This window comes from Centroberyx affinis, unplaced genomic scaffold (assembly GCF_046629955.1).
Source record: "Centroberyx affinis isolate AG114_WGS23_722 - 3 ecotype Tasmania unplaced genomic scaffold, CSIRO-AGI_Caff_v1 ptg003381l_1, whole genome shotgun sequence".
Lineage (NCBI taxonomy): Eukaryota > Metazoa > Chordata > Actinopteri > Beryciformes > Berycidae > Centroberyx > Centroberyx affinis.
The window spans coordinates 138,830-264,330 of NW_027281369.1; the positions used below are offsets into that span (position 1 = coordinate 138,830).

The 125,501-nt window shown below is 42.3% G+C and overlaps 6 protein-coding genes across 6 annotated transcripts; 5 read left to right on the top strand and 1 right to left on the bottom strand.

Annotated features, from left to right (window-relative positions):
- Positions 1–11,882: 11,882 nt before the first annotated feature.
- LOC139660775 (rap1 GTPase-activating protein 1-like) lies at positions 11,883–54,319 on the top strand. The gene is made up of 26 exons (XM_071539005.1): positions 11,883–11,910; positions 20,119–20,153; positions 31,950–32,043; positions 37,320–37,355; positions 38,549–38,596; positions 39,225–39,263; positions 39,458–39,649; positions 40,243–40,346; positions 40,822–40,900; positions 41,118–41,171; positions 41,291–41,374; positions 42,525–42,625; positions 42,795–42,924; positions 44,376–44,531; positions 44,613–44,684; positions 44,808–44,894; positions 45,035–45,175; positions 46,761–46,892; positions 48,420–48,497; positions 49,609–49,718; positions 50,267–50,383; positions 50,551–50,668; positions 51,378–51,489; positions 51,767–51,846; positions 52,161–52,208; positions 52,585–54,319. The coding sequence occupies exons 4-25, from the start codon at positions 37,338–37,340 to the stop codon at positions 52,167–52,169; spliced, it is 2,061 nt and encodes a 686-aa protein (XP_071395106.1). The 5' UTR covers positions 11,883–11,910; positions 20,119–20,153; positions 31,950–32,043; positions 37,320–37,337; the 3' UTR covers positions 52,170–52,208; positions 52,585–54,319.
- Positions 54,320–57,157: 2,838 nt separating this feature from the next.
- On the top strand, positions 57,158–59,087 carry aurkaip1 (aurora kinase A interacting protein 1). The gene is made up of 4 exons (XM_071538995.1): positions 57,158–57,264; positions 57,679–57,788; positions 57,883–58,346; positions 58,771–59,087. Exons 2-4 carry the CDS (start codon positions 57,731–57,733, stop codon positions 58,885–58,887), a joined length of 639 nt encoding a protein of 212 aa, XP_071395096.1. The 5' UTR covers positions 57,158–57,264; positions 57,679–57,730; the 3' UTR covers positions 58,888–59,087.
- Positions 59,088–59,818: 731 nt separating this feature from the next.
- Positions 59,819–70,429, top strand: LOC139660764 (matrix remodeling-associated protein 8-like). The gene is made up of 10 exons (XM_071538989.1): positions 59,819–59,929; positions 63,191–63,217; positions 63,490–63,798; positions 63,896–63,997; positions 64,086–64,547; positions 67,358–67,516; positions 68,628–68,658; positions 68,756–68,835; positions 68,947–69,003; positions 69,206–70,429. The coding sequence occupies exons 1-10, from the start codon at positions 59,902–59,904 to the stop codon at positions 69,229–69,231; spliced, it is 1,281 nt and encodes a 426-aa protein (XP_071395090.1). The 5' UTR covers positions 59,819–59,901; the 3' UTR covers positions 69,232–70,429.
- Positions 70,430–71,598: 1,169 nt separating this feature from the next.
- On the top strand, positions 71,599–96,441 carry LOC139660757 (segment polarity protein dishevelled homolog DVL-1-like). The gene is made up of 15 exons (XM_071538978.1): positions 71,599–72,000; positions 77,534–77,603; positions 79,677–79,798; positions 82,746–82,864; positions 87,383–87,521; positions 88,254–88,347; positions 88,506–88,575; positions 88,725–88,864; positions 89,456–89,532; positions 89,982–90,049; positions 90,266–90,343; positions 90,494–90,628; positions 91,526–91,693; positions 91,835–92,050; positions 94,392–96,441. Exons 1-15 carry the CDS (start codon positions 71,831–71,833, stop codon positions 94,910–94,912), a joined length of 2,187 nt encoding a protein of 728 aa, XP_071395079.1. The 5' UTR covers positions 71,599–71,830; the 3' UTR covers positions 94,913–96,441.
- Positions 96,442–100,086: 3,645 nt separating this feature from the next.
- tnfrsf9a (tumor necrosis factor receptor superfamily, member 9a) lies at positions 100,087–102,994 on the top strand. Its single transcript, XM_071538990.1, has 7 exons — positions 100,087–100,511; positions 101,283–101,402; positions 101,536–101,673; positions 102,151–102,223; positions 102,335–102,453; positions 102,556–102,708; positions 102,857–102,994. Exons 1-7 carry the CDS (start codon positions 100,373–100,375, stop codon positions 102,970–102,972), a joined length of 858 nt encoding a protein of 285 aa, XP_071395091.1. The 5' UTR covers positions 100,087–100,372; the 3' UTR covers positions 102,973–102,994.
- A 3,372-nt stretch (positions 102,995–106,366) lies between these two features.
- ccdc187 (coiled-coil domain containing 187) lies at positions 106,367–116,686 on the bottom strand. The gene is made up of 11 exons (XM_071539006.1): positions 116,599–116,686; positions 115,663–115,831; positions 115,346–115,436; positions 110,868–110,946; positions 108,466–109,863; positions 107,798–107,919; positions 107,612–107,683; positions 107,381–107,515; positions 106,796–106,890; positions 106,612–106,706; positions 106,367–106,519 (listed from the first exon to the last, which is right to left on the bottom strand). The coding sequence occupies exons 1-11, from the start codon at positions 116,684–116,686 to the stop codon at positions 106,368–106,370; spliced, it is 2,496 nt and encodes an 831-aa protein (XP_071395107.1). The 3' UTR covers position 106,367.
- Positions 116,687–125,501: the final 8,815 nt, after the last annotated feature.

Sequence of the window (125,501 nt, forward strand, 5' to 3'; positions counted from 1 at the left end):
GAAGACAACACCAACGGTACTGTACTCTATGCATGCTACAACACGGAGTTTGGCGAGCAAAATACATCCACGCCCACGTAGAATGGTTATTTATGTGGAATATTGTCTTGGCTACTTGTAGGCTAACTGAATGTAAATAGTTGGTGCGGAAACACCGAGTCATAGCAGTCTTGGACAAGTTTTGTTATGCTTTGATAGAAGCCTACTGTGCAGGAATCCTTCGTGTAGCTACTTGAGATTTTCGCAACTCTATAGCACTATAGTATAGTTACGTTTGTGATAATCAAAGTGCATGGAGTGAATGAGAATTTCACCCACAGCACAATGTGACCACTACATTGTAGTATCGGTGCCGACGTCACACGAGACGTTTTCGATGCATGCATTCCTCATGAAAGCATCAAATATGCATGAATCCAAGGAAATCAGGCGAAAACCACAGGGGGACACAGGCTCTCTGCTCAAACATTAATTTTCTCGGGTGAAACAAATGGATTTAACTGCTTTACTTTCAGCACAGCTTGTTGCTTTTCTTTTGCTTTTTTATCGATGCACAGTAGCCTACTTGGCTGCCTCTCTTTCTCACGTTTTGCCATCAGTGCTATTTCACCAGCATATGTTGTATCGATTGATATCCTCCTTGTCTCAGCTGAAAGCAAAATGACCAACTTGTGTTTTTTCCATCAGATGTCACTGCAGATCTGTCATGGCTGTTTATCACCGGCCTTTGTAAATAAAACATATAGGATTCAGCACTCTTGGGGTCAAAATAGACACACAGAGAAAGTGGAAAAAGTAGGAGACAGAAGTTCCTGCCTTCAGCTGCTCCAATAGCAATTGCCTTTCATTCACAGATCTTCCTTTGGGCCCTACTGTATGTTTGCTCATCTATGGTTTCTAACATTTATGGCAGAAAATGTATTCACACCCTATGACACATGTAGACATACACTGATTAATTGTACCTTGGCTATACTGCACATTACTGATAGTTTTACAGATTGAGGCATTTTATGACAGCATGGCATCTTCTCTGAATCTAATGATATAGGTAATATTGATCCATGTTTGTGGTTAACTGCAATTACTTTGGTAGAGACCACTTTTCTGTCGGACCCCTGCAGTGCCTCCTGTTTGCTCAGCCAAGCCCTGAGTGTGTGTGTGTGTGTGTGTGTGTGTGTGTGTGTGTGTGTTGTGCTGTGTGACCCTCCAGCATCGGTAATAAACTGCTCCACTTGGCACGCCACCACCTCTGCTGGCACAGTCTTTGTTGACTGCATATTGCATCTTGTATTAAATTGTCTTTCTGTCTGAGGTTCGGATTGAAATCCAATCTTGAGAGTATGTTTGTATAATCTGCCTCATCCTTCAGTACACTAGAGATGCTTTTTGTGGAGCTGCTTTTAAAGTAGCCCCTCAGGCCTCCGCTAGTTGTTCTGTTTTTTGGGGGATTTGAATGAATTAGACACAAAATGATTCGATGAAAAGGCATTTCTGGACTATATAAAGGTGTCAAATTAGGATGCTGTAAAATGAACTCAGGCCGTTGCTTTGAGGAATGCCCTGATACTAGTTTTTGTCTGATGCCAAGGACTAAACTTTAAGGACTGCCTCACCAGCCTGTACAAATCTGATCCATTTCTTTTAATGAAGATAGCCTAGACCATTTGTTTGAGGTCACCGAACAGAAATGACAAGAGATGATCATTTTTTTCTGTTAGTGGGATATAGCATTCTTTTATGTGTGGAAAAAAGAAAGGAAATCAATTCTCTTCAGTTTACTTTTTTGTGTTTTCATGTTACACATGGCTCTTGGAATTAGGTTTTAGTATTAGTATTAACTTCCCTGATGCCAATGTCCTATTTTAACCTGGCATCGTCCTGATATCCAATACCAGTATCTATCAGGGCATAGTAGCTATTGATTTCTTGAGGCTGGTGAGAATTTGAAATAGCCTCTGAACTGAAATCCCTTAATGGCATATAGACAAGGGCAAAGAGAGTTGTTTTGCTTGTTTAAAAAAAAACAAAGAAACTACAATGTTTCTTGAAGGCCTTGTGTGCTCTGTGAGAGTGGTGCATCTGTGTAGCTGTAGGGCTCACTGGTGTTTCAACCCATTTCATGGCCCCCTGCCCTCAGGGAATAAGTCTGCACCTGAGCTGCTGGAGCTGCCTTCGCTGACTTCCTTACCAGCTGACCTCTTTAGGGGTGTTGAGTACTTGGAACAATGTGGACAAGTAAGCCCAAGGCTTCAATTTACTGACAGAAGAAGAAAAACAGGGGAGCGGGGGGCTTTTGCTGTTCATTTCAAAAAGGAAATTTAACTAATTCTACTTTTTTCATGATCTAAATACCATCTTAATTCAGTGCCAGGTGTTAGTGAGGCATTTAATAACACAGAGGAATGAAATAACCCAGTCCTTCCTGGAAGATAGTATCCTCAATTAGTTTATAGACATGCCTGAGGAACCTCTATAGGATCGTCTATATGATAAAATACATAAGTGCACGGATTGTCGTTTCTGAAATGTGTTGCTCCTTTCCCATCAAGCCGTAGCAACATCCCTTGTTGCATCCCTTCGTTCCTCAACACTCCCATCCTGCATTTCTCCAGCTGCAGCAGCCAACCCATTTACCGCTCCACTTATCTATTCTCTTCACTCCATCTTTCCATCCCTCCACTTTCCCCCTTTTCCATCCCTGTACCTTGCACTCCTTCATTCTGTCACCTCCGAATGTCTCCATTCCCCATCCATCCACAGCCCTGCTTTCCTTCATCTCCTCTATGCTTCCGGTTGAGTGCCTCTGTGTCTGTCGCTCTGTTGGCAGTGGGAGGCTATGCACTCAGAGGGCGGCGCGCTCTGGCAGCCAGTCCCTCCAAACAGCAGCCTCTTCTATTATTAAATATAATGGGACCTTTGCTTTCACAGCCGAGCAACATTAGCATCTCTGCACGGTGTAGGGAGATTTCCCGGTTGTGGATGACGCTCCTTCATCCGCCTTGAAAAAGTGAAACAATAGAGAGGAAACCCACAGAGAGAACACAGATTTCACTTGTTTAGTTGTTTTTATTACCATCTCATATTCTTGTCCCTCTGCAAAAGTGTTATAAAACCACCACATTTTTGTTTATGCATGAGCTCGGTATTCCTTTTGGCGTACCAACAAAGAAAAAGCAGATGGGCCGGGAACGGTGGGACCGGTGCTGTGGACAGGTGCCCTTGGAAGTTTCAGTCTCAGCCACAACACACAGAGTCGGGGAAGAGGAGTGGTGGAGAAAAGGCCTCAGGGCAGCGGCTAATTGGCCCCTGACAATCTCCTGGGACCTGGAATGGCCAGAGAGAGGAGGGTCAGTTTGTATAAGCTGTATTATCATTAGTCAGATCCAAATATGAGCAATTAGACCTACTTGATTTTTTTAGGTTTTACTAATCTCATGTTTCTTCACAACTAATATCTCAGTCTTTAACCCCATAGTTTATTTGGTCTTTTTTTGCTTTATCTACAGTGCCATATGGATTTCACATGGAAGGATGTAAATGAGGCAAAATCAAAAGTCTTTGATAACACTTTTCCCTTTTTCATCCCCATACCTTGCTCTCCTTCATTTCGTCACCTCTAAATCTCTCCATTCTCTTCACTGGTTGCCTGTCCAATGTTAGAATTGACTTTTTGACATTTTATTGATTACTTTTAGGGCTTTGCGTGGCCTTGCCCCTAGTTATCTTTCCAAACCCTTGATCCCTTATGAGCAAGGCCCTTCTGACTGTTTCTGTGTCCGGCCCAAAGACCAAAGGTGACCAGGCTTTTGCCGTCAGGACCCCAAGGCTTTGAAACGTCCTGCCTGAGGAGTCAGTATAATCTTTTAAATCTCTTCTTAAAACTTACTTCTATTGTAAGGCCTTTCTGTAATCTTTGGCTTTTATTCATCTTATCCTTGTTGCCAAGTTTGTTATTTATTTATTCCATTTATTTTTATCCCTATGCCTGGGATTTTTTTTTTTTTTTCATTTGATCTACCTTTGTCATTGTTCATTTAGATTTTTCTTGGTTGCGAAGCACTTTGTAACTTTGTTTTGAAAAGTGCTATATAAACAAAGATTATTACAATTATTCGTATAAAAAGTACAAAAGTATTAAAAGGCAGGAATTAGGATAAGTGACTATACATCACCACTTCTCCAATCATGAGCCTTGATGCAGCACATCAAAGAAGCTGAGGAAAGCCTCTGAACTTCATCCAGTCAGTTTCCACATAAGCTTTGGCAGATTTCACATGGATTATTTATATGCAAGTTTACGTGAGGCCACTGGCTGCTCCCGAGATACTCAGCTCTTTCATCATCATACATGTAGGAAGCCCCTGCTGCACTGTGTCAATGCTGCAAGTCTGTAAAGAAACATTTTTCGGGGCGGTAAGGGTGCAATTTACTCTCTCTTGCTCTCTTGCCTCGCCGTGTGCTATCTTACACTATAGTTTGATGTGTAATATGTTAATGAACCCAATCTAAATTATAGCCCTGTCTGTGATGTCTCAAATACAAGCCTGTGCTGTAATTAACATGGTCAGTGGCTTGCCCAGGGATGAGAGGCTGCAGTAAATGGCTGGAGGTGAAGGCATATTGTGTCATTATGAGGCCGACAGTGTGTGAGTGACAGGGACACGGAGAGAAAGGTTTCATAATCATGGTGACCGGACAATAGAGACATTTTATGAGCAACTTGATTATGCGTATGAGCATTTTTTTTCCTTCATCTTAAACCTGCCACCTTCTTCTACTTCATTAAAGTGACTGTATTGTGTTTTTGTAGTCCTATGGTGATATCTTAATTACAGAGTGTTTCTGGCACCTTTGTAAATGTCGTAGGCACAGCAAAACAAACAATATTTAGAGCCTCATACTTAACGCCTTTTTTTAGAAATTGGGTGCATCAGTTTCCTCCCTGTTGAATTATTCATCTCCAGGCCGCATTTGTGTGCTTTCCCTACTCAGCGGAGGATGTCAACTGGACCACAGCAAGCAGCTTATTAGAGCTAGAGTGTACTGTCTCTTTGATGGACTTTGAATGAGTCACCCACTCTCAGCCACTGTGTTGGTGAGCCTGTTATATTTATTCTGTATTTTCATCACAAGTTGCCTTTGTACTGTTGCCCACTCAGTAGTTTCAATACCTACCAGTGTGTGCAGGCCTAATACCTGAGTTATATTTGGATATGTTTACTCATCCATGTACCTTACATCCACACTCTTTGATGTCAGCCTTATTAACATTTAGATAAGTGTCTTGTCATTGCTCTAGTCCCTTGGGCCCATGGTTCTATGGTTTAGGCTTTTATTTATTTCTCTTTGAAAAAAAATATTTTATGATCTATCCTCCTCATCTTATCATCTTGCCAGTTGATGGAAATGACTGAAGAAATGCTGATCCTGGAGAAGGATCGGCACCTGCAAGTTCCACTTAAGGTGCTTTAGCTACATAGTAGATAGACCTACATTATTGTTATGCAAATGAGTCATATCCATTTGAAGCTATAGCTCCAACAGAAAGAAAAAAAGGAAGAGAGACAGGAAGGTGGTGTGAGAGTGTTTGTCTCTCTGTTATTAGGGGCTGTTTAGTGGGATGTACAGGATGTCCATGTGGCCTGAGTTCTCTAACACCTCAAAATATTTAGTGGACAAATCTCATAAAAGTAGACTTGCAGGGCATGCAAAAGAGAGTATTGTAGTATTGCTGCAGTAGAAGGTCTAATTTTAGCCGTATGATAGCCGCTATATTGTTACATCGTGGCTGGCTCTGTTTCATCCTCGTTTCTGCTCCCTCGTTACAAAGGAAAGCAAATACACAAAACATACACAATTTAACTGGGAAATCATTACAAATGGACACATGGCTGATAGTGCAGTTGTACAAACTGTGCTATTCATAGATGCTGAAATAGGATTACAAATGATAGGTTCCATCTCTTTCCTGTTTTTCTGGAATGAGAAGTATTAGATTTCAACAGTCATCAGACATCAAACTGCTAGATGGCACCAGCTCTCTTATTCATGGGTTGGCGCCTGAGAGGATTTCCATAATCACATGTAGCACTTAGATTAAGACGTGCTCAAGTAGGGAATCCTACACCTTACTGTAATTTAGCACTTGCTCATCATCCGGGACAAATGGCCTACCTTATTGAGAGAGTATGAATATTCATGGGTCTTCATGAAAAGGTTATTCTTAATGAAGCATGAAGTCAACACAGCCACTGAACATTCCTGTCTAATAATCCATAATACCTGACCATGTGCTGTTATGGGTTCCTATGTAACCACTGAGCTGCAGATGACACTGTCAGTCTAGTCAATAGATATGAACTTGTAAGAGGGACTATGGCATTTCTGCCTGAAGACCCAGAGGAGCATCTGTGATTCTTGCTCAGCACTGAGGAATGATTTCTCCTCTCCATCCAATAACCTGTTTGTAATCACCTTGCTCAGCCATATCACATATGGCTATCACAGACATGTTGTTGTGAATTATACTGTAGATTGTAATGGTCATGATGTCTGCCCTCTCCTCTCCTCTCCTCTCCTCTCCTCTCCTCTCCTCTCCTCTCACTAGGCAAAAATCCCTGCACTCATCACCCCAAACTGCTATTTTGATGAGAACTATTTTAAGGAATATAACTTTTTTCTCAAGACTAAAGTTACACACACAAAAAAACTAACTTGGTTTAGTTAGCCAATATATGATTAGCAGTTAAATGACTAGCATCACTGTAAATTTTCAATAACAAATAAGTAATAATAATAAGTTCAAAATTACACTAAGACTTGGAAGACTTTAGTATGTAGTAGGATTCGACCTGGAGTAAAATTTAAACTGATGAGAGTATGGATGATTCTCCATGTTTTTGTTGGGTTATATAGTGTTTACCACTGACTGAAGGTGCATCACACTCTCACTGGTCCAGAAGAGGGCACTGTTACTCTGCCCTCTCATTGCTTCACTCACAAGATGGACACATTGAGTAATGGATGCGCACTCATGCAGAATTGCTCTTGATAACACTTATAAAAATACTCAAAACGGTCTTATTGACCTTTTCAGTGCAACCTGCTCTGGAATCCCCAAACAGGTAATTTTGAATAGGTCAATACTCCAATATCCGTCAGTGGAAATGCAAGATACCAAATTTGCTATTGCCACTGAAAGTTGAAAGCAAAAAGATTAAAACCTGCCCTTTAGCTTTTGGCATTTCCCCACCAGCCAAGGGATTTAAAGTTACGTTGTGCCGGGCCGAGTCTGTCTCTGCTATGGCTGGATGTCTATTGATCGTCTGGCATGAAGACAGAGTCCTTCTCAGCCACAGAGAACCATCCATCATGGAGCTGCCTGGGACACAGCGAAGAGATAGCATGGCACTGAGGATCCATTAGAACTGAAATAGATCTTTCTCTGGAACAACGATCAATGAGCAACGTGTCCCCATAGCTGTTACCCCCATCCTGCCTCGCAAGTCATTGTCTGAAGACGTCAAGGAGACAGACCGGCATGAATCATGGACCACTGGGCCAATACTTTGAAGAAGTCCCTCCATAATTAGGTAATTGATAAGCCCAGAGAAAATTCCAGATGAGTCATTCGTAATTCAAAGGTGGGGTAGATGGCTGAAAACAAAAACTGCTTGATGCCTAATCGCTTTCTTGGCACGTCTTGATTTAAGCATGTCAGTCTCACTAATTAATTCCTGTGGCCTCAAATACACATTGACATTCAAGTCCAACAAAGAGAAAAAGAACGGGAAAGATACAGAGTTAAGTACAAGAGAACTGATTATTGCATTCAAACCTATACATCAAACCTGTATGACAGAGTGTGGGAAAGTGAGAGTAGAAATAAAGGAGAGACAGCGAGTTCCATAGGGCAAGGCTGAACAACACCCCTTTTATTGCGCTGTGTCCGCTGTAATATCCTGGCCCTCTAATGAGAGGCTATGAAAGGCTACAGTGTGTGTATGAGGCTGTTTGTAGTGGCTCCCAGGGGCCTGTGGGGCGCATGACCACGCAGGGAGCGGGACGGTTCAGTGGGCTCACTCCACACCTCCCAGTCAGACAGTCAACAACCCTCAACATGACTTCTTTTCATCTGCGTTGTTTTCAGATGTCTGCTGGGGGAATCTACCAGCCAAGAGTGTCTGCAATTACAGCAGAAGATGTGCAACCCACATATTTTCTCAACAAACTTTCATTCAAGACGTACTGAATCGCTAAGGCCAACATAGTAGATTTCCCTCCAGTCAACATGTGATTTGAACCATCCAAAATGAATGATTGGCTATAGCTTTAAATGATGACGTCTGCCGTGTTAAATCTGCTCTATGGCCTCAGTCACGCACTCTCACCCCCTCAGTCTACAGCCACTGAAATATGAAAGTGTAATGAAAATGAAATGCTCTCAGAGATAAGGCTCGGCTTATTTCCTCACGCTTCAAAGCACAATTGCCCTTTGAATATTCACTCCCTTCAAATATTTGTATGGTACCCCCCCCTCCTCCGCAAACTCGCGCTCTCCAAATATCCGAGCGTATGTGTACTCCTTGTTCAATCGAGTGTCTGGAAAATATTTAGAATGTATACAGCACCCATAGGCCGTGTGTTCATTACGATACAGTATAAATATTTTGCAATAATTAACCTCCTTTAAGGGGCTGCTCACTAGCTCAAGTCCCACTTTACCATTTCACACCGGGGAGGAAATCTTAAAGTCACAGAGGCTTCAGTCCAAAGTAGCTTATATGGAATAAACCAAGAGACACCTCTGTTACAGAGAGAATCAAATATTAATGAGTGTAAAAAATAGCTCGTAAAGCTGAATTGTTTTACTCTTGTCTGCTTGATGAAAGGATGTGTTGATCGAGCGGGCCTCCACTGACTTTGCCCTAAACCTAACTTTGTTTCGCAACCGGTTGATTTATGATGTTTTTCTAGCCTCAAACACATTAAGCCTCCACACAGGGAAAATTAGATTTCTTTTAAAAAGAACTGAAATGACGAATGGTGATGCACCTCCTTAACAAAGGCCTTCACACAAGCTGCCTGTTTCATCAGCGTCTGCTCCTCTCTAGACAGGCACCGAGCTGAGAATGAATGATCTTTGCTTCTGCTCCGTCTGCTCCTCACCTCCCTCATGCCTCGGTCTGTGGCCGCCGCACTCCAGCTCTGCCTCCACCTAAGTTTTCCTCTCTTCCTCTCCGTCTGCCCGTGCCCCTACTGTGTTTCCACAGCCCAGACTGGAAATGCATTGTTGAATGCATGGGACCATATTTACACATTTAACAGATTGCTAGTGGGAGGAGACATGCTGCTCTGTTTACACCTGTAGCTACAAAACCATCCATCGCTGTTTGTTTGTTTATTATGATTAATTCTTTTTTTTCATTATTATGATTATAATCAGGATTATGATTTTGACTGTTATGATTGTGATGATTCTGATTATTGTTGTTGTTCAACAATACATTAAATGGAGGGGACTGACAGTCTAAGTTTTGCCTGGGGAGTCACAGAAGGGCTTTTCTGGAAAGAGTCCCGTCTATTGTGAGTGTGGTGTGTTGTGTTTTCCCTCTGGGTCAGTGTTTTCTTAGCAGTGTGGCAGTATCAGTAGTTGCTGTGAGTCTGACGAAGTGGCTATCACAGAGGGATCTCCGCTCCCTTTGTCCTTGCGAGAGTCTTCCTGCCCGTCCGTTTCCCTCTTCCTAAAGACAAAAGAGGAGCCAGAGGTCCTTTGGGACCGGGCCCCGTTCCTCAAGTGATGTGATTAAAGGCTTCTGTCTGTGCTGTGCCCATTCAAATGCCTCACACACACGCCACAGCCGCTTACGTTAATTGAATTGTCAGGAAAACAGTTGGGACTAAAGGTAGCACCAAGATTGACAAGCAGAATCAATACAGTGGCACTTTAATAAAGTTGGGCAGTGACTGTGCCAAAGAGCTGAATCTAGTTGGCTGTTTTGTTGGGATTAGCCAAGTAGTTGTTTAATCAATAATCAGGTTCTCAGTTGACTATTTTAGTTGATTGTATGTAGTTGAGTTAATAATTTTGGTTGATTATATTGAAGTAATTTCTTAGGATTTTTTCATTTTGGATGAGATATATGCACATTTTTGGTATTACAACAATATTCACACACTTGGAATTCCAAAACAGCTCTAAAGTGGTCATTTAATGGCATTCAAATACTAGAGGACAATAATGTGGAAAACAGTTTTCTAGATTGTTCATCAAATCAACAATTCAAATAGTCACTGAAGGCCTTTGACTATCAGTCAGCCAAGGATCTATTAATCCAGGGACATTACCACAGAGTTAATGTGCCAAGAGACAAAGTGAGGTCCATTACTAAGACAAGACAAAGTCAGCCAAGGGCCGTGACGCTGTGGTGGAATGTTTTTAGAAAATTGCAGTTTTAGAGGAAGGAGGTGATGTAATTGTGGAGAGATGATGTAACTGTCTATCAACATGATTATGCTTGTTTGGCAGGCCCATTGATTAATTGAGCGCTTGTCTGCTCAATTACTATGAGTGCTTTGCAGCTAACGTGATGCAGACATCATTGGCCCTTGGGGACACTGCGGCTCTGGATTGGTGACATTTTGTTTATTGGAAGAATGTGTTGCTGTCAACTAGTAACAAGTTTGGTTTTCCCCAACCAATACAACTGCCCCTGTCCTGCCATGAAAATAGCAGTCTGTTGCACCCAACATAGTGCAAATGTTTTGGAAGTGAGTGTCTGTCAGATAGTTGGCTGTTGCTCTAGAATAGCAATCCTGCAATCCTTCTTTATTCAATAACATGGCAGCATTAATGCATAGTTGCCAATTAGCTTGTATACCAGGCTTTATAGGACTCAACAAATGGAGCAGCCTGCCAGAGGAGGGCCTCTATATGTCCAGACATTTGCCTGATCCAATCAATGCAGCCATTTACCTGAGCAATACAGGTAACACTGTGCTCAATCAACCCTCCTTTTGTGTGTGTAGGTGATGGGCTTACAACAAAACGAGTTGGATGGATAGATTGGAAAAGTGTTAATGGGTCATCACCTCATGCCTGCTGCTGAAAAGGAGCATACAGACGCAGCTGCTTAATAACCTGGAGCATGGTTCTGCGGTTCGGATGTTTGTGAAGAATGATGAACTGTTTGTCTGATGTCTACAGTTTGTTTGACCAGCTGTCTTCGAGGGAAATGTTACGGAAAGAGGGAGAACTAGTGTTGCAAGACTTGTTCTCAGCAAACTGTGACAATACCAATACCTCATTCCTACCCTTTCCAGTGTAGTTTGCCCATTTTTTAAACACGATCCAATGGCTGATAATATGGCTTTAGACTCTTATCAGTGTTACTGTCATTGCTGTGCTCACAAGCTTTATGGCTAAATAGTGAATTTGAGATTAAAAAAAGCCTGCCAGTGTTTTTTCTGCGGTCTGCGTGTCGGAGAGAGAGGATGTAGCCTGTATGTGAAGAGGGCTGCCACTACACCCTTGGTTCCCTGGGAGACTGGTATGGTCAGCACCCCCCACCCCACCTCCTCCCCCTCCTTCCTCCCTCCTCCCTCCTCCCTCCTCCCTCCTCCCACCTCCCTCCTCCTCTTGTCGTTCCTCCCCCTGTTTGTAAAGGAGGCAAGCAGGGAAGAGGGAGGGCATGGGAGCCGAGGCTGGGGGAGTGGAACTCAGAGGACAGGCAAAGCACACACAAACACACACAGACACACACACACACACACATACACACACGTGCTCACTCAGCGTAAGTGACACAAGTGCTGGCTCCATTCAGCACTGAGTTGACTGACTCACTGCTCTCCATTAGCCGGCATGCCGCAGAGAAAGAGGAGTTTCACTTTTGGAGCCTACGGAGGGTAAGAGGGAATAACATTCTGATTTACACAACTATTGAACCTCTGCACCACACACAGTCCACATTTGTGCGAGTGTGTGTGTGTCTGTGTGTGTATATCTGTTTCTGTCTCCCTGTCTGTCTGACTGTGTATAGTCTGTGTCTGTATCTGTGTCTGCATGTTTCTGCCAGTTGCGCTGGGATATCAGTTCCAGTGCAATCTTCATCATAACAGCTTTGGATGAATATCTTAGTTGTGTGTCTGTGCTTGTAGCTTTCCATTCCATTTTGTTATGGCAGTACTGCTGTGGCTGCTTTATTCATTGGCATACTGAATCATTAAGAGTCAAATTCGGGAACAGTAATGGTGAGCAATCTGATGTAGAAGACACAAAATAATATTACTACTGAGAGAGCAAAGTTAGTGCAGAATATCTACAGGAAAGTGTTGCTGAGGCCCCATCAGAGCTGAAGGCATGATGGACTTGGATTGAATTATACACCGCAGCTCACCGCAGTTAATCACACTCACGCACACAAACACACACACGCACACACATAGACACACACACACACACACACACAGAAATCTCCATCATGACAGTTTACTCAACCTATCAAACGTGATTTGATTGATGTTGGTCTTTTTTCAAGATGTCACCTCATAGTGCGTATTCGTGTGTGTTTGTGTGAGTGCATGCATGTGTGTGTGTGGAAGGGGGGGGGTTCTTGCATGTGCATATGTGATTAACTACCTGTCATGGTTGCTTGCGATGTTTAGAATTGATTTATACTGTAATTGGAATAGAAACAGAGCCAGTGCTATGCTGTACTGTTAAGTGCTGTATCTCCCATTTCTTTATTGTCAGAGCAGGTTATAGTCAGTGGGCTTACTCACATCCCCAGTGTATTTATGTGGCCCAGCTCCGCTGGGACTGGATACTCCGCAGTAAACATACAGTCAGCAAAGAGTTTCCATTAGTCAACAGGTGAACAGGTGCTCCGCTGCTTTACCTTCACTCAAGGACAAGTGGCATGTTCATGTGTATTTGTGCATGTGTGTGTATGCGTGTGTATGTGTGTGTGTACCTGAGTGTGTATCCATCTGTGTCTGTGTGTGTGTATGCATGTGAGAGGCTACATTCAAGAAATTCTGAAATTACACCATTAGCTAATAGCTCCCGGAGCACACAGTTGAAAACTCTGGAGTTAGTGGATCAGTTTTCTATTTAAAGCAAACAACTGCAACTTGCATTTTTCTCCTTGGCGTCTATCTAGAAGTGGCCTCGTACATTGCACTTGGCATTTCGATAGGTCAGTCTGATTGCTCACATCAGCAGGTGATCTGTAATACACTCTGCCCCCTGCATCCCATTGGCATTCACTGAAAGGAATGAAGCCCCTCTGGTCTCTTCAGATTGGTATTTCTTTGACCCAGCACTCTCTATAATGTCGGCACTAAATGTTAATGGATCTGCCACTTCATAGGAGTTGTTATAGTGCACTATTTTGAGGTTATTCCAGACATTGCTAATGTAATCTATCTCAATTTACCGGTCTATTCTTGTACAGGCTATGTTGCTTTGTTTGTCAACAAAAACACTCCTAAGGCAATCGTGCTGTGCGCTGCGACGTTGAAACACTGAGCTTTCATATCCTTTTTTCGACAAGTCCCAAGGTATCGCTACACTGGGTATTTGTGAGACTGTGTTTATATAGCTTACTGGTCTCAAATGTCCTGCACTGCATGGTGGGTAGCCAGTTGAGTCATATGCTATATTAAACTTATAGCTGTGTTTGTTGTTTCTGTATAGCCTCCTCCATGGCCCGTTCCTCAGCTCACACTGGTTCTCTCCTCATAAACTCTTAATGGAAATCATGAAATAAACACGGAGCGAGGGCCTATGGCTTAGTAACAGATCTGAACACTCTCCACATCGCCTCAGGGGCAAGACTTTCAGGCAACCTGCACGGTGATGGTGTGTGTTGCAGAGTCTGATGGAAAGAGAAAGAAATAGTGTGAGAGTGTGTGTGTAGAATAGATCCTGTTCAACAACAACCAAGTGGAAAGGCCCCCATTGTTTTTGAAACTGGAGCAGGCGAGCACTATAGGCTCTCTGTGGTCAGCTGATCTGAAAATGTCCTTTCTGCATGTAAAGAAGACCATACACTCTTAGAGGAAAGGGTGTTTTACAGTATTTTAGTTTAGAAATTAGGCTTTACTTTGGTTAAAGCTTACGTTTATGTCTACACATAGTACTACTTTGATAATTTTCATCTAAGAGGCAGCTATTTTTGGAGAGTTTTTTGTAGTGTCGCCTCCAAAGCTTATGTGTTTGAGTTGTATTGAATATTCCATTATGGGCAGCAGGGAAACAACATGGAGTGGGCGTTTTTGCTCGACAAAAGCTAAAGTTTGCATGACAAAAGATGATTAGACCGCAAGGCAGGGCCTCTTGAGAACAGGAGGCCATTCAAGTACCTTTCCTAGGGCAGTGGCAAAACAAACAGGAGATGTAGGGCAACCAGAGGGCTCTTCATGTCCTATTCAGTCACTCCACCTTTCATATTTACTTTGACATTCACATTCACATTCATATTCACAATGGGAAGCTATCCAAGGAGAAGGATGGAGTAGGAAAGCACTGGGTGAGCTGCAGCTAGCTAGTAGTCACTGGGCAACCTATTCTTGTTCTGAACATTATTAGAACTGAAGGCCTATATTTTAGGCTTGTACTTTGTGGGTCACTGTGTGCTACCAAAAGCTCAGATGGTGGCCTGCTCTAAACAGGTGTGGAAGTGTTGCTGCAGTCGTGTTGTGCAGTTTTGCACTGTAACTTGATGCTTGTTAACACAGTGTCCCATTAACACATGGTTGAGTGTGGTTCCGATTCTTCCAATTTAAAAGCTAAAAGGTTACAAGACACACCGGACTGGCACTGTAAGGTAATTTATCAGGACAACCACCATTCTTGACAACATTAGCGCCTATGCAAAGATCAACACAACTAGCACAACTAGACAAAAGTTCAGACTCTTCACAGTGTGTGTGTGTGTGCGTGCGTGTGTGCATGTGTTTGCAAAGTGGATGTGATAGATGGAGCAGTGACAGTATTGCTAGTCAGCATAGCTCTGGTACCAGTGTGTGTGTGAGTGTGTTCATACAGACTGTATGGCACTGTACTGTAGCATAAATGAGAACATTCAGCCACTTTACTCTCATTTACCCAGTCAATGGCCTCATTCAGCCCACGTTAGGCCGAGATACAGTAGGCAGTCTGGACTCGGTCTCGTCCGGTATTGTTCGCCCAGTATTTCCTATTATTAGTCTGCGCATTATATATATAGAAATTGTCCAAGATTGCCCAAGGCTTTGTGTGTCTCTTCCCAGTCCATTTTTGATAGTATTCAGTTTGTATTCTGACAAATTCTCATTGGATGACTAGAGGAGCAGATATGAGAATGGGTGTTTATGTAGGTGTTAATGATAGAATGAACTTTATTCAGAACAAAACTGAAAAGGCTTGTGTATTCATCTAGACATCCACCTTCTTTTATTTTGCTGAACATCCCGCCCTCTGAACTCAATAGAGTCTTACCCACAGGTCAACTCAAAATGTGAATGCCAATGTGCTTACCAGTTCTCCACAGCCAGCGCCTGAGCTTCAGAGGGGTTTACATTGGACTTGGCGCTTACATTGGTGCTTAGGCTATAAGCAGGGCTTTTGGCCCCTCCATGGACTTTTTTTTTTTAACCCAAATAAGGGCTTTGGAAGTGAGGGACAGAGACTCATGCAAACGTTCATTTTCTCGGTTTGCAACTATGGTAGAGTCTGCGTAAATTCAAGATCAAAGAAATCTATATTTGAAAATGTATTGCTAAATATATGAGCTGACGATAAATATGTTCCAACTTGATCCCTGATTGTGTTCAGGGTGGACCGCAGTAGGATATGTGACCTTTTCATCACTGTTGTGTTTAGGTTGCAGAGCATGAAGTCCTGAAGTGGGGAATGACAACAGGCCTGCCACTGAGGCTGTAGACAGCATGCTCTGAGCCCCAGCTGGGCCAATTGGCTGTAATATTAACAGTGTCTCCACTTGAATTCTACGCAGCAGCGGGGAACGGGAATCATTTTAATCGTGGGACCTGGGTGCGCTCAGGTTCATGTTCTCAGTATCAGTTGCACAGCATGTTGTGATTTAATATAAATGTCTCTTCCTTGAAATGGGTCTTATATGAATATTGAAATATTAAAAGGCAAGTGATTATGCAGTTGTTGTTTCAGGACAATATTGAGATCAGATGTGTTTTTTCTGCATCAGAAATGATCCTGAATTAAAAAGTGCTCATATTTCAGATATGGAGTTACTCTACAAGAACACTGGCTGCTGAACAAGGAAGTTGTTTGCTCTCAGCTGGATTCCATCAGGACTGACTCCTCAACCCTGTCTGGTGACCTACTTGCCATAAGCAGTGTTGTTGACTTGATATACCATGGGCCTCGGCTCATTTTTGTTCTGTGACACCCTTGCCGCTTAGTGATGGTGGGATTGAATTAGAACCTTCACCCATGAAGCTGAAATACTTCAGTTGAGGTGAAGAAAATGTGAAAGTTTAACAGGGAAACAAATTAGGAGCTGCACTTAAAGGCAGATTAAGTTGAGTAAACTCGTTGTCAAGTGTCACGGCTGCCGACATGGTGATGGCCAAGGGTTTCTGAGGGCCGCCTTGAGCCTTCTTATCCCTCGCTACAGTTTGTTTCCATGGAAACCAGCTTTCGGTTTAATGATACCTAGCTGACAGTGGAGAGGAAGCATGAAAAACAATTTGCCAGAATTGTATTTGGCTACCACCTGCTGAGCTATAATTCCTATGCGTGCCGTGTAAACCTAAATGTGCTGGCTCTTCTATTCCTTATTCTCTCCACAGAAAGAAAAAACGAGGCTATACAGGCTGTTTTCAACTGTGAGATTTAAATGTGCAAATATGACTCATACCCTACAAATGCATTGGCACAGGCAAATTTGTTATAGCCTACTTTTGTCCACTCTAACCATAATTCTCTCAGAGAGAAACAGAATATTCTTTGTTTTGCTGATAAGGCTGAGAGTTTGTTGTCTCGCTGTTGTCAGCCCTTCTGCTTCTTCTTCGTCTGCTCGTCGTCCTGCTCAGTTCAGGCCTGGGATCTATGATAGGACAAAGTTGACTTGATTGATTGATTGATTGATTAATTCACTAACTGATTGACTGATTGATTTATTGACTATTTCTTTTTCAAAACACTACAGATGGCCAGCCCATGAGCTTACAAAACACTACTCAAGTGGGAATTATTCAGAAACATACAAGATTTACTGACGCACCATCAAGTGGAATAAAGCAACAAACACAAGTATAATCAAACTTATTGACTTGACATATCATGAAGAATTTCTGTTTTTATTGATTTAACGTTATCATTCTGCACTTTTAATAACAAAAAATCTGGTAATCTCCAGCTGACAGAACTGCAGCATTTCACGAAATGTGCAGAGAATAGTGGAATGCAAAACGGCAGATAAGAATGAAGGCGAGCAGCTTTTCCTTTAGCGACGTTCTGTCTTTTGGCCCCCTGTCTGAGAAGAACCTTATCGCCTTTCATCAGAAAGCTCAGATCTTCTTCAGATTGCAGCTTGATGTCAGACAAGTACAATATTTGAGACATGGCCAAGTAATCATGTGTACTGTGCAGTATGTAGCCATGCGTGTTTTGGCAGCTTAATATAGGGGAAGGAGAAGAGCATGTTCATCTCATAATCTCAACAAAGTCCACCCGTCATCTGTCACAGTATGTTGACAGTAGGCTTCAACATTGGGGTGTGATGCTCTGATTTGCAGTGAGGAGTAAGGTTTATAGCCAATTTCCTGTATTGGTGCTGGTATTTCAGTTTAAAGCATTCATCCAAGGACCAAGACACACCCTGCTTGATTTCATTTTATGGGAATTCCATGAAATCTGAGAATGGGTGAGCACCACAGGACAGGGTTTAGAAAATATTGTTCCAAGTGATGTAGTGCATATGAAGACGGCTCTCCTCTCCTCACAGTAAGCTCCACGTGAACAGAGCCAACACCCCACCAAGTGCTTTGGTGTCATTTTTTTTCTCTCCCAAGGACAAGTATGCATTTCATGTGAGATAAAGCTGTGATTTATCTGCACGTGTGTCTATCTGGCTCAGTGAAATCCAGACCGATAGCACATTTGAGATAGAATAGAATCCATTTTAGTGTCATTATGTGTCATGCGGAGACCCGCTAGTCTGACCCGGGGTTGAAAATGATGAGCGATCTTCTGCAGCGGAGGGAATCAGGCGGCAACCTACTGTACCATGGCAACTCTGCTGATTCGTGACTCTACAGTACAGTGAACAAACATATCCCCCTGGACCTGTTTCCTCTCAGTAACACAGTTTCTCAGAAAGAGGAAGTTTTAGGTTTTCATTTGTCCCAAAGCAACCCCCCCCCCCCCCCCAAAAAAAAATAAAAAATAAAAAATGGGACTTTCTCAAAAGGCTCCAGGAAGTGCCAACTTCTGGTTTACAAGTTACCACTTGGGAATAGATTTGTCTCAAACAATCTGCCTTACAAACCTTTTTTAATATTAACAAAAATGACAGCAGCTTGCCTTGTACGTTTGTGTCTATGAATTCTTTTAGCCTAGATCATTTATGCTAGATGTAGCCTAGCCTACAGGCGGCGCTAGGCTGTAAGATATACATGCCAGCTCTATTTCCAGAAGTGGTTGTTGTATGCCTGAGATGTTGTTGTGTAATGACTACCATCGAACATGCAGACTAATCCTGTCCAGGGAAAGATGAGTAAGAGGTCTGGATTGTGGTTGCTCTGCTGGGACACACCGGGTGGACAGCAGTCAGAGACCCAGCTGTGGCAGGAGGGGTGGAGGGATGGAGTTGGACATGGTTAGGGGAGGCAGGGTCAACAGTGACACAGCTCTGGAGTATCGAGCTGGACATCTGATAAAGCTAACGCTAACCCCCCCCTTCACCACCACCAACTATCACAAGAGACAGGCCTAAAGCCATGAGTCATGCACTGGGCCCTAGAGCCACAGTATCAGTATCAAAGGAAGTCCACTCACTGTAGGTAAAAATGAGTGCCCCATGCCAGGAGAAACTGTGTTTGTTGTTTGCACTGATTATAAGATTTTCAGTATTTGGCCCTTTGTGGCTGCTTTTTAAAACCCCAGCCAATGCAGACGATATTTCCAGAATTGTAATACATGGCTTTCTGGTTGATGAGCAGAGTGAAAGCCCAGCTCATCATGAATTTCACCTGTCAGACATGGGGCTAATGTTTCTTTTGCACACACAGTGCCATCTATTGGCATAAATGGGCCTGTGCATTCTCACTTGTCAACCGAGAAGCTTCCCAACACTGCATCATCTGGTTATTCAAAAGAACCAATTAACATGTGTTGTTTCAGTGATCACTGCTCAGACCCTTTAAACCACAGTATCTTAAGGCAAGATGATAGTTACTGACAGTGGTAATGGGTATCATAGCGTGGATTCAAACCAGGACAAGTTTAATTTGTCTCAGGAAACACCAGGCTGGTAATCATCCTTTCACTCTTGGAAAAGCTACTTCAACAGATGGCATGAGTTATTTAGGGTAACTCCGGCTCACTGTAGCCATCCCTCTCTCAGTTGAGTGGACTTTTTGTAAGTGGAATGGACAGTCCACTATCCTTCTGCATTTTTGCCACTTAATTTAGACAGGGGGGGACAGAGACTGGTGCAGACAAGAGCGTGGAAACCATTGGCAGAGTGTGGGATTCATTCGTATGCCACCTGGTATCCATGTATAAAATATATTTCATTTTCAAGGTCAAAATCTTTAGCAGGCTATAGTGTGTTTTCTTGTAACTTGCACATGTGTCTTTATTGTGGATTTCACTATGCATTTACCTGTTTACTAGAGTTAATAGCATTAAGTTGACTTCGATAATCAAGTGTTGTACCCCACATTGATCTTCTTTCATCATTTTTTATAGACTTTGAAATGGTGTCTTGCCAAGCAGACTATTACTACTATCAATCCAATTTAGTTCTTTCTGGCAGAGACGAATAAAAAAAGACATTTAAAGTGTCACATAAACTTGTAGATAAATCATATTACATTAACCCCTGCTTTTAATAGCTTAACTTTCATTTGTACTTTTTTCAGAGTGGACAAGACGTTCTCAGGGCCAGGAGCATATGGTGAGTCATTCCTCTGTCTCTCTTTTTGTCATTGAATCTGGTAAATTATTCTCAGGACATTACGTTGTTTTCTAAAATGTCTGCTTTCAGTTTGACGTGACTTTGCTTTTTGAGTTTGGCAAACACAGTGAATCACAATTCTCATACACAGAGTCAGGCTTGCCGCTCTGTGGAGTGTTCAATGTCACTGACGCACACCGGCCATGTAAGTTATATTCGAGAATCGGTCCAGCGAGTAGAGTCTAAGTAAGATGAATGAGCCAGTGAAAGGTACGGCAGATGGGCAGGAGTGGGGACGCTGACACCCCCCCTCCTCCTCCCCCCAGTCCCATCCCGCCTCACCGCCCAACCATCCTGCCTGTAGCCCCCCTCCGGTTGCTACAGTAACCGACGCCAGGCACATCTCTGCAGTGCTGGCACGGCTCGAGCGCTGCTGTATGTGTGGCACGTGGAGCCCGGCTGGGAGCTGAGCATGCACTCCTGCTGCCACTGCAGATAGGCCACTCCGCTCGCGAAAGGTTTAGGCGCGGTGGCACGGATGTCCTGGCCTTCGACCCCCTCTGTCTGACTGCACCGGATAAACAGTGCCTCGCCGCAGTATCCTCATCCCCTCCCTCTGGAATACACATACAGACGGATCTGTCCCGCCAGGCCCGGCCGGCTATAGGCCTGCATTACTCAGCAGTGACTGGGCTCGCAGAGACGGCACGCTGGACTGCTACTGCACCAGACTAACAGAGCTGCTGCAGAGCTCCTCTCTATAGAAGAAGAGGAGAGGCGGAGAGATGCTGGAGGAAAGAAAAAGATGAAGAGGAGAAGCTGAAAGAGGACAGAAACGACACAGGAGAGCCAAAGAGGTGTGTGGACGTGAAGAGGAGGAAGAAGGAGAAAGGGAGGGAGTGGATGAGGAGGAGAAAGAAGAGAACAGTAAAGCCTAATGTCTGCACCTCTTCCTATCACAACAAAGAGATGAATGTAATTTAGTGCTCAGCAGTAGTCACACGTGGTTCTCACAGCCATACTCCCTTGAGCAGAGTCATATTCTTCTTCAAAGCAGAGAGGAATTCAACGAATACTGCTTGATGCATTCTGGGGATCCTTCCCAAGATACTCTCGGTTTTCATACTCAGCAGTATGAATTTCTGAACGAGAAAACCTGTGGTGCTAAGATGGGGCGGCTGTGAAAGTGGCATCAAATGTTTCACAAAAATAGTTGCTTGTAGAAGAAGGATTGCTCAGTGTATTAAGCTGAAGGAGAAAAGCGAGATAAGAAAGTAATTTCCTCTTTTCTGAAGCCAAGACGAACCTCTGCAAACTGGGAGAGCCAGAGTCAAAATTGAACTGAAGTTTTCCTGCAGGTATGTTGGGCAGGATGTGACTGGGAATTAGAACAGTGAGCTAAATCTTCCAACAGCACAACTGTAAAAGCACAAACCTGCAAAATGCCATGCTCACCTTTCCGAATTGGAAGGCCAAGGAAATTCTGGTGAGTTTACTTTTTAACCTGCCTGAAAGTAATTGTGATTTCTAACAGTGGCATTAATACCTCCCCTCACCATAAAGAGGTAATAAGCTCTAAGAACACTATATGTATTCAATATGTGCAGCGGGGAAGCCTCTTTTACATTTAATGTATTTAATGTTGTGATCTGTTCACCAAGGTACATGGTTGCTGGTGTAAATCTGCATACCTGAATTGAGAGTATTGTTATGCTCACAGGAGCTTTCGTATAACGCACAGCAATCTGCAGACTGTTTTCACAACAACTATTATAACATTACGTTTATGGGTAGAACCAATCACAGGCATCAAGATCATCCCTTCTGATTTCTCAGTATTTCTACTGCTTCCATCAGTTTTGAATCATCCGTTGAATATTATAGTTGATTAAATGTTAAACAACCAGTTTCCATCTGGTCATTGTGGGTCACACACAATAAACAGCTGATCCTCAGGACCCGTCTCCGCTCTCTCCGAGGGAGGCCTGTAATTGGTTGTAATCCTGTCTTACTAAGCTTTCCTGATGGGAGGAAATGGAAGAGGCGGGTTAGCAGGGATCGCGGCGATACTGAGGTGTTGTATAAGAAGCTCTCTCCCTCCCTCTCTCTCTCTCTCCCTCTCTCTCTCTCTCCCTCTCTCTCTCTCTTTCTCTCTCCCTCTCTCTCTCTCTCTCTCTCTCTCTCTCTCTCTTTCTCTCTCCCTCTCTAACACACATGCATACGTACTGACAAAGTGCACTCTACTTCTCTGTCCCTGGAGCAGGACGGATTAGTGTGGCAGGCTGTCATTGTGTAACTTCATGCCTATTCATTAAGACAACTTCGCCACTGACCCTGCTGGCCCAGCCATGCCTCAGCTCACCCAGGAGAATGGCTTCATGCACTCACACAGGACAGGGCTGCACTTTCAAGAAACCCACAAAACAGAGGCTGCAGGCTCTCTAGGAAGGTTAAGAGTTCAGTAAAAACAAAAACAGCTCAATCCTCTTCTCATACCCATCAAAGTATTTTTGCGTCATAGCATATTGCAGCAAAGATGTATGTGAATACACTGAAAAGTGTTGAATCCTCTGACCTCTGCCCTCTAGTGGTAGAGTGTTTTGAACCTGTTGACACAAGAGCAGTCTGCAATAGTGTTATGATTTAGTAAAAAGTGAAGAATATTAAATTTGTCCTCAAGTGGGATGAGTTTGCAACTTTGCATCAAGACACTGATGTAATCTCTTTTCTTCTTGAGTCAATTTTGACAGGAACACGGCATGTGGCGGTTATTTATAGTGATTAAATATGACCTAATGACCTTCCCCAAGGCATTCCAAAAACAGTTTTCTCTAGTTTATCTTGTTTATATTCATGCTACTGAACGAGTTTACTATTTTTTCCGAAGTATGTGATGTGATTCCTCAATATATATTTATGATGCTCTCTATTTCATCTGTTTGTCCTGCCTCTGCGTACAAAGACGTTAGAGGTGTCATTGCGAACGCTCTGTTTGTGTTCACTGCATGGCTGTGAGGTGTCATTCTGCATCATGCTCTTTTTTTCCCGCGCATGCGCACGCCACAGCGTTGGTGCACTGTGAAACCAGGCCCGATGTCACCTTGCTTGTGCACGCTCATCTGTGCATGTCAAGCTGAGTTGTCTGGAAGAGGGGACATAGTGGGAGAGCAAACTGTCAAGCCCAATCAGCCAAGACCGTCTCTGTGAGTCTCCTGCTGTCTGACCTAATATAGCACCAAAGTGACAAGCTAGCCCCCGGTTCTAACCGACTCAATAATCCAAATACTAACATGTCAGCCAACATCCAGCACCAGCACAAAACGTCTTAACATAAGGCTCAGATAAAAGCGGGTTGTTGAAGAATGAGACAGGTGCCAGAAAAGTCTGTCAGGACATTTTTCGTTTTACTTGAATCTGATCCTTGGAGCTTTTGGGTGGCAAAGTTGTTCTGGCAGCTTTCATTTCCTTGACTTCCCACAGTCTATTGGGCTCCCGTGCCTTCTGGTGCAAAGATGGTGAAGAGTCATCCAGGATCTTTGTTTACCTTTGTGCTGGTTGGTTTTATCCCTGGTGTTGCCTGATTGACAGTTGCTATGCAGAGGATGGTGTGGTAAACCTGTGGGGAACAGGCGCTGAGGCCGGACCTTTCCATTCCCTGCTCTTCTTCCTTCTTCATCTTTTTGGTGGAAGCTATCACCTTCTCCCATGGGATTATAGATGTAATCAATTTTGTTGCACTATGCTGTTGAGGTCTTATCTATATTGTTGTTATCTGATTGATAGGCAGGATGTACACTAGCTGAATCAAACTATATTACATTTAGAGCAAAATATGCCAGTAGCTCTAATATCACACTCAAAACACAGCTCAGAAAGATTCTGCACAGTGACCCTCTATTGTTGAAAAGGCACATTTGCATGCCTGTGATTTCCCCTAGGGGCATGTTTCCTAGGAAATCCGGACAGCGACACTGTGACGGATAAGGCAAGGTGGAAAATCGGGAACTGTTGGTGGAGGGGGCATGCTTTATTCAAAGATACCTGCTGTACCTGGCCCTTTCAATGCATACTAAAGCTATGGCCAGCTGTCAGGGGAGGTGCGGGACCATAAGCTGTTGAAACAGAACCCATCAAGGAGTCTCCTCACATCACTCAGGTCCTACAGAGATTGTATTATTTATAATGCCTGGCATGTAGTATTTGATAGCACTGCCATATTGTTAAGAAATATTTTTTGTATTTTTCTATTCTTTCAATGGATACAGTTATATAGAAAAAAAATGCACTCACAATTTCAAGTAAAAACCATTAGCTGGTTCTGCACTCTTGATAAGACCTGCCAATAGGACTTCCATATCTAATTATTTGTATTAAAAGGCCTTTCAGAACTACAGTTTCCCAGGGAACAAAAAGCCTCTCGGACTTTATCTGCTTTTTGAATGCCGTCCAATATTTGCTTTTGTCTGATTGCTACTGCAGGAAGTTTTACAGTTGAAGGACAGGAGGGCCTCAAAAGCTTGTGCATTTTCCAAAACAGCTGGGGAAAGCCATGGAGTGGGTTTATCATGCGACTTCCTGCTCATGCTCAGAGACGAAGACATTCAAATGAAGCAGACTCTGAATGTCATTATGCACATGCTGATGTAATAGAAACTACTGTATAGTATCTCTTAGAAAAAACAATCACCTTGTAAATGGGGAGAGGATTTGTTGTGAGTGGGGAGAGGAATGGTTTCGCTCCATAGAGACAATCTTCCTCCTATTTGTCTGAGTGTTTCATCTCAGGCTGAGGGGGTTGGGAAGGGCGACTCTGAGGAGGACAGGGCAATTCCAGGCCTTATTTATGTGGTAATTCATAGCACATGTGTTCCTCCTAGCATTGGCTACTGAGGACCGGTGGTAGACAAGGCAGCAGGTGTTGCTACTTTATGACTTATTCTGAGAAGTTTAACACAGAGACTGGCTCCTAACATCTGATCTTCTCAGTGTCATCATAGTAATGTGTGATGACAAGGGGGACACAAGACCACAGAATCTGAAGGCTCAGGCCTAGGGCAACTTGTTTAGCTAAACTGTGCTTGGGATTTGTTGACAATGTTCATAAAATGAATTGTGCTTATTGATACAGAATTCTCACAGTAATTTAAGAGGTCAAAGCCATGTCTTATTTCTGGAACATCAGGAACATTTGAGATTAAGGGAACTCAAGAAACACCTGCATCTTTTGTCAGATCCAGTCAATGTATGTCTGTAGTATGTAGTGTGTCAGTACCTTTGATGGTTGATTGAGTGGCTGCCAACCAAGAGGGCAAGATAATATAATAGTGTTGGAGCATGTAGGTGTGGGTGTGCAGTCCAATATCTCCTGTAATACTCACAGACTCATCATTTATTCCAATAATAAATCTTATTTTTCTTAAAACAAGTGAAAAATAGGGTGAGATAATTTCACTTGTTTCCACTGCAAATCTATTTGTTTCAGTCAAATGAAAATAACTTGATACAAGTGCAATGATCTGCCTTATTTAAGATAAGATATTGTTATTTGTTTCAATACAGTTCTTGGAACAGGTGGAACGACACTGTAAACAAATTATCTCACCATAATGGCAGATTTATTTTTTCGCTTGTGGTAAGAAAAATAGCAAGATTTTAAAACTCAGTGCGAGACTTGTTAAGTCGGACATTTTTTGCAGTGCGTTCATCTGTGCCTCCCTGTCCACTCCCAGCTAATCTCTCCACACCTCTGCCTCCTCCCTGACCCAGCATATAGTCAACTGAGCTGGTTGAGTGAGAGAAAGGCTTAGTCACAGCTAACTGCAAATCATCATCAACATGCTAGCATTTCATATCCGATGAATGTCTAAAGGCCTTCTCAAGTAACTTCATCACCTAACTCAAATTTGAAATTCCATTGCATGGTTATAATAATATTATGGTTATAATCATAATAATAAAAAATAAAAAAACAAAAAAAAACAGAGACTAAAAAAAGACTGAAAAAACATCAAGACCAGTCACAGTCACAGGTGTGCTGCAGATGAGCCGTGGTAAGGTTATAAAGCTGTGTTTTTCCTCTAAGGTATGAATCAGTTGTTACTCCTACTTTGCCTTGTAAACAAATTATGGGCTTGGTTAAACATAGTCAATTTGTTTGAGAGGTCACTCAAGGCGGGTTTTAACAAATCTAAAAAACAGCATGAGGAGTATGAAACCTCCTACTTCAAAATTGTTTCTGCAGGCAAACACCCAATGAGATAAGAGTCTTTGATTGACACGGTTCTTTATTCACTGATAATGGGGTCAAATATTTTCTCACATGACAATATATTTCTGTTGCTTTATCAGATGATGCAAATGAATGAACGAACACAGTCTGTGTGAGCTTTGTGGAAAACGTTTTCATTAGTAACAGATCACAGAGGAAATACTGTAGGTAACTCTGCACTGAAATAATGCTTATGCATAAATAAGCAGCACATTCTGTTTCAAAACAGCAGCCCATCATGCCTGCTAGAGAAGCCTGACACGCTTGATGCTGTCTAATACGTCAGTGATTGGGGTCCTAAACCCTTAACTGTCCTTGGGGTCAATGGCTGGTCACACGCAGCCACCCACAGACAGATCTAACAGATTACTTTCTGAGCAGCTTTGACTGCTTGCCAGGCATCCATATACAGTATACTATGCGCACAATACCATGAACTTGAAACAGGAGGATCTCTGTGTTTAGCTTTATAATTTCAAACATATTGATGGACACACAGTTACTGACACTTAGTTTGCATGTCCTATATCCATGGGAATAGAATCCAGCCTTTTTTTGAGCTCATGTCTCTGCCTGAGGATGTGGAATGTTGTATCATTATCTAACTCCTCTTGGTTGAGACTAGAGACTCATAGCTGCTAGAGAGGGGAGAGATGAGAGGAGAGAGAAAAGATGAGTGAGAGGGGGAGAGAGAGAGAGAGAGAGAGAGAGATGGAGAAGGAGTGAGAGATGGGGAGATTTGGTCCCGGGGCTGATCAGGCGGCTAGGACTCTCGGAGGATAAGAGGTGGAAGGCTTGGTGGGATGGAGAGGGGGAGAGTAATGACGATGACCACAGGCCATTTCACCGGGCTAATGGGATGAGAATCCCTGGCAGTGGGGCAGGTTAGCAGGGATTTACTGTGGGATCCTAGGGAGGGCATTGGAGCAGGGAGGGAGGACGGCATCAATATTAACACCAACCATCTTGCTCTATACGCTAGATAAAAATGAATGTATTTATCAGAACTTTATCCATGTTCTCATAACAATTGTTTTTATGCATGCTTGTTTCTTGCTCTGACAAGTGTTGAGTCTTCAGTGAGGTCTCAAACTGCTTTGATTTGATCGGGACCAGTCATAATGATCTGTGTTAAAACGGCACTCATCAGATTTGCTGGAGGACATTTAGGCCAAATCTGCCTGTTCTTATCCGATAATGTCTTTTTATCTATAAGCACTATGGCCTTCATGGACAGCATCTCAATTTTTTTTTTAACTGTAAGCCCCACATCCCCTGGTCTTGAACTGTTTCATAAACACGCACATGCATATTTAACCTCTGCAGGCTTTGTTCGAGTGTTTTGTAGCTTAACGGTGTGAATATGTCGATGTGTGTTTGAGAGAGAAAACGGAGAGAGACAGACATACAGAGAGAGGAAGATCTGATTGTAGCAGGAGATCTCAACAAATTAATCTGGACATTGTAAGTTTTTTTTTCATGATGTAATACAGTGTTTAACTTGTAAGCTTTGGAAAGTCACCAAGGATTATTTGTTGTGTTTATAACAATACACAGCTCTTAATGGACTACAGTATGAGGACTGTGCTGTAATCCCTTGTTATCTCTCCATGTATGACACGCATACTCTCTCACACACACACACACACACACTTGGCTTTGCTCTTTAGCTGTGTACATACAGTAGTTAGAGCAGCAGGTTCATTTAGATGCTGTCTAAGGAAAGGAAAGGTTAGCTGACACTCTCGCTGCATTAGTGTTGTTTAGCAGGGATTTAGCAGGGAAAGCACTGTCAGCGACAGTAGTCACAGGTCTGCTGGGAACTGTGGATGGCGGCTTAGTGGGGGAAACACACGTGTTCATTGGGGATTGACAGACAGTCATTACAGTAATTAAAGAGCTCTTCCGCTTGTGCTTTCTCATCCTGCACAATGAGCAGAAAGGTAGCCATGCCTGTTGGACATGATCACCCAAATGTCACAAAATGTATGCGTGTGTGTCTGCATGTAAGAAGGTGTATTTGTATGTGCAGTTGACGTGGTTGCCTCAGCAACGGCCCTAGCCAGCATTGGGAGGCACAGTGGGTAATGAAGGCGAGGTGTAATGAATGCAGAACACCCCCCCCCCACCACCACCCTTTAAACAGCCCTGCTCTTCTCTCTCTCTCTCTCTCTCTCTCTCTCTCTCTCTCTCTCTCTTTCTTTCTCTCTCCTCGCTCTCTGAGCGGCAGCCTTCAGTCGACCCCCTGAATGGATGGGAGGGTGGGGGGAGGGGCTGCCGCTGTCAAGGGGATAAGGGTGATGCTGTTGGTGGCTGGAGTCGGGGGTGGGTGTTGGTGGCTGGAGTGGGGGGTGGGGGGTGGTGGTGGGGAGGGGGGGTGTTTGGGTTTGGATGAGTACCAGATTGTTTGAGCGAGCCAGAGAAGAGAGAGAGAGAGAGAAAGAGAGAGAGAGAGAGAAAGAGAGGAGATGGAGGAAGTGGCAGCTCAAGAGCGCATATGTATGTGTGAGAGACTGAGGGGGAGGAGAGAGCGAGAGAGAGGGAGGAGAAACAGCGGCAGACAGACAGAGAGAGACAGAGAGGGTGCTCACTGGGTGGGCGCGACAGTCCAAAGAGCTGTGAGTGTGGCCGGCAGGTGAGCGGCTGAACTGAAGCAGCAAGTGAGAGCTGGAGAGAGAGAAGAGAGAAGCGAGAGAGAGAGAGAAAGAGAGAGACACACACAGAGAGAGAGAGAGGTTTAACTGGAGGAGAAGCGTAGACAGTGAGTCATCTGCCTTAGTGCTGGTCACTGTCCGGACTTCCCAGGGAGCACCCAGCCACCGTGTGAGTAACTTTGTTGCTTGGCTCCACACAGCGGTACAGTGCGTCAGGCGCTCTGGATGACACGCTGTGACTTCCCTGCATGGCTGATTTCTGCGGTGCATTGCTAACCAATCGGGGTGTGTTATGTAATTTGTTGTGGTGTTGTGGAGCCGGGATGAAGCCGTGCGTGGCTTAGCGCTGCAAACCGATCTGGAGGAGGGCTTTAAGTGGGAACACTACAGAGAGCGGGCAGGTGCAGTGTGTCCTGCTCAACATGCTTGTGATGGTGGAACAGTTTGTGATGAGGAGGACAGGAGAATCCCTCTGACACTTTTTTTTTTTCTCTGATGTCTTTGTTATTGCTGTGTTACTGCATGTGCTCCGGCAGCGTGGGACAGAGATGGTAGATGTTGTCCCCTATTCTTGTCACGCTGTAATTATTATGTACTGTGGATAATCATGCATGTCTAAGAACGCGAACACACAGATGCACACAAGTGTCATACATCTAAGTAGTGCCCCACATTTTTTCATATAATACATAGTATCCATCTTCTAGAGGAACTGACAGCATTTTCCTCACACATAGTGCACCCCCTACTTTGTGTGTGTGTGTGCGTGTGTGTGTGTGTGTGTGCTGCATCCATCTACTGTGCGTCAGTTCTAATTAAGAGTTCAGGGCAGCTGATGCCCTAGCCTGCCCTCCCATGGGAGAGCTGCTGGAGCTCCCTTCCTCGCCTCATTCACTTCTGCTGGGCTCCACACACACACACTCGTTAAGTTCAGAATAGGCTCATTTCCAGTATTGTACCAATTTTCATTTGGATGATGCAGGACTTGGCTTCATTCTAGACCTTGTTCCGCTGTGTCATGAACAGTCAAATCAAAGTGCCCAGGCACGCTACACGTCTTTATGATTCATACGCTCTTTTCTTCACCTACATTTGATTCTAAATAGACTCAGTGGATGTGAAAACAAATTTCCATCTCCAGCTACTGGCCCTCTTGAGGATGTGCTATTTGTTGGGTCTTAATTGAATCTCCATACTCAGCGCTAGGGGACAGATAGGGCTTGTTTGCATTCACAAATGCGATTAAATATTGTGTCAGCATGGGCAGCGGCGCTATCTACTTGAAAATTGATTAGTTTATTAATAAGAGTTGCAAATTTTAACTCATAGATATTGAATACATGTATACAACCTTGGCACTGATGAATTTCTCTGCATGTGGAACTTGGTGCTTTGTGTTATTTCTTTCTGCAGATGTTGCTCTCACGTAACAGTAGACAGAAATATAATATGATATATATATTTCATTGTGGCCGATGTATCCTCTTCTGGTAGTCATGGAGATGAAAATAATTTTTTTTTGCTGAGTTGCATTCTCCTCAGCTTGGTGAAAGTTGTTTACCAGGCTGTTTCAGGTTCCCCCTTTATAGCAATCAATCACATTGTGTGTTTGAAATAGACTGAATTAATCAAACCAATTGAAACCCTGTTGTGCGAACTGACTAGTTGAACAAGATTGTCATTGACAATAGTGCACCATATGCAGCAGGGGTATTGATTAGTGATGCTGTGGGGATAAAGCAGTCCTAGTAGAGATATTGAACTGAGAGCAAAGGATGCGTGACAGCTGTATTGTTCAGCTTTGCTCTAGCAGTGTGTTATTCTCCTGGGTTAGAGAAGAGAGATCCTGCGTTTGAATAGATGGGGAATTGTGGGTATCATGTCCCCAGATCCCTAAAGTGTTTGTGAATAGTGTCTCCAGGTGATGCTCTTAAATAGAATCAAGAAAATGCACAGAAGAGACTGACTTGATATCCTTTGAGAATGATGTCAACATTGTTTTTCAGCAATTCCTTTAGAAGTATGATTTAAGCTATAACAAGTGTCAGAAACAGAGGAATTTGATAATGATAACGCAACTTTTAGTCCCATTTCTTTGGTTTGGTCGCTGGGCGTTAGATATTTCACTTGTGTGCTCTGTCTGAAGGATAATGAATCCTGCATCTCCTCAGTCTTGACAGTAAGGTTTTAGAGCTGAAGGTAATGGATTTAGGAGCGTGGAGTTTATCTTTGGAGTAATTCCATTTCACCTGGTTTGACCGCTTCTCTTCTGACAGATGGGGCCTGAGAAAACAAACCTGGTTACTGCAAATTAGATAAAATAGGTGTAAGACAGCATAGGATCACTGCAGTTCTTAAAAGATTCACAGAGGTTGACGCCGATTAAAAGTGTTTTAACCCAAATTGCACAGATATTACAGCATCACATTGGGTATAGGCTGGAACCTGTAAACACAACTAGTCTTGGCTTAGTCACTTATGTCTTTAGGGAAAATCAAATGACAACTGAATGTACAACTGGTTTGCTCTGTCTTTTACAGTAAGATAGATTGAAAGTCACATTTTAATTTGATTATGATGTTATGCATGCTGTAATCCAAGCCCGTCTGGCAAAACAACAGAGGAGAGTTGTCAGATGGGGAGAATAAGATTGAATTACTTAGCGTCTTCATGCTGTTCTTTAACCCTCACTGTCTAGCCTTCAGGCCATGGCAGTGCTACTCAGAACACCAGTCCATAAAAAGCAATATGTCATTAAGTGAGGCCAAGGTAGAACCCCGGGGCATTAACTTTGTTTGTCCCTCTCCTCTCGCCTGACCTCAAACTGACTGACCTATTCTGATTGCATGTTCTCTTGCATCTGTCCAATTGTAGGAAACAAGATGGGAGTGAGCCCCGAATTTCCACAACACTAGAGCCTCAGCTGTTCCAGCCTACGCTCCCGTACACCGCCTCACCATTCCACAAGGTAGGAGATGAATGAGGGGGTTGGGCTTGCACTTTGACCCATGATCCCCGACCTTATCTGGCAGCCCTCTGTGTGACCTTTCACTCTGTGATCTTTGTTAGCTGTCTCTGCCCATCTCGTCTGTACACCTGCTTCACTCCCCACTCTGTATTCTTGTGTATGCACTGAGTGTGCTGTCTATATTTACATGAATCTCTGTAGGTTCTATTGCATCAACTGTCCGCTTGCAACGACACTTTGATTGTTATTCAAGTGTCATCTTTTGTTTGACTTGTGTAATTAGTGTGCACAGCGTTTGATGGCTGGGATCATTATGTTTGCCTCATTCAATTAATAGAAAGCTATTTTTAGTTAGAAGTTGTCAGCCACATGCAGTGAGACCAAGCAGAACAAGTCCAATTTCGTAAAGGCAAACAAAACACAGCCTGTCTGAATAATTGTCTTTTTTTTTTTTAAACAAAGAGTACACTTCTTCGTCCCCACCTCGATCCACTGTGTGTCACAAGATTGGAATGAGATGAAATCTTTAATAATCCTTTCGATGGGGTTCTACGCAATTCACAGTGTAAAAGCTCAGAAGTTGTTATTAAGCTTGCCAAAGCAATAGGCCAGTTTTGTTTCAGTGTCAACAAAAAATAGAGGACTAATTTTTCTGCAGGCTGCTGACTGTGGTTAGCTAAAGTGCGCATAGCTCAGTGCCTCCAAAGCTGTTTTGTTACAGTATGCTTGCAGCACATTCCCTGTCACACAGTAAAATTCCCTCTGTCCTTTATTCATTTAGACTGCTCCAGCTGTGCTTTTTGAGATTTACTGGAAGACGGTTTCAATGCACATTAATAGTCTGAATATGCTGCATATACTGAATAAGGCTATATTCTGAATAAAGTGTTTACATGGCTTGTGAATAATGGAATGTGGTGTTTACATGAGTCATTTCATATTCAGAATAATTCAGTATTCGGGATATTAACGGAATGTGAATGTGCATGTAAAACACACCCATTGAGTTTGTCTTGAATTCACTGAAACCACGTGGATTTCCATGAATTCATGAATCATCTTTCACCTGGAGCCATTATTCCCATCTCTGAGATGAAATCATGTAAGAAACGACTCAATTGCTGTGATTGCTGACACAGAATGTAAAGTACAGAAAGTGAAAATGATGAAAAAGGAAAGCTCATTTCAATAAATCTATTTAGACTGTCACAGTACCTGTCAAATGCATTTTGGAAATGTTTTTGTTTAAGAATCTTCGTGCCACCTCTTGGCAGGTTTTACCATCTAAAAGGAGAGACTGAGTAATCTGCCGGAGGTATTTTAGGGACTTTGAACAGAGCTGAGCTCAGTGGTGATTAAGTGGATACAATCCCACTGATGTCAGAGTGGTTTAATAAGGTCCCTTACACTTTGGATGAGGCTTACACTCACAGCAATCTGACTTGATCTGAGTAGTACAGAGGGGCTGGAAAGAGAAAGGGATTAAAGGAGAATTTTGAGATTGAGTTGTTTAACAGTCATTTCCTGAGCCCCACAGTTCACACCATCTGTAGGTGACTCAGACTTACTAGCTACCAAAATTCAGGCTGTGTGTCTGCAGATTTGCATGACATGCAAGCCAAACATGGCCAGCAGGAAAGGCATTGTGTTCAAGGTTTTATATGATACCCAAACAAAAATCTGGTTCTGACATGGCACTCTGTTGTTCAAGCCACAGATCTGCTGTTATGATGGTAGTATTCCTCACTCAGCAGTCCATCTTCACCAGCAATGAGGCAGAGGTTGTAACTTTAGCTGTATGTCCTGGATGCACAGCTAAAATTGCATTACATATGGGTTTGTGATCAGACAAAAGCAACCATTTACCAAGCAAAAGGAATATCTGATGAGGATAGAGGAAACTGCAGGATAGCATAGTAAAGCGCTATAGTAGTATATACAGTACAGGGGTTAGTGGAGCAAGACTCAGAGGAGCGTATCACTTTAATCAGAGCCCTGCTAAAACCAGGTCAATCTGCAATTAACCTCACCCCGTCTTATGATCACTGCCTAATTCAAACTACATTGTAATACTATCATAATAATAATGTCACATATTTCTGAGAGAATATGTTATAAGGGGTGGCAGCTGACAGTGTAAAGGGGAAACTGTTTCTGACACGCATGCACACACACGCTCTCTCTCTCTCTCCCTCTCTCTCTCTCTCTCTCTCTCTCACACACACACACACACACAAAGCAATTATCATCATAGTCAGATTTTGCTACGCATGATGCCTCATCACAAGCTAATTGAAAAACGAAACGTTCCTTCAAAATGGATTCAGAGATACTATTAACCCTGCATTTAGCCAAGCAGGTTCAACAATAACGTGTTCATAGCAGTGGCTTATGTACACACACACACACACACACACACACACACACACACACACACACACACACACACACACACCTGAGAGTTGGCCGGTACTGCTGTCCTGTACTCTTGGCCACGGTGTTGCCCCATTGGTGCAGTTTGGGATGAGGTGCCGACTGATGATATGTTATTTTTATTTTTTATTTTTTATTATACCCAGTTTAGCCTGTTTCCATTCAGACCATAAGATCAAGCGGATCTTCTCAGAGGTTGATATCTCACTCTGATAAGCTGGAATTAGCAACTTTTTATACTATTTTTACATTCCTATGGCACGGAAATGAAATCCCAGGCTGCAACCAAAATGCCAGATCATAAACTTATCTGATCTCTTTAGTAGAAGTTTAGTAGCAGATCCATCAAGACAGACATCAAAAGAAAACAAAGAGAAAATAAACCTCTAAATCGATTGATATTATGCATCTTCAGACTCCGGGTGCTGGTCTAGGTTTTAATGAGCTGTGTGTGGAGGCACAGAGTTGCAGCTGACAAGTGTGGAGGAGAGAGGAGTTATTGCACAGTTACTTTGCTTCTTATCGTAATGACAAGCCTATTAGCTCTCCTAATGAGAGGCCTCAGCTCTAACACCTGCACTGCATACTAGCCAGACTCCCCACGCCCCTCCCCCGCTCCTGTCATTTTTATTTAGTTTTCATTTCGTTTTTTGTCTGCTAGGATGAGTCTTTGTTTCCATCTCGGTTTGCCACATCTGTCTTGTCCCTCTCTCTCTCCCTCTCTCTGCTCTATATGCTTCTTCACTCTAAATTCTTTTTCCAACTCATATGTCTCCATCTCCCTTTTCTCTCTTCACATTTTTGTTCACAACAGTCGATCTCTCTTAATTGCGAATGTCATTTATAGCCTTCCTATATGCAGATGCATGAACCTCTTGTGTTGGGAGCCTAGTGTGAGGTGACTGCTCCACTACGAATAGGAGAGTGCTGCAGGGACTTGTCTGTAAAAGTAGAGGAGTTGGACTGCGCTCCACCTCTGGCCAGGTAGAGAGAGAAGTAAAGACAGAGGATTAGTGATACAAAGTGAGGTGGGTGGGTTTGGAGTTAGTTGTCCTCCCACAATGCTCTAGTATAGAGAGAGTGATAAAGGAAGCACAGCAGTAGAAGACAAGACGCCTCCAGCTTCGTTCAGAGGATCGTTGCTGTAAACTTGAGGTGATAACTGCCAGCCAGCCTTTGCATGCAACCTGAGGCACACACTTGCTGATCTTGCTGATAATCTTGTTCATATATGGAGCACACACACCGGCAGAGCTTGTCTGATCTGACTCTCTATCAGTCATGGTCATAGTGACTGGAGATACAGCTTCACCCCGGGTGCCACAGTGGAACAACTGTCTGCCACTGGGCAAAGACACAGCAGCCAGAGTGCCAGTCTGATACAGCACATTCAAACCTGCTGAAGTCAGTCAGGCTGAAATATCTTTTGAAGCTGCAGGATTTAAATTTGAGATAGAAATGGCTAAAAGTCGTCACAACCACCTCAGCGCGCCATTGGTGACAAAGGCACACTGGAGGAGGACCAGCCATGTAAGTAGCTTTACTTACAGTAAGAAACATGCTATAGATAGACAGTATGACTAGATGGGGAACTGAGAGGGAAGCATATAAAGCACTTAATATTGTGGTTAGAATAGTTGATCTTGTGAGTGCTAAACCTGACAGTTGTGTGACAGTTGTGGTGCTGGTTCATACAGCTGTTCAACTGAAGAAATATGTCTGTTTGTATGCAAAACCCATAGTGCTTATTTCAGATGGTTCTTCTAGTTTAAAGAAACCGACTGGCATGTTATGGAATGCTTGGCTTGTTTGATAAGATTAGAATATTAACATTTAATGCAGTCAGATATTTCTTGGCTGTATGTCACGATGCAGTTTGGTGGCTGATGCAGTTGTGTGCTGTTTTAAGACCCAAAAACATGTGTAACCTCATTTGGCTTAACGCTCCTGTTCCTCATTTTGTTGTAATCTCTGTGGCTAATGTTGTTGAAGCCAGGAGTATTTACCTTTAGGGTTTGTAGCAGACTTTTGTTTGCACATGGTGGAGGACTTTACTCATACTCACACTGAAAGCTAAGACAATATTGCTCTGTACACAAACTGTTTGACTCTGTCCGCCTTTACTGACTGCCTTTCAGACTCTACTAGACAACTTCAGACTGATGTTCCCATGGATCATTGGTTTTCCAGAGTACTTAGGGTCAACATAGTCAACTGATGAATGCGAAAGTGTCAGCATCAAGTTTGTAGCATGTGAAATAGTCAAAGGACAATCTTGCAGTAAGTGGTGACAAACAAGCAGCTGTGGTTGGGTTCAACAGAGTGAGATAGGTGCTTTACCATGGAAAAGCTGGTTGCTCACTCATGACTGTGTAATTGGGTGAAAAACCACAGGGGAGAGGCAACAGATCACTTGCTGGAATCAGGTAAAATGTTGCTTTAAATAAATCGTATTTCAGTCTGTACTTTGTCACAGACATAAAGCGTGAGTTGACAGAGAACTCGCATTTTTCCATCTTTACAACAGCTTCTGTACAGCACAACGTTTCTCGTGAAGAAAATGTAAATATTCAATATTTCACAGAAATTCCTTGGGATTCTGTAGAAGATAAACAATTAGGTGGCTGTGTTTTCCCAGCACCAGATGGGCTGTGATGGTGTGAACAATGAATGTGTAACAAATTAATTGTGCGATGGTGCTCCACGCAGCATATGTTAAAAAAGGTCACACCACAGCTCTCAGACTCACTCTGCTGTAAATAAAATAAATAAGTTACCCACAGTATTCAACAGATGAACTCAAAAAGTTTAACGACCACTTCATCTTACTCTCCTCTCTCCAGACCACAGATTTATTTGAAATGATTGAAAAGATGCAGGTAAGGCGATGCATTGATCTTCGTATTTTACCTCGGCTTCCTAAACTGTACTCACCAAGCAAGGCTCTGAACTAACCAGTCAGTTTGTCTCTTCCTAATGCTGCAGCGTTTTGGCCCCCTCCACCATAACAATGGCTTGTCTTTCTGCACATGTGAAGGATAGTGAGCCAGAGTAGAGCTGTCAGTTGTCATTACCTCTGTCTTTGTTAACCATTCTGGTGGTAACTCCAGCTGACCACCCTGTAAACTCATTATCTCACCTCAAAAACTCTATTCTGAATGTTTGTTTAGTAGAGTATGACCCACACATAGCAGGCTGAGAGTGTTTTTGATAGAGCTTATCAAAACTAAGCAAGCTTTTTTGTGTGTGTCAGCGAAAATTATCGTTTATTCTTTCAAATTCATTCAAAAAATTATCTAAGTCAATGTGGCTTTCAATGGCATCAATGTTTTTCTTGTCTGGTAGTGTATGATAACACATCTGAATAATCTTAAAAGAAATGTGCCTCTTCAGCAGGGTGTGCGATGCAGGAATGCCTTGTTTTCCCACTATCACAGACAATATATTAACACAGTGCAGCTTATCTTCCCCCGTCGCACCCGGCACCATCACCTAGTCCTGATTTAGTAGCACTGCATTTCTCTCACTCTCTTATTCTCTCTCTCTCACTCCCTCTCTCTCTTTCACACATACACCTCAGGTCCTATGGGCGTTCCAGTCTAGGAGTGCCACTTATGCGCTGCATCTTTTTAAATGACACGCTCCCTGGGGTCTTATTACCACTGTTCTCCTCTCCCTGGCACTGACAGCCTTTTCAGTCACTCCCAACTGGCTGCTTTTTAGCATCCTTTAATTGTCTCTCTGCATCCACACTGTGTCCGTCTGTGTCTTTCCATCTGTCCCTCTCCGTCTTTGCTTTACTGCCTGCTGCGTATCTCCTGGGGAAGTGTTTTTGTTTTTTGTTATGCAATGAGACTGATCATTTTCTCCCAGTCGTTTCTTATTTGCTCATTTAGAACACAACCACCACAACACTTTCTTCAGGATTTATGCATTTCTAATCAATGGCGAGTGTACAAATTTAGATATTTGGGTTGACTTGCAAAACCAGCTGTCGTGTTACTTTGACGACTGCGCATGGCCGCTCTCACTCTCTGTCTGTGTTTCTTTCTCTCACTCTCTCCTCTCTCAGGGCAACAGGATGGATGAGCAGAGATGCACCTTTCCTCCCCCACTCAAAGTACGACTCTCCATGTAGACGCAGGAGACATTATTCACACGCTGCGCTCATTGTCTCACGACTGCTCCCTCATATCTCGCTCTGTCAGACTGGCTGATTACTCCGGCACACAGAGGCAGAATATTTTCCATCCATAATGCAGCGGAGTCTTGTTCTGCTCTCAAATCTAGCCGCCATCGCTATACCAACAGAGTTAATTACGCTTCAAATTCATATATGCTCTGTTGATATTGTTAAAACGTTGCCACCCGCTGTGCAGAGTATAGGCTGAAGTCTTAGAGACAAAGAATTTGGCAGAATATGATAGCAATAATAAATCAGCAAGGGTTCATATGAGTTCATATTAGTGAAGAGGTTTTCAGAATCAGTAGTTAGGCAAATCTTCTGTACGCTCTCACAGAGTCAGAGATGCCTTTTAGTGCCATGGTAGGGCTATTTGAAAACGCCAATGGCAATACTGTGATAAGGAAATGCATTGTTAATTGAATCATGTGTATCTTATTTTCGCTGCATAATAGTTATGTAATTATTCTAAAAAAAAAAGTCTCCTTTGAGATTATAGAGTTGGGCTGTGTGGGTATTTTAACTCTTTGATCAAGAAACAAAGCTGTTTTTCTCTATTCCTCAGACAGAGGAGGACTACATTCCATACCCAAGTGTCCATGAGGTAGGCTGATGACTTTGCACTGTTTGCATCGCAGTGGCTCTTTCCACAAATAGTGTGTGTGTCTCTCAGCATCTCTATTTCAATCTGTTGAGGAAATATGAGGTTTCAATGTCATTTTCATTTGTAACCTATCCTCCGCTTACCTTCTGAATTTACTTTATCGATTTCACTAAGAGTTTGTCATTTTGGAACAGGTGCTGGGCAGAAGAAGCCCCTTTCCTCTCATCCTCCTGCCCCAGTTTGGGGGCTACTGGATCGAGGGGACCAACCATGAGCTGAGCGACACCACGGACACAGAGCAGCTCCAGCCACTGTCCCCGAACACCCGCACCAAGCTGGAGTGCAACACCACAGCCAAACTCTACCGCAAGCACTTCCTGGGCAAGGTCAGCCAGCCAGTGCACCATACACAAAGCTTACTATTGCCATTACTTGCAATTTGTACAGTTGCAATAGTACAATTAAATATATTAATATGGTCATAAAGTGATGAAGTTTAGTTCTGCAATGTTTTAAAAGGTTGGAAGTGGTATTTGTGAAGATATATTCATGAATGCCCTCACATACTCTAAGAGCTTCCTCCTCAAATGAGCCTCATTACTCTCATAGAATATTTTACAATCAATTTCACTTCTTGCTCATTATAGCAACAAAATGAATAAGCGATAAGTAAATCCCGGCAGAGTAACCCAATAACAGGGACCAGCCTCACTGCTTGGCACTTCATACACTGTTGCTAATGAAGATGCATTAGGCTTTGCCACCTGTTTTTACACCCGCATAATATGAACAAATTTGATCTGCCTGTAGTAGCAGAGTAGCAGGAAAAGAAGAGGCACAAAGATTAGAAAAATATGGCAAAAGATAGGAGCAGTTGGAGCACCAGTGTGTGGGCATGCATGCGTGAGGGTGTATGCGCGTGCGTGTGTGTTTGTTTATGCCAGATACTAATGGCTGTGTCCTTGCACTGTGCCATCAGGAACACTTTAATTACTATTCAGTGGACAGTGCTCTGGGACATCTGGTGTTCTCCCTCAAGTATGATGTGATTGGTGACCAGGAACATCTCCGTCTCATGCTCAGGTAACACTCATACATGGCACAATTCATCATACAACCTCCTCTTATATAGGAAAATATGTGATCTTTAATTCTGTATTGTGCATCTCCGCATCTCAAGTTACGGATGTGTATGCAAAAACTAAATGACAGCTCTTTCATGATCAATGGGAAATAGATGTAAAAAAAAAAAAAAAACCCTCTCTATTGACCGGATAATCACATCCTGCCGGCAATAGTCTTATCGTAAGAGTCATAAAGCTAGCGAGAGTGTCAACAGCACTGTCATTTCCTCAGCAGGGTAACAGATGGACTATTTAGGCCAGCATGTGGGTGGGGATGGAGGGAGGGAGGGAGGGAGGGAGAAGAGAGGAGAGGGTGGGGAAGTTTGACAATGATCCATACCGGATGATCTCTTTCCCATGTGATGGGTTCTAAGAAATGTTGCATCATATTATTTGGCCTTGAGACCAAACTGATTGTGTTGTTTTTGCACCAGGACCAAGCTGAAAACCTACCATGATGTGATCCCCATCTCCTGTCTGACAGAGTTCCCCAATGTGGTCCAAATGGCAAAGGTGAGACAAGTCAAAGGGTTTGTTTTTACTGCTGGCGCATAAGCGATCATGTAGAGCCGTGCAATATATGAGTATGTATCCATTTCACACAGAACACAACAGTGCTTTGTCGAATTGTGTGTTATTTTATATTGCATAATCATTTGTCTGTTTTGGCAATGTCTGTGCTTTCTTTTAGAAAACATACTAATATTTTCTTGTTCTTTTTGATTCCAAGCTTGTCTGTGAAGAGGTCAATGTGGATCGCTTTTTCCCTGTCCTCTATCCAAAAGTAAGACTCAACTTTGTTTGGTCTTAAAATGCTTTTCTTATATATAATCCTTGGTCCCATATATCTATTACAAATCGAATGATTTCATATTTCCTGTTATATCTGTAATTTCTTTACAGGCTTCAAGACTTATTGTCACCTTCGATGAGCATGTGATAAGCAACAATTTCAAGTATGGGGTCATCTATCAAAAATTTGGACAGGTGAGCTGTAGTGCCTGGATGTAGGTTAAAACAGAGGATGGGATTTTCAATCGTTTAGAGATGCATCTATAGAGGTAGAACCATTATCCTTCTTCTATTCATTATATGCAGTGCAAGACAAACAAATGAGCATATCCTATACACTGTCATTAGTTATTTCAGTCCAGTCCAATCCAGTCAGTTTGGCTCTCTTCAGTATTCCCTCTAATTTTCTATGACAATCACGACCCCGTTGTTTACTGTGTGGGAGCAGAAGAGCTGTTGAATGCTAAGTTGAGGGCCCTCGTACCTTTGTGAGTGGAGACCTCAGTGTGTGGAGTTCTGCATCCTTGATCTCTTAGAGCCGGAAGGAGTTGGATTACATTATGAATGAACCGAGGGCCACAACACGAGGGCATCGAGGGCCCTCTGCTCATCCCTCAGGAAGACATTTCTATCCAGGAGGAGCACTAAGTGGAGAAAGGCATGCTTGGCAAATAGGCATCCTGCATAAGGGAAACAAAACAGAATCACTCAATGGGCAGTGGGAGCTCCTTCTCAGGGTTTGTGTCTCTGTGCTCTGCATGTAGGCAGGCTTTTGTGTTCACAGCACCACTCCAATTGGTGACAATAGATGATCAACTGACAATCACAGCTGATCATCAACACTCACACACAAGCCTTTTTCTAAAGCCACCTCTGTCTTCTTATATGCAAATACAGCCATGGACAAGAGTGTCAAACACACACCTATTGTACAATTTATTTATTTTACTCTGAGCTGTTATTGACCCTACTGAACTGTTGCAGTAAAAAGACACATTATGACCATACAATACCATATGTTTCTATTCACCCAGTCGAGCTAGTAGTCAGTTATTGCTGTGGGTAATGTGCCCACTCTACGCAGTATGCAAATCTTGCCTCTTGCAATCTTGTTCACATTCCTTGTCAGAAGTTGTCCTCACTGCTTGTTTATTTGTAATCCAGAGATAGAGACATTATTATTTAACACTCTCACATATTGACTTCTTAGAACACAAACTACATACAGTACACAGTCGACCGTACAAACTAATCTCTTACCCAGCCTCAGTTTTTTTCAGTCGTACCTGCTGGAATCAATATTTTCTCCAAGCCTCGATGTTTATGAGTCCTTTTATTGTTGCAGACATCAGAGGAAGAGCTGTTTGGCAACAGCGAAGAGAGTCCTGCCTTTGTAGAATTCCTGGAGTTTCTCGGGGAGAAAATTGAGCTCCACGACTTTAAAGGGTAAGGACCTCATCATGGTCAGAATGTACTAAACATACTGTACCGCACACTGCACAGCAACACACCCACTATAATTCTCATTACACCCAGCTAGCTGCAGGAATAATGGTAATGCTGCTGCAGTGATGGTGGAGAATATCCTGTTGGACATGGTTGTCTGTGCTTGCAGTTTCCGTGGCGGGTTAGATGTGACTCATGGACAGACCGGCACTGAGTCTGTCTACAGCAACTACCGCAACAAAGAGGTCATGTTCCATGTGTCGACAAAGCTGCCTTACACAGAGGGGGACACCCAACAGGTACTGTAATACAATACCAGAATATCACACCTTCCATGGCATACAGTTAGCAGTCAGACAAGTTCCCCCTGGGTATTGTAGCACCAGATTCTGTATGTATCTCAATGATGATGCCATACGACAGTGATATAGTTGCAATCAACACCAGTAAACCATAAAGCGTATTCAACTTTGTATTCATAAGCAGCAGCCCTTCTTTACATACATTTAAAGCTGAGATAGAGTACCTTAGCCCACACATCACACATCTGGGTCCCCTTCCCACTCTCTCTCACACAGACACACAAACGCTGCTTTATCAGGACGAACACACAACACACCATTTCTTATCATGCTACGCACAAACACAGACAATGTATAATCAGAGTCCCCGGCAGCAGTGGGTGTAACGCATTGTCTCCTGCGAGCGTTTGGGCCAATCAGTGCTCGCTTAGGCTGTCATGAGGGGAAGCAGCACTCCCTGGTGGTGGTTCACATGGTTCAGCAACGAGACTCGGAGAGGGAAGAGAGGAGGGTGAGGAGAGGGAGGAAGAAAGCATGCACACAACTCAGAGAGTCACAGCGGCATTAGGGACACTCAGCAGCTGTATAAACCAATAAAGTCTGAAAAAGTCATAAAATGAATTTCAGGCCTTAAAACGTATTAAAATGTCCTAAATACAGTTATTAACCAGTTATTTATCCATGCAGTGGCAGGGTTCTTTGCACTACATGCACCACTCTTAGATTAATACAAATCAGGGTTAGTAGTACAATAATGTTTTTGTTGTTGTTGTTTTAATCATATTCATGGCCCATAACATTTAATTCCCTGGTGTACTTTTTCTTATACTGCCCATTAATAGTTTCCAAACTCTCATTAGCTCTGTTCAATCGGAAATATGATGGTTTTGCTAGCTTTGTTTCTTTATTTTGGGTTTTAAATTGGTCATAAAGGGGCATGAAGTAATCTTTGACTTCTATCGACCTCTATCAGCAACCAGTAGGAACTGCAACAACATCGACGTGTCTCTGGCACAGTCCTAAACCTCTCATGTCCCCTTGAATTACAGTCGCCAGTAATTGACATAAACAATAAAGTCTTATTTTCACAATAGAGACTGGTAAGCTACCTTATTAGAGCAGAGATCCAACAGAAAGGTCTAGTGAAGACGTAATAATCAGGATGCAAAATACTGTAATAATAATACTGCTTTGTCATTTTTGAGTATAAAACAGATATATTACGGTCATTTTGTGCTATGCATCAGTCAAAATAGAATTAAAAGGTCTTTTCATTCTGAAACCTGCAGATTCCCTGATAACATTCATACTAACAGCATATAATACTTGGTATTAGCATGTCTTAAAAATCTCCAATGTCTCCCCCTGAGAGAGGCAAAATTTATTCATTCATGCAAGTGTAAATGATGTTATTTATGATTCGTTGCTGTGTGACTCTTGTGTTGCAGTTGCAGAGAAAGCGGCACATAGGGAACGATATTGTGGCCATTGTGTTCCAAGAGGAAAATACTCCCTTCGTACCGGACATGATCGCCTCCAACTTCCTCCACGCCTATGTGGTCGTCCAGGTGGTCAACGCCTGTTCTGACAATGTTCTGTACAAGGTGAGCTACTGTCCTCACTATAGGCTAACTTTGCTTTCTGTAAATACATAACCACTGATTACACTTTATGTCAATTCTTAGGTGTCAGTGACGGCACGGGACGATGTACCTTTCTTTGGCCCGGCCCTCCCAAACCCCCCTATCTTTAGAAAAGTAAGTGGAAGAACTGTTAGACTTAAACTACTGCATACTTCAGCCAGTACTCTTTCCTCTTCTTAGTCATCTTTTTGTTTCACACGTGACTCAAGCTCCTTCTCTTTGCTACCTTCTCCCCAGGGTCCTGAATTCCATGAATTCCTCTTCACTAAGCTCATCAATGCTGAGTATGCCTGCTACAAGGCTGAGAAATTTGCCAAATTGGAGGTGAGTTATTGAAAATCAATTAAAACAATCTTTGATGTTTATGCATCTCTGGCTAGAATCATACAGAATACCCTTTGCTTTACTTTGTTTCAACTCACTCTTTGTGTGTGTGTGTGTGTGTGTGTGTGTGTGTGTGTAAGGAGCGGACGCGATCGGCCTTGCTGGAGACGCTGTATGAGGAGCTCCATGTGAACAGCCAGGCCATGATGGGTGTTGGAGGAGAGGATGACAAACTGGAGAACGGGAGTGGAGGAGGAGGGGGCTTCTTTGAGTCCTTCAAGGTAACTGGACAGGCAGGAGCAGAGGCCGGGGCTTCAGACTGAAGGCTTCACTAAACCTTCTGCATCACTAGGGAAAAAAACTGAAACTGAAAGATGAGGGCTTGGCAAGCTAGACACTGATCCATTGTATAGATTTAAATATTTAATTTTGCTTATGTTAGAATATTTTATGTTTGGTAATGCTTTATTTTCCGTGTCCGCAATATCCTAGGAAAGGAACTGTTAATTTCTTAGGAAGTTTCCTGGAAAGAACCATGAAATTATGTACTAATTATTGGGAAAAGTTCAGTACAGTACAGAGTTCAATGGTAGTTGGTAAGTACCTCCAATTTCTTCTGTTGTTTCTAAGACAGAACCATGATTATGTAATATTTATATAGAAAATTAGAAATCAACTAAAATTAATTAAGAATTCAACAAATAACTAAATAATTATATGAAAAATGATGTCTGATAATTGACCTCTGCCTATTATTTTTCCAGTAAATAGTTTATAGTTGCAGTTCTTTCCAGGAAATGTTTTTTTCTTTTATTGACTCTACCAGACTGCTTACATTTTCTATATAACCACTACATAATTTCATGGTTCTTAAAACTTCCTAAGAAATTAACAGTTTCTTTCTAGGAAATTATTAGGAAATTGTGGACAGGAAAATAAAGTGTTACCTTATGATTTTATTTTTTTTATGTTGGGAACAGAACACTATTATTTACATTATGGTGACTTATGGTGTCAGTGTTAATTGAAACTCGGTGTTATTTCAATAAACTGACATTGTAAGACTAAAACAATCAGTGTTACTACACAGGTGTAAAACCTGGGCAATGTGTTATTATATGATTGAAAGACGTATCTGTCATCTAGTTCCAGTTTCCAGCTTTCTACCAGCTGTCTGTTGTTTCCTCTCTGGGTGTGAAGGAGGGTGTCTTTTCTCTGGCAGTCGTTCAGGATTGCCCTTGTGTGTATGCAAGCTACCGGCTGTAACGGCTGTATCAATCTCTATCAAGCTGTATGAGGAGAGGCTCTGCTGCTCTGTCCTGTGGGCATAAACCGCTCCTGGCTTACCGGCTTCTCTTCCCCACGCTGCTGTGCTGTGTCGTGCTGTTGTAGTCTCTGCATGTCCCCCACTGTTGAGTTACTGCAGCCACGTTTATGTATCATTCTTTCATCTTCATATGTCAGTCTAGTCATATTAAAGGGAATGGATAAGATTTCTCTCACCATCAGATGTCTCTGCCTCTCTCCTCTATAATCCATATCTGCAAAGAGGTGCATTGGGCTTTCAACTTCTCCTTGCTGTGTTTAAAGTCGGTGTGGGCAGACATCTGTAAGCCACTTGGCCCTTCTACTCCCTTCTCTTCTTCTGCCACCTACTCAAACATATTGACTCATCTGAGTCTCCCTCTGGGCGCTAAAGCTTAGCAGTGCCTCTCTGCCTCTACCTTGTCTGTCAGGATTAGTGTTAGGCCCGTGTTCAGGACTAGCCCCACGGCCCCTCCCGGCCTGTGGCGCGGTACAGTGGCGGTGAGGGGTCACGCTGGTCAGCACCATCTCAATGTATCTCCTCCTCGTCTCTCTCTGTAGCGGGTGATCCGCAGCAGAAGCCAGTCTCTGGACGCCATGGGTCTCACTTTCAAGAAGCCACACACAGTCTCCACTAGTCTCAGCGGCAGCTTTAACCACAACCCCGCAGAGAGCCCCAAATTCCCAGGGATAGTAAGTACAGTGCCACTCCTCTGGTCTCGAGTGGGGCGGGTCTCGCTCCCTCTGCCTCCCTCATAACTCCCAGCCAATCTAGTACAGTACTCCCTCCCCACCCTCCTCACATGCCTGCTTACTGCACTAACTTCTCACAGAGCAGGACTGCACACTCGATCGAGCGGAGCATTTACGCCTTGGCCTTTAACTTAGGCTCTCACACCGTCTGCCACCACGAGATGGAGCGACTGGACACTCACAGCCCTTGCATTGACTTGAACATTTGTAGGAGTTGAGGAGAGTTTCTTACCTGGGTGTAAAGCTGCTTCTAATATTGACTCTTGTTCTACTACAGTTCTCATTATTTCAATCCCCATGCATCTGCATTGATCATAAATACGCACTTGAATACTAATGAATGTGGACTGGACTGACTGTGTGTGTGTGTATGTGTGCGCGCGTGCATGTTTGTGTGTATGTGTGTGCATGCCAGTTGAAACTTGTGCTTGACTGCAGTGTTTACACAATATTTTTTGCAGTGATTATGATCGTCAGGTGAAAACCTGGTATCTCCAAAATAGAAAAAATAAAAACAACCTTGTTTTTAGTTTGACCACCATGCGTTTTTGAGTTTATCTAATTCGTTCTGAAAAGGTTTCGTTTTTTGTGATCAAATTTTTATTTCATTTCTTTACTGGATGCAAAAGGTTCCATGAATCGAGGGGCTGTAGAATTTTCTCAGTCATAGAGGAGCATGTAATCCTTCAGTTGAAGTTAAAACATGAAAATCACCAAAATTGGAGTTACGAGGTTTTCACCCGACAGCGACAATATGCTTGCTTGTAATTAATAGTCTCTGATAACAAATGTTTATGCATGGTAAGTATTCTTCTGGGAGATGGTACGGCTTTGTCTGACATTTTGAATGAAATTCAGTATCTGTATGAATTTTGACCTTAATGAAATGATCTTGATTTTCTTTGTGTTAGGCAATTCACAGGATTTTTAGTCAGGTGTATATAGTCAACTGTCGCAGCTCAGGACGCTCATATTTATAAATCAAAAATAAATAGGATATTTTAAACTTCCCATTCAAAAATGACTAACCATAATTATTAACCAACCTGTATGTGGAAATAACTGAAGTTTGTTATTTTTGCCCATAACCCGGTCTTGCTGTGCGATCTAAACCTAATGTATGTCCTCCTCTGCTGTTTTTTTGCTCTTCTCCATCCTCTTTCTCACAGGCATATGGCTCTCTGAACAGTCTCATCATGTATCTCTCCCATTCAGCCGCCTGCGTTGCACCCATGGTGCCAAAGTGTCCCTCTTTCTTTAACATGCATTGTATCCCCCAGCTAACACGTGCCTTGTATTTTGTTTTTAACAACATAACTTGCTGCATGGAATCTCATGGTGTCCTATATTTTCTCTTCCCCCCTTATCCTCCTCTCTTCCTCTTGTCCTCTCTCATCGTCACCATCTCTCTCTCTCTCCCTCCCTCTCTCTCTCCCTCCCTCTCTCTCTCCTCCCTGTGTGACTCAGTCATTGCTTGTCCCAGGCAAAAGTCCCAGTAAATATGGACGACGAGGCAGTGCCATAGGGATAGGAACAGTAGAAGAGGTTCATGTCTAATTCAAACTACTCTCTAACTACTTGCTCTTCCTCTTTGTCCCTTTTTCTCTGCATGGCTCCACTGCATCATGACCAAACACTTTTCTCTATACATTTCAGCACCTCAATATGTTATCAAATTGTGAGCTAGAGACGGCATGTGTAAAGAATATTACCTCCATTCATGAGAAATAGCAGATATTCTCCTTTATTTTTTCACATCAATCAATTGTTTTTGACAGTGCCAAACCTTGGGATTGTACATAGAGACTGCAATCTAGGAAGCATTCTTAGTAATTACTCCATAGACCACTCTGTGTTGTGTGTAAAGGCACATACAGACAGTTAAAGTCGTGTTTGAAGGTGCCACCACTTAGCTCCCACCCCACTAATAGTCTTTGCCTCCTTTGTATTCGCGCTGTCCAATCTGCTTTGCTGCAGTACGTGTTCGCCTCCTTCACTGTCTTCTAATTTAAACCATTCCGTATCTTAATTCCTGTATGCCTAATTCTCTATTTGTTTAAAAATGATGAATATTAATGATTTAATGTCCCCCCTTGCAGAAAAATAAAAAATAAAAATTCTCCTCCTGCTCTTTGAAGCCACATTACATAAAAGCCTTTTTCAAGTCCTTATTTTGAGAGCTTAAAAAGGGAGATTGAATGAACAAAGCACTCGCTGAGAAAGCACATTTTAGTGGTAAGCCCCGCAGCCCTAGAATCCATCTTTCATCTCCCTTCCTACTCTGCTCTGCTCTGACTGAAAGACTGGCACTAGGGCTTGACATTAAGCCGCTAAGTGCATATTTTAACATTTTCTTATCAGAGCGACAACACCAAGGCAGCACTGTTACTCTTCAGCTTGATAATTTAACTTGACATAAGATCGAATGTATCTTTTGCCGTGAAGATGGTTGAAACCATCGCTGAGTTTTTAAAAGGCATAAAAATGATAAATAAATTCTTAAATTAAATCTTAAGTCAAATTAAGCATGAACTCCCCTCAACAACAAATAAATAGTCTGATAAGCACCAGGAAAAATAAATCAGTATCACTCAAAGATATTTTAGAGGTATTAGAAGTATCTTGACTCTGACTGTCTGTCGTCTGTCCCTGGCAGTCTTTGATCATCCCGGGGAAAAGCCCGACCAGAAAGAAGTCTGGTCCCTTCAGCTCCAGGCGAAGCAGCGCCATCGGCATTGAAAACATTCAGGAAGTCCAGGAGAAGAGGTGAGATGCAGCAGAGTATTGCTGTATTTTTATTTGATTTATTTAACCTTTATTTAAGAAAGTCCACTTGAGATTCAGAATCTCTTTTGTGAGGGAGACCTGACCAAGACAGCAGCAAATGAGAAATAGTAACAGAGCAAGTAAACTTTATAAAAGACAGTTGACCTGGATACCATATCTCTCACAAAAGCCTTAAACTCTTCCATTGAGATGAGAGTCTTACTTTTTTGATTATTTTGCAGCCTGTTCCAAGTAATAGGGGCTGACACCATAAAGGATTTCTTGCCCATCTCAGTGTGGGCCTTGGGGATTGATACTCATTTTGGTGTACATGTACAATATTCATATTTTCTATCTCTAATATCCTATCATTGTGTGTGTAGCTAGAGCCTTATAATTGATTACGTGTCTAAGGGTCAGAGTTTACTGCTTTTCACTTGTTGGAGATACCTGTACTGCATTTAAGCTCCCAAAATAAAGACTTAACAATATGAATGTTGCATTTGCTGTTACTGATATGCTACATGTCCTGTCTCATATAGCAGTAGAGAGTGTTCTCCAAATACCCAGAAAACCCCTGACAGTGGCCACGCCTCTCAGGACCCCAAATCTGACAACTCATCCAATCAGAGCTCTCCTGAGGTGCTCACCACCACCAAGAACAGGTGTGTATGATAGACTGGATCACAGAATCCTCACCTCATATTTATGTTTGTATAACCGCTGGGCTACGCACAGCCACTGCAGCATGTTGAGTGAGCGTGTCCTGTACATGAGAGTGACTGTGCTGGAGCGTGGTTAACCCAGGGTGTAGTTCTTATCTCGGTGGCAGGGCCCCGTCCATCCCAGAGGGTCATGACCTCTCCCGCTCCTCCTCCAACGCTAGCAGCTTCGCCAGTGTGGTGGAGGAGAACGAGACAGAGGCCACAGAGGACTATGACACCGGCATGGTAAGCGCTGTATGTGTGTGTGTGTGTGTGTGTGTGCGTGTGTGTCTGCTAGGCCTGTGTCGATGTAAACATTTCCTAGTATGATTATTTTGGCTCAATATTATCTCAATTATCTCAATACACAATATTGTCTCAATAATTATCCAAAAGATGAAAACTTTAAAAACAGTACCGTAATATGCTTCAGTTACTTCAAAACTAATTTATCAATCACAAGACAGCTGACTTTTTTCTTAAATAACAAAATTATAAAATACTGGTTTGTCTTATAGAAACTGTGAGGATAGTTTTAAACAACGCAAATAAAAATAAAAATAACAGTATCTAAAATGAAGTCAAATGAGTCTGAAATAAAGTGCTACTGTAGTCTGTATCCACTTTAACTCAGTAGGCAAAAATGAATATAACAGTTTATTAGAGGGCTTCTCCTTTTGGGGAAAATTAAACATCAATGGTGACAGACGAGAGCTGCGGTTATCGCGGTGGTCACGATAATAAATATTAGTGGTGGTGTCATAACTGTCTTTTTCCTCGATATATAGTAATACCGGTTATTGTCCCATGCCTAGTGCGTACGTGTGTGAGAGAGCAAAAGAAAGAGATTGTGTGTATCTAAGTATCATGTATGTCTATTTGTCTTTCAGCCTGCAGTAAGTATATGTATGTATATTTAACTATCTGTCATGACCTCTCCCTGCGTTCTCCCCAGGAGAGCCTGTCATCTGCCGGGACGCCACACAAGCGAGACTCATTCACCTACAGCACCTGGCTGGAGGACAGCATGAGCAGCACCAGTAACACCAGTCGAGGCAGCTCCCCAGGTAATAAACTGGCAGGGATTTGAAAGGAGGCAGTAGAATTTAGGATGGCAAAACAGAGGAAAGTAGTGCAGAGATGGACATTATAGGGCTCAGTAGAAAAACATAACCATAGAGTTAAATGGAAATGTAAACTTTAGTGTCATTCGTACCGTCCTACCACACAGCCTTCGTTTACAAGATCCTCTTGGCAGTCAAGTTTCAATATTCTGGGTAATTCTACATTTGTAAGTCTAGTGCATAGATGACTGACTGAACACAGTGTGGGCTCATCCTGCAGGGCCTGGTAAACCTGAAGGAGGGAAAGGGACAGATATCCGTATCAAACTGGAGCGGCCACACGATCATCAGTCCTCATCGGTGAGTCAAGCCCATCCTGACCTATACTGAAATCTGATCTCTCTTAATGATCAGCTACCTCTTAATCACCTTTAAAACACTGGCTGTTCTGCATGAGTTCTCCTCTAAAAGCACAGTGAACGCTGGTGTGATGCTGTTTATGTTGCATTTAAAAGTGCAGATTGTTAACAAACTGGTACTGAACTGTAGTTGTGCTACTGTAAGATCACTGCTGTACTGTGCTGTAGTGCTGCGTTGCTTCTGTTGTGCTGTTGTTGATGTCTGGTTCTGTTCTGTCTCGTTCTTTCTCGCTCTCTGTGCATCTCTATGTGCAGAACTGTTAGCCCCACCCACCTGGTTGTATCCTGGATCTCCATCTTCAGGTTAGACCTTTCTCTGTACCCTAATTAAAGTCCTCATGGGCTTGAATTATGGAGAGATAGACTAAATAACTACTGACTCATAACCATGTACATGGATACCAAACACATGCTGATTGTAAGAATGTATATTCAGCTACTCTCTGTGATATGAAGCACAGCTGCATCAAGATGATTTTCAATATTACTGAGGAATAAACAAAACCAAAAAAAAGACCAGTATATTATAGTATCATGTGATAATGTTGGCTGTAGTTAGCTTTGGCATTGTATTGCATTAGAAAGTATGATTTTCAGTCATCAATATTTAATGACAATATTGTATTCTGCCACCGACCTTGTGTTGAGAGTTTTAACTGCATGTCTCTGGTTCCCAAAGCATCCCCATAAGTCACAATCCTTCCGGGAGATGAGACGAGTGCAGGCGTTCGCCGTGACCAGTGACGATGAGGAGGAGGAAGAGGAGGAGGAGAAGGAGGTGGAGCCTAGCCAGTCTGCTGGTCAGTGAGGCCGGAGCGCCCCGAACCCAGAAACCTGGAGGAACCTGGAGAGGATGACACACAAAGAGGGGCCAGCTTTTGCACAGTGTTGTTTCCTTCCACTCGTTTTCTTTGCCTGTTCACACATCTATTGCCTGGTTATATTGTTTTTTTTTTGGGCCTGACCTTTATTTCAAGAGCACACATTTTATCTACCAAGTAAATAGTTTTATTTGTTAAAAGATACTTACTTTGGTTTGTTTTGTCTGGTTGAGGCCTAGGTGTGCTGGTTATACAGGGTAAAGACAGTGCCATTGAGCTCTTATTAGAGATCGTGAAAAGGACTTTTGCTGCAACTTTGTTAGTGGGTATAATTGCCTGGACAGTCTTTTTACCAAATCAACAAAGATTTTGGCTTGATAAAAATCTCTAATGTATAAATAATACCAAATATTCAACATCAAAGATATGTGTTTTATAACAAAAACATCCATTGTGATTTATAGTTGTTATGTTGAATGCTGTTAAATGTGATTATTTTCTGGGTAAAGTGATTGTAATTTGTCTATTAACGATAGCTTCATCAAATTCCTCTATAGAACTACTGTATAGCTGCAGCAAAACAATTTGTCTGATAAGGACTGTACTGTTTCTCTTACAGCCAAGTCTCCACAATGTTAAACAGATATAGGACTTCATACCACAGGTCAAAGTGAAAATAGCAATGTATCGTGAATGAATTGACATGGCCTTAAAACTTAAACATGCAATTTATTCATCCCTCAGATTTATTTTACCTCACTCCTTTTGATTAACATGGCCTGCAGCCAGTAATAGGATGGCAGTATTAGATCAAATGCGAAACTAATATTTATACTCAACACCATTTTTAAGCACACTATTTTTAAAAAAAAGCAGCCAGAAATAGCTTTGCACATTCAAAGCATTTTAACATGGTGGTGTGACACAGTTATCGTTTGGCACTGTCTGTGTAGTCTGCCATGAAGAGTAATGTATGGATATATATTCATCAATGACTGATTTAATTGCTCTGTCCATCTAATCAGTTGGTGCGGTGACCAACCTCTGTTCTCAGTTGTCTTTTTCTTGCTAACGTATGTTTTTATTTATTGATTTGGTTTCTTTTGGAGTGGAGTTTACGGCGTACATCTGTTATACCTCTATGGTAGTACTAGGTGACAACAATCAGCACCTTGCCACGTGCTTATATGAGTCACTTTGGAGTAAAATATCATAATGTTGTCATCTGTAAAGCCCTGCCTATTTCAGGGGTTAGATCTCTTTCAGCGCAGTAAATTTGCAATGCCATTAAAACCCATCACTGGAAGTAACTGAATATTTATTTGCTCTAAATTTAAAAAAGAAAAATAACTCCAGCTGTAATTACAACTACTGTTTTTGTACATATATATTTAGTTGGAGTACATATATATGGAATTAGAATGGGACTGACCCCTACCTTGAAATTACATACTGCCAGGTTACCAATTTATTGTTGTTTTATTTCTTGTGCCCTTACCTTTAAATATTATTTTGAAATAAAATTATTTTAAAAAGTATTGAGACTGTTCAATAAAAGGGGAAACATCTTGTTGATCATTTGAGTTGCCTTATCACAAGCAGACAGTGTGTACAGATAGTTATGAGAATAGTTGATAAGCAACAAGATTTACAATGAAATGAATGTTTTTTTGTTTTGTTTTTTATCTTAAATAAATGCCCTGGGAATTTTACAGTCTATTGTACACATACTCTGTTGCCCTGGATCACATCACTCAAATGAAATTAATTTCTTAGCTTTTAACTTATTTTTGTCACTAATCTGCCGTTTGCACAAACAAATACAATATTCTGAATGCCATACTGTGAAAATCCATGCAGTAAAATGCCTATATACTGTAGATGTTCAATTTTCCACAGTCTGAATGAAAGCTATGAGAGAATGTCCCATGAATAAGTGATTTGATGTGGCTGCCCACAAGTGTCTAAAAGTAGAGCAATCTAAAAGTGGAGGCTTCCCTGCTTATATAACTGTGCCACATGGAAGAAAGAAATATATTCAATTTTAATGAGTCAAACAAAGGAAAATAAGACTGAATCACGACTGAAACGGACTTTCCAATTATATCTACACAGTAATGGGAAACACTTGGGGTGAGTGTAACATGAGTCAGTTGTTTGTAACGATTCACAAATAAGTTTGGAAAAATGCAATTGTAGCCCAGGAGAAGAACACAGCCGAACACAAACTAAATTTTGGGATCCTTATTCCTGAGTACTCCCATAAAATAGAAAAGCATTAATTCAAGTTTAAAGGTTCAACATGAAGGGAAACAGTCTCTTTGCTACTCTATCCTGGATACTCTGGTCTTTTCTCTTTGTGTGCCTGGATTCATGTACAAAAAGGCCTAAAGTAAAGCAAAGTACAGTAAAATGAAGGTAAGTGCATAAAGTAAAGGTCTGTCAAAGTGCATCAGTGCAACAGTAGCAGTCTGCCTCTCTGTGACAAGAAGACTGTGTGCCTAATGGTAGCTGGGCCAGTCTGGGTTTTTGTAAGAAGGCTAAACTATTACCAGCGGATGTTTGAAATATACTCAAACAATATATGACATCCATCCAAGCTATAAAACACCACAGATGAAAATCATCAATTAGCTACTTTTTAAATAGTATAAAATATGATTTATAATGATAATAAATAAATATAAATATTTTTTGTTGAAACTTTCAGATTTCATGAATGGGTAGTGCAATCAAGTTCAATCAATTATCAATTGCTACTTGAGTCTCTGAGTTACAGGTTAGAATTGATAATTAATAGTTGATATCTTACAGAGTTGAATAATAAAAGCTTTACAAAAAGGGTCACAGATGACCCTGTTTCAAACCATCCTAGGCTCTCTTATTTAGGCCTACATAAATATTTCTCTTTCCTGGGTGTACAAAATAGGACATCATTCCTAACATTGAGTTGCACTCCCATTTTGCACAATCCAAGTCTCAAGCATTAAAATCCTTCACCTTGTATCTATGTTTCATCTATCTACATTTGTACTTCATGGTTGAGCTGTAGACCTATTCAATAGTCAAACTCACTGGCGGATTAAAGCTTTCACCTGGATTCACCTTGCTAGTCTATTTCATGGAGACAGCAAAAGGTCCATTTGTATAATCGCTACTTAATTATTAGTGCCCTCCAGTGGAGTACTGTACAACTTACATATGCTGCTTTTCTGTATGGAGGACCAAAATAGTCACAATTAAATAAATATGTGTCATTGAAATAAATAATTACATAAATAAATACAGAAATAAATTCATAATTGATTGATTGTTTTCCTTTAATTTAAAAAATATTAAATAATATAATTTCATAATTATTGTTTTCATAATAACATGACTATATATATATATTTTTTTTAAGATTTTATTTTTGGCATTTTTATGCTTTATTTGAGAGATATAGTGAGAGAGAGACAGGAATGTATGGGAGAAAGAGCGAGGGGAGGACATGCAGCAAAGGACCGGGTCGCTACGGGAAGGCCTGAGCCAAATGAGTCCCGGCAAGCAGGACAAAATCAACGTAACCACACTGGCTATAGGAGAATAATGAAAAAATACTTACATACTTCACATTGCTTCACCACACTTCCCAATGTATCGTGGCCCTTATTCCTCCCTCTAACACATTACACTGAGTTGATTTATTAAAAAGTAACTTTTACTTTGAGTATATTTTAAATGAGGTACTTTTCTTTTTAAATGGAAACTTCGCCAATTTTCAACCAGCATTGTATCATTACAATATGGGTTAATATAGAACCTCCATGGGGTAGTATATGCAAATGAACAATGTTTAACTTCCCTCCATGTTGCCTGCACCCAGAGCTCCCAGCTCATTTCCCGGCAAAAGTCCGCTGGATGTCACGTTTTGCGTCACCTGGCGCAAATATCAATAATGTAATTGAAAATGAAAGCCATTTGAAAAAAAAAAAGTTTTTATGAAATAAAAATACAACTAAATATAGTCATGTTATTATGAAAACAATAATTATAAAATATTAATATTATTTTTTTAATTAAAGAATAAAATCAATCAATTATTAATTTATTTACTGATGATATTATATATTTCTGTATTTATTTATGTAATTATTTATTTTACTGACATATTTATTTATTTAATTATGATGGTCCTCCATATTTCAGTGCTCTCAAGCGCAGCCACGTGATTAGCATTTTATTTTAAATGCATAACTAAGTATAAAGTATAACAATATAAGCAAAGGTCCGGTGCCCTTGGTCCGGTAAGCTTCCGGTGTGCGACACCCTTTAAATTCCTGCGCTGTAATAGACTTAGACACACTTCTGTAGTTCAATGTAAATAGCTCACTCGTATTTGTTTGACATGTTGTATTTGTTTGACATGTTAATCAACTCAGGCGGAACCTTTGTCAAATTTGTGAAACAGGAAATGTGCACAATTTGTGTCGCGCAGGCCGGAAGTTGTCTTCTGGAGTCACATTGAAGACGAAACATCTCGGTCATAGTAACATTGGGTAACGTTAAACTATTCGAAAAATATGTGAATGAATTGTTATTAAAGCAAGCAGTTAATTAATGGCAGAAAGATAATTAGCTGTGACCTGTTCAGTCAAAATAATATGACTGTCACATCCCCGGCGACAGACAGAGCTAACGGCTATGTTGCTAACTAGCATGATCTACAACCGGGAACTCTTCTTTATGCCGCTAACGTCAAATTAGACAAACCTTGATTGACTTATGTTACTATCGACCTTTTTACTTTTACATCGTGGCGCATTTCACTAATTGAATGTAATGTGTGATCAGCTAGTTAATGTTGGTTGCTTCTAACCGTTGTGTTGGACGTGTTTGATAGCTTACTGTGTAAGTAACTGAGGAGCCATGAGTAAAGTAGCTAACATCACATATTTTGTCCATGCCCACAGGACAAGTGACCTGTCAACTCATTCCTGATGACTTTACTTAGTGATAAGTGACATGACAATGTTTATCTCAAGGGCTGTCCCTCGTCTCAGTCTACTTTGTAGAGCAACCGGTAAGTTTGACCAAATATCTGTTTTGCTATATGTATAATCACTTTTCTACTGCAAGTCCTCAAGCTGACATGAATTCATTTTCCTGATACCTAGGAGCACTTCAAACCCACAGACAAATCTTGAGTGGATCTGTACAACCTGCCCTTCCTGCTTCCTGCTGCTCTCTAAAAGGGAAACTCAGAAACTACTCAACAGCAGCAGACAACACATCTCCTCCACGATGGGTCCAACTTGAGCCAGAACTGGACGAGGCTCTTGTGCCTCGTAAACTGTCAGTAAGCCCTCTGGAGAGCTGGCTCTCCCTGCGCTACTCCCTTCCTCCCCTCCTGGAGGCTCCTCAGCCCCTGGAGGAGGTGGAGCTGCTGGAGGAGAAGGTGCTGCCACCCATTTCTGTCCCTGTTCTGGAGGACGGGGAGGGCTCAGCAGCACCCCTTAGCTGTAAGAATGTTCTGGAGATTCGGCGGCGGAAGATGAACCGGCACAAATACAAGAAGCTGATGAAACGGACCAAATTCTTGAGGAAGAGAGTGCTTGAGGGCAGGGGGAGGAAGAAGCAGGTGAGTGTTTCCTCTTTTGTGGAGTTTGAAGGGTGTTATGTGCAAATGAGGATCCTTTCACAACAAGACAACTCACTCCTTACTGTTTTGACCATTTTTTCTCTTCTGTCCTTCCCAGCCTATGATCCGACTGATATTATCTGAATGTAATACCAATACTTTGAGAAGAAAACTAACAGTAATGATAATATGCCATTTTCGTAGTTGTTACTCAGCATAATTTATTATTGCACCAAAGTTTTGACCAAAGTTGTAGAACGATACATATGTTTTGTTTAGAATTGTTGTAAGTCTGTTGGACCCTAATTACAGTACAATTTCTCAAAACTAGCTGAATATGAATTTATTTCCAACAGATGAAGCGATCCAATATAACTATAAACTGACGTCATGGCAACCATGTGTGTATGTTTGTCCTGTGCAGAAGAAATTTGAGGATGATCTGAAGAGGATTTGGACGCGAGCTGGGCTGAAGAAAGCTCCCGAGGGATGGCATACGCCTAAGATCTTCATTAAACAGCATGGGAACAGAAGGGACTGAGGAGTGGAGACACAGCGGAGACACAGACGTCCCTCACACTGGACTGATCTGCCACATCCAAAACACTGCAGTCAAAACAGGCAGCCTGCTTTCTATGCTGTGCAATTTGAAGCTTGTGTCAGTGATGTGGACATATCCCCTATGTGTACAATTATTTTTAACAAAGTGTAGACGACCCAATAAAGATTTATCTCTGTCATGCCCAAGACGTGTCCTGTTGTCATTTTCTGTTGTTTTCATTTATGTGATGTTTGTTTTCAGTATTATATATGATAATAATATAATGGCATGTATGCAGCTTACAGTTTCCCTATTCAAACTATGGATGGCAGTATTGCACAAAGTCTCATATTATGCACTCAGCATTGAATTGCCACAGTTATTGTTTAGTCATTAATAGAGTTTACTGTCACCAAAATATCCTTGATGCATAGGCCTGTAGTTTATCAGTCTGTTCAGAATATACAATGACTGATCAGGTCAATCGTGGCTCAACTTTTGGCATTATTAATACAGAAATTAGCGCTTAAGCTCATAAAACAGGAGGAAATGTCGGTATTTCTGCTATAACAGGAGTTAATTCAGAAACAACTATCTTCTTCATATGAACGGTATTCCTAACGACAAGTCACTACACTATTGCTGTAAGGAATTTACAGTGACCTCGTTATACTTTATGGTATTTGCCTTATCTCCTATAGTATCTATAATAGTCTTATAATATATGCCTATTGGGAGAAAGGCATGTAGTAGTTCTTCTGTGATATTTGTGTGTTAATCTAACATGTAACATGTAGGCTTACTGGAGTTATTTTTCGTAAGGGATGCAGCGCTGCCAAACCAGTGTTGGATTTCAGTGGAAGGCGGAGGCGGAGCATGTGGAGGATCCAGACTAGGGACTGAAGCCCTGAAGTTTGTTGGTTGATGAACTTGAACTGCTCTTGTGTTTTATCGATAGATGCACACACGCACCTCTGTCAGGCTCATACCCGCACAGCCAGCACAGTGGAAAAGATGCACGGCGACATGACTCTGCTGCAGAGTAAGTTCATCTATTGTCTTGATTTTAAAAGAAAAGAAAAACTTTTGGTAACTTTCTTTGTTCCATAATTAGATCCAGATTCGGCTTTACTCTTGGAAACAATGCCGAAGAAGATGCATTTCTTTTTCTGCTGCACTGTAGCCTACATATGTTGTTTTTTTTCCTAAATAATGTTTTTCATATATTTTAGGCTATTCGATAAGTGTAAGTTTTGCTTTGGAATTTGCCAGTCATTACAGTAGGCTATATAATCTATTGTTTATCTAACACCAGCAATCTGCATAATTTTCTTAACATGTTTAACTTAATTATGTTTAAATTGCCAGTAGCCTACTACACGTATTATTAAATTATGCATCCCATACTATAAGGTCCCATGTTATTGTTTTTCGATTTCAGATATAGCCTGTATATCTTTGGGAGTATGACCCAGATTATTCTCAGAAATCATTATTTGGAGTTCTGAAAATAAAGTAGCCTTGGTGAGGATAAGATTATATGGACTTGAATGTTTTTCCTCCTCTTTGAGACTTTGTATAGAGCATTGTATAGAACATTATGGCTCTGTCCCGTCTTGTCTTGGCCTGTTGGTATATTTGTGGGCTTTTTTATGGCTGCAGCCCAATGTGTTTTGAGTTAACTGCGGTCTGAGTAGAGGAGTCAGCACAATCCAACCAGCTAGTCATTATATGTGTCAGTAATGAGTGTTCACCACGAGTGGGCTGCTTTGAGGCAGGACGATGTGGAGGAGGGGGATTACCGCTCCAACCTGTTTATGATGGGCTGTGGCTTAATTAACGAGCACCAGCACCATGATAAAGAGTAGAAATGCTGATTGAGAAAATAAGCACTTGGGCAAAGATAGGGTAAGTCAGGCTTAGAATAAACACATGGATTAATTCCAAGGCAGAAAATGACCAGATAAAGAAAGATAACATGTTTTGCATGCACTCAACAGCATCCAAACAGTCTTTACTATGGAGGACATTTTGTTCAACAGGGATGGATATTTGTAAATCACAGCTGGATAAATGCAATGTAAGCAATATACACCTGAGTGTAGGTGTAACCACAGGAGAGTCAATAGGCTCCTCAGACTGTATGTCCCTGTCTGAGTAAAGTGGCTCTCTGTCTTTGTAGCTGAATCTGCAGCTGGATACATTTATTCTGAACCTGCGATGAGACTGTGAGTAAACTTCACACTCTGATGTCATCTTTGAATCACATAAATTCTTCTGAGTATTAAATATTATAGTGGTCAGCAATAGCACTCTTTTTTTTTTGTTTTACCTTAATGTTTCTATTCCGTTAAGTGATTCATCGTATGACTCTTGGGGTGACTAATGACAGCAGTGATTTTGCAGGTCGTTTGGCAAATGTCTGTTATTATGCCCTGCAATTCAATAGCACACTGTTAAGTCTTTAGTGTTAAACCAGCCTGGTGAGTCATCAGCCACTGTGTGTCTGGAGGAGAGAAGAGAGAAAATTACAGGGGCCGGGACACTTTGTTTTCTCTTTCTGCAGGATAGTTTATTCCCCTCAATCCAGATCCCACCAAAGTTTTCCAGTGTGAGATCTCCTATGCCAGTGTGTGTGTTGAAATGGTTTCATATTATTGTATATTGGTTTGTACTGATGAAGGCAAAGGCTATATTATAGAGCACAGATTATAGAGCATTTTAAATATCATGCTGGGTTAGAAGTTTTGTCTGGTAACAACTTTGTATACAGGTCACAGCATAAAAGCATGAAAACACAGCGATAGCCTGTGCTCACATGAGGAGAATCAGCCTTGTGCAGCCAGAGGACAAGATTACCAAAACTGATGGGGAGGTCCAAGAAAACTTAATGTAACCCCTGATAAACCTTGCTATCTTTTTTGGAAGCAGTTAGTGAAAAGGCACGTCGTACCACTCTGGTTTTATTTGTCAAGATTAATAAAATGGAGGATTGAATAGTTAATTGCCACATCAACCAAGGTTGCACATAATTTGTCTAAGTGTGCTTAACAGATAGACACAAGACAGGAAATCAGGTTCTCATGTACAGCGCCCTCAAAAAGTATTCAACCCCGTTAACTGTCCATATTTTGTGGTGTTGCAGCCTGAATTCAAAATGGATTCAATTGAGATTTTTTTGCAGCCTGTTTTGGGATGTTAGGCTATCAGTGGTGATGATGAAAATGTCCCTCTGCACTTGATTGAGGTGTTGGCCATGGCTGTTATCTTATTAGACTATATAGTATTTTAGAACAGTTGTCATTGATTGCTTGGCTAAGTCAGTTGAATTAGCTACAGCTGGACTTCAGTAAAATTGTAGAAACATCTCAAAGACACTCAGAGGAATTTGGATGCACCTTAAATCCATTTGGAGTTTCACTGCAAAGGGTTAATAATTCAAAACATTTCAGTTTTTCATTTTCAAAAAAATCCACTAAGACATTATGGACTGAGGTTAGATCAGTGACAAAAAAAGAGTGTAACACTGCAAAATGTAGAAAAGCTGAATACTTTTTGAAAGCACTGCACATAATATACCCATTACTAAAAACAGCAATAGGTACAGCTATAAATACACAGGTGTTTGGTCCTGCTGCTGGACTTTTGACTGGAGTAAGCTGAATGGCAGCCTGGCTCTTCATCCCTCAGGATCATGGCCTTGCCACAAGCCAGCAGCAGCCAGGATGAATAGAGGCTCTGTATGCCTTGGCTGCATGTGTCTCTGCTGGCTCTTAGGTAAACACAGGACGGAATAGCACTCAGGGAAAAATGGATTAGAAATAGCAATTGCGCAGTAGGAAAATTTCTCATCTCTAGAGTGAGAAATCACAAACAGCGAAATGTATTTCTAGAGAATATTGTTGACCTCCAGCTTGTTCAGGAAAATAAAATCAAATTTTTCTGCTCTTGTTTTCCTGTGTCGAACTTTCCTGTTGTAAAATAATCATCTTCCCTCTTTTACCATGTCCCACTTTTCGTCTCTGTCTCTTTAAGCAGTCCTCTCGCAGAGGGTCTGTGTCACATCTGCTCCAACTCTGAAACTGTGGGGTCAGTTCAGGTCGAATTAAACACACAACTCCTCTTTAACCAATTTGCTGACTCTTATCTTTCGCAGAGATGATTCTGAATAAGCAAGATATTTCATCAGTGAATAAATACGGATCTCTCCAAAAAATCTACATACTCTAGCAAAAACAACCAGTATGACTTAAGAGGGTTACTGGAATAGGACTCTAAACATTCATGTTTTTGTTTGTTTCAGTTCTTGCTGTCCTCTTCCTGCCAAGCGGTAAGACATTAAAATACCCTCACAGTTTATCTTTCCTTGTCTCTTTGCACTGCCTTATAAAAGGCCACATGTAACTCATGCTTGATGCTTGCAGCTCTCTGTCAGGTTACTCTGGTATTTGTACATTTGTTGGCATGCTGTTCATGAATGTTGAGAGAGTATGACTGTTGTTTGGTCTTGCTTTTCAGTTCTTTTGAAGGTCTGCTTGATGTTTCTTTTCTCGAATCAGTGATATCAATCTTCTGAGCCCATGTATTTATTTGTTATGCCAGCATGGGGCCAGAGCAGCAGCAGCAGGCTAGGTGTGGTGGTGGAGGCCAAGAACATTACCCTCCCAGCGGGGTCGAAGGCCGTCCTGCCCTGCCACAGCCCCCGCATGGTTTGGACCCGGGACCGGCTGAAGGACCGTCAGAGGGTGGTGCACTGGGACCTGGTCCGCAGCAGCCCAGAGTATTCCGTGGAGCGAATCCTGGACAAGTCCCCTGGAGCCAGCCAGAGGGTCTACAATGGCTTCAACAAGGGACGCATCTCCATCCCAGACTCTGCTTTCAGTGACGGCAACTTCTCCCTCATCTTCAACAGTGAGATTTCCCTCCTCAGTCCTGACAACTGTTTCACTCTTTTCACTCTTTCATTCACAGATTCATTTTACTGTTGTTTGGATGCTTGTTTTTTCAGATGTGGTCACAACTGACAAAGGTGTTTATACCTGTAATCTGCACCATCACTACTGCCAGATTCACCAGTCCATACAAATCCAGCTCAATGTCACCAGATCAGGTGAGGCCTCTTAATCACTTTGCACGCTAATGTTATTACAGGAGTGATGTATGAAGCATCTTAAACAGCAGTGCATTTCTGTTTCCAGCTCGGAAAGAGAAGCGTTACTGGGACGGGGAGAAGACTGTATTCGTGGTGTTGTTGGGCAGCTCGGTGGCGTTGCCTTGTGTGAACCGGCGGCCGCTGTGGAGAGAGGGCCTCCAAGAGGACCAGCAGCAGGTGGCCCACTGGGACTTCCAGGCTCCGGGAGTGCGTCCCGATAGGGCCGACCGCCTGGTGGACCTCTACGCCTCCGGAGAGCGCCGCGAGTTCGGACCGCTCTTTGCCCAGCGCAAGATGAGCGTGGAGGATGATGCCTTTTCTGTGGGGGACTTCTCGCTGTCCATCTCTGCACTGGCGCCTGTTGACAAGGGCCTGTACTCCTGCCACCTGCACCACCACTACTGCGGCCTGCATGAGAGACGCATCTTCAGGCTGACCGTGGGACCTGCACTTCCCCCCGCCCTCACTGCAGCCCCCCGAACTGTCCAGAATGAGGAGCCAGAGCCACGTAAGACACTCAGCACTCAAACAAAAAACTTTGATGTCAACAAGACAAACAAGAATCAGGAATTTTGTTTTTGCTAATGCCTATACGGCTAAATATTATTGTTTTCACATGCTTTCTGGGCTGAAATGTGCATGGTGTGAGAAGACTGTTCCTGGGTCGTTTTGGTTATATTTATAGGCATATTTGGTCAGTTGAATCAGTTCCTCTTCTTGCCAGTTTCTCCCCTCAAACCTTTCTGTTTTTGTATTTGAGCTGAAGAGGGAGGGAGGAAGGAGATAGAAGGAATGTAGGCACAATTGAGTGAGAAGAAAGAAAGAAAGAAAGAAAGAAAGAAAGAAAGAAAGAAAGAAAAAGAAAGAAAGAAAGAAAGAAAGAAAGAAAGAAAGGAAGGAAGAAAGAAAGAAAAAAGAAAGAATGCTTTTAGTGAGTTGTTGACAATGTTTAGCATTGCAAATTGAGCAGGGGGTTTTGGAGTCTGACTGCTGCTCTGGCCTAAGAAGCTGTCTACAGTAAATGGCCACTAATTGGCTAAAACGGAAGTGGTCTCATTTTCCTTGGAGACTTTTCCATTTTTCCTCAGTTAAGCGATGGGGTAAGTTTACAGCTGGAGACAACTGTGCACAGCAGAGCGGTAGGCTACAAAAGCCAATAATTTAGGGAGGGGAGGGTTGGAACTTGTGTTTTTTCCTCCATTTGACCTCATTCTTCTAACGCCCCAACCACGTGTCTAGACTGGTTACACTGTATCTCTAGTTTTGTTTATCATTCTTTTCTCCCAGTTTCTGCTCTCGTTCTGGGCCGATGTGTATCAACCTCGGGTAGAGGCTTGTTTATCAGTCAAAGGAAGTCTGCTACATCTGTTCAACATCTGGGCCAGCTGTGACATGAAAGCGCAAAGTGAGGGGAGGGGGTGATGGTATGTGTTAGATTATGGATCCTCCTTCCCATTTTAAAGAAATGCCGGCCCATTTAATCGCTCTGTAAAGTATGTTGTGTAGAAATGCACATGTGGATAGATGGTATCCTGGGCCTTTGGGTCTATCTCAGCTAGGAATTCAGTTAGGCTTCAAGCACTGCTGCTCTTTTCTTTGTTAGATTAAGACCAAGTTCTTTGTGCCAGTACAGACTCCGGCAATCATCTGCAATTACAAATGTCATGAGGGCTTTTTACTTTAATGCTATAATCATTTACAGCAAAAGCCCAAGTAGAGCTCTATTTCTTTGTGATCACGAGGGAAGCGTTGCGTGAGCTGTCGAGAACCGAGCAGGAATCTCCGTCTAATTGTGAAAATGAAGATGCTTTCTGTCAGTTCATTGACTTGCAAATGATGCAAATCCCACAGGACAAAAACCACACTGTAACCTCTGTGCAGCATATGTCAAACAGCCATTAACACGTGCGCTCTTGTCCGATCTGTCAGGGAAATGGAAATGGGCGACTGCTGAGACACGACCGGGGCTGAGGTTCCTCCAATTGCGCTCTATAGAGACGGCGACCTTGGACGTGTCTTTGAAGGTTCATGCATATTAAGTAAAGTACATTAAACATTGACAGGTGATAATTACCAACCTTGCTCCTGCTTAGGAGGTGGGAGATCAAGTCTGAATCTAGCTCAGCTTTCCCTGCCTGACTGGTTTTCAAGGCGTGATCAGAGATGGTACATTGTATGTTTTTCCCTCAGTCCCTCAGTGTCCGGTTTTACTAGTTTCCAATTTCACTGGTTTACTGTAGGACCACACAATAGAACTAAATGAGACAAGAGAGGGAATCTTGATCTGTGTGATGATTGTAAAATATATCAGCTTTTCTGTGATTTGGACAACAGGCTGCTTGTGAAATTCAGGTGAAATTCAAAGCCTATAATGATAACTGAGTGTTTTTCAGCAGGTCTGTGAACATGCGTTAACAGTAGGAGATGATCAAAGGGTTTTCAGCAGTAGCTGTTATTTTGCTAACATTGTCGGGTATCATGCTTTGTATAAACAGCTTGAACAGGCCTTGGCCAGAGGAAGAAAATTGTATGACTCTTCTGAGCGGCACAGATTAAATCACAGTGCTTTCATTTCCCAGTAGTATCTTGCAGTTGGTTATGGTCTTGCATCTCCAAGCTCAACATTTATTTTCTGTGGTTGTTGTTTTTAATGGTCATGATCAACTCTCTACAAAGTGTGTGAAAACAGACCGGGTCGCTGTGGGTTCACTGACTGAAGAAGGTGTCACAGATTTATTTTTCATACATGCAGAAACTAGACTTCTGCGTTTATGAGAAGAAGTAAATATCTGGAAAACGAATTCAGACAGACAGACTGACCGCACAACAGAATTTCTCTCTCTTTCCTCACGCTTCTCCTCCTCTTTTCTGGTTAGCCTGTATTTTTCTGTGGAGAAAAAAAACATAACAGCTGCATGACATCAGGTCTGGAAGTCATTACCGCTGAACAGCATTTTGACATTTAACTCTCGCTCCCCCACTCCTTGCTCTGGCTTTTGGAAACAAATGAAAAAGAAGAAGCCACCAGGGGAATAACATTTTGAGTTTTGTAGAAATGGTTTTCAATTTGATCCTTGTTTCTTGCCATTAAATGAATGCATTGTAACAAATCCAATATATCAGTGATATAACATGATCAGCGTTCCTTTATAATGACTCCCATTGCTATTTCATTTGATAGTACTTTTCGTTTGTTTGCTTGCTATTCACAATGTGGAATGTGTATTATTTCTCCGAGGCTATGCCCATGTATGAGACTGCTGAAGAGACTTAGTTTATTAGAGGAGCCATTTGATTTGATCCACATTCTACCTTTAGGCACTGAAGAGGTGGAGAGGCCAAGGGTCGTGAACGTCATCCTCCCTGAGCATCGAGGGTTTTTCATGCAGCAGCTGGGCTACATCCTGGCAACCTTCTTACTGCTGGCCTTCATCGTCGCCGCCGTCATCGTGCTGACACGGCGACGCAAGAAGAGAGGTATTGTGTGTGTGTGTGTGTGTTTCCTCCGTGTATTCTCTTGCGCTTGGCTTGTATCTGCCAATTTGCTTAATTATGTATTCTATAATATAAAGCGGATTCATGACATATTCTTGCTTGCTACACTACCTGTCAGGAAGGCAGAGGCTAGGACCCAGATGCAGACAGTCGAGGCAGAGAGCTTTTCTGAAGCTTGAAACTTTAATGAAGAACTGAGGCAAAGTACAAAACAAGAAATCCAAAAAGCAAAAAACAGCAACAGGCTGGCAAACAAAGGAGGACAAAAACCCAAACCTGGCCGGAAACAGGGCAAGAAGATATCCACATGAAAAACTGGTGATGAGGCAGGTAACAGAGCTGGGAACACAGCAAGGACAGGTAACACAGGGAAACACAACAGGAACAAAGCGGGTAACAGATGAACTGACAAAGACTACAAGGAACCAAGATAAGATATACACACAGACTGATTACACAAATGAAGGACAGCTGGCTGGCAGGGGAAAGTCCAGGAGGTGATTGGCTCATGACAGGCAGGAGAAAGCAGAACAAGGACACAAGGCTAATGGGCAGATGACAGACAGGTGTGGTGGAAGCAGGAGGGGGGAACAGGTGATGAGGGGAAGTCCGAGGATGTCTGGAGGCTGGCAGGACCAGGGGCAGAACATGCAGACAGGGGCAGATCATGACACTACCAGTCAAAAGTTTGGACACACCTGATTGAATGTACTATGTTTTTCATTACCTTAAAGCTATTTTGATCTAAAGGCTTACACTTAAATGCTTGAAATTTGTTTCAAATATAAATAGTGAAGTTGATGCCTATGTCTGAATTTCTTTCCAAAGCCTTTGCCTTTCCATCAAGGCAAAGGGTGGCTACTTTAAAGAATCTAAAATATAAGATAGTTTTGATTTGTTTAACACTTTTTTGGTCACTGCATCATTCCATTTGTCTTATTTCATAGTTTTGATGTCTTTACTATTATTATAAAGTGTGAAAAATAGTAAAAATAAAGAGTACAAAAAAGAGTACAATAAAAAGTACAATAAGTAAGGATCATATTTTAATGGATACAGTATGTTTGAGATTGTGTGTTAAATCTTATTTCAGGGCTGGAGTATGACCTGCGTAGATCTGATCGGTAAGAACTAAAAACTATACAGTACTTCATCATTGATATATCACTTTCCTATTAAGTCGATCAGACAGTAAAGCAAGCATTACTTATTCCTACACAGGGGGAATATGATGAGTGGAGGTGAAATATCATTAGACAGCACAGAGCTGAAGACCTGCAACCAGGAACCGCTGAATTCAGGTAAACCTCACCTACACACACATGCAGTAAACACACATGGACTGACTATAAAACAATTATGTACTCTACTTTTGCTGTCATATCATGTGTCCAACCTGCACTATCCAACAGACTACAAAAACAACCTACTGAAGGAGAGAGATATGTCCAAAGGCTGCAATAATAAGGGTGAGCAGACATGGTGTGATTGGAAAGATATGGGAATACTTAAAAACATACTCTTACATTTTATTTCAGTAAATTAGAAACATCTAGCAGTTTGATCTTGCTGATCTTGCAGCCAGAGAATAGATGCTGGTTTACAAAGAAATCAATTGCATTTCATTAACATCTATTATCATTTCTTTCCCTCTCCCGCCTCCTCGTTCAGACTTTGATGGGAAGCGGTGGATGTGAGTGGGACGTTGCTGAGATGCTGCTGGCAGGTCCAGGGCAGACACGGGAAGAGGAAAGAACGGCGAAAAAAAGAAAAAAAAAGAAGGATGAAACCCAGGAGGAGACATTGTCGAGGACAGGAGGAATGCTCCCTCTGCTGTAACTCTGGCTCACCAAACTTTTTCTATTAAAAAGCACCGTTAATGAAATCTTTCTTTTGTTTTTAATGTTTTATAACTTGTATTTTCACAGGCTGTTACTACAACATGGTTCAACATATATTTGATCTCTACTCTTTAGGTTTTAGGTATTTTCAGTCACATTTTATCATCTTTTTTTTTTACAGAATGCATGCTATGTTTATAGATGTATGTTTTAAATGTTCTGTGTATGCTTTCACAGCCTTGCAAGCTCATAGCTCTCCATGATTATTGAAATTTGATCTTTAATGGTTTGCACAAATTTTGCTGTACTGTAAGTCTTAATAAACATTCATAATGTATCAAAGGTTAATTCACTGTAGTTACACAGTGTTGGAAGAGTTTTAACTCTAAAATGACGTGGCAAAATACGTGTAACATAGCCTACTCCTAGAAAATAAGAGAGCAAAAATTAAAACAAATTATGGTACCTTTTAAGGATTTTGTTTAATTCAACTGTGGTTGACCAAGTGCTTATACTTTAACTTTTTCTAGATCATCTATATTTTAGAAATACTGAATGACGGACATCAGTTCTTCACTTACTATTTTCCCCAAATGGATATAGCCTTTTGGAATAGATTTCTTCATTTATACCTTATTAGGTAAATTGTTATGACAATGTACGACCGTGGACTGAAGGCTCAATCTACCAAAACTCAGGAAAAACAGCCTTGAAATGAACTGTCCGCCACCATTGATGTGATTTTTTTAAATGGGCTGTGCAGTACTTGTTTGCATCAAGCATGTGTAATGTACCCTGGTTTTTTAAACACTGACTTTTTTACTGAATCTGCTGGTTAATTATAGATGTTGTTGCACATCTGCTATAAACTGTGTGGCTATAGCTGTAAGAGGCCTACTGTAGAAATAAGTGTGCCTATAATGTTAAATCACAAATGGTTACAATGGTCCTTACACCTTGAGTCTCTCTGTCTCTCTTCATTTCTCTCGCTCTCTGTCTTGCTCTCGCACACACACTCCAATGTTGGTCTATTCTAATAAAAGATTAAAGATTCATACCAGTGTTCACAGACTCATGAATGTCTATCAGATCTAGTCACTACAGCAGACTCCAGAAGATTTTAACCCATATATTTCACATGAAGATGAATGACTAGGGAGCTATTTTATGAACTTCTACACAGTGTCTGAAACTAAAGTAATGAGAATTAAGGGTATAAGAGGAGGAAAAGAAAAAGCGTGATGAGCGAGGCACAGTAGACCTCGGTCTGTAGGACAGGACTTACATCATGTCCACAATCTCAGAAAGGCATTGCTGATGACTATATAGTAACTAGAGTTAAATAGCTTGCCCACTCTTGCAGTGTTTTTAAGCTGCCATATGACAGATTAGCTGTATCCAGCTGTTATGATGCAGTACAAGACTACCACCTATTGTCACGCATGGGGTGCTCCGTCACATCCAGTAATAACAAAGCAGTTTGATACGATGAATGTGTAATCAGACATTATTGTTACATAACCATTAGCCCGGGCCCTACCATTAGAAACTATTGTTATATGCATATCATTTCTTGCTTTTATTATTATTATTATTATTATTATTATTATTATGGTAGTATATCAGTTGCTGTACTACTTTATGGTTTTCCCCAAGCCTCTTGAGCATAGAAACAGACTAATATTGCACAGTTGGTGGACAGTGAAGTTTGCGGTTTTTATTTATTCATTTATTTAGTTATTTTATTTTTTTTGGGCGGGGGGGGGGAATACTTCAGTCAGTGTAATAGCATTTGGCCAGATATAGGTAGGCCATCTAACTTCTTATTCTAGAATATTAATTGTATATTTTCATCAGAAGACGTATTTTCTATAATAGAATATAGTAGAATAGAATAGAATAGAATAGAATAGAATAGAATAGTTAAAGCCTGTATTCTACTGTAATATTCAACTGAGCCAGAGTATGGAGTAATCATTTTGTTTTGAAAAGGACTATGTCCTGGATTTGTCACGGCGGCCTACTTCCTCTTTGTTCGTGTTGTGGCTGTACAGTATGCGTGTGCTGTATAGACGACATACAGGCCTGCGCACAGCCCAAACACACCACTAGATGACAGCACTGTCCAAGCAATTACCTACTGAAAAATAGCAATATTCCCAACTCCATATCGCAAGGATGTGGACTGTCCCTTCCTGTTTTAGTGCCGAGAGAGCCACCGTACCGACACACATTGGAGCAGGAATACAGGCACTCATAACGCGATTATGTCTGGATTTTCGCTGTGTTTATCAAAGACACGGTTATTTATTTCCCATCGTGAGGTATACAGGTTTATTTATTAGGGAATGCTGTTATGTTATTCTACGGGTAGCTGGTAACATAGCAGGCCTGTTTATTGCGCTGCCAACCCTTGTTCCTTTCCTGTGTCAATGATTGTCCTCCCCTCACTCTCATGGCGGAGACTAAAATAATATATCACATAGACGAGGAGGAGACTCCTTATCTGGTGAAATTGTCCGTTTCTCCGGAGAAAGTCACCTTAGCGGATTTTAAAAATGTCCTCAACAATCGACCGGTCAATAGCTACAAATTCTTCTTCAAATCGATGGACCAAGATTTTGGGTAAGTGGCTACCGTCGGTGATTATTATTAGCCTATTCGTCTTGTTCAGCTGCAATTTGTTATTGCTACGTGTGTTTAAACAGCTTATTACAGGCCGTGGTTGGCGATATCAAACGATCCAGGCTGCAACGTTTGTTACATGTGTGCAAAGTAGTGCCATGTCTGTTTCCATGCTTCTGGCACCTGTTCATTATTATAGGCTATCCTGTGCGCAGTGGAGCAGACACAAGACTGTTTGAAGTGATACCAGATCTGTCCAATAGCCTTAATGACGCAGCCCTCAGTTTATTACAGGGAGCCCGTCTCCACGGGCAGACCCATACTCCATATACAAATGTCAATATATATATAAATTATAAATAATCCATGTAAATGTCAGAACAATGTTGACAAAGCATCCACATGTTCTCGGGTGCCACCTCAAGTTCACTATCGATTTTATATTGCCCTGGTTTTTTTCTCCACAGTGTTTGTTTATTGTAGCATGCTGTTCTCAAAATGAAAGCGATAAGAGAAACTGACCTATTCAAATCTAGCATCAGTTCATTAGACTTCACTGATAGATCATTAGATACAGTAGGAAGTTCTCTCTCTCTCTCTCTCTCTCTCTCTCTCTCTCTCTCTCACACACACACACACACACACACACACACACACAATGGACTGCAGGTGAGCCCCAAGTAACATGGAAAACACAGGGCAGCGTGGTTATCGTGGTTATTAGTTATGCAATCACCGCATGTAACCAACTTTCCATTTAATTGCCCCAGAGGAAGATCTGTCAAACGGCGCTGCTCGGCGTCTTCATAACCTCGTTTTCCCAAGTTGTCCTATAAATGTACATGTAGTTTAATAAGGGGTTGGAAGGTTCCAATGTTTTCATGTCGACCTGCCTATTGTCCCAAGAAATACAGTAGGCACATTATTACACAGAGTTGGTGCACAATGTATACCACATACAGTAGGTAGGCTATCACATCCTTTTCTTCTAGAATGTTATTATTATTATTAGCAGTAGAAGAGGCGTTTAATAGAATAGAATAGAATAAGTCAGTCACTATATTCACCTATTTTCTATTGTAATATTGAAGGACTACATCCTATAAGTCTTTAACCACTGATTGTGCAGTAGCATAGGCTATCAGGCCAAAATTTAACACACAACATGGCATCTGAAATAATTTCCTTAACTAATAATGGAACTATTAATTAATTCAATAGATCCTCTGTTCACTGTAACTTTGCTTTGTTGTTTATCATGAATTTTACACTGAGTAACTACTTTCTCTGTCTACTGTATTGTGGGTGTTATGAATTATTTTTCATAATTGAAATATTTCATCATTCACTCTCTCTCTCTCTCTCTCTCTCTCTCTCTCTCTCTCTCTCTCTCTTTGTAATCCTGTCTTTATTTTCAGGAGTTAGACCAGGTTTGCAATGCTCCATAGCTATAGGCTCTATAGCTTTTAGTTTCTCCAGCTCTTGGTCAGAGAGATCCAGTTGTATCAGGCCTCTGCTGAGGATGACATATTTGTGTCAATGTTGGTTTCTCATTCCATTCTGATGTCTCATACATAGACATACACACACACACACACACACACGCACATTAATGTCTAGCACTGTAATCTCGAACATGAGTGAAGGAAATGCAGGGGCAGGCAGGCAGGCGGTGTCTATAGAATAAAAACGTCATACATTCCCACAGCAGCCTGACCTTGTGAGGGAAACTGGCTCTTCCTGGTGGCAGGCCAGGCTCTGCTTTGTCCCCAGCCCCGGCTTCCTGCCCCTCATGCACTGCAAGCCGGGCTGCGCGCTGGGCCTCAGGTGATCGACAAGCAGATTATGGAAACAAACAAAGCATGTTTGCTCTTAAACCTCAACATGGGGATGTGGCTCCATGTTGTTGAATACACCACTACAGTAGGCCGAGTCTGACTGGCTCCTGCATGTGCATCAACAAAGCATGTTGAAGCACATGTCATGAATTGGATATTGTCAAACTAATATGTTTTCACATATGTTTTCAGATTGTAGTATGACGATGATAGAGGCATCTCCGTGAACGTCGTCGTCATTGAGTCATTACGATAGAATATTCGGGTTCTGTGAGCGCCGTATGGTATTGGCACAGTATGGAAGCAAACCCAGTCAAAGGCACAGAGGATAGCAGCGCTTTGTGGTGGCCATGCTGGCCATACTGCATAAGCACAGACAGTATGGCTGCTGGAGAATTAGCTAGGGAGAAATAAGACTGCTGAGCAGAGGGGGAAAACATCAAATCCCTTGCAGTTATAGACAGTGTTTGAAATGTAAATGAGCAGTCAGTGCAAGGTCCTCTGTAGTAGACCCCCTGCCGAGCGGGAGGAACCAGCCATTTTCTTATGGGATTGTCGAACTGCATTTGCGCTGGCCATATCAACACTGTAAGTGCGGGCCACACAAATGTTATAAATGGCTTGTCCTAAAAACACCTCAGTGCGATCATGCATCATGTGTGATGCTTATAACCCTGTACTGCAGTGAGCACATAATTCCATTGTTCCCTTTAGAATTGCATGGGATGTTGTAAATATGGGCTGTGGCATTTTGGGTCACGCTGCAGAACCATACAAAAAGCTCATCGCTTACTAAGTCCCTAATTTAGGAGGTGAGTTGAGCACATTTGGTATTTTAGCTGTGTTTTGTGAGTTTGGCTGTCATAATATTTATTCATTTATCAATATTCATAAGACAGGACGTTAATTCAGACTGTGGGTTGTTTTGAAGCAACCCACTTGCCTTTTACAGAGACTTCAAGGTGATGATATGGTGTTTTGTCATTGCCACTGGTGGTGAGTGGGTTTGAGACCTCACTATAATGCTAGTCACAGAGGCACACTGGAGCTGAGGAAGCAGCCAAGCTGAGGTCTGAAAGAAACAGTCTTGTTTGTGTCTCAGAAAATAGGGGGCTGGTAGGGGGGATCTTTCTTCTGCTGAGATAGTGATGCTAAGCCACAGTAGTTAGAGGACAAAAAGCTGCAGCTTTTTGCACAAATGCACCCTTGCCTTGCCTCACTTGTTATTAGCGTTTTGTTATTTAATGTTTGAGGATTGTGACAGAATTGAAGGTTAAACTGTATTTGTGTGCCATGGGACAAACATCAAGGGTCTTACTATGATAGGAGCTACATCATATTTGATTGATAGTGACATAGTCAAGTGAAACGGAACTAAAAAGGGCCAACTGTGCTATTACAGTGCTGTTGAGATCACATGATTACAGTATTAAATGTGTCATCTACATCATATATTGAGTGTTTGAATAAAACTGTTTACTGCGTGAGACTGTGCGTCAGGGCCCAGTGTAATGAAGTACACCTATTCACAATTTTATTTGAGCTACAAATATTTTGCTTCCCTGTTTACAGTATCAGTAGCATCAGCCCACCAAAGTCCTTGGACTACTGGCCAGTGTGGGCCGGCCTCTCCTGCCCTCTGGTTTCTGGTTTATGCTGTAACTGCCCAGCCCTCCTCTGTCTCTCAAGGCATAAACAAACACGTCTAATCTTCCCCAGCTACACAAATACATATCCCCAGCAGTGGAATATTCAGCGATCACCAGGGCAAATCTTGTGTCATTATCCTGTGAAATCTGTTAAGACCTATTTAAGCTGTCAGCTCTAAGAAGTTAGAGCTGTGACAGAAGCCTGGACCAGACACATGCTTCTCTAAACAGGACTTACAGCTTGTGATTGTGTGCGTGTGTATGTGTGTGTACGTGTGCATGCTCGTCAAGAGTTCAGGCCGGAATTAATGCTGCTCCCGATATCAGATGGAAGCTGAAAAGAATGCAGGTCATGCGTACTTCACCCTGTTTTGTAGACGTCATCTGTTTTCTTTGGATTTGTATGTGGGTTCTACTGGAGTCAATGCCTTTAACAGATAGATACATATTTAAATGATTCATTTTGCAAGCAACTTCTTTCAGAAACCATAAAAATACTCTTTTACAGTGGGGGGCCAAATAGTGTGTGCACAGCATGTATTCTGTGTGGGTGGAACTGGCAACCGTCCTCTCATTGAACGTTATGGGTTATAAGGCTGAAGAGGCGTCGCTGATATTTATTTGTACGGACCACTCCCACATCCTCACAAGTCACCTTACAGCTTGGTCATGCGGCTTGAGAGAGAGGATGCAAACACTTCCTACCTAACGAGCAGCCGGCACAGTTACCCACCCCCCCACCCCTCGCCTCCCCTCCCTTTTCCTCCCTGAGGTGGAACAGGCCGCAGCAGCAGACTCTGTGGTCGTCAGTTCCAGCCACAAGGCTACGTTATCTCCGTCCACCACTCCCAGCAACACAGCTCCCACAGCAGCAGCAGCACACAAAAGCACAGCCAGCTTGGCGAGTCATTTCAGTAGCAGGGAAGTTCTGGCAAACAAGAAGTGGAAAAAAAAAAAGCTATAAATCTATAAAGCCGCTGTCAGAGACACCCCTGCATAAAATCTTCTTAGGCTTTCCTGCTGCTCTCAAGTCATGTCTCACCCTTTTCATTTATGGTGTTCAAAGCCAAGTAGCTAATGCGAGATCTCCATTCAGTTTCAGAAATTCTTGGTTGTACCGATTCTGTGAAATTCCTTTGCAAATAAAGAAATAAACAACAGACGTAAAGTCATACAGGGAATTATAACACTAACAGGTAAATAGATCAGGGTGTTTTGTGCATGTGTGGTGTGTGTGCATGTGTGTGCATGTGTGTGTGTGTGTGTGTGCAAGGTGTTACCCAGCTCATCTCTCGCCCCTCAGCTAGCTCCGGGCTTGATCTACGTGACACGAGCCTAGCAGGTGTGGTGACTGGTTACTGCTGAACTGTGTCCCAGCAGGTCAAAGGGTAACTGGGAGGTATTTTTGTAGGGAATTTACAGCCAAAGACGAACGCACCGAGGGAGGCTCACACACTGGATCACTCTATTAATACACACTCCCGTGCCTTGACGCCCTGTTGTCGCAGCTCTGTACTTTTTCACACCCACACGCACACATGCATAAAACATCCACACGGACACACATGTAAGCACACATACACACACTGAGACAAATAGACACACACACACACTCTCTGTCTGTCTATCTATATACGTATGTATCTATCTATGCAGCATTACCTATTGCATCAAACAATCATGGCTGATCATAGACCATGCACACATATGCATGCACACACCCACACAGATTTACATTTAGACCCATTCATTACTGATTTATGCCTCTGTCCGTGCCAGGTTGAGTGGCCCTATCATGTTAATGTAACTCACTGATAGAGAATCAGACTGAGTATGGCATTGCTGCTGCTGCTCAATGGGCTTTCCCATGCTAGCAAGGGTGTAAAGCCAGTCAAAAGCCATGTGGAAAATGTGACTTACAAAGCGTGAATGTCTCTCAGTATGTGTCAGCTGTGCAGAGCAGGAGAGTGACTTCAGGCTGTACAGTGTATGTGTGTGTGAGCTGACTTGTGTCCTCCTGACTGTTTCTGTCTGTCTGTCCCCCAGGGTTGTCAAAGAGGAGATTTCCGATGACAACGCCAAGCTGCCCTGCTTCAACGGGAGAGTGGTGTCCTGGGTAAGTGAGATGGATGGTGCCCCCGTGCCGCTCCTCTCTCCTGGCTGCTTGCCTGGCTGTGCAGCCTCAGTACTAGCTAAAGATATGTGGAGCACCCATGGATCATGTAAATGTAGCCATATAAACGCCTCCACACATCTTTTTAAACACTCTTCACTATAATCTCACTGTTCAGCTGCAAAGTGCACTATTTGTGAGCACTAGGTGTGAGCAATTCCATTAGGTGCTGAACTTAGCCACTGTTATAAAATGCAGTCAGCAGTGGCTGGCTTGACTTCCAAAAGAATAAATATCATACTACCTGTCATGAGGATTTACACAGCACCTTGTCACTGCTCTATCGTCATATCAAGACACAAGTTAAGGCCCGTTCACATCTACCGATAATTATGAAGTAACTATAACTATAAAAACATTCAAATCGTTCTTAGTAAATAGAATGTCTGTGTTCCCACTACAGCAGTAACTATAAAAACATTCAGTACAATAACTATAACTACATTTTTGGTTTGATCTATTTTTTGGATGTAGAGACAATGATGAATCATTTTCAACCAATCAAATTAAAGTTCTAAGAAAGAAGGGATTCAATAGAATTCGCGATCTCACTTTTTGCTGAGGAACTTATCATTGTAGTGTGAACGGGCCTCAGTGGCTTTACATGGTGCTGGAATGACTGGATGACAGGCCGAGCTACATACATTTAATCTAGATACTAGCTTATATTGGGTGTTGTTCATGATGATGTGATGCTTTATCGATCCCTCTGGGGAAATTCTGTTTTCGCTTGCCTCCCTCCACAGGGAGGTCAGAGGTCAAGTTCAGCTACAGAGCAGTACCAATGGAGCTGCTAGGTATTCAGTGTTTTGCTCAAGGACACTTCAGCAGGCCAGATGCTTGCTGATATGGCAACTTGAACCCAGGTTCCTCTTGTTTAAGGATGGTCTCCTCACTCTCTAAGCCACGCTGCTGCTCAACAACCAGTTGCCCCGAAGATATGCATCTTCATATCCAGATCACAAATATCCCTGTATGCATGATTTAACAGAACATACTGCATCTATCTTCTGGGCTCTAAAATTCAGACTATGAGCTTACCCCAGCTGTTACGAACAAGATGTTTACTTACGGCAACTCTTAATACGGACTAAAGAATCCTGAGAAATACTGTAATTTTGATGTGTGTGATCTGATTTTAATGCATATACAGTATGTGCTATGTATGGAGGTATATTTCCTTGATAATGCTGCCTGCTGGGAGACAAAACTGGGGAACTGAGGAGCAGAGAAATCAGCCCAACGTTAACCCGTTTCTTTGTCTCAGACAGAGAACCAATCAGCACATTGCAGACATGGGCTAATCTAAGTAGACAGCAACAGAACGGGACGGAAAGTGTTGAAATGCTTTCAGTCTTTTGAATTGGAGCAAAAAAGCAGCACACGGGTTCATTTAAAAGCACAGTGGCACAGGTAGATGAAGTGTATTACCATAGTGATACCTGTGAATCCCCAAGCTTACATTAGCCTCTCCCAGGAGAATAATCATAATCCACACTGTCATTAGTCTTCCCAAGGCAGCCTCCTTTAACTTTCATTATTCTGACTCAGATGAAAGGAGAGTGGCTGTATCTATGGGTCATTGTACATCATCCTTTGTACTGACACTCAACAGAGTAAAAGCAGTGTGGTCTGCTAGGTTTCTATGACGTTGCCTCTGTTCCTCAAGTTGTTTATGCGTAGCCACCAGTCATTTCTCGGGCTCCTTGGTGCATCTCATTTCGCATCCTTCCCTTATGCCTGCTCATGCACTGGATGTGTCTGTCTCAGTGCGGTGCCACCATCGCTGTGTGTTTATCTTTGAATGTCACAGAGTCTGTCTAGGTTGTCTTTGATCACGTTTCCTTGCTCTGTATGGGGTCTATATCATTTGAAAGAAGTATTTTTCATTGTTTGTGTGTCTTTCCTAGCTGAATATGTCTCTTAGATAATAAAAAACGTCCCTTTCCCATGTGTCTTTTAACTTGTTTTGCTTTCTTTTCTCTCTCACTCTCTCTCTCTCCGTCTCTTTCTCAGTTGGTCCTGGCAGAGAGTGCCCACTCTGATGGAGGATCCCAGTGTACAGAGAGCCATCCAGAGTTGCCCCCTCCCCTGGAGAGAACAGGGGGCATCGGGGACTCGCGGCCCCCCTCCTTCCAGTACGTAGGCTGATTAACGGCTGTCTTGTATGCACAATTACACACATAGAGACATGCAGGCAGTTGTATTCAAGCACACAGTCCTGTGCAAAGGGGTGACCTTTTTATTTCACTGCATGCCATATGTGCTTGATCAGAATCTGGATAGCTCATCAGAGAGATTCATCCCACTCAGTCTCATATAAGAGATGTAGGTGGTATATATGCCCCGTGTGGGAATGTGACGTGAAGTGTGCGTAAAAGTGCGTGCACGTGTGTGTGTGTGTGGGTGTGTGTTTCTATAGATTCTTGTTAGCTTTCACTTGTGTGTACTGTATGTGTACATTTCCACTCGCTCGCAAAGTGCTATCCGCCCACCCAGCCGTAGAGTAAGGCGTTAGTCTGCTCATCTATGTAAACATCCATATGATGCGTACTCCCCCAGTGCTGCTGATTCTAGAAATAGCCTTCACAGCATAAACATCTTCAGGGAAATACTGGCACTCAATGCGGCCCATTGTGTTCAGCCCCTAAGAGCACCCATCCATACCCGGTTAGCTGTTAATAAAGGGATATGTGGCCCAACCATGTGTGGTGTAAAATTGGTGCCTAAAAGCTCAGGAATTAGGGCATTTTCTGCAGCTTTATAACCGTTATCTGAGCCTAGACTTTGACTTCAAACCGGCAGATAAGAGATTCTCACTGCACTTGCAAAGGAGAAGGCCCAAATCTAAATATAGCAAGAAGGGCCGGGGGGCAGTGGGCTGGGGTTGTTGCCATTACAGCACTAGAGCAATACGGCTGAGGCTCTATATTGAGAACATGCAATCTGTCATGTCTCGGGGTATCTCTTTATCCACTGTTTGACATCTCGGCTCGCTTTTGCCCTCTGCGGGCTGCTCCCTGCTGTTTGGCTGTCAGCTGGCCTGATGATTTTATTGTTCCTGGACCCTCTTTTACTGGGACTACTGCCACCTTGTGGAGCAAAATGACAGTGCGTTGGCCCCCTTACCCCACGTCACTTCCCTCCCCCTCATTTCCCTCTCCCTCCCTCCTTCACTCTCCCTTTCTCTTTCCCTCTTTGAGCCAGACAGGCAGGCTTTTCTCTCAGAGAAACAGCGTGGTGAATTCCCTATAGCGAACCTCCTCTCTTTCTGAAATGAATCCTGTCTTCCACCCTCTGCCTCTTTCTGTAAATAGCTAGAATATTATTACCACTTCATTTTCTCTTTGTGCTTTATTCATGCATTTCATGTGTCCGTCGGTGTGAATGGCTGTATTTGATGAGCAGGCAGAATAGGTGTTTTGGGCTGAGAACGGACAGAATTGATGTGCTTCTGCCCGGTAATCCGGATTAACAGACATTAAAAGCACCCATCTCCATTTCCCAGGAGGGAGGGGGGAGGGCGATTGGCAGCGAAAGGGGGGTTGTGGAGGGGGTGGCATTTGTTCACAGCTGCAGCCTAGCGCCCTGGATAATCTCCCCCCGGATCAGCAGACCTCCCGCCCGGCTGGACAGCAGCCACAGACAGACCACAGACAGACAGACAGACAGACAGGCAGTCACCACCGCATCAGCCTTCACCACACAGCCTTCCAGTCACTACTAGCAGTATAGCCAAACTATGCCTCTTCACGTCTTGCACCAGTGACAAAGTGCTGTTTTTAGCGCAGGGTATTTGCATACATGCACTGGCCCGTGTTAGTGAAGCCCAGCCCAGGTGCACCCATTAGGACTCAGATGCAGGAACATGTAAGCATGCCTCGTTGAGCACTTTATCCCGCTGAGTGAACATAGCAGACACAGCAGCCTGTCTCCTCTTGTGTTTTTAATTTGCATTGATCATCTGCACGTTGCCACGGAGGTATACGAGACGGTAGCTTTTTAAACCCCCTGCAGGATGATGTTTGTGCCCGTGTTAGTTAGTTGTTAGTTATACATATAGTTTTCTGTGAGTATTTTATATGAGTGTTTTGTGGCATTATTGTGTGTCTTTTTATGCTCCATGTTTACTTTTGTTTTGTTTATATACAATATGAATATATATGACACTGTTTGGATATGAGCGCTGCCCTTTGAACATGTGTGCGCATGGATGCATGAATGTGTTTGTGCTTGTGTGTGCATGCGTGTATGTATGTGTGAGTGTTTATGCAGGTGTGAGGTACATGTAGCCTACATGCCTAAGTGTGTGTGACAGATAGACAGGGTTGAGGAGTGTTCTCACCGGCCTCAGGTTTCTTTGGTGCCCGGTGGCTGTTTAAGTCCCTTAACCCTGGTGCCTGAGGCCACAGCCTCACCAGCCCTCTGACAGAATAACAATCTGCCCTCGAGTCCTTCCAGAACCCCCAGACTCCTCCCAGATCCCAAACACACAGGCCTGCTTATTGCTCAGCCCACACCTGATCTACCACTTCCCCCCTTTTCACTGTCATTCTGTCTTTTCTGTCTGTTCTCTCTCTTTCTCTCTCTCTCTCTCTCTCTCTCTCTCTCTCTCTCTCTCTCTCTCCCCATCATGCTACAGGCACCATCTGGGCTTTCAATAGGACTCATTAATGCTAGTATTGTCCAGAATGGCTCCCTCTCAGGGTATCTGGTCATTAATGACACTTAGTGAAAAACACATCACATACCACACAACAATGAAACTGCTATTTTGGCCAGAGGGATTGAATTTGAAGCAGAGTCATAATATGAGTTGCATATTCCCCTAAGGTTGAGTGGCAAACGAACATATATTATGACAGACAGAGGTATATTGTAGCTGGGGATAATTTGGGAGTGTTGGTAAGAGGCTGGCTACAGAATTATTTGGAACCACTGTGTGTGTTTGTGTGTGTGTGTGTGTGTGAGAGAGAGAGAGGGAGGGAGGGAGAGGGAGAGAGAGAGAGAGAAAGAGAGAGAGAGTGTGTGTGTTTTGTACATCATTATGAATCTGACTGAAGTTTTCCGATGTGTGTATTGCAGTGCCAATGCGGTGAGCAGTCGAGACGGCCTGGACACAGAGACGGGCACAGAGTCCCTCCTGAGCCACCGTAGAGAACGGGAGCGAGAGCGTGCACGGAGGAGAGCGAGAGAAACTGAGCGTGAGTATCATCTGCAAGGAGCAGATGGTTCTTAAATTGCAATTTTCCTTTCTCAATTTTCATTTCTACGTTATCGCATTTCAGTGCCTCTAAACACTTATTTTGCTCCATTCACTCACCCAAAACAGTGGAAAGACAGCAGACAGCTAAGGAAAAGCCCCCCGGGGATCGCAAGGCGCATGTTGAGCTTTTAGTTACTTGAGAGCAAGAAACACATAGATATCCTGATGCTAGGTAACAGTAAGGGAGGTGGTAAACAGTGCCTGATTTTGCCACACGACAAAGATTGCTTCTGGCATTCTCTGTCTTTCCAATAACTCTTCTTCTTCTCCTGGTTCCTGTGTGCAGCTCAGGTTTATGGTCAGAGGCTGTTTTCCACTTGGTAGTTGCTCTCCAGTCCTACAGGATGATCATTCATTGTTAGAAGACACTAGTGTTATGAAATACCCGAGGCAGATCTGTTGCTGCCTATTGTTGAGATCTGAATGCAGCCATGTACATTTTACCTGTTGGGGAAAGTAATTGTTTGGATATTTCTGCACTCTCTGCACGTAGACAAGTTCTGTACAAAAAAAGCGGGAACATGGGAAAGAGTGAGTCAGCCCTTGAGAACCTTAATCAACTGTAAACACATCTGCTGTGTTATTTAGCTCACTGAGGTGTTGTGGCGCTTGACTGCAGTAAATTCGATTAAGGTCACTTTGGTAGAAGTACGGCTTCCTCTCCGCTCCTTCAGAGGAACTCCTTGCTTTACAGACTTGCTATTTTCAGGATCAGGGCCTGCCAGGTACCATCACATGTCTCTGCTCTCCAAAACAGAGCCGGGTACGCTGGTGCTGCATTGAAAATACAAGGTGTGTTAGCAGCATATTCCTACCCGCAATAGCTGCACTATATTTTATGATCTGCATTCAAGAACATGATTGACACGATTCCTCTTTGAGATATCCACTCCAATTCATTCTTGTCACTGTCTCTAGTTTTTGGCAATATCGGTTGGTTTTATGCCAGGAAGTAATAAACCAGCAGCTTCTAGTGCCTGCTGTCTGCGCCTGTTTTTCCTCCATGCCTACAGCAACGCCAGTTCTTTATCTCTCTCTTCTCTCTCTCTCTCTCTCTGCCTCTCTATCTCTCCTCCCCTCATCCCCTCTTCACAGCAAGCGTGGATGTTTGGATCCTGCGCTCCAGGCTCATTAACCAAATACTCATTAATTTATGTGGTGCAATTAGTATCACAGACTACAGCATCAGGTTGAGGTGGTAGGGAGAGAGCTGTAAATGTGTCACACTGGAAACAGGGAACTAACTGAATATGAGAAATGTATCTCAGCAGAATAACGGCATTTTCAAATCCATTCGTTTCATTGTGATCGCACTCTTGTGCATCGTATTTGTTCGCTCGTGACTCGGCCCAAGGCATATTGCCCATGTCAAATCCACTGTTGCTAACTGCCTAGTGCATATCTGTTGTTTCATGGGTGAAGCAGAAAAATAGTCTGGCCTAAGGAACTTTGCGTCTGTCCTCCATTCTCCTCCATATTCATTTGACCTTGTCACAAATCAGACGCTATCACACAGAAGGCAAAGAATGCAGATTTGTGTCAGGGTTAAGTCTCAAGTCATTCTCACTATCTCTGCAATCATACCCACAAATATGCATACACATACAGAGACTCTCTATCTTGCTCTCTTTCACTCTTTCTCTCTCTCTCTTTCTCTCTCTCTCTCTCTCTCTCTCTCTCTCTCTCTCGCTTTCTCTCTCTCTCTCTCTCACACACACACACACATACACTTTATCTGCTTCCTTCCTGCATTCACCCGCTAGTTTGTTAGCTCTAATTAAGTGAAAACATCAGGGGAATTGGGAGTGTCCCTCTTGGTGAACAAGCAGTTTCATGGCTCATAAATCTGGCTTACATGGCCCAATGTAATCTAATTCAATTTGGTTGGATTTGTTTAGCAGCTGCTATAGTGTATCATGGGCACAAGGCCGGGATGTAAGGACACATGAAGGAGGAGCCAGTGGCCCCGCCTCTTTACCTGCCCGCCTGCCTGCAGCATCAGCAGCAGGAATTCCCCGGTCACATTATATGCACGCTTGAAGTGATTCTGCCTCTGAGTGAATGCTCGCTGTTTTACAGTGAACAGAGCAGGCTGAATTAAAGTGCTCAACCCCTGGTAAACATATCCCTTGTTCTCTTCTTTCTGTGCTGTTATGTGTGAGTGTGAATGGATGAATAATGCAGCGGTTGAAGATTTTAGGAGGGTGGACAGGTGGAGGACCCTGAGGGCAGCGTGGAATTATGGGATAGGATCTGTTTCAGGGCCGCCAGGTGTTCTGTATCTTACCTGTTCTGGGACAAGTGGAGGGGGGGGTTGAACCAACTGACACCTTTTCTGCTGTACATAAGCACCCGGGGCAAGCCAAGTTTTGACTCCCAATATTCAGTGGGTAAACTCCAGAACAAAACATTTAATACACAAAACAGCATTAGCTATTGTATTAAGTATTATTCTGTTCAACCCTGCCTGGATTTCAAGGCCAAGGTCAAAACAGACATGGTTAAGCCTAAGCACTTATGCTTGTATTAATGTATTAACACAAAGCACAAATACAGCTGGTGAACTTAACTGTCCTCTGTGGTGCACAATCACAAAAAGTGTCTCAAAATCTTTGTTGTGCCGCGATGCTGCGAAAAGCCTTTGGTCCTCTAATAACCTGATGGTGTTTTCACCTGAAGCAGAGACAGGACAGCACATCGTCTCAAATCCCATATTATCTCTGGACTCTCTCTCTCTATTTTGCGGAATACTGACATCTGATTGGTCAGAGGCAGATTAGCAGACTATTCTATAGTCGCGTGCCATGGGAGGGAGGGAGGAGGTAATACTTTCTGCTCTCTCTGAGTCAGCCCAGTTTCTCTCTGCGTCGGATGAAGGCACTCTGTCGGCTGTGGCTGTGGTGAGAGAGACGACAGGATTCGTTCTGTGTTTTTTTCTGTTGATGGTATCTGACATTTGAAGATGTGAGATACATGCGATGACATTTGTGGTTAGTTTAATGCAAGTTATTTATTGCTGTGTGATTCTGATGCACTCATTGTGATTCTGGAAATTCCAATAAGTTAAAATAGAAGGGTTCTTGTTTTGCACTGAGTAGACAGTTTGTTTTTACTTACGTTAATGAAATTAAGGAAGTCCTCCAGTCTAATTGATCTAATGATGATTGTAAGCCAGTCTTGGCGCTAAGTTGGAGCACTGTGCAAACTTGGTCCGTAAAAATGTATGAAATTTATTGCAACGAATATAGTAGACCTACTTTATAACGTCACAACTTTTGAAAGGGATTGATTATTATGGATAGGTGATGTTTCAAGTTGCACAAGTCTAGACAAAAAGTAAAGTTGCTGCTGAGTCAAAGTGCTCACTTCTCGTTTTCTCACTTGTTCCTGCTCACAGAGTATCTTTATGCTCATTCCCTGTTTTTGTCACTGCCTCTATTGTAGATAAGCTGTGGAGCCTGTCAGAAGCCAGCCGGCGGGCAGAGACAGTCTGGGGCTCAGGCTGGGTTTTAGAGAGGGACTAGGACAGACGGAGCACAACACAAAGACACAGGCTCCAGGCAGACAAAGATTCAGATCTGGCTTACTTGACCTGTGCACTCAATAGTTTGCCAGTGTGGGAGTCGTTGGAGTGTGTGAGAAAATATGTTTGAGTGAATCCTGACAGTAGGAATGTCACTCTTCTGAATGAGTGCTGATACACAGTAGCTTAGCTTTCATTTGAGCACCTTCTGGGCGGAGCTAGCTATGGGAACTACCACATTGCTGGAATGTTTTGCTTGCTCCCGGCGAACACGCTCTCGGCCACGCCCTCGTCGCTGTACCAGACCTTTCCAGCCAATCCGCTGTCACCCTGAGACAGCACCACCTCCCTGGCAATGTACGTATGGAGATGGACAGGGTAAAGTGTTGGGAATCTGGGACACAGCTATGATTGTTTTGGTTGATATCTTTCTGTTAGGAGGTGAATTCATGTTGAACGGTGTACATTTACTGTGTAGAAAATCTTGTACTGTGTAGAATATATATCTTAAGTAATGCCAATAAGTGTGTTATTTTGTCCAGTTTGTATTTTTTGCTTCATTATGATTTCTACCTCACATGTTGTAATCTTCTACAAGCCAAAACCATTGTTGCTTTACTTGTCTTGCCATACACTCTTAAACTGGTGTAAAGTGTGCCTGAAATCCCGGTCCTGCTTTTCAGATGAGACCTCAGTTCCTGTTTACAATAATGCCAAAATCTTCCAGAGGTACCAGAGAGAGAAGCTCTTTTGTTGTCTCTGTCTCTGTAGCTGAGACGACTATGAGACTATGATCCCCTTCCAGTTCAGCCACTCTCACTAACTCCTCCACTCCCTCCACGCTCTCTTTCTCTCTCATTCTGATCTGACCCCTCGATGAGCAACCCGACCTCATGTCTGACTCACTGCTGTTCTGTTGTTTCCCTTCTCCAGTCCCTCGCATCAACGGTCATTCTAAATCAGAGCGCACGGCGAGAGACTCAGCCATGGGTTACGACAGCGCCTCGGTGATGAGCAGCGAGCTGGAGTCCAGCTCCTTTGTCGATAGTGAGGAGGATGAGGATGCTAGCAGGTAACATACTGTGCCACATCTCTCCCTGTCCTCCTCCTCCATCCAGCCGCTTTACTCAGTAGCTGTTTTTTTTTTGTTTGTTTTTTTTAAATCTACGTATTGATTTTCAGTACATAAAAAAACAAAACAAGACTAACAAGACATATACACAAAGGTATACACATGCAACAAAAATGTACTCGTATTGACATTATCAGGTCTACGGGGGCCTAGTCATTTCTGTACATATGCATGGCTTATTCCTCTCATCGTTATATAATGATATTTTATAACTTTTATAATTCTCCACCTTTTCCATATTGCACAAATCTGTTTATCTTTATGTCTGAGTAAATTCTGCTGCTGCTGATACTACTGCTGCTATTTTGCACATAGTTTTAATGCTTGAATCCATACTTTTCTGGACATTTTCATCCATATATTCTGTTCATTCCTCTCAATAGTTGAGTGTTGGAATTGTATGTAATCATAATTTTACCTTCTTATTTATATCCTATTCTTCTTTGATGTATCCTATTACTACTTGCTGTCCCAACAGCCCAATTTCCCCACAGGGATCATTGAAGTTTAATCTAATCTAATCTAATCTAATCTAATCTAATCTAATCTAATCTAATCTAATCTAACAACAAAAAACAGCATTTCTAAAAACAATTTCCCATTGTCCTGACCATACTCTGCTTCTACCCTCTTTACTTATTCTTCTATGCCACTTTTCTTTCTGTGTTTCAGACTCAGTAGCTCCACAGAACAGAGTTCCTCTTCTCAGCTAATGCGCAGACACAAACGGCGCCGACGGAGGCACAAAGTGGCCAAAATAGACCGGGTGAGCCCCTCTTCCATACTTCGTCACTGCTACCTGGTGAAATTGTGTTGGACGCTGAGTGTGAGAAACAAATGAGACGGCTGATTGATATAGACTTTATGCCACTATGACTTTTTCTGATGTGCTCCACTCATTATATCCACTTGCTGCCTTTCCAGTCTTCATCCTTCAGCAGTATCACAGACTCCACTATGAGCCTCAACATCATCACCGTCACGCTCAACATGGGTAAACCTTCTATTTTTCAATGCATTTATATATTTATATGTATATAGAGAGAGATTATGTTAAATATAGACTTACGACCATTCAAATTTTTCTTAGATCTGATGCTGCGATCTTCCTCATTCCTCTCTTTCTCTCTTCTTTCCTGACAGAGAAGTACAACTTTTTGGGTATCAGTATTGTCGGTCAGAGTAACGACCGGGGCGACGGTGGCATCTACATCGGCTCTATCATGAAGGGAGGAGCTGTGGCGGCTGACGGCAGAATAGAGCCAGGGGACATGCTCCTCCAGGTACACTAACCCTTACAGAATTCATATTCAACACTATGAATTTCCGCCATGCATGTATTTTAGTGGAAAATAGCGCAGTGTAATGGTGCAATGACGAAAAAATGCCATGGGATTTGTCATTCTTTAGGATACTGCTGCTTGTACAGTGTGAAAGTTAAACATTATGGGAATGGTCACTGGATTTCTGTCTGAGGTTTTGTGACCTATTAATATCCATAATGTCCTATTCACCTCCCTCTTTTGTAGAAGTTGTAATTTTGCCTCTCCTTTTCCTTCCTGTTGTTGCCTCTCTTTGATCTCTGTATGGCTGGGCTCTATGGCTACACCCACTGTTACACACATGGTGGCTGATAAGTATTTGTTGTTGCCCCAACATTCAACAATGTACTTTTTACTTTGGCCGTGTATACTGCAGAAAGCAGCTTAGGATTTACAGGCTTCTGAAAACCTAACAGCACTGCAGAGATTAACTTGTGTACTGTACAAGTGCATAAACAGATATGAGCTTCAAAATTGTATTCTAGTCATAAAAATACACTGTATGTGATGTCATTTGATGTAATATTGATTAATTTGTGGTGTGCCAACCAGGTGAACGACGTGAACTTTGAGAACATGAGCAACGATGACGCTGTGAGGATCCTCCGGGAGATTGTTTCCAAAACTGGGTAAGGAGAACAGTGAGTTACATACACAGCTTGCTCAGAGAAACTCCTGAGCATCATGAGCATTTGATTCTCCGCTTTGGAAGATTATTATACAGAAAACGTAACTCCACTCCCCACTAACACATAAATGGGATACTATCATAGGATCCTGCATGGGTATCTGAAGGACTTAAAGTATTACAGAAAAGCTTATTTAGCAATAGTATGATTCTGTAAAGCGCACAGTCCAGACCGTATTAGTGTGTCCCAACAGTTGATCTCTGACCGGGATGATTGGATCAGTAGAATGGATATACGCTAGGCAGCTTTGATGGGATTGACCACTGTGCAGTACAAAGTCATAGTTTCACTACCATCTCTTCTGTTGTTTGGGCTCAACCAAACATTGCTCTTTACTGTCAAGCTAAAGATCTGCATTTAAGCTGATTATCTCTATATTTCTTCCCCAGTCCTATTAGTCTTACTGTTGCCAAGTGCTGGGACCCATCCCCTCGAAGCTACTTCACCATCCCTCGCGGTAAGACAAAAACAAGTGCTGTATCAATGTCATAGCTCTCCTACAGATGGATAACATGCCTAATACTCCTAAGCACATGCATCAATTATCTTATAAACCAAACTTATTCTCATTGCATAAATCTGAAGCAGTGTAACTAATGCTTCTACCAGGTTTTACCTGATGATGGCTGTACTGTATCATTTATCAAAAGTGCCTTAATGTTTGTTTGTCCAGCTGAGCCAGTGAGGCCTATTGACCCTGCAGCCTGGATCTCCCACACCACCGCCCTGACAGGACCTTACCCACACTACGGTAAAGACAACACCGCCACACACACACTATGACACATACACTACTTCTTGACTATAGTGTGTATGCAATGATGACAATCATACAGCATTTCAAAAATAATTTGAAAGTTGTGCTTTTCCATATTTTCTCACAAACGCTTCTCCCTCCCAGAATTTGATGACTTGCCTCTATCTGCAAGTAAGACGGACATGGCAACCATCGTCAAGGTGATGCAGCTGCCCGACTCTGGTCTAGAGATTCGAGACAGGATGTGGCTGAAGATCACCATCGCCAATGCTGTCATTGGTGAGAAGGGCTTGGGAACAGAAAATCAAATACTTGTTACAAGACTTTTTAGATGCAAAGCACCTCATGGCTGCAGAGCACATTTATTCACTCATTCACAGTTAGCCTATCTGCCCCTAGCGTCCATTAGAAAGCATGGCATACAGCATCTGAGAAGCACTGTTTGGTCTGCAATACTGCTGAACTGGGTGCTTAGCATCCGTGACACTGTGTGTCCTTGTTAGTCTTCCAAGCTAAGATTTAGAGTTAGTTGCATAATGGGAATGACAAGTCATATTCAGATCTGTGTTGTGTGTGCATTGCTCTGAACGTTGGTGTCAGAATATGTTTAATAATGCACCAGTTTGCCAGGTTAACACACCAGAGGGTTTTTGGGAAATGGGAATTTCAAGGGTTCTTGAAAACATCCCTATTGTACAGTAGACTTACTCCTTGTTTATAAATTATTTAAGATGATAAGATGATGAAATATTCACTAGATAAAGCCTTCTCAAACGGATTTTTATTTTCATTGAAGTAATTAAATAGCACTTATGTGTCACTCTCTTACTCTCTTTTTGAGCATGCAATTTATTAGCATCCTAAATATTAGGAAACATATCAGCCTATTTTTAAGCTATCTATGGGCTGAAATGGCAACTCATTTGAGCTAAAAGTAGTGCTAATTGTTTTTTTGTTACAACATAAGTCTGAGGTCAGAACAGTAATGTGCGCAGTTTTGGCATTAAATCCTTTTGCACCTTATTCCACCCTAGAGTGATCTTGCTACTGTACTATAGCTGCTCATCTAACTGTAGCCACTGTGGTTCTTATGCTTATCAGCAGCATTTTTAGTATCTGCCCAATATGTGAGAGCAGCTGACTAGATGTTTGTCTGTGTGTGTGTTGCTGCATCAGGTGCGGACGTGGTGGACTGGCTGTACTCCAGAGTAGAAGGATTCAAGGACCGGCGGGATGCTAGGAAGTACGCGAGCAGTCTGCTGAAGCACGGCTACCTGAGGCACACTGTCAACAAGATCACCTTCTCTGAACAGTGCTACTACACCTTCGGAGACCTCTGCCAAAGTACCGCACCACCGCCCGTCTCCATGTGTTGATAATACAACCGTTTCTGTCCTGTGATGGCTGTTTTATGAATAGAAGGATTGTGCTAAAATCTCTCTCCCCCTCTCTCTCTTTCTCTGGCTCTTTTTCCCCTCCAATAAGACATGGCATCACTCAACCTGAATGAGGGCTCCAGCGGTGGAGGCTCTGAGCAGGACACCCTGGCACCGCTCCCTCCCACCAGCAACCCCTGGCCCCTGGGCGGCCAGCCATTCCCCTACCCTCCCTTTCCCTCCGCACCCCCCAGCTTCCCGCCAGGATATTCAGACCCGTGCCACAGTTTCCACAGTGGGAGCGCAGGCAGCCAGCACAGCGAGGGTGAGCGATGGGCGGGGTGGGGTGGGGGGGTAGGCGGGCTGTGGAGCCTTTGAGTTTTCCATCAGCTTTTCATTAATTGATGTGATGTGATAATTTGACTCAACATGCAACATGACATTATCCCTGATCTAAGTATTCTTGGCATATTAGGTCAGTATCTATTAGTGTCTGACTCATTTTGTTTTAGCTTTTTTTGGACTTCTGGGTTGTAAGTTGACATTGGATTGCATATTTCCATAATGTGTCTTCTAAAAACCGTCCTGTATTGTCAAGGTCAATCATGAGCATCTTGAGTCATGCAGCGGACAGCTCTGCAGTACTGGGTGTGTACTCCATAAAACCCGATCAACCATGTGATTACAAATTGCCAGCTTGAAATGATCAATACCAAGTCCATCCTTCTCCATCAATTCTTGAATGATCTTTTGTTTTGATTTTGAATCAAACGTGATAGTGCGCTGTGTTGCTACTGCATGGTTTTTGACATCTGCATTGAGGGAGAGTGGCATTGTGGATGTTTATTGTACTTATGTAGGTGGGTGGTGTTGGTAGTGTGGCAGTAGTATAGGATTTATAATGATGTAATTTAGTCCAGACAAATAGTCGCAAGTCACATGTTACCATTATGTCAGTCTTATTTTCATCATTTTGAGTAATTCATCCAGACATTGTTATGTTTGTTTGTTTTCAGCCAGTGATCATTCTTTCAGTTGGATGTCTGTAACCTTTGAAATTTGGGAGGAGAGAGATTGAAAAAAAGATAAGAATAGTCATGTATTTTAGAATACGACGTATTTTTGTATTTTTTTGTAATTTAAAGTTAGATTGTTTCTTTTGGCATTTCCAGACATGCATTAGTTTGCAATGTTGTGTCTGCCTGACTGTGCGAATGAGTGCATGTATGGGTTTTTGCATTTTTGAAGGGGAGTTCCTCCGTGGCTCCATGGTTTTTTATTGTACAGTATTTGCTTTTTTGTCATTTTTTATCTGTTTGAGAACAGAAGGGCCAATAATAGCCATAGGCGTACCACTAGCTATGGGCTAGATGCAGTAGAGGTGGACTACAGTAGGTAGCGTGGGAAGGTCTGGGCTGGGAGGTGTGTGTAATTCTGTTGTTCCCTCTGTTTCTGCTGGGCAACGGTAGACTGAAGGAGGAGGTAGTCCCAGGACACTGGGGGAACCGGTAAGCCAGCTAACCCCCTCTCCTCCTCTGCTGCTCTCTTTCCTTTGCTCTCTCTATTTGTCTCTCAATTCATCTTCTTCATTCTTGTCTAATTCCCCCCCCTCTCCTGCTTTCTTTCTCTCTCTCTCGCTCTCTCTTTCTCTCTCTCTTGTCCTCAATGCCCTCAACATTCTCCACCTGCCATAGCTTTAAGGTTTTTTTTTTTTTCCTCCGCCCCTCCCATGCGTCTTCCTCTGAGTCTGTCCGTGTGTATGTCCGTGTCACTGTACCTGGAGCAGTGTGTGGCTCTCCTGACCGTCCATTCTCCCTCTCTGCACCTCTGGGCATGCATTCGTACTGTGCTGGGACCGCAGTGAGCGAGGTGCATGATGCAGGATGATCACTCCCGGGCTTGTGCTATCATTCTCACTGATAGGGGGCAATCATGCACCACTTTACCCAGTACTGTTGGGCTCATTGCGGAAGAGGAGGCGTGGGATGTTTGATTTCGCAACAGTGTGGTACACCTCTATCAACATGCCACCAGTGTGAAGTACTGGCAGTGAAATGTGACACTAACACACCTTTAAAGCTAAATTGACAAAAAGGTGAACGTAACTCACTTTTTTTAAAATCAGAATCTTTAATCTGTTTGGATATTCTGTATTATTCAGTAGTACGGCGTGTTTCTGATGTAGGTGTATCATTCTTATATTTATACTCTGTGAATGTTTCAGTGTTTTATGAACATCAGAGGGGGCTCTTGGCCTCAGTTACTGCAGTTGGAACATGGGGAAGAAGCCATTGAGACAATCATGTGTTTGCTCTTGACTGTTGACTCTTCTGGATTGCATAAGAAAATAATATCTAGTCACACCTTAAACAAAGTGCAAAATGTATTTTACAGCATTCATTAGCGTTACTGTATGTAGCACAAAAGATCTCTCACCTGAAAACTGATGTACAATGTCTGTTGTGGTTCATGAAAGCTTCATTAAGCTTTTATAATGTTTTTGTTTAAAGTGTGACCTTCTGCCTCCATGTTAATCAATAGCAAATCCAGCTGGTCTGAATCAGCTGTAGCTGATGAGTTGGAGTTGCTGACTGTGTATTAATTGTATTAGGTGTGCATATCGATGGCCAAGCTAAAATGTCTGTGTTTTTCTTTCCTCTCCGCAGGAAGCCGAAGCAGTGGATCCAACCCCAGCGCAGGGAAAGGCAGACGCTCCTCCCCACAGGAGAAGGGCCACAGGTCGACATGCAGCGAATCCGAGCCAGGTGTCCGTGGAGGGAGGCGCGGTGATCGGTCCGCCAGCCAAATGAGCCATCACAGCCACGCCCTCTCCAGCCACAGCCACGCCCGAACAAGCTTCAGTCACACTCAGTCTCACAGGAGCCACACTCTCTCACAGCACAGCCATGCCTCCTTCACCTACAACCACGCCCCCTTCACCCAGCCAGGGCCTGGCTCCTGTGCCCACAGCGAGCGAAGCCACGCCTCCTCCTATGGCCCCCCAGGCTTGCCTCCCCCTTACTGTCTGGCCCGTCTGGCCCCCAAAACCTCAGTCAGCAGCAGCACACCCCCTGGAGCCCCTCCTGGGAGAGAGCTAGCGGCCGTTCCCCCTGAGCTCACCGCCAGTCGCCAGTCCTTCCAGCACGCTATGGGCAATCCCTGCGAGTTCTTTGTTGACATCATGTGACAGGACAGTGCCTTCAAAACTCATCGAGCACAAAACAATTCTCCCTGACCCACTCAGCCCCTCCTCTCTTTCCTCTAAACCCTGTTTGCCACTGACTGTCCCCGAGTTCAGAATGTAGACCCTGGCCCTCCACCCTCTGCTATAACAGCAGTCCCTCTGATGTCTAAGCAAAGGAATATGGGCAGTAAGAGCACAACAGGAGGGAATCCTCTCACACACAAAAGCACGGGTCCTCTGTGGCTAAAAACCCTCTTTTGTATTGACGTGACGTGTACAGTTTGTGAAATGTGAGTGGTATTCAATGTGGTGATCCTTTAAAGCTGCCACACGGACATTCTCGGGAGTGTGTACTCTGTTCTGTTCTGCAAGACCTTTAAGCTGGCCTGGATCTCAATCCCCCAGGCCCAGGCCCAGACCCAGACCTAAAACTACAGCCTGGACTGAGGAACTGTCTCTGGGCCCAGGACTCAGACTGGATCTCCTGGCTCATCTCCTCTGCACACACTGCAAAGATTTGGCACATCACACCAAACCTTTGGCCCTTATTGACCTATTTTCCTGTATGCTGTGGCTCCACCCGTGGCATATTAAGCTCTTACCTGCCAACTAGTAAACGCTAACCTTGGTCAGTTGACAGTCCTTGGATTTCTTCAACTTCATAAGGGAGGCCCTGTAGCCAGCCATTAGTTTAACTAGGCTGCATATTGCATGACTGTCTCAACTGCTTTAAAGGAGAGAAATTTTATTGATGAATTTTGTTTTAAGTATTACAATTTTTGGGGGTATTACCCCTTGCCAATGTTCTAAAGGAAGAATCCGTACACTGGATGATTTTTGTGATGTTATTTATGTGATCATGTTGCATTGATGGTGTCATACTTTGTCTACTATGGCTGACTGACAGACAATCAGACATCACCCTTTGTGAATCAGTGGCCAGTTACCACTGTCCTAGCTGTGCTTTGTCGAATGTATCATTATTCCTGTCAGTTATTGAACCCTGACATTCATAACATTTTGTTGTGAACAAATTTAATATCCTAGTAAGCAAATAAACTTGCATACAGGATTGCAAACAGTGGGTGCCCACCACAGCTTTGAAGGCAAACTTAATGGGTTGAATTGGGACAACCAGTTTGCTAAAAGCACCATGGATGTCTTCTTTGTAGCGCGTGAGCTTAGATAAAAATCAGTGTGACGAAAACCAAAGCCTCACATTGTGTGGTGGGTAGTTCTTTACATTGTAGGAAATGTCTTTGATCTCGATCTATCGACGCTTCTATGAACTGACTTCAAAAAAGTGACTTCAAGGAACCCTGGCCTCCAGATCCTGAACTTCTTGCGAAACAACGGCAAAACCCTATTGTATCTACTTAAAATACAACAAGTGAGAAAGAACTTGCAACGCACTCACTAATTATTTGAGCACTTTTCCATTTTCTCTCTCCCTCCCTTTAGTATGAAACACTGTTTGCAATCAAAGCTTTCTCTTTAATTTTGTTTCTTTACAAAAGAGGAATAAATTGTACATAGAAATTTATTATATATATATGAATAAAAAATATATATGTTCAAATTTGTGTCTGCATTTTTTCTAAAATAATATGTTGTCACCTGTAGCTTTTATTTTTTGCAATTTCAAAGTATTCTATTGGTTGAAATATTCGATATAAACACATTGACTGTGCTTACATATTCAGTTTTGTTTTAAATAGTGCCACTAGATGGAGACATTCTCTACTATTTACCCTATTCAAATTCAATTTCATGTATAAGTTTGATATATAAGGAAGTATTTCATAACTCACTTGAAGCAATAATAGGCAATTTTTAATCAGTCACACTAAATTAATATGTTGGTGGGTGATCATTCCTCAATAAGTCTACAAAGTTAGCCTCTGTATACCCCTACACAAAAACTTTCAGACAGCTTGTATTAGCTCTACCATGCAGACAGACCAGACATGTATGTTTCACTTAATTTGCTTTGACGGTAACAGGAGACGCCCCTGAGTGGAACTTCCTAGCACCAAAACTGCTGCGTGTACTTTCCCAGTGGGCTGACGTCGATCTGAAGAGGTTCAAATGCGTACTGAACCCAGTCAAACCTCACAGTGTCGCCTGCTTGACAGACCACCCACAGGGTTATAAGAAGCTATTGTCGACTGAGACCCTGAAAGCGAGGCAGGCCACACTCCCACAGATGAGAGGATGTGTGATAAGACGTTGGTCAGGAAGGAAGTGATGTCACACATAGCGTTAGAAGGACACCCTCGGCTGCGATGGCGGAACAAAGACTATTAGAGTACAGCGAGCCTCAGAAGAGCTATTTGTGTTCTGACTGACTGTTTATTACGCTTACACAAAATTGGGTAAAGTGAAAATGTTTAGTCCCAGAATGACAATGATCCCCTCACAGCTCTTCTGTCACAAGTAAAGTGACGCAGTTGCAGTTTGACTTTGTGAAGCAGCCTACAATCTGACAGTATTGTAGCTGTTCTCATTATCACCCCACACACTCGTTTACCAGCAGCACGAATATCGTAACTACACTACTTACAGAACTACTCAACACTGTATTCCCCAAGTCAGCATGATAATGGGGATGCTGAATTCAGGGGGCGACAGAGGCATGTGTGGGAGGTGTTTCTTGGCCAAGGCAGCGTAGGCAGATGAGGTGCCGAGTTTTTTTTACATCACAGCCTCTAACGCGCGTCTGCTCTGATCGAGGGAGGATCACGGTGGCCTGAGACAGATGCATGTGAATGTCAAAGGCAAGAACTGCCAAAGGTCAGTCATGCATCATACGGCCATATACGTCATATAATCATGAGATAGCCAATACATCTTGTGTTACTGACATTTTTGATTTGATTCGTTGATTGATTTGATTTTAATTCTGTATGAGGCGAACGTATCAGTGGATAAGATACACCCATCCTCTGTGAAACTTACTCTGATGGATTGTTGTGAAATGCATAGTCATATGCCATTGTATCTCAGCATTAGTCAGCAGATTTCCCCTTCCTTTTTCTAGATTTTCCCTGGGAAATCAATGCCAGTTACCTGGTTTTAGATGTTAATAGCCTACAAATCATTCAACTTATGTCATTCAATATGTGAATAGCCTGCTGGATATCAGTTTCATTTTAAAATGAGGTACTTTCATACTGCTTTTTTCCCTTCAGCTTCCTCTCTGTGTGGGGTCTATCCCTGCAGTGCTTTCGTTTTCCCTGTCAATTTTGGAATTATCTTGGTTCATCATTAGAACAAATAGACAGTGGAGTGGACTACAGTGGAGTATAGATGGGAAATTTAAAACTTTTTCACTACAGTCAAACCGAACTCATGACTGGCATGTGTTGCTCATATGTCTTGTGTCTGACTCATCCGCATTAGTTTGCTATTCTTCCCATTTGGAGCTGATGATGCATTAACGCATCACCGCTGTGATGCATTAAAGTAAATACATTGTTTACAATATACAATTATTGTCTGAATGGTTGCCATGGGCTTAGCAGTAATGAAACTTTCCTCAAACTCAAAACTTTTCTGTCCCATCTTATAAATAAATTAGTTCATATAAGAATATAGGTCTTTTATTTTTACTCCAATGATACAAATCTTAGAACCATTGTTGAGAGCTCAAGTTTATTTGTCGTATACAGTCTGGCTCTGTATGAAGAATTTGTATGTTCTGTATGACTGATATAAAATGAAAACTGTAAATCCCATATTTCAGGGGTTTCTGTAGAGTTTACGATGTTTGAATTGATGACTGGACATATACAACACGGAATTACTTACAGTAGTAGGCTTGGTGCTATAAAATTGTTCTAAATGAAATAAGAGCACAAAGGTCTTTCAGTCAATGTTAATTTATGATGGGAAAAGAAAATTGAATGCTCACTTGCCACCAAGAGTATAAAGTTTAATTGACTGAAAATGGAAGTAAGAGGTTCAGAGATTAAGAGATTGTGTCTTTATTATGCTTGTCACAGCACTGCCACCCAGTCACAATATTTCATCCATATGGGATCAAAATACAGTCATGGAACACAATTAAAAATGTCCATGTTCTAGTTTCAAGTGGACTCTAAATTTTACATCAATGAACAACTTCAGTGAGCTTTGGCTGCCTCGGGATGAAAGAAATGACTGTTTGTAGTTTCATATTCAGTGTTTAATACATCACTGAGAGAGATGATAGTAAGATTTCAAAGGAAGCAGGAAAGTCCCCCCAAACAATGACATCAGTTTAAGTTTTTGTTTACCAAACTATGCCAAATCAAATGCAGGAAGGGAAATAGGACATTTAGTTAGTAGAGATGGTTTTGCAGATAGGTAATGGTGAGTTTTATGATTCTGATTACCTAGTGTGGGCAGGCTGGTAGGAGTGTAGCATGTCATTTGCAGTATGTATGTAAGTCCATGCTATGACTTAATGGTTAGGAAAAGTACCTTGTTTGTATGAAAGACAACACTGCAGTCACCTACATTAAGAAGTATATTAGTCAAGGTGTCTCTGTGCTTTTCCAGACCTAAAATCATGACTTTGGTATTATCTGTATTCAAGAGTAGAAAATAATTTGTTATGCAAAGATTTCAAGGAGGTGAATTGTGACATGTCCCTGGGATTTATGGATCTAACTATCACCTGAACAACAGTGAAAGCTTGTATCATATTTATAGATTGTGTTGCTAAGAGGAAGCTATTATGTGAATAAAAGTGGTGCCAGCACTGAACCCTGAGGGACTCAGTTTCCTAAACCAGGAAACTGGTGACCCGTTATCATGAAGTCTATTCAGGGAAAATATCCACAATAACCAATAAACGATAGTACATTATTAGTACACAATTTTCAGTGGAGAAGGTAACTCCTGCTAAACAAAAAGGTACCAGTGTATCAAAGACTAATATGAAATCTAAATATCTAAATCTAATTATTTATATTGCTATAGTTTTGAATTTGGAAGAATTAAAGAAGTGCAGACTGGACATGTACCTCCACACTAAAACTAAAGATAAAAACATTCGTTAAGAGAGTTCTATTATTTTTAACTGCACTGCTATCATTCATCAGTGTGGTAACACATGCGGACACACCCCCTCTGACACACAGTATAAGTATCACCCTCACTCTGCTGTGGAGGTTGTAGAGACTTAACTGAGTTCACATAGAGGCCACAGCTAGAGGAAGAGATTTTCCCAAGTAAGATGTTATCTATTTTTGAACCCTGTTAATAACTTTATAGATGAATGGCTTCAGATTAAGGAGAATGATGAAGACTTTGATGTGAAGTAGACTAAAGCTACAGGTTTAGAGAAACAAAATATTGAGTGCCTTTTTTTATATTCAAGTACCTCAGGCATTTTGCTGATCAGCTGCTCTGTCAAGTCCATTACCTCACTGTTCTGGAACCGGTCCTTACCCACAAGCCTGGGGAGAAGGAAACAGTATGTCTGTCATCCTGTGGTGGGTGCTGGGTGTCTCTCTGCTCACACAGGGCTGCCTAGGCAGTCCTGGAGTCACTGAGAGTGGCTGCAGCAAATGGAGCATCAAAGGAGACAACGCTTGCTGCGAGATCTGCCATCCAGGTAACTAAAAATAGAGATATGATGAGAACTTCACGTTTGTAAGAGTTGAATGTAAATTTGTGAAATGTACTGTTTGTTCAGAAGAACATTTTTGATGATGCCAACTGCTGTTATACTGGGCTGAACGTTTTGGGCACGAAACCAAAAGCAACATTGTTTTTAATGAAATGCTGTATAGCCATATATATTCAGGGACGGAAAGTACAATGTTCTGCTCCCTTTCCTACTAAATTCTGTTGTTAATAAGGGGGATTCCACATGTTAACAAGAGCAAAGCCATCCCCTCTCATCCCCCTTTGAGAGATGCCATGTGTATGATAATGGTAAAAATCCATAGAGATGTGTGTGCTCTTTGTTATGTGGATATATGGCTAATGGTGTATCCCAGCTTTTAAACAGTTCCCCTGTGGCGGCTGTCAGTAACCGACTTTAGTTTCAGTGGTTTCTGCTAATACCACAACAAAGAGAAACAGTGTGGATGATGCAGCTGTATAGATAAAATAATTTGGCATTTGGATTTGGATTGTATACTCATCTATGTCATCACCAGACCAGAACTGTTCACCATTGATCATTGTGGGTTGCTTGTGGATTGTTTTTAAAATTTGTTACAGCTTTCTTGTATTGCATTCCAAAAAATGTGGGGAAAAATTCCAAAATTTTGTATGTATGAAGACCTGGTGCATGATTGTTAGTAATGTGAAAGAGCGAGAGATCTTACAATACAGTTATTGCCCTCTGTTTAATGTGTGTGTGTGTGTGTGTGTGTAGGAAATCGTGTGGTCAAGCTCTGTGGTCCAGACCCGAAAGCCCTTTGTACTCCATGTGGGCCTAATACCTACACAGCGGAGCCTAAACAGTACTCCTGTACCAGGTGTACTCAGTGTGAAGGTATGTCACTACATCTCACTTGTTGTAATGCTGCATAAATAATTTCCTCAATAGTATGGTTTGGTCTGTGAAAGCCATTTGTCTTGAAATTGTATAATTATAAAACTCTCTTTCCGTCTGTGTGTGTGTGAAGGTGCTCAGGTCCTAGTGACAGAATGCACAAGCACCACTGACACAGTGTGTGGCTGTAAAAAAGGACTCAGATGTGGAGACAAGCCCTGTTCGTTCTGTATCAAGGAATGTGGCAAAGGCGAGGAACCTGCAGAGAAACGTAAGGCAAACTAATAATCAACATATGGCTATGGAATAAATACGAGATTTACAGGCTCCATTAATTGGCAAGTCTGTCATTATCTGTGTGAAGTTTTCCTCCAATTGAGTGATCATATTGGTCTTGACCAGTGATGTAGTGGGAAAGAAAGAAGTCCAGGCAGTGATTATTATTACAAGGCAAACAGTCACTAATATATACAAAGAACAATGAACAATGACATTTTCAGAAAAGCTTTGATTTATGCTTTTTGACTTAAAAGACCTGAGCTTCATGTCAGGCTAAAAAGGTGGATAAAATCTATTCCACAAATAAAAAGGTGAATAAACACAGTTTAGGTTGATTTACTCTCTACTACTCTGGTTTTAACTATGTTTTCGCCTACGCAAGAAAAATACTCACCACTTGAACATTCGTAATGCTGCTTCAGGTATATTCAACAAAACCTGCGTGTAAACTGTTGGACTGTCTGTACAGGTTCTTGCAGAAAATGTCCAGATGGAACCTTCAATGACCAAATTCACCAAAAGTGCAAACCCTGGAGAACCAGGTGAGATTCAACCTGCTGTGAAATTAGCACGTCAAACCACAGTAGTGTTTTTTTTTTCTTTTGCACTGTCATTTCTCAACTCATCCTGAATCTATTTCCCCTGTTTCTAAGATGCCCCCATCCAGATGAACTGATCGTGGCCAAAGGGAATGCAGTTAGTGACATCGAGTGTTCTCCTAACATATCAACTCCCAGAATCAACACTGTGATAAAGCCTGTTGAGCCGCATGGTAAGTTGATTCTATTGTTCTAGTTGTAGTTATGCTTATAGATCCTTTTTTTTTTCTTTTAAACCAGATATAATTTCTTGCCCTGTTTCTTTTTTTTCACAGCTCACACAATTTGGCCAGTAGTGATCACGTGTGTTGTCCTCACCTGCTTGGGATTGATAACCATTTACATCACCAAGGTCATGAAAATAATCAAGAAAAGCAAGAAGACTAAAAAGACGATCACACAAACACCTATAATCAGAACTCCTACAGGTAATTATTACTCTAGTCATCAGTGGGCAAGGCCAAAATATTATCCTGGCTATGTTACTTGTTCAGGAGAACCTTTGGGTCACTGACCACATGCCAAACCCATCACACCTTCAGTACAAACCCATGTGATATGTCTCCTTGTCTTCAGATGATCCCAGGACACTGATAGCGGTAGAGTGCAGTTTCCATGAAGCCCAGCAAGAGCAAGGTAGCAGCTCAGAGTCTTTGGCCTCCAAGGACTCCAAAAATCAACTCATCGTATGAATGGAAGGGGACTGGGCCAGACCGGGATACCTGAAATACCTGTTCAGGTATTGTTGGACAGTGAAAGGAAATAATGGATAGCCTGCATAAGACTGGGTCTGCCTTCAGGATTTTGGGCCATGATTTTGGATAATCCCTTTGTGTGCCAGTTTCCTTGGCTCTAACTGTAACGACCATGACAGCTACAACCTTGCATTCACTCAATGCTCTTTTATCCCCTCTATTTCTTTGTTATACCAAAAGCTACTGTGAAAAACCTTGATAGGGCAGAGATAAGGATTTGCTCAACAATAAGACCCCACTAAATTATAGACAGCTTTTGATGGTGAATGTACACAGGGGAGGAAGGGGAATTTTGCAGGGGAAAAACAGAGTGAACTCACAAGTATGTTTATCATGTAAATCCACAGCAGACAATAGTGTGGCTATTTACAGGCTTAAAAGACAGTTTTGTTGAAAGAGCTGTGGAAGCTTTTGTGTTATTATCCTGATTTTGGCAGCAGACATAACACTGTGAACTAATACACCTGACTCTCCTCAACAAAAACCACAGCACTCACAGCAGAATCCACTGGATACAAGTGGTTTTCTTTTAGATTTTTCTAACTTAAACCTTAAAATCACCTACAAAAAAACAAAAAAACAAAACAGTTGCCGATGTGTCAGTAAAAACACAACCTGTGCCATTTGGAGGTGGACTGATACCAATGTGAACAGGTCTGGCTGCTCTGACATTTGCATGTTTGAGTGTGAAGGAGGCTGCTGAGCCTTGCTCTGTATGAATGTACAGTGCAGGTGGGTGTTCAGCTCTCAGTGCGGCTGCCTACTGTTTCTGATGAACTCCTAAATGTACAGTCATGATTATGTAGCTACAGCCAAGATGTGATGTAAAGAACAATGTTGCTCCATTGATTTCCTGAGGTATCAGCATGACGTGTGTCAGCTTTTCTAGGTCATTTGATTTATCATATTATTAACTAGTGTACATCCTTTTTTTCCTGTGAACAATTTCTGGTTTATGATTTAAGCCACCCTCCACCACCACCCCCACCCCCACCCCCACCCCCTACCACCACCCCCACCCCCACCCCCTACTTTACATTAACAGGAAGAATATGGACTTTCCTGACATTGCCACAGGGATGCTAAAAAGTCCACAGTGGAGGGGATTCCCTTTTAAACAGAGGGTGCTTTGAGGTCATGTAAAGCAGTAATCCAACAGCATATTGGCATTGCACCAAAGCACTGTAGCCTGATAGGAAGCATGTGTAATGCAAACTTACTTTTATAACATTTGACGTTTTTTATTTTTTTATGACGGTCCAACTGCGTGCCTTGTACAAGCTGAGTCATACCTATTGAGCAAGCAGGCGTCTCTCAGCGTAGTAGGGATACCAGATTGAATTTCTGTTGAGATTGAAATGTCAGATTATAAAATGATTAGTCATGTTCGATTTAAATTATTGAGATTCCTGTGAAGTGTGTCACATGGGAAAGCCTTGGGACAAACGTGATACACACACTTAGCAAATATACATAGACATGCTAGCACTCAAATGAGGCTAAAGGGTCATGTGGAAAAAACCCCCAAACAAACCTGTACTTGTCTTTGTTTTTTCTTGGAGTGGGCAGTCTGAACTAGTGGAATTTTATTTTCAGCCATTGTTCTTTGCCCTACTGTAGCAGGCGTAGCCTTCTTCTGAAATGGAACGGTTGACATTCAAAGTTCACAAATGTGCTGTGTGGGCTTCTGGTGGAAATATTAGCCCACACCCATAGTAGTGTACATGACTCACACTGAAGTTATGTCTGTTAGAAGACCGCAAAGCGAAAAAGGTGCTGCCTTGAGAAGATAGTTACAGTATAATAGTGGTTGTGTCAGTAATATTGTTGTTTCCATGTGAGCTGTAGCACTTTATTACACCTGTCAGCAGTCACTTGATTTATCTCTTGCACTTGTTTGTCTGGTATAATGTGATATATATTTATCTCAGGGACTTTGCATAGGTTTATTTTTTAAAAGATGTCTTATATTTGTCTTCAAAACTGTACATGGACAGACAGGGGAATAAAAAAATGTGGATTCTTCATTTGTTACTTTTATACAGAAAAACTTACTTCACATGTGAACTGAGAGCACTCAGTGGTGCACATATTTCATAGATAAATGAAAAAAACAAACAAACAAACAAAAGGAGTGTACTGTAGAATGTTTTTAAACCTGGGAGTAATATGAAAATACCAAAAGAAAATCTTTGGAGAGACCACAACATGGTTATATTTCTGTAAAAACAAAAGCATTGCACAACAAGACTCAAACCCCCATGTTAAAGCAGATTCAATACTGTACTATAAAAAGTGTTATCTTATATGATTGGCTCTGTACTGATAGAACCCAACTAACAAAATATACAAAAACATGAGTTGGATACATTTCCATGTGTATATTAACATTATTGCAATAACTCTAACATAGTGTGTTGTGCTATATGCTCAGTGTGGGAACTCCATTTATAAAGAAGGGTTAAATAAGTTCACTTGATTGTCATGTGTAAACACAAGCTAGAGTGCTGCCAAAATACTTTCAAATAAAGTTGGCGGAAACTCCAACAGCGGATTTTTTTTTGGCAGTTTAGGCAGTAACCATGTCACTCAGGTTCATGGGAAAGGGGTATTACAGTAACTTATTTTTATGTACGACCCAATTTGGTGAACTGTGAAGGCTTCAGCTGAGATATTAACACTACTACAGTACAAAGCTGACAGAGTACACCGGGGAAATCCTTGGGCATTCACAAATTACCCAATGTTACTGTTCATGTAGATAAGAACGCTTAATTTACACTGAGGCAGTAACAACTGGACTTCTCGGTAACTTCCCGTCAGTATATTTCTTTCATAATTAAAATTTATAGGAGTGATTTGAAAAGAAAACTGCAGATGTTCTCAGAGATCACTACAGGTCTTCAAACAAATATTCACAAACAGAGCATCTTGGATACTTACAAATAATACTCTCCAAACTAAATTAAGACAAATAAAAGTTACATATAATAAAAAAAAGGTATACTGATTAAATTAAACCCTTTCATCAACACTGAAGACTAAACACTGAAAGAATACTTCAATAAACCACAGTTTTTCCCTTTGAAAATAATAGAGCCAAAGTGTTGTCATTATTCACTGGTCAATCAAGAAATATTCTAACATTTTCCTTCCCTCAATTTTATTTTTTTCCCACCTGTTTAAAGTGCTAGTTGGGACAGCTGGTAGAGAAAACCAGGTTCTGGCATTTTTCAACCTGGTGAAGTAATGTGAGAACTGTGTAGTAGAACTGATATTTAGTGTTAATAAAATGTCTGTAGTTGTCTGGCTCCGACGTTCTGTCTCTGATATTACTGCTGCTTACAATTCTCCTTCTTCTCTTTGGCTTTGGTGCGTCCTGATTTGTCGCTTTGCCGCTTGGTGGGCGGGATGAAGGTTGGCTCCTCCAGCAAGTCATGTAAGCCAGAATGTGGGATGGGAAGTGGCTGACACACTGGGCCTACTGAATATGGAGGAAAAGGGTGTCCATGGTAAAATGTCCAACCATTGTGGTTAACGTCTCATTTAATGTGCTCTATGTCATGTTTGCAGTACCTGTTTGTCCCCCTTTGAGGGTCTCGCTGCCTTGCCTCCTAGCCTGGAAGGTTGGGTCCAGCTCCTCTGCAATGTTTCTGATCTGCTGGGCTTGTCTGCAAAGACAACAGTTGTGGGTCAACATAAGTGGAAGACATATGACCACAGGACAGAAATTCATCGACTTATCAACAGAGACGGTTACGGTGTGGTGGAGTCGGGGCTGGGCGGCTGGTTCTCTGGGGAGAAGTCCTCAGTGGGGGAAGGAAGGCCCTCTGAGTCCAGTCTCTCCCGCTGGACCTGAGACAGTGGACACAGGACGCTGGGATGATGAACGGTTGTATAATGAGCATATGACTGAAACTAGCTGTGACGACATCAACAAGAAAAACTATTACTGCAAGAACAATTACAACAGCAACTACAACTACTACTACAATCATTACATGAATGATTACAAACTGTGGTAACAGAAAGTGAAACTGCTTTTGTAGAACAATGGGGGGTTGTTCAAACAAAGAAAAACCTCATATTAGAAGTCCCAGTTGTGGGATAATAGAACTCCAAGAACTGCAACTACTATGCATTTTTTTAAGTAGAAAAAAACATAGGTCTTTACCAAAAGATTTCTAAAGATCTGGTGAACTCTGGCAAGCATTTAAGTAAAAGAACACCATGTATTAAAAAAGAAAAAAAAAAGACCTGGGATTTTTAACATCCAAGAGTTTTTTTTTTCCTCTGGATGGTGAGGCAAGAATGCCAAGACAACTCACTGAGACTCCGTGGTTACCTGTCTCTCTCTGGCAGCTCTTCTGTCATGGTGATTGATCATCTCTCTGTGTTCACGCCATGATGCCGGTCCTTCTAGCTCACGGGACCTACGCTTTGACTTGATTTCCTGCTTCTGCATAAATCGTGCAATTTCCTGCCGCAAAAACGTGTTAAGATATAACTCCACAGACAAACGTCAAACTCTATATACGAGTGTACTAATCAATGACATGTAAGATTATCATCCTACCTCATCCTGAGCCACTTGTGCCACTCTGAAGTCTCCCTCTGGGTAAGAATTGCGTGGAGAGGGCTGAGGGCTCTGTAAGGAAAAGAACATAGGAGTATTTTACAGTCCAAACTGCATTGATCCAAGCCCTATTGAGCTGGTATGGTAACCCAATAATATGTCATGTTAAACTCTTGGGTCTCTTACCCTCCTCAACTGCCTGTCCTCTTCCTCCTGCAGCCTGCGAGCCAGTTCCTCGTCCTGTAGGACCTGCTGCAGCTCCCCCAGGTCCAGAGACGCCCCCTCTGCCTCCGGGTGCACTGCAGCTCCTGTGGGAAAGGTTGGACAGTGTCAGAATGAATATGGAGGATCCAAAGGAACTGAAGGGATGGGGAGGACAAAATGCAAAAGGATAGTGAAAGAAAAAAAAAGGAACATAAGAATGAAATACAAGGATGAATCATACAGCAGACATGCTGAACCACATGCTCAAACACAGAAAGACCAATGACATCTGAATCACACCAAGAGATGACAGGATGCAGAGAAGACAGCATGTAGAGGCATGTAGATAGGCTCTGAAAGAGACTGAAGAGTATCTATTCTCTAAATACATAGGGAACAAAGACTGAGATGAGGATGAAAGCACGCTCGCTGAAAATCATTTCAGGACTATCGAGATTACTGACAGAAAACAGGAAGATATCACACTTGGAGACCCCTTTTTCTAAGTCACCACAAAAGCCCAAATTTCTCCAGATTTGACGATGATTGAGGGAAGATGAGAGGAGCAGATGTACACAGAGAGGTAGGGAGCAGAGTTTTGGAAGCTTCCCCTCTGCAGGTTAGGAGTTGGCTGCAGTTCTGGGCGTTACCTGCTGCTGCGTGCCTTGACCTACTCCTGGTTGAAGCCCCAGTGCTGCTGAGACTTTGGCTACGCTGTGGGACTCTTCGACGGGGCCGCTCTACTCTCCTCTCCACCTCCTGCTCCTCCTCCTCTGAGCTTAACTTTTCTTCCATTTCCTTGTGCACACACCAGCGTTCGCTTATTGTCCTCCTGACCCTGCAATCACGATCGTAATTTGCGTCCTCCTCCCTCTCGTCATCCTTACTGGATCTGTCCCCTCTCCACCTTCTCCACACACTGCCACCCCTTTCTCTGTTAGCCAGACCTGAATCTCTACCACACTCCTCATAGACCTCCACTCTATCATTCTCCACATTAGCCGGGGTGTCATGGTGTCTCTTTTGGTCTCCTCTATAATCTCTCTCACAGTTCTCTCGGTATGACAATCTCCTCCTCTCCCTGATATCTCCATGGTAACTGCGCCTGGTGCTGGCAGCTCTCTGGAAGACCTTCAGATGTGGTTGGGAGTCGCCGTATGAGACCTCACTCCCATGAAGCACCTGGCTGTCTCTGCTTTGAGGCCTGGTTTGCTGTGGCGCCCCGTGGACACCGTGCCTCACAACCACACCCCTCTCTCTGAGGACCTGACCCAGCATCTCCCACACTTGGCTGCTTTCATCCTGGTAACTAGTACAGCTCCTGGTATCATCCTGAAAGCGGACATGTTTGTCATTGCTATCCTTATAGGTCCAGGTCCTTGCGAAGTCTCTTTCACTTTGTCTATCCCTGTTCTGTAGTCTAACATATTCACTGGGACTGCATCGCCTTTCTCTTACCTCTACTGACCTAGAGTCCCTATCATGCCCTCTGTTCCTATGCCAACCCTCACCCTCCTCTCTATGATTCCTTTCTCGTTGCCTATTCCTCGCCCTTCTCTCCTCCAGGTCACCATATTTATTGTCCTCATGCCACTCTCCTCTGTCCTCCACCCAGCCTCTGCGTTCCTCTGTGAAGCTGCTGCGAGAGTGAAGACTTCTGTAGTTTCTCTCTCGTGGCTGATGTAAAGACGCCCGGCGTTGACAAGGCGCAGTGTTGAGTCTTTTATCCGGTCTCTGGGACCATACAGAGAGCTGTTCAGAGAAAACTGTGTCCGAGTCCTCTGAGTCCTCACTCAAAGGCTCTGTCAATTCATTCCTGATTTGCCTAATGGAATTTGTGTGTCCTTCATTTGACCATGGAGTTGTGTTTTTCTGAGCTGCTACCCCCCTGGGGGACTCAGCCTGAGGCCCAGTGAAGTCTGAATGGGTGGGAGAGGTATCACATTGCCACCTGGTGGCAGTAGATGAGTGGTGCTGCCCCTCTCCTTGGTGAAGGCTGCTGAGTGTGTGCTGGTGTGGGGATGGCAGAGCAGGACCACTGGTGCTGCCTTTAGTTAAGCCAAACATGCAAACACAAAAGCAGGGAGGGTGGGGGCTGTTAGTGGCTTACATTATGCAAGTGCAGTAAATGATATGGTAACACATAACATTAAAAACAGTTGTGTGTCATATAACATTTTTTCAGACAAAACTGATGCATGCTATTGAATCATTAGTTTGGAGTACAGATAGTCTATATCGTATGTGCAAGACAAAATGAAAGTATATGGATATTCAGAACAAAACACATTGTGGACTCAACAACAAAGTGCAATAGCTAGCGGAGTGGGTATAAGACAGAAGCTGACTATGAAAAGCACAACAATAATAAGAAAGCAGAGAAACACAGGGTTAGAGGCAAGCCAAGCAAGCACTGGGTTTTATCCCTATAGCATTACCAGTGCCACAAAACTACACAAATCTATTGGTTAAGTTTAACACAAAAATATAAAATTTCCAGGAATTTAAGCATCCTTTCATTTTTTGACAGTGATTTTTGATCAAATTGAATTGTCATTGAAAGAGGAGTTGGAAACCTGGGAGACCTCAAATTTAATTCAGCAATTTATTCATACACTTTTACTCAATAGTCTAATTATTTTGAACATGTTTTTACTTTAAGAGAAGTTATTTCAGTTTTTTATTGCAGCCAGAATATGCAAGATGATGCATTTTCAAATGATTAAGCTGTTAAATTAGTTGCCTCAGTATTAAAAACATCACACAGAGGACAACACTCCACTTGCGTTAATATCTATCCTCTGTACATGTTCCACATGAGCAGCCATCCAAAATCTGGCCTGCTTGGGAATGGCATCAGTATCAAATCATGCATACAAACACCATAATCCTAAGAAGAAAAAAAACACTCATTTTATGTACATTTAGACAAAAATCATCCCTTTAAGATCCAAGAGATGTTAGGACATATATTTGACTGTATTTGAAGACTAATGTGGCTGCATAAGCAACCTAGAAAACATACAAAATAATGACTAGACTTTCACTGTACCGTCACTGAGGCTCTCCTGCCCTCTGCTCCTCCTCCGGACCCTCTGCTCCTCCTCTTCCTGGATTCTTTTAGCCATTTCCTGTGAAGAAACACTTGTATTGACTGCTAAAGTTTCACACAGTAAAAAAGCTAAAGCTAGCACAGAGTGTTTTAGGTGTAGCTAATGAGGAACCCAATATGAATTTAGAGTTAATATTAGAGAAGGTTGGAGCTGGTATGTCGCATAAGCAAATAATCTGCGGATGCATTAGCAATTTCTACTTGTGTTGCATCTTTGATGCTTGGGTTGATCAGCTACCAATAACTGAGTGAGAGCCCTGAGTGTAATTAAACATGACCAACGTCATTTAGAAGTAAGGTGGTACATGGCTAACCCCTCTTCAGACTGAGTCTTTCCAATTACAGTGGGACCGCTCTGTTATAAGCCCTCAATCCCAACCCATATCATTTGTTAGTAATAAGGTCATACTCCTCCTCTCAGAAGACTCATTTGTCCTTATATTATAAACCAACCTTGGAACTAATTGGGTTATCACAACCAAAGCAATATTCAAATCATCAGATACCCTTATTTGCTGTAAAGCAAAACAGCCCTATGCACCACAAACTGAATACAGGCTGCATGTGTGAACGATGAATCATACCAATGATTCATATCATCTTTTGGAATGATTAAAACATTCCAAAATGTCTCCTACATCCAACCGTCTCTCTCCCCCACTAGTGTGAACGATGAGGTTATAAGACTGGAGTGTGGCCATGAGTTGCCATGACTGTGTGGCTCTGTTTTGTTTCCAGCCTCATGTATGGAAATAATCTCATCCAAGCCATTCTCTCATCAGAGGATACAAAATGCTGTGCTGTTGTTAACCACAAGATGGCAGCGTGACATAGCCTATGTAAAACAAAAGCACAGTGAGAATGTGTTGGTCTTCCAAGTAATCACATGAGACAAAGGAAGGAATATTATCAGCATGTTTATGATAGTATGAGTTTAGTTGAGCTATGGGTAATGTCTGTAATGTTTTTACATTGCAACTTGTAATGGAGAACTCACTCTCCAATAAACAATGTAAATAAACAATACACACAGCACTACTTTCATGTTTGCATTTACTGTACACTCACTCAGACACTTTATATGTTTATGAATGGCTGAGATTTTATTTGCGGAAAGGAAGCTTTTCTCTCCTGTGTTATAGTTTTCAGCTCAGTCTGATAATGTATGAAAGACTAACTGAAAAAAAGCCCTTACTGATTTAGACTGTTACTGTTTTTGATAGTTAATATAACTAGGTTCCCCTCTTGCTTTAAACTGAACTCTGTACACCGAACTCCCTTTGAATTGTCGATTTGGTCTATATATTAGCAGTGCGGTTTGAATAACAAGAAAACTGTGCAGACCAAACTCTGAGACCCAGTTTGGAGCCGAGTGGGTTCAAAGCGAGAAGAGAATCTCGATCCCTCCAGTGTGTGGGCTGCATCAAACATGTCTAAAGAGGATGCCTGCCGAATGCAGAGCCATGCTGGGTGACTGAGTGCCATTGTGGGGTGATCTGGCATCTTCATAGCGGCTATTCAGCATAAAGCCGGCTCCAGGTGGCCAGGCTGGCTATTTCAGGCAGGCCTGGGGCTGACTCAATGGAAACTAGGAGGCCATGGAGGCCTATAAGAGAGAAGCCAACCTTTTATCTCCTTCACCCTGGGCTCTGGCCTGGAAAAAAGCTGCTGAACTTCTAACAGGAGCGGGACAAGCAGGACTGTTTCACTCATAGTAACACCTTGTCATCGGGGAATGCTTGTCTGTATGATAGCTACTACACTTGTCTGTTCTCTGAAGGACAGTCCTCCATGTGGCTCTGCCGCTTTCCTTGGAAAGCCAGCACTATTAATGTCCAATAAAAATCAGCAAATTCTATGAAATATGAAAATGTTTAATATGAAGTTGGGGTCTATGGCTAGAAAATCAAATGTCCCAACCACTATAGCTACCGCCAGTTCTTGTAGCTATGACCACAGTTTGAATGTAAAAAACCATCTCAATGATAATAAAAAAAAATAAATAAAAAAAACTACTCTAATATTGCCCTAATCAAATGGCAAGAACAGGGACACATGTGCAACAGCAAGCTGAGGGGGGCAAAATTCAGGCCTAAACCATAAAAGCTAACACAGCTCCTTTTGCTTTGCAATCAGAGAGTGCGTCGGCAGCTTTGCCAGCATCAGCAGACAATTAGCAGCTTGCCATGGCAGGTTAGCCGTGGGAGTGCCACAGGGATCTGGCATTTAAGACTGCACAGCCTGACGCCTTCTGTTCCTTAATTAAAGACACAATCTACAGGGAGGCAAATATTTAATCAACACTTAACATCAGCCAGTCATCCTGAAAGGTGGGCTAACGTTAACGGTTTATCATTTGGGCCTACCACAAACAAAAAAAAATTATTACATTCATGCAGAAGTGGATACATTAACACAGACTACTACTATACGTATGTGCCCAGTGACCTAGCATGAGTTAACCTAGCAGGGAAACTAGGCTTTACCATTTCATTTTGACTGTACAGACCTGACTATGCCTGCTTGCTCCAAATCAGTTCAAACCCAACCCCCCTAATAATGATGAATACACCCCATAGTCTGTCTGACCTCACATCCTCCAAACAAGGAGCCTTTATAAGCTTTTCCAAGGCAGCTTCGTCTACAAAGGAAACTGCAGGGTAAAGGAAAATATTATGCTGGAGTGCCCATGTGACGCAGACAGCTCCATCCGGTCGACCAGGGAGTTTAGTGGCAGAGTTGGCCATTTTCCCACATTGCTCCTCTCCATATATAGCTCAATTCTTAACTTCTCTTGGTACCTTGCCATATGTTTATTGTAAAGCGAATGATGTTTAAAAACATACACGCGTGCACACAAACACACGCAAAGATATAAAGAGAGAGTGTGTGTACATTGTGGGGTCTGGCTTCTGTGTGTGCACAGTGAAACCGCGAAACAGCATGGGAGAGGTGATTGATGGGAACCATCTGGGTGCCCTCCTTGTGTCTGGGTTGCAAGATGAACTGTTTTTTTTTTTTTTTTTTAATTTACAAAATGTTGGAGGGAAGCTACTGCTGTGCCATAAATCCAAAGAATTCCCCTTTAATTCAACTCCCAATGGGTTAAGGATAGTGCCCAACTACAAAAACAAAAAAAGCCAAAAACAAACAGTCTCCATACTGTTTAGAAAGGCCTCTTCAGAAATATTTTAACGATGCAGAACATTGTAATGGCATGGTAATGACAAAATACAGGTTGAGTCACTCCCTTGATTAGAGAATGCCACTTTTAGGATAATGTCTTTACTCTTCCTCCAACTACACAGTAGAGGATTTACACATGACGAGTGTGCACATCCAGTGAAACTAAATGCGAGTGTGCACACATGAGCGCACTCTGTATGGGGGTTTGATGGTCCATGCCTGGAGTCAATTACCAGAGAAACTGCTTGAGCCATCATCCAGATGTACAGCTGACAGGTTGTGTCTATGTTTAACCGCTGACTTTGCTCAAACAGGCCTCTTATGGCGTTCAGGCTGAGTGGATAAATCAGAGGCCCAGAGCAGCACTTTGCAGCAACCGCCATTCATTATAGACTCATTTAGTCCTCAGAGAGAGAAAAGAGAACCATATGATACTCCCTGACCTGCTGGTAACAGGCCGATAATGAGATGATATACAAGTGTGTCCTCGGTGCCGTTTGAGCCTGCCTACTCCTGAATGTGCTTTCGCTAAAGCCAGCCTCTCAGATACAGGAAAATGAAATGAGAGATCTATTTATCATTATCCTAAACTTGAAGGATTTTTTTTTTTAAAGTTTTGTGCCGATTGCCTATGTTGCCCCTCTCCTTACATTGTTCCTGCTGGTGTCTGCACACAGTCAGCATAGTTGGAGATATTAGGGCTCGTTTTCCTCCCTTCAGAAGAAGCCTTTTGCTGCCATTCCTTTTTCGTACAGTATGAAGAACAACTTCCATATACTTGAAAATTGCCCGAGCTAGACAATCCATCACAGTAAACATGAAGCCTTAATTTGGTTTTGTCAAAGTTTGTGTTTCATCATTATTTCCTACTACCCAAGTGGAGTGTTCTCACATCAATGTTACGTTCCGCTCTGTGTCCTGTCAATCACCTGACACCCACAGGAAGAAATGGTAGGAAATAATCCCTCAAAACATGTTGCCCTATAAACTTTACTGTCACATCCATGTCTTCTTATTATTTGGACCGTCTTTGTTAGCCAGGACATTTAATTTCAAGATAGGTTTGACATTGTAAATTTTGCATTTTAAAAAGGACAAAAAACTCTAAATATGACATGCATTGAAAAAGAAATATAATATATGAAGGGGGAAATATAAACTAGACATAGACAAAAGTAAAATATGCTATAACTCTAAATGATACCGCTATTCTCTAACGGCTCCCAGCTCACCTCATCCTCCTGCTCCCTCCTGTGCGCCTCCTCAGCACACCTCTGGATCTCCTCCTGGATCACACGGGCATACTCCGAATCCTGCTCCTCTCTGGAAGGGAGACAGAGGAGGAGAGCACTTCTGTTACAGGACTGAATACTGCTGTTACAGAGAACAGCTTACTGACACATGGTACAACATGTGCTCACAATAGCAATCCACCTTATACTAGTGACTTCATAACATTCTGTATGTATCAGGAGTGAGTGTGTGTGTGTTGGGATCAGGGAGGATAGACAGTGGTGTCTGAACAGCGCAGCAGAGTGAGATGTGTTACAGTGTCTCAGAAGGTTCAGGAGCTCCATACAGCTGTCTGGAGGCCTGTCTGAGGAAGGCTCTCTGCTGGGTCCGCTGCTCCTCCTCCTCATCCTGCAGCCTCTTGGCCATGCGGATGTCATTCTGCACTAGCTGGTTCTTCTGGATGTTGGTGGTGTAGTAATGCTCGACTATGAGGGAGCGGGAAAACAGAGGGTAAGGCAGAGTACATAGTAGGCCTTAGGGTATAAAAAAAGGAAGGAGCAGCATGTGCAATCTAGATTTGCACCGCAACAATTTGTCGACATCATCTAAATTTGTCGATTTTGAATATTCATGATTGATGCGTCGTTTTATTTTGAACATGGCTGTGGCAAGCCAGATCCCGAGTGTCCTAAAAACTCAGACCCACAGCAACCAAAGCATGGGGATCCTGTAAACAGAAACCCAATTATATGTCACTGTGTTTACTGGGCAAACCACAGCTAACTGTCGTGGACACACAGCTGAACAGAAAAAGACTTCTGAGGTGGCTGCCTTATGTTTCCCATTCTGTCTTAGAAATCCACTATTTGGCCATTATAGGGGTGCTGCAACTGTTGCACAGGCCTACAAAGTGAAACATAACAAATGTAGCTGGTGGTAGCCATAATGCAGTATCTTATTTCGGTTGGGAAAATTAATGTTGATAAAATTTGAAATCTTCAATTGCCAAAGTCATTTCCATGAATCAACAAATATAATCAAGACACTAATCAAGAACAAAATAATCCTTAACTGCAGCCCTAATCTAGATGAAGAAAGATGTAGTCCTACAATACGGTAACTGTCAATTCATTGAGACAAGCATTACAGCAGAGGGCTGAACACAGATGAGACAGACCACATAATGTAGATTATTACACATGTTATAGTACTGTATACAAATCTCACAAGGTAGGTTTGACATTGTACTTACTCTCCTGTTCCTGCAGGTTGTGGGCCAACGCTCCATCCTCCAGCACAGCAAAACACTGGCACACTGAAACAGCAGAGGACAGCAACATCTCAACATCATACTACAAACAACTAGGTAGACAGGCTATAATATGAATGCTGAACCAAATGTTTAAAATAGAATGTTTTTTAACAGCGTAAAAAAGTGAGTAATTTTAAATCTCTTGCATTGGGATATGTGGGAATGTATTCACAAAACAAAACTCTCTGCTTGATGATTGCAAAAAACAGCCACCCTGAATGGCCCTCTATAGCGCCAACCAGACAAGAGATGAGACTAGGGATGGTTTGAAAAGACAATACCATGGGGCAGAGGAGGTTTTGGCACAGCGCTCTCTCTAGGGGGGAACAATAGGGAACCATGGCGTACTGTCCGACGATGGCTGTTTATATCACAGACTGAGAGGCAGACGAGTCACTACAAACAGAGCAGCCATCCACCACACTGATGCAAATTCACTGTTAAATATATAAAAGCAATCATAAACGTCTCATCCTAACAGGGTACAAGTTTTCCAGAACAACACGCAATTGGTCACGTCTTTTACTGTCCTGACCAAAGTCAGTCAGTTTAGTGGCTGCAGGGCAACAGGTCCGCCTCATTCAAATGACAGCAGTAATTGTGACAGCAGCTGCAGTCTGGGGACCAGACATGCTCTGTTTGTGTGTGTGTGTGCGTGTGTGTGTGTGTGTGACCCTCTTGTGGCCTCACACTAGGTTTCAACTGCGCCCTCCCTGCTGCCACTCCGGTTACACTGCAATCACTGCAAACAGATTTTTCAGTCATTCATCACTGGAAAACTGAATAACCATTTTAATATTTAAGAATGATACTCATTCAAGTTCATCTCAACTGTCTGTCTGTTGGAACAACCTTAAAGCTTTTTTTTTCTTTTACAAATGTGGTCACTATGACTAGCAAATCAAGATGCAAAGCTTAGGAACTACCACCTGCGGCCACTTTTACTGGCAAGCCAGTGCAGATGGTACAAATGCATGTGAAACCTCTAAGGCCGTGTGTAAGTCCATAGACTTTAACCAGCAGCTGTCTGAACACCAGCTCCCTCTGATTCTCCATATCCACCCACTCTATGGTGAATTGGGGCCTGTATCTCCCCTATCCTATCCCATGATCCCATAGTCTGGCTACCTGCTGCTAGATGTGGTAATAAACCATATCGGTTTCATGCCATTAACCCTCCCCCAACCTTGTACTTCACCAGAAAGCTGACACTTGGACAGAGACAGGGGGATTAAAGAAAGAATGTGACAATTACACAAAGAAAGCTTTCCCAGATGTGAGAAGTAAAACAAAGGGAAAGTCAAGAAGGGACACAGTTTACTAGTGAATGACCACTGCAGCGCTGTATCATTCTTTGATCTGCACTTTTAACAGCTTAAGTTTGCAGACTGTTATGCTCATTTATAAACATGCCAAGTGTTTACAGAAGCCCTTAATGAGTCTGGATAGCTCTGCATGCTGCGTGTGTTTAAGTCTGTCAAACAAACTCTAAAGTTACGCAGGAGAAAATAAACATTCCATGTTTGAAAGACAGACAGCAACACCGTAACCCAGCTTGTTTTCTTTACTTCCTCCATTTTAGCACACATACCCCTCACTGTGACCACACAAAACCGTTATATAATTTGCTATCTCACATATCATCATCAGAGAACTTCTTTTCCTACAACGGTGATTTCAAATGCCAAGAGCAGGACAGGACAGCGCTTAAGAGGAGATTACTGCCGTTAGCTCGCTGCAGAGGGAAAAGCCTCCAGCCTGAGCCAGGAGCAGGGCCAATTAAAAACACCTGTCCTGATAATAATCCCTCACTGAGCCTGTCAGAGCAAACTGGCCCGTGTCTGTGGACACAACGGCTACGTTTACATGCACACTAATATTCATTTCATTTATTTATGTGACTCAAGACCATGATCACATGGTATGGAGTACAAACAGAACATACAATAATAACAAAACGATAGCACACGGCATGGCTTAAGTACAACAAATGTTACTTAAACAAAGGAAGGACATTCTTCAAAAAGGCACCTAATTTACATATAACTATAAATATCACATGATGTCATACTTCTGAGCTCACTTTGCCACTTTTGCATGAACTGATCTTTCAGCCTCTGTTCAACAGTTTCAACCAGTTGATGTTGTTACACTTTTGTGTGAGCCAGAGGTAAGACAAACCACAGTCATCCAGTATCTGCTTAACCTGCAAGACCCATGGCGACACATATACACTATATGCCCGCATTATGCGGGCTGAGCAAACAGTTGTACATTATTCGACTGAGTTTAGTTTCTTTACCTTCTATCAGCCTCCCCCCAGTAGCCAATAATTATCTTTTTAACTGCAACACAGAGTGGGTATCTTCCCAGCTCCCCATAGACCATATTATTGCAGGTTGTCATTTTTTAGGGTGTACTTAAGAAATTTGAGGTGTAGTTTTTCCAATATATCTATTTTTTCAGACCCCCACACTTCACATGCACACAACATAACTGGTGCAACTAACTTGTCAAAAAGATCTAGTGTGATATCTACAGGTAAATCAACTTTTCTACATTTACCAAAGAGGGCAAACATAGCACGGGAGGCTTGCTTGTGCAGCTCCTCAGTGGCAATCTTAAATGAACCATTATAGTTCATAATGACACCGAGATATTTAAAGCAGTGGACAATCTCTAAATTTTCTCCACTGCATACAAACTTTAGTTTGCTAGTATCAGCTTTTCTGCAACCAAAAACTGTGACTTTAGTTTTATCATTATTAACCTTTAATTTCCATTTCTCACAGAAATCACACATATGGTCTATTGCTTTCTGTAACCCTTCTTTTGTTGTAGACATGATAATTGTATCATCCGCGTACATCAGTACCATAAGCTGGATATAACTATCTATCTTGGTGTCATCACAATTAATAAGCTGACAGCCATTCTGTAGTACATAGTCCTCTAGGTCATTGATAAATAATGCAAACAACAATGGTGATAAATTTTCACCCTGTCTAACTCCTGCTAGACTTACAAAAAAAACTCAGATTTAATACCATTAACAAATACACATGATTTGATGTTTTTGTACATATTCATTACTACATCCAAGAATTTACCATTAATACCTGCTTTTAACAATTTGTACCAGAGTGCATCGCTCCAAACCGTATCAAACACCTTACTGTAGTCAATGAAAGAACAAAACAGACTTTTCTTTTTAAAACAATACAAATCAACAATGTGTTTCAGTAAAAAGATATGATCCATGGTAGAGTAGCTCCTTCTAAATCCTGCCTGAGTTTCCCTCAGGATAGAATTATCCTCACAGAACTTACATAACCTTGCGTTCAATACATTTGTTAACAGTTTACCCAGACAACTCAAAAGTGTGATGCCTCTGTAATTGTTACAATCCCTGATGTCACCTTTCCTCTTATAAATTGGCACAATCAAACCAAGCACCCAGTCTTCAGGGAGTCCAGAATCTTGTTAAACAAAGAAACATATAGGGGCATAAAAATGCATGCAGTGCTTTTAATATACTCGTTCAAGACTCGGTCTATTCCTGCTGCTTTTCCGGGTTTTAGTTTTAGAATAACCTCCTTAATTTCTTGTTCAGTAAAACTAGCATTTAAGACACTACAGTCAAAAATGTGTCCATTAGAGTCAACTTCAAATAACTCATTCATTGGTGCATCCCAGTCAGACAATATTTTAAAATGCTCATGGAAATCTTTAGGCAAAATTGGACAATGTTTATTATCTTTACCACAGCCATTCAGCATCTTCCAATAGAGCTTTGGGTTTTTAGACTTTATACTCATCAACTCTCCACTAAATTTCTTCCAATAGGCCCTCTGTGCTTTATATAACTCTTTCTTATACTCTTTACTTTTTGTCCTTACACATTCAGCACTGACCACACTTCTATGTATATTATGCATTTTCTTAACTTTTATATATTCTTGTCTTTTTTGTCTGCATTCCTTATTAAACCACACTGCTTTTTTACAGGATTTCAAATTTTTCTCTGCTTTCTCATTTTTTTTAGGAAATGTAATCTTCGCACTATTAATCATAATACCGCAAACCTCCTTTGTTATTTCATCCACTGACATGCTATCTAGGTCACACAACAATGTATCCACCTTGTCAAGCTGTATATTTCCTATAAACTCATCTATGTTTTCTTTAACCCATTTACCAATTTGTACCTGTTTTTCAATGTTTGTGACTGTGAGGTTTAGCTGGTCCATTGCTGGACTATCTGCCCAATAAGAATCCCTTCCAAGATTTACAATTCAACAATACAGTGCTTATCAGAAAACAAAGAATCAAACATAGAAATTTCTTACCTTGCTTAAGACAAATGGTGACCCTATCATGTAATTGTCGACTGTGGTTGCTTTCCCAATATTTATATCATCACCACATCTGCCATTCAATATGCAAAACGTAAGATTTCTACACATTTCTAACAATGCGTTACCATAATTACCGAAATCTCTATGTACATCAGTCAATTTTGTCTTTAATGGTATGTTAAACATTTCCAATTGCCCCACAGGACACAAATTTTCCCCATTGTCTTCATCTAGGTTCAGATTACCACCATCTACTACAACAACATCATCTCTTTCTTGGGTGTGGGCATTCATATCACCACAAATTAGAAAATGATGGTTTTCAGTACCAATATCAAAAATAATCTGTGTTAGTTCATCAAACATACCTACATTAGAGTATCTGGTTTTGTAGGGGGGATGTAAACAGCCATGAGCATAAGATCTTTGTCATATTTGAGTAGGTGTCTATTTATTTTTAGGCATACACATAAATCACTATTTGTCAGTTAGGGTTAGGGTTATCTGCAATTTTGTTACTCACAGCAATTATCACTCCACCTGACCGCCAGTTTGTAAACTTATGTCGGTTACTAACAAACATTTGGAAACCCATTGCTTTAAATTTTTCCAGCAGATCCGGTGTATCTATATCATCCGTTTTAGTCTCATTAAAACACAGTTCATCATATTTTTTACATCTTTCAATAAAGTCAGAGGTCTCTATCTTACTTCTTATTCCACAGACGTTCAGAGTAAAAATCCGCAACCCAGGATGGTCTGCTCTCCTCTCACTGGGTGCCGTCTCCTCTGTCTGTGCATCATGTCTGTCCTATATGTCGATGCAGAAGGATTTGTAATCCACATTGTCATATCCAATCATATACAGGTCATCGGGAGTGTTAATGGTGACATATTGGCCATCCTTCTTGCAGACAACTTTGCCATCTCTAATGAACGTGTGTTGACATTTCTCCTTGGCGTAATTCCCTTAATGTTCGGCCGCATTACGTTTATGAGCTGGCACATGTAAATGCCATATCCTGTTTAAATACCTGGATAAGCTCTTATAACGGCATGAGAAACCTGAATAATGTAAAAGGAACATGGGATATTCCTTGAAAACATCAGCTACTGTAAATGCCTAAGATGTAAAGAAAAAAAAAAAAAAAAAAAAGGACATTCCAATATTACCCGGGATACGGATGCATGTTAAGATGTTATCCCGTTTACTATTGTTTTTTGCGATCTGCACAAGCTCAGTGTTGTAACTTGTTTACTTCGCTAGCTATATCATTGGCAGGAGAACACAGGCAGAAATTCTGTTTATTTGTGGGGGCTGGATTTCTGACAGCAGGTTATTAAAGCTGCATATAAACAGCATATCCCAAATAGGACAAGGTGCAAAATATGAGCCATTATCTGGATACTGTGTGCATGTAAATGTAGCCAATTTGTCAGCGATGGGAAGGGGATGTTAAGGCAAAGACATTCAACTCTGATGCTTGGACACTATGGGTCTTCCTCAATTTGCGTTCTTGTGTCCTCCATGACACCTTTGACACAATATCTAAAGGCCAAAACAAAAGAATGCAAGGATGGAAAACAGATAAAGGTTCACTTGCCAGCCAAGGATGCACTGACGCATCACGTCCATACAGCGCAACAGTCTATAGCACAGCAGTGAACAGTTGTGCGACTAATTGATCACACACGTGACATCAAGCACACAGCCCATCGCAGAAGGATGCTTCTCTGTGCTTGACACACTCCACAAAGACACAAGTATCTTAGATGTGATGTTCACCTCATGTTTCCCCCTCTCTTTTCCCAGAAGACTTTCTTCACATTCCCTCTCTAAACGGACAGAGACTCTTCTCCTATTTCCGTCCAGCCGTCTTATCACAGTCATCTCTGCCCCATCATACCTGAACTACACCTGCTCCAACAATGCAATGTTATTTCTTACATTTACAGAAGTGGCTCTGAGTTCATACGACCAGTCAAACTGAGGATGTCTCCTCTTTGTCCCATTCTGTAAATAGGGAAGTGAGGAAACCTAGTGCTCTGAAACACTGTTGGGGTAAAATTCAGTCAAAATCATTCTCTATGTCCTCAAAATGGAGTAAGGCTTATGCTGAGAGTAAGTCTCTGGGCATGTTTAGTCTAACGAGGCAGCGTGCTAAGGTACTCGACAATCAAAGTTCATAGAATCACCCAGACAGCGCTAAGCCATCGGACGGGTTTGGTTACACCATACATGACCACATAAGTCTTGCTACGCTGAGAGTTAACCCTCGCCAAGACAGACATGCATTAACACTTACACCTGTCGTGCAGCTTAAGAGACTAGACGCTAAATGGATCTCCAACCTGCCCTCATGTGTCCAGTCTGTCAATGGGGATGGATTAGGCAAAAGCCTCGGTTTTAATCTGGCAGGACAAATTGACAGTTCAAAACATGAGTTTACTCTTTAAGTCTTTCTCCGGGTCTCAACTCACTCCGACTCCAGAGTAGAGAAAGCAGAAGGGAGGAAGGAAGGAAGGAGGGAAATGACAGTCAGTGTATGTGCGTGTGTGTGTGTGTGTGTGTTGTGTTTTGTGTGTGGGTGTGTCTGCATTGCGGGTTGACTTGTTTTTCAGAACTCCTTAAAACTACGGTCACATACCCTTCTACGGGTGTGGAGGGAGGACAGGGACACTGTGTTATTATGACTGCTAAACTGGTTGCAGCGACAGGTTGAGGCGTTCAGGGCCAACAGTAAAAATACATGCTCCGACCGTGCGAGCACAGGCCCAATGTGTTTTCATAATCTAGAGAATCCTACTGTAAGCTTCTTAATAAGGGCACTGAAAGGACCCCGTAAGGCTGTTATGTGTGTTTTGTAAGAGGATAGTAAGTCAAAGATCCCGTAGACAACAGAAATTGGTCGTGGCATTTGAGCACCTACAGGAAAATGGTCCGGGGCCGAGGCCACTGAGGTGTTAGATTATGCAAGAGAGCAGGAAGAGGAAAGTGCACAATGGCCCAAAACAAAGTTGATGAGAGTTCAAGACAGTGGCTAGCACCTACTGTATAGCACTCTATATGTTTTCCAACAGTGTGTGCTGACTGTCTCCCCAGGGTGGCTGTAGAGTTTAAAGGGACAGTAAAGAGCAGGAAGCCATGACCTGTATGACCTCAAAGCCAAAACAGTCCTCAACAAACAGTCATTTACTTCCACTAAAATCAGGGATCTTGTAAAGTCTCTTATGTAATTTCCAAAGGAGCAAAAAAAAACCCAACAAGATTTTGCTGGGCAAAAATATCACTGTGTGACTATTTTTCAATTTCTATTTCTGTCATCCAATAGTCATCTCCTAGCTGGTTGTGTGCACTTGTCACTTTGTTAAACAGGAGAAAAACTCCCACCGACACTGGAAAACTGACAGCCAATCATCTAAAACAAAATTATGCAAATTATCTCAGGCATCCAGCGAGAGGAAAAGCAGATCAAACACTGACAGAGCTATTTTCTTTTATCTTCGCAGCCACTTGGACAGCAGCAGTGGTAAGTGGCTGCCAAACAAAGAAACTGGCGAAGGGAGAAAATGACAAGGTTCTATTTTCAGCCAAAATCCCCCACCGACCGCCCACACTCCTCTCTCCTCCTCCCTGCTCTATTCTGCACTGCTGCTCGCTGCTGTTTGCACAAAATTTCAACAAAAGTATCCATCCTTCAGCTATCCGTGTTGTGTTTTAAATAGGACAGGGCCAGCCAGCTCCTGAACTGGACCAAGTTGTTATGGATATAGAGAGGGAGAGGTGAGGGGTAATGGGACTCTCTGGGTCACTTGGTGAGAGTGAAATTAGGAATGGGGGGGGGGAATTCCTCGGGGAGCTGCATTCCCTCGGCATGTCAAGCTATATCAGGAGCCGCCAGAGGAGGGAGAAAAAAAACACAGGAACTGATAAGGGAGAAGTGAAAACAAAGCAAGTTGACTTGGCTGAGATTCTCGGATGAGGAGGCAAGCGAAGGAGAAGTGGGACACGGGGAGCTACGGCTCATAGGAAATTAAAGCATAAACACCCCAGCGGGACATAAGATAAATAACCTTAGTGCCACAGAGAGGGACGACAGCACAAGCAGTTTGACAAATCTATCTGGTGAAAATACATGATGAGAGGAAGAATTAGGTTGACCAGACATCTTATTTACATGCGGTCGTTGTTTTAATGAGCAGTTTATAGCCGTTATAGTCTACAGGCTACTACTGCCTTTGTTTGTTCACTGCCCCTGCTTAATAAAGCATGAACATGCAAAGCTGCACAGTGTGCCCTTTGTCTACGGAAACAAGAGCGGAACGCTGAATTATCTCCCTTGATAAAAGACATGCAGACCTATTTCTACCCCACTCATGAGTATCCTCTTTATGTGGACATGCCAAACACTGAGCCACTGGACTAAACCAAAGCCACGGTTTAGAAATTCCTAACCTGCCAATGTAATCACACCTACAAATTAA

Excerpts from the sequence above, each read along its gene's own strand:
- LOC139660775 (XM_071539005.1), top strand. Across the intron at positions 39,264-39,457 it reads CATACCCAAGTGTCCATGAG|GTGCTGGGCAGAAGAAGCCC; the intron begins GTAGGCTGATGA and ends ATTTTGGAACAG. Across the intron at positions 41,375-42,524 it reads TCTATCAAAAATTTGGACAG|ACATCAGAGGAAGAGCTGTT; the intron begins GTGAGCTGTAGT and ends TTATTGTTGCAG.
- aurkaip1 (XM_071538995.1), top strand. The coding sequence starts at position 57,731 with ATGACAATGTTTATCTCAAGGGCTGTCCCTCGTCTCAGTCTACTTTGT. Across the intron at positions 57,789-57,882 it reads TCTACTTTGTAGAGCAACCG|GAGCACTTCAAACCCACAGA; the intron begins GTAAGTTTGACC and ends CCTGATACCTAG. Across the intron at positions 58,347-58,770 it reads GCAGGGGGAGGAAGAAGCAG|AAGAAATTTGAGGATGATCT; the intron begins GTGAGTGTTTCC and ends TGTCCTGTGCAG.
- LOC139660764 (XM_071538989.1), top strand. The coding sequence starts at position 59,902 with ATGCACGGCGACATGACTCTGCTGCAGA. Across the intron at positions 59,930-63,190 it reads CGACATGACTCTGCTGCAGA|TTCTTGCTGTCCTCTTCCTG; the intron begins GTAAGTTCATCT and ends TGTTTGTTTCAG. Across the intron at positions 69,004-69,205 it reads CAAAGGCTGCAATAATAAGG|ACTTTGATGGGAAGCGGTGG; the intron begins GTGAGCAGACAT and ends CTCCTCGTTCAG.
- LOC139660757 (XM_071538978.1), top strand. The coding sequence starts at position 71,831 with ATGGCGGAGACTAAAATAATATATCACATAGACGAGGAGGAGACTCCT. Across the intron at positions 72,001-77,533 it reads TCGATGGACCAAGATTTTGG|GGTTGTCAAAGAGGAGATTT; the intron begins GTAAGTGGCTAC and ends TCTGTCCCCCAG. Across the intron at positions 77,604-79,676 it reads ACGGGAGAGTGGTGTCCTGG|TTGGTCCTGGCAGAGAGTGC; the intron begins GTAAGTGAGATG and ends TCTCTTTCTCAG.
- tnfrsf9a (XM_071538990.1), top strand. The coding sequence starts at position 100,373 with ATGTCTGTCATCCTGTGGTGGGTGCTGGGTGTCTCTCTGCTCACACAG. Across the intron at positions 100,512-101,282 it reads CTGCGAGATCTGCCATCCAG|GAAATCGTGTGGTCAAGCTC; the intron begins GTAACTAAAAAT and ends GTGTGTGTGTAG. Across the intron at positions 102,454-102,555 it reads AAAGCCTGTTGAGCCGCATG|CTCACACAATTTGGCCAGTA; the intron begins GTAAGTTGATTC and ends TTTTTTTCACAG.
- ccdc187 (XM_071539006.1), bottom strand. The coding sequence starts at position 116,686 with ATGTTGCTGTCCTCTGCTGTTTCAGTGTGCCAGTGTTTTGCTGTGCTG. Across the intron at positions 107,684-107,797 it reads AGGACAGGCAGTTGAGGAGG|AGCCCTCAGCCCTCTCCACG; the intron begins GTAAGAGACCCA and ends TTTTCCTTACAG. Across the intron at positions 106,891-107,380 it reads GAGCTGCCAGAGAGAGACAG|GTCCAGCGGGAGAGACTGGA; the intron begins GTAACCACGGAG and ends CCACTGTCTCAG.